Here is a 144,179-nt window from a genome sequence, read left to right on the forward strand (position 1 = left end):
AGTGTGAGCGTTTGAACTCTAATATCGGAGAAGCGTGGTACTGGGATTCCTATGTTTTTTGCCTCCCATCTCCGTTTGCGCTCTTGTGCTAGAATATCTATAGGGATGGTTCCGCTGCTTCAGATATTGTTCTGTATGACGAAGCCACTCTGAGAGCACAGGTGCGTTGCACAAATGAAAATCTTAAAGCAATCTTTCCAAAAAATAAAATCCTGCGCACTTGGTAAATTAACAAAGGTTACATATAACCAAGAATTTTGTGATACTAACTGAATAAAACCAAAAACAGCCCTGTGCTTTTCAAAACCCAATGGTGAACAATGCAATGTAAACTGAAGTCAGCTGTTTGATGCAAAAAACTAATGAAGGAAGTTCCCCAAAACTTATTGTAATAATCTCAGTTTTCCATTACTTTTACATAATTTTCTTATTTATATAATTATAACTTCAAAAAGTTTATTTATTTACATAAAATCAAGACATTATCGTGTCACGCACGAGTAGTTGCAAAGTTTTGTTTCCCACGTACTTTTCATGCGAAGCTTAGGAAAAAACTAGAATAAAATAAACTGTTTTTATGTAAAAGCGAATTCATCTCATCATTTCACATTTCACATTTTTCATTTTAAATTTTATATTTTATATGTTTAATATATTATAATTTTTTATTTTAGTTGTATTTTACTAATTCGAGGAGATTAGGAAGATTTTTTTCCTTTTTTTTAGTGCATTTATATATTTAGAAACTTGGTTTATAGGATTTTTTTTACTAAATTTTGCTGATTAGTTTACATGCACAGTTCAGCACAATTCAGATATGTTTGAAGCAGCTGTAAAATTTAAATTTGAATCGTTCAAAAATGTATTTAATTATCAAAGGAATTTGACGTATTAAGCAAAATGATGAATTTTTTGATTGCACAGAATTGGGTTGAAAGTCTCCTTAACTTGTTATACTTTTACGCTTCACAATATGTGGTGGGCTATAGCTTCATGAAGAATATATCACCAGTTCTGTGTGTTCATTTCCTGTAGATCTAATTCGACGTCATGTAATCATCTCTTTCGTAGACGTCCTCTTGTTTTTCCTCCAATCGGTGTTAAAATAAAAGATTTCCTAGCATTTCGCTAATCCGTTGAGCTTTGATGAAACGTATTACAGTATTTTAATTACCTAATTTATTTTTTCTATCATATTTTAAATGACGTGATGGTCGGAAAAACTGTTTTTAAAATAAAAAAAAAAAATATATTGTATATAAAAAAATTATAATAAAAAACAATCCTAAAACTTAAAAAAAAAGTAGATAATTGAATCATCTGATTTCTTGTATTATTAAGGTGGGGTACCTTAATACAGGGTTGGATTGAAACGTAATGAGCCTTCCCGCGCGGAACGTCTGCCAAGCGATCAACCGAGTCGGCTGGTGGAGGAAAATGATCGTTGGACCTTCTCCTTCCACTAGGAACCTGTCCCAGTTCGCTGGCAACAGCGGTGCAGTCAACATCGCTCCGCGCGTGAAAGCTGTTTAAAAAGTATGTTAGGATTTTGCAGTGGCGAAAATGCAGCGATCGTTCGAGCAACGTTACTGGATCAAATTTTGCGTAAAGCTAAACAAAATGAGTACTGAAACCATTGGGCTACTCAAGGAGGCTTACGGCGACCAATCTCTGTCCAGTGCCCAGGTAAAACGGTGGCACAAGTTATTCAAAGAAGGCCGGGAGGATGTCGAAGACGAACAGCGAAATCCAAGGTCAAAACCATGTTGATCATCTTTTTCGACTCTCGAGGCATCGTCCACAAGGAGTTTGTACCTCCAGGACGCACTGTAAACGCGGCATTTTACAAAAAAGTGCTCATTCGGCTGAAAAACCACGTCACCCAGGTTCGTCCCGACCTCGTCAACAATTGGACCCTTCATCACGACAATGCCCCAGCGCACACCGCCTTCCTCTGCACCTCTGCATTGGCCAAGATGGGGGTTCCGGCGCTTCCCCACCCTCCCTACTGCCCAGACCTGCCCCTTTCGGACTTCTTCTTGTTCCCGCACCTGAAAAGAAAGCTGAAGGGGAGGCGTTTCGACTCCATCGAGGCGATCCAAAAAACTGTAACAGCCGAATTGAACGCGATTCCGGCGGATGAGTTTAAAAAATGTTTCCTGCAGTGGAAGGACCGCTACCAGCGGTGTATTGACGCTCAAAGGTCCTATTTTGAAGAATATTAGTTGTATAAGCCAAAAGGTTTAATAAAACTGCTTAAAGAAATAAGGCTCATTACCTTTCAATCAAACCCTGTATACATTTTTGTTTTACTATTTATATTTATATGTTGTTGAAATTTTATCATATTAAAATTATTTACCACTTGCAGCTTCTTCTTCCTTCCGCGAAGCTGAATACCTACCCAAAACCAAATTCGATGTCGACACCAAGAAATCAAAGCACAAGAAGGATTCTAATCAAACTGATTTTAAACCAAAATATCTCTACTACGACATGAATAGTGGATCTGCTGCACAAAATGTTGAGCTTACTGCCTCCCCATATACTACAGTATCAACAACAACAACAGCAACAAGTACGACTGATGAACAAACTGAAAGGCGAAATCGAGAAAATAATGCATTTGGTGAAGTCTTGCAGCAGTTGGCTAGACAAATGCAAGCACGAAGAACTATTACTGAAACATGAATATTTAAAATATGACAAAATATATACATGCATAAATATAAATATAACACATAAAAATATTGGAATAACCCTGTAATCAAGTTTACTAGTTGGAAACGGCCGCACAACTAGTACCAGTCGCTGACCTAACTAGTCGAGCAACTAGTCTTTGTTTTGCATGCAAGCCACTGTAGTGTAATTCACTAACTTTAAACGATTCGACAATTGCCATTTTTGTCTACGATATTTGTCAAATAAAATATCAAAATGATCGCAAGGTCGAATAGCAAAAATTACTATCGTTAGCATATGAGCCAAGCTCTTAAACTCAACTATTTCAGTATTTTCTTCCATTTTATGTAAGTAACATAAAATAACTATTTAATAGGAATTAATGTTTAATTAATAATTTTTGTGCATATTTTGCTATAAGATTAAATTTTACAGCTCCTAAAAGAAGACGCACTACAGCCGAGCAACTCAATCAACGATTTCTTTTGCAGCTTGCCAGTCCACTTAGATCACAGAAAACCTCACCTTTGTGCAAAATATGAAACAATTAGGAATGATGGCATCTGCTGCTCGGCTAATGGACGACTGGCTCATGGATATTCCCCATTGCTCAGCTACGGGTCGTTGATAACATCCAATTGTGAAAAATGCGTCTGTAGCTAGAAGCTAGCAATTAATATACAAGCAGAATTTAGTATTCAAGAAGCTTGAAGATGAAAGGATTTTCTGTCTAAAATGCTGTTATTCTGGAGCATCTAAATTGACTCTCAAGCTGAGAAGTTATTGTGCTCAGCCCAGTCTCCTGTTAACCGTTAGTTTTTGGAACTCTCCTGCAGCCAAATGGAAAGGAGCAAACGTCGATCCACAGTTTGAGAGCCACTACCTTCTCTCCACGCAATAAATCAAAGCTAAATAATTAATAACTTTTTATTAATGTATTAGGTTGGGGAATAAGTTCGTAGCTTTTTCACAAAAGACTTCTATTACAACAAAAAATAACAATTATATCAATAAGTTAATTAATTATACATTCGCCGTTGCTGTTTACAACCTCTTCACACCTCTCGACCAAATTGTTAGTTGATGACGTTCCGCCAAAAATCGCCTGGTCTGGTGTCAAAGAAGTTGTTGGGTCAGTTTTTAAAAAACTCTTTGTTATCGAAGGTAACGTCTTTCATATGGTTTGACAGGAAGCGAAAAAGATAGTAATCGGTCAGTGCAAGGGCCCGAGAATATGGCGGATTTTGAAGGATCTCCCATTCTAGCTCTTGGAGTGCGGCTTTGACGGCTTGTGTTGTCGTGTGTCGTGACTCAGGCATTGCCATGATGAAGTGTGGTTTGATCATGTCGATCAACCTCGATCACGCGGTATAGTTGGGCAATGTAGAGCTCCTTGTTGACCGTGGCATTGTTTTCGAGCATTTCCCAGTACACCATGCCCTCCTTCTTTGAATGAAGATCCGACTTGACTCCCGGCTTTGGCGTATCTCTTGGAGCCACCCACTCCTTTCTTTGCTTCATATTTATGTATAGGTGCCATTTCTCATCTCTCGTGACGATTTGGTACAAAAAGCGTTGCTTATGAGGCCGTGTTGCTTGATGGTGGGAGAGATGCTGAGAAGTAATTTGAAGGGGTAAGGCTTTCTCAAGTGGGCGACAAAATTACCAAAGTGAATATTTTGCGATGAAATTCAGCCAGGACTGAGTTATATCATCTAGAAGCACACTCAGAAAATTTTGTTGTAAAATTCCAAATAGTTTTTTTTTTATTAACTATCGAAGTTTTTTGCAGCGCTTGAATAATTATCACATTTCTCGTAAAGTAAGTATCCGATTATAACGATTTTTCAACTGCAGACTGATAAAGGATGATATTTTCCAAAAACGTTATTTTTGTTCCGAAACTTGATGTTTTTTTTTGTAAATAATTTTTTTTAATAAACAATTAGAAATTTAACTAATTTCTGCGCCTTTGGGATGAACATTTTTTAAGGACATTAACGTAATAAACATCTGTGCATTTATGTGTGGAAAAAAATGCGTGCAATTCGAAAAGGATTAATTACAATTAATTTTTTTGTGCCAGAATGCGCGCTTCGACTTACGCGGACGCGCACCGCCACACAAACGGCGACTCGCGGGCGGCTTGCGAAAAACCGTGTTTCGGACACGTCTCAACGCGATATGCTTCCGTAAGATCAGTTTTGCCGACTTTTCCAATACTGATGTTTATTTGTTTTTAAAGATTGGCCATATAAATAACTTACGTATAACAGAATTTGCGCTTTGACTGTCTCGGAGATGCGTAACGATAATTACACCAAATGTATTCCAAGGAATGTATAAGCTGTCATGCAAGGTTTCATATATACTTCTTTATTACTAACGTTTATGTTTACGTATCAGATCTGTACATTGCAAGTTCAGTCAGCAAATGCCCTTAAAATTTCTCGCTGAAAAACGACAACAATTCACGGACGGACACAAAAAGTGAAACAGATATAGAAAGTTATACAGATATCGCATATTCATTTGTTATTTCGAGAAAAAATGAAAATCATTCACGCTTTTTACACTTTTCATGTAGTTTGTTTTTACATAGTGGGTACAATTTTAGATTGATCGTGGGCTGAAAATATTTTGCACTCGATGGAATTTTTATCTTTTGGAATAAAAGAATGAAACTGCCTCATATTTTTCAAAGTTTGAGCTTTGGAATAGCGCTTTTTCAACTTACTAGAGTGATTTTCATGTTCTTGTTTATTACAGTAATCAAAATTAATTTTCTTAGAATTGACTTTAGCCCAATCATACAACTGTTTCGGTCCCGTAATTTTCACCGGGATTTTATCTCGCAAGCTTGCATGGTACGCATCTCTCTTTATAGCACCACCAATACCATCGCAGGCACCTTTCCCATGTGCAGAGGCAAAAAAGTGCCACTCGGCATCGATGCCAAAATCCTTTTTGTGAAATAGTAAATTTATAAAATTGTACTTGTTTTTGTACTGTGAGGCCGCCCCGTCAGAAAAATAATAGATTTTCTTCACATTTCGTTTACCAAACTGTCAATTAGAATTGAACAAATTGACTGCAAAACTGTCATGTTCCAATGCTTCAGAAATTATCACAAAGTTCTTATGCTGTTTTACGCCGTTTTCTTTGTAATGCACAACGTAAGGATGTATTGTTGCCTGCGTTGTGTTCCAGTATTCTGATTGCACAGAATTTTGAACACGACACTAAATTTCGCATTTTGGTCACTTATTCGGACTAGATTTGTGTAAACACGACTATGGTTTTGTTTTCCGAAAGGGTTACAACAACGATTTGCATGTGGCATTATATTAGTCTATACTTAGCTTTGTACACATTAACGTACGCGATTGAGACGTGTCCGAAACACGGTTTTTCGCAAGCCGCCCGCGAGTCGCCGTTTGTGTGTTCGTGCGCGTCCGCGTATGTCGAAGTGCGCATTCTGGTACAAAAAAATTAATTGTAATTAATCCTTTTCGAATTGCACGCATTTTTTTCCATACATAAATGCACAGATGTTTATTACGTTAATATCCTTAAAAAATGTTCATCCCAAAGGCGCACAAATTTGTTAAATTTCTAATTGTTTATTAAAAAAAATTATTTACAACAAAAAAACATCAAGTTTCGGAACAAAAATAACGTTTTTGGAAAATATCATCCTTTATCAGTCTGCAGTTGAAAAATCGTTATAATCGGATACTTACTTTACGAGAAATGTGATAATTATTCAAGCGCTGCAAAAAACTTCGATAGTTAATAAAAAAAAAACTATTTGGAATTTTACAACAAAATTTTCTGAGTGTGCTTCTAGATGATATAACTCAGTCCTGGCTGAATTTCATCGCAAAATATTCACTTTGGTAATTTTGTCGCCCACTTGAGAAAGCCTTACCCGAAGGCGACTGTCTTTGTTTATGCCTTGAGATCGTGAGGCACCTAGGCTTCCAATTCTTCGGTAAATCCCATCGAATGAAGGTGATTGGGAATCATATTATGATCGCGGTTAAGTTTTTGCGTATTTATTGAACAAAAGAAAACTAATTTGAGATTAAAAAGGGTAATTAAAAAATAAAATTAATTCATGAATACACAATAAAAACCTTTTTATTGAGTAAAATTATATTGTATAAGAAATATAAAAATACATAATATGAATATTATAAAAACTTATTTAGCAGTCTGAGATTTCCTAATAATATTACTCTTACATTTGCTAGATATTGATAGATGGGAAAATAAATACATAAATATTTCAAAATTGATATCATACTAAAGATTAAATAAACGCATTTTTCATTACATTTTAACAAAAGTAAAAGATTTCATGTACTATAAATAATATTTTTTTTCATCTTTCCCAATAATATGAAATATGTTTTTGTTTGCGAAGCGCCAATATATTTAAAAACATAATTAATGTATACAGAGTAATCTCTTCTAACGGACACATTTACTAGCCGGACAACTCCCTTGAGCGGCTATTTTTTTCTATATCAAATCTTATATATCGGAGGAAGGTATCCTCTTTTGAGAGAGGTGTCCACTTGAACGGATAAAAGCTGACTGGCATACCTCAAAAAAGTTAAATTAACATTTTAGTCAAATAAAGTAGTATTCAAGCCATTCAGTCGCTTTATAATCGGTACAAATTTAGTCTTTTTGCAACTAGTTCGATTTCAGTCAGAAAATGTTGCTTATAAGCACGTATTTTTCTGCTTACTTAAAGATACTTGAGCTTTACACATATAGTAATTAATCCATTTGTGGAACAACATCAAGACGCACACCACAAATAGGAGGAGGAGCTCGGCCAAACACCTAACAGAAGTGTACGCGCCAATTATTTATTTATTTTTTTTAATTAATATATATAGCGAAAGCACTGACAGTGGGCGTGAAGCATACCAAATAAGTATGTATGTATGTACTCGTATGTACTACCAGCGCCTACTTCTTTGCCTCCCTATCTAGAGGAAAATTGTTTTTTTCATTTATTCACTAACACAGTATGCGCTGCTGCACTTTCCACGCTTGTACCTATCACGATGGGTAGGTCCAAACTCGTCGTTGAACGTGAGACCGCATTGATACGTATCTCCAGACGGAGTTCGTATTTAATGGATATTATGTGATTACCCTGGGTGGACGGTGGTAGAGGTGGCACAGAGAATTGATCGTCCAGTACAGCTATATCCCCCGACTCCACAATTATATGCTTTTTCACGCTATTCAAGATATACGATATGTAACGCGAACGATGGCGTGGTTCCTCTGCGATGTATTTGTAAATCTGTATGAGGTAAGTGGTCAGAGTAGTGCGAAATTTAAAACGTTTCGACTTGTTTGTCAGTCCAATGCTGAACTCGATGGTATTGCCGGGTATATAGGCATAACGTGCTGATTTCAAATACACGGCGACTGGACCGGCAGCACAAGGCCAACAGCAGAAAAACATTTCATCACTGCATTCGACTGGCAGCTGAAAGCAAATGAAAAGACAATTTTTTTAATATCTATTTTAATTTTTTTAAATGTGCTCTCACCATTGCATTTGGTACTTTTTCAATATCGAACGTTTGGATCACCATAATTTCGGTGGGGAACTTACTCTTGCCCTCATTCTCGAAACTCACAAGTACTATTAATTCACAAAAAATTTTACCAATATCGGTAGTACAAGTGGTTGGGCAGACATCCGGTACATGAAAGTAAAAATTGTATCTATATGTGTCGGCCAGTAGGGGACCACCTTGAAAGACGATCGTTTCCATTTCCATATATGTCTCCTCACCGGAATACAATTTGGGAAAACGTGTCATGGTGTCAACCCAACTTACTGTAGCCATGCCACGAAAAATTATGCGTATATCTGCAAAAGTGGCATATGTAGATTATTAACGAAATCATATCTATATTTCGACTTTTGAAAAAAACAACTTAAGTCGACTTAGCACTTTTTAAGTGTTAAACACTATATTTATGAATTCGAATGCATTAATTAAACCAGTAATCATTCGCAGCCTTAGCTTCGGAAACCATTTCAATTAAAACTGAATAGAAGTGTTAAATTTTGCTGGAAAAGTTTACGATTTCTTCATCCAAAAGCCGATAGCAAATAAGCCGTTTGATCAAAAGCCCACAGATACATAATTATGAAGAATGTTAAATAGATTTTTTCCTCATATGTTACCACACCTTCGAGTAATCTATCCTTGACAAATGTCACTTCTACATAACCGACCACTTTTTCGCCACACATATACACCGGCGGATCCCTCTCAAGATTAAATTTGCATGCCGGCATCTCAAAGCGATGATGTGAAAGTCAATCAAAATAAATAAAAATATATTTGAAATAGTTTTTGTTTTTGTATACTTTTTGATTATTTCATTTTCAAATTGGTTACAGTGTAGAAAAAGGAAAAAAATGATTTACAATTGACGTTGCCAAGAACAGAAAATTATTACAAAAATTATAGTAAGAATAATAAAAACAATTTATTAAAAAAACAAAATATTTTTCCGCACTTCAGAACTTTCCGGGGATTTGACCAAATTTTGTCTCCAATTTTTTATGTGCATCCTGATATTAACCTACAAATGAAGTGACCTACAATTGGGTGCCACCTCGGGAAGGATTTATTACCATTTCGTAGGCAGATGGTTTTCATAAAAAGTCTTTTCACAAGAAAAATGCATCCTAAGTAATGGGCACACTTGCTGAAGGTCGGTCATTGTTAGAAAAAACAGTTTCTATCATTTGATGCCTCGGTCTCGCAGTACGAAATATTCACAAATATGTCCATTGAACTACGACGGCCACTTTAGAACCCCTATATTTTCATCTATGAATAACCAGTAACTCTCTGATATAGGGTGGGAAACCATTTAGAAGGGCTTACAATAACACACATTATATTTTTTATCGACAAATTAAATTGTATTATTCGCTAAAGTCTGCAATATCTGGTCATCAACATGAGATGCTCTCTTGAAAAGTAACTTTTTATTTCTGAGCAAATTCGAAGGAAAAAGTACTAAAAAGCATAGAAGTGAAGTGCTAAAAAAGTTAGCAGGCAATATTTTTTTGTTGTGCCACAAAACGTGGTAAAAGAGGGCGTTAAGTTTGTTCATGCCCAATAGACAAAAGGAAAATATTGGGCAAAATCGTGCGGCACTTCTTGAAACCAGGCAAAAAAGTTTCCAAATAAAAAAACAATGGAATAAGTGTTCATATACGAATTTGATTATACGACTTTCATGATTTCATCAAGATATTGGCCTACCAAAATGGAATCGTCTCGGTATGACGGTTCTCTGAATATAAAATTATGACTAATAAAAATAGTGACTGTTTTTGAAGCGTAATGTCACCTTTAAGTCGCAGTATAATACGATCTGATTCATTGTACATACTAATGGATATATCGTGAAATATTGATTTCTAAAGATAACTAGCGGAAAACATTTAATACTTATTACCTCATCTCATATTAAGACGAACTACAGATTTAAAGATAAGAAAGAATTTTGTGCTGTATTTTATGGTAATTTATAACAAAATATCTTTGACACTTGCATTTAATTAATTTTAATTAACACACTTCTTCAAGCCATCCGAAACTAATAATTTTCAGCACAAATTAGATCAGAATATTTTATTATGTTATAGACTAGTTCATTAACTGGTACAAGTTTGATGCCTGATCTTACTACTTCGCTATTATTCTTGCAGAGGCGGTTGACAACTGACATTTCGTAGAACATATCCCTTAGTAACATTGAAAAAATTGGAAGCCGAACTATGTATGTACTTTAGCTGCAAATCAAACGGGGGGTGAGGCAGGTTAGAACTAGCGGGTCTAACTGCAGGGTAATTACGTGCATTGGCTGGAGTGTTAGCGAAAGTGTTGTACCTACTCGGATTTAAAAGCAGAATAGTTGTCTATGCGATTGGAATTGTGAAAATGCTGTGAAAATAATATACCGGTTTTTAAATATACATACATGAATATATAATAATTTATTTAGATAATCATTGCAGTTGATTCACCAATGCACTTCGCTAATTTTTAAGCGCTACGCAAGCAGAGTTCGTACATATAAATTGTATTTATATTATATAATATTATATATAGGGTTTTCCAGTAACAGCGCTTCAACTTTTGAACTTTTTTGAATAAAACACAAACGGTTTGACTTTTTTAACTAATTTTTTTTTTATTATCGAGTTTGAACATATACATTTAAGTATGAAATTCGATTTCTTTTGCATGACCACCGCGTGCACGTTTTACGAAGTTTAATCGTTGAACCCAATTTTCGACCACTCTTTTGCATAAATCGGCCGAAATTCCAGCAATTTCGCGTTCAATATTGGCTCTGAGCTCACAAATCGTCGCCGGCTTGTTACTGTAGACCAATGACTTCACATAACCCCAAAACGGGACGGCTAGTTAAATGGACCGTAAAATGGCCGTAATGCTCTTAAGGTAGCAGCAACAGAACGATTATTTTCATAAAAAATTTGCACGATTTTCAATCGTTGCTCAAATGTGTAGCGTTCCATGATGAAATGTATACTAATGAAGTTTACAAATGACAAGCGAAAAATAAAAAATATTGCGTTGTTCGCCCTCCCTATCGGAAAAAAGTTGAAGCGCACCTATTGAATAACCCATTATAAAGTTGTTATTTTTCTGTTTACTAATTAAAGAAAACTCAAAGACGTCCCCTATTCCATATTTTACAGAACTGTTTCTTAAAATAAATGAAAAGAAATAATTCCAAGTGAATGATTATAAAAAACAATGTTCTTTTGATTACATTCATATATGTATATACCAGGTTATTCAATAACACAGGCCGACAAAATTTAACCAACATTCAGACCCAGAAACCAGACTATATATTTCCGAAGGTTTATGATGCGCTGAATCCAAATCTGGCCTCAGAATTGCTCTATTAGTTTGAGTTTTCGAGATATCCTAACCTAAAAGTGCAAAAAACCCCATTTTTGCCCATATTTGAGGTTATGTAGCCTTGCAGATGTTTTCTTTCACCAAAATTAAAGGATGGCATCTTTAAATACTATCCTTCTTTTTTCAAATGGCGTTTTGTTTGCTCAAATATCATTTTTTTTCGCAGAGATATCGCATTTTGAAATTTTCATGTTTCGAAATTTTCCTACACCTGAAAATCGATTAAGATAACATAGACATGATATATTCGATTACTAATTTTCTTGAATTGAGTCTTATTTTTCTTAAAATTTTGTCTCACACCATAAGTGTGCTGACTCACCACATCCCTACACTATCTAACCTTTGGGTACCGAGTCACACACAGCCCTAACCCCTAGAAACCACCCCTATCATACCGCGAGCAGGCTAACCCACATAACCGCAAGCAGGCTTTCCCACAAACTCCAAATTTACATACTATTAATCCATATATTTCAGGCCCTCAAACCCAAGAAAATTAGTAAGCGACTATATCATGTCTATGTTATCTTAATCGATTTTCAGGTGTAGGAAAATTTCGAAACATGAAAATTTCAAAATGCGATATCTCTGCGAAAAAAAATGATATTTGAGCAAACAAAACGCCATTTGAAAAAAGAAGGATTGTATTTAAAGATGCCATCCTTTAATTTTGGTGAAAGAAAACATCTGCAAGGCTACATAACCTCAAATATGGGCAAAAATGGGGTTTTTTGCACTTTTAGGTTAGGATATCTCGAAAACTCAAACTAATAAATTAATTTTAGTTATCAATCCGAATTTTGCATGGACAGAGAAGCAGATATTAGTTTAAATTGTTTCGGATACTTTTCCTTGTAGACTAGTGTAATCAATATAATTTTATGATTTGAAATACATTTTATTAATCCCTAGCTGTACCTGGCACGCGTTGCTACGCCAACAACTGAAATAAATTTAAGAAAAATAACTTTAAAGAAAAATCAGTACGCAAATATTCAATTCAATCTAAACCACTTTATTAATTTTGTATATTTCGAAAAAGTTGTGACATTACAAAGTTTAGTTTCAATTCGATGTTTATTGAAGTGCTGTGTATCCCACACAATATCTCTTGTTTTTCCATCTGGTACGTAGACGAATAAATCAGAAGGTTTTCCGACACGTGAACAAGCCACATAGAGCTGTCCATGTGAGAAGCATGGATTGTCCAAATTTAATCCACACACTTGAAACGATTGTCCTTGTGCTTTGTTAATAGTCATTGCGAAAGAGAGTCGCACCGGGATCTGTAAACGTTTGAATTCGAATGGCATATCCGTCGGGATCATTGGGATACGTGGCAACAGTACGTCTTCATGTTTGAATTTTCCAGTCAAACTTGTTGCCTCGATAACATAGTTCATAATTTTCTTGACTGAGAGTCTGGTTCCGTTGAAAAGTCGTGGTGGATTTATGTTTCGAAGAAGAATGATGGGTACGCCAATTTTAAATGTAAGAACGTGCGACGGCATGCCAGACAAATCAAGCGAATTCAAGAATTCAGTTGGATAGTTTACAACCTCGTCTTGATTCTTCGATGGACTTATATGTTGTCGTTTCACTGGGTATTCCATGCTGAGAGTTGATGGTATTGACATCGATGTTTTTGGCTGCTAATATGGCACGCGTACTGAGCCACTGATGGTTTTTGTAGTTTTGTGCAATGTTTGGGAAACATTTTTGCACCAATTCGTCGATGCTTTCTGTGATCTTACAGAAGTTTGCTGGCAGAGTGATATATTGTGTAGATTCACCAATATCCAATATGTATATGTTTTGCAAAATTTCCAGCCGATGCATCCCGTTGTAGTTGTACACGCGCTGTTAGTTTTCAAAGTCAATTTCTGTAAATGACGCCATAGAACTGATGATTTAAGACATGCATTAAGTTCATCAGCGGGTGTCGAACGTGGTATGTTATAATGGGCAGTGTTTGTTGAAAATCACCAGACAATGAAATGAGTGTGCCACCGAAGATCCGTCTGTTTCCTCTCAAATCTCGCAGTGTACGGTCAAGCGTTTCCAATGCTTCCAAATTTTTTTTTTTAGTTCAAATATATATTAAACTATCCCCAAAACTTCATTTGGCTAATTGTTTTTTTTCTCATCCTACAACGCTTCGCGAAAACTACTGAATTTAGGACATCTAATTGGCCCGCCGGCCTTAATGAATAGCGTAACACTTGAGATGGTTTAACGTTTCTATTTTTATTTTTTGTATTTATTTAACTGTGAAATTTTCATGGCACTTGAAAACTTTTAAGTAACATTGTGTATATCTTTAAGTTCATAACTGTTTAAATATAAAAAAACCTTAAATTAAGCAAATCGTAATGTGCTACAGTAGATCGCTCTGCAAACAATGTAGCTTTGATATTCGAGTATATATATATAGGTGCATATAAATATCTATATAATACAAAGTACGTGAATTTAGTTTTTAAAGGGCCCTGCAGGAAAAAGTTCTTTGATGAGTTCTACACGCTGATAACCTGTGTGTTATAAATTGTACATAACAAAAGCTTGTTTCAGCTGACTAAAGTTAATATTCGTATTTTATTTAATTTCGTATTGATTTCATATTATCGAATATATCACAAGTATTGCAGTTTCTGTTCAAAAAGTATCCGGAATTTGTAAAAAAAAAATCAAAAATGTTTCAATTATTTCTTAACATTTATTTTAAGCGCATCATAGTAAGGAATCACGTTTTTGGGTCAAACGTGTTGAGATGGAGTAATGGTTGAACCGGCAACATTCTCTATACCTCGATAAGCTTTACAGATTCATCAAGAAGTCAGGGAAGTTTAGTATTCTCCCTCGCTCTCCTGTGTTTCATATCCACACTTATTGTCTTTTCTTTTACAATAAGCCGTAAGGCCAATGGGCATCCATGCTTGATTATTTGGGTTTTGATTAATTATTTCTTGGCCTACATCCCTCCAAGGATAGGATCGAATTATTGTACGCGAAAACTATTATACAATACGCAATCTTCGAAGCGCTATTCATATGCCAATTTCGGAACTGTTAAGAGTCCCTTCTGCAAGTTCTTATTTATTATTTTAACACATTGAGTGTCATGTCGTATGTTTTTGTACGGTACCCAATACTTCCAAAGATGTCAGACTACATCATTTTTTATGTTTTTAAAGCAGGCCTATATTTGCGCTTTGATAACTTTTACGATTCCAGTTTAGCCATACCGAGCCATGTCGCACAAAAACATGCGGCACAAAAAGAAAATTAAAAAATTCGAACTAAACAACAAAGCCATTCGGGGATTACTAACATTACATTCCCACGACAGACGGTTCTACGTTACCGGAATGATACGGATTTATATCCAGCAGAGAACTTATCGCGCCAGCATCATTCCTCGTCTATGTATGGGAGGTGTGTATGCTGCTACAACAACAACAACAATAGGATTACTAAGAACTTATTATTATCTAATTTCCCATTGCTTTTTCTAAAACGAAAAAGCCGCTTGGGCTCTGTTGAAGATTTTTATTAAATCTGCTAGGCACTCAACGTGTTAATAATTTGAGCCATCTCAAAACGCTTTCTGCGAGGTGATAACCTGAGCTTGGGAAACAGGAAAAGATAATGAAATGAATATAGTATTTAAAAATGTTTTTGCTCACGTAGTCGCATACAAGATGACGAGTTGCGAGCCTTCGAATGGTCGCGGTGAATAAATTATGACTTATTTCGCTATTAAAATAGAAAGTTCATCTCTCGAATATTTTAATACACTAGCATAGTACAACTTACTTAGTATGGTATGGATAGTACTGATATGGCGGTTGGAATTCGAGATGGACCACACCATGACTTGACAATCACACACATATTTCAAAGAACGAGTTCATTTTGGATTGACTAAGATTTGGTTTTTTTATTTTGACTCATCTGAGAAGCGTCGTTCATATATATTGCCAAGGGTAATGATACATTGAATAATATTTTAGGCCACAGAGAAGATTTTTATAAATATGAATTAAATTGTGTAAACAAGAAAAAAAACCCAGCAGTATACTCGGCGCAAGTTGCGCTTTTTTCAAAGGAGGTTAAATTCGAAAACGTCAGAAACATCACTAAAGGTGCTGCCACACCAGTGGTATGTAGGGCATGCTCCTACTAACCCTATAACATTCTTCGCCTCTAGGTTGATTTCACCTGGGACTGCTAAAAGCATTTCATCAAGGCGGAGCCGCGATAATGCCTTTTAGACAAACCAGGCTCCTCTTCTAATTGCGTATTAATCCCACGCTATCTAGCCTCCATTGCTTTGTGACCAATGAGGCTTTGGAAAGTTGCAATATCGTTACAGGATATCGACTTGTCGTCTGTTTGGGTTTGTCTTGAGGCTTTACTTAACGCGTGCGTGCTTGCCCTGCTTTCGTGAATACAGCCACCCTCACATGTTCTGTTCTGTTTAAAAAAGGGTTTCTTTAGATGACATATCTGTCGGGTGTTCTAGATCGGTCGCATTCGCTTTGATTCCACTTTACCATCCCATTGTAAGTTTTGGGGTTTTATTAATATCCTTGCTGCAAACTCTTTTACTCTTCCCATTTCCCTTTCGTGTTCCTCATTTGCGTTACAAGGTTATATGGTGTGGGAACGACTCCGTGGACATTTGCGAGCTTGAATCGTTCTTCATGAAATCAAGTTGCGCTTCATCTCGTCTCGTACTTAAACATACACCAACATCAATTGCCACCTCTCTGAAGCGCAGCGAATGATTTTTGAGCACAATTTTCTTAACTTTTTCAATGTCAATAATCGAAAATCGTCCGCCACAGCTCGACTTACTTTAAACGTTGCGACATTATGAGGATCTTGTAGGTTACCGTTGACAAATTTAGAGCTTCTGCAGATGAAATTTTGGTAGAAATACGAAATTTCATACAGAGACTTTGCTCAACTAAATTTGACGAAGCTGAATAGCGCTTTTTGTTGTAATTTCTTTTGTTTTAGAAAACAAATTGTTAAAATTTCTTTACCTCTCACTTTGTTGTAGTGTAGAGAGTTCAAGCACCAACAAACTAAAAATCATTGTTGTTTTTGCTCTTCTCACAGCTATGTAGATATTTTGTAGACGTTCCTTGGCTGCGTCAAATTTAGGTGAGCAAAGCGTCTGTCTGAAATTTCGTAGTTCTATAATCTAACTTCGTCCAATGCACCTATAATGCTTCGTTTGCAAAGCTATTATTCACACTATCCGACAGATAGTGCTAGAAAGTGACATATGAGCGGTCTATAGCTGCATCCATCTTGAAAAGAGGTTCAACCATTGCTGCCTTCGATGCACTACTTCTCTGATCGCTAGGTAATTCTATCGTACTACTCTCTTAAGGAAAAATTTGTATATGAAAGTAATAACAGTTTAGCAATTATTGTTGTTGTTGTTGTAGCATAAAAGTTCCCCATACATTTATGGGGAATGCTGTTGAAATGAATTCCTTAGCTGGATATAAATACGATTATTTTCAGTTACGTAGAACTGATTGTCGTACGTACAGATCTTTCATGGAGAGGCTGTCGTACTGATCAAGCCACTTAGAAGCGACATCCTTATGTCTGTGGTTTCAATTATGAAAGGGAATATTATTCGTTAACATTTCATATACTTTCAAGCGGAATGCTCTTAAAAACAATGGAAGCAGGCAACAGTTTGCTAAAACGGAAATAATACAGTGCTGCCAAATCAAGTTTCATACGTCGGATTCAAGAGAAACTTGTTGTTTTATTCACTACTCGCTAAATGGTTTGTGAGTCGATAGCAGCTAAAATCTCTAGCCCAGTTCCTGTAAACGAGAAATTCCGGGTACTTTTTGAGCAAAATTTATATAGTTCAAGCTTATTTGTGTGTGACACATACATATGGCCTAGTCTCCATTTTTTCTAAAAGCACTCGTACCCCTGATGAAACCATTTGCCTTTCAAAGACAGCATAAAATAGAGGGTACCGGCACATGTGGCAAAATGTGATATTAGCGAACGAAAGCACATATTGAGACTTTTCACTGCAGGTACATATTTGCGCACTGTTGATGAGCCAACTTAAGTCGATTTAGCACTTTTTTGCTGTACGGCACTAAATTGATCGATTTTATCGAAATATTTAATCAATTAAACATTCAGCTAGAGCAACAATCTTAATAAAAGTTGAATAGAATACTAAATTATCCTGTGATAGATAAGAAATTATTTCCCCTAAAGCAAAACCTGTTGAAGTCACATAAGTTGATTTGCCAAGAGTCCACAGATAGAGTAAATAATATTTGATTAAATTCAACTGTTCCAACCATAGCCAGTCGTAGCACGTGTTGTCGGCAAAGGCTGTTGAGTTTCTGCTGTTGCACTATTCATTGCATACCCAGCTTGTGACTGCAATAACGGAGTATCCGCTTGGGCTGCAACCGGCGCTGTAGGTCCAGCAAAATTATTGTACATCGGATATTTTGGAATGAATTCATCGGTACGATTGCGCTCATCTACGTCTTGGTCTATAAATTTGCCACTAATAGTAGTGGCATCTTCGAAGGAGGGAGGCTCTGTTGAGAGAAAAAGAATGATATTCAAGTAAAAGAAATAGAATAGAACCAGAAAATCTTTTAATACAATATCACTTACTAAATTTTTCATAATTTGGTGGTGCATCGCTGTCGAAGGGTGTATCCGGTGCACCCGGTGCCGTTGGCAGCATATCAATTCCATTTTGTGGATTGGTTGCACTTTGCGCCAAAGGCACTGTACCAATTGTAATGGGTATCACTAGCTCGGAATCAGTATGACAGCAACCGGTATTTATAGACATTTTAATCTCATAACGCACACCAATAATGTAGTCTGTATCCGAAGTGGGTGGTACGGGTGGTATAACCAGCTCACCCTCAATTATGCGCTTAGAAAGTCTCAAACAATTCATACCCTGTTCAGCAAGCGCCAGCGTATTGGTGTGATAACGTGTCTTGTGATGTGGTGTATGTGCCACAAATTTATATACTTGTTTCAATTTTATTTCTAGTCCATCCTCTAAATCATATCCAGTCGACTGATTGTCTATTTGCAGGTTGTATTTGATTTTCTGACCAGGTGCATAACCACCAAATGGGATAACCAGTGTAGATACCACCGGTCCCGATGAGCAGGGCCAACAGCAAAAGTATTTGATATCCTCGCTTTTTAAAGGTATCTAAAATAAATGGAATATTTTGACAAATGATAGCTGACAGATCTAGACTTGCTTTATATAACTCACCAATAACTCTGGTTGCATATTCAAGTTCACCTGATGTAACACCGTTAGCGGCTGTTTGAAAATATTATCAAAACGATATGGTCGATTTAGCACCAGCGCCAGTTCGTATGCAATTTTTCCATATTTCTCCACGCACGATGTGGGACATTGTAGTGGGAGTGGTATGCAAAATGTGTAAGTGTAGGTGCCTGGCTGTAGCGTACCATCGCCATGCACGGATGTTCTCGTATTTAAATAGGTTTCAGTAGCACGAAAATATTCGGTGTAGTGTTCTGTTTTGCCATCGTGTGAACGTGATCGACTTTCCTCCCAGCGCACTTTTGCCTCGCCTTCGAAGAGGATGTAGGCCTCTGAAGGTAAAAGAGGGAAAGAGAGAGAGAGAGATACGTTAAGTTTGAGTTTACTTATTGTACGGCTAATCAAAGTCCTCAAAAACAGCTGACGAATATTGATTTTATGCAATACGGACATAAAAGTATATCAGTGGTTTTTCAACAAAACAATTTAGGTTCATTTAGAAGTGGCACAAAAGGTACCCATAAATTTCTGACTTCTAATACAAGACTTAAATAACATATGCCTGCTAAAATTATATACTCGTACTTGTTTTCCAAATTTGCAAAATTTTATTCATTTTTTTATGAAAATAAAGTTCACACCATAACACAAACACTAAAAATCCTAAATAAATCCTGTGTAAATTAAAAACAAAAATGAACAAATTTGCATCTAAACTTCACACTTTTTATTTATAATTTTTATAAAAATTGCAAGCTCGCGAATTTATAGCCCATTGAACTCTAGTGTAATAAGGAGGAAGTTTCAAGTGGCTTAAAAATCGCTTTGATTTTTGGCAATTTTTTCTTTGCTGACGGAGTTGGGTGAAAAAATGTCGCGCATTCGTTATATGGAGAAGCTGCACAAAACCACCATCTTAAAAAAATTGTCACAAAACCAATGAAATTTTTGAGCCATTTAAAATTTGCACTCTATTAAACAAGATGGCGGCAAATTAATCACCTTATCGGAAGATAAACGTCGTACATCAATCATATTTGGAAAGTGCGAAGTAGACAGCTGCAGTATACAAACAGACAAGCAATAGAGCGCTTAAAAGTAAAATAAAGGTTTCTATCATTAAAAATAAGTTTCAAAGTAAAACGTTAAAAAAGTTATTCAAACCTCCTCTTGCAGAAGCTGTGGGGACCTTTCAGAGAAGGAGACTGTAGAGCATTTTCTCTGTAAATGTTCGGGTTTGGCAGCTAGATGACTAAGGTCACTGGGCGCTCCTTTCTTCAACAGCCTGGGACAGTGCGCCAACCTAAATCTAATCAATCTCCTCCATTATATCAACAACTCTGGCTGTCTGTTGATATCTGCCAGTTGGAGGTCTCATAATGGTATCAAAACGGCGCTTTAATGCTACTTGAGGAGTGCCAGACCGGCACTTTAACCATTTCATCTACCTATCTACCTATCTATTCAAAAACTAAATTGAATGGCCAGTTTTGCGCCACTTTGTAAAAAGGGCGACTGATAAGTTCGCGATCTAAGGTACTCAATGAATGAGAAATTTAAATTTTTTTATTTTTCAAAGTAGTGTTCACAATAATAGCAGTGCGATACATTGCAAAGCTTTGACTATTTATTTATTTTTCATTAAATTTCTTTTCTCAATAAAAACCATAAAGCTTAAAGTTTCACGCTTTGTACAGTATTTAATAAAAATTCAGTAGATTTATATCAGAATTTAAAATAAGAAATTTAGTCAGAATCTTCAGGAAAATTTTGATGTGGTATGCAAGTTTGAAGTGGCTCAAAATTCTCGTCGATTTTTTCTAAATTATTTTTGTTGACGATGATGTGAATTTTCTTCCATTTAACGAATGCCCGAATTTTTTTTATATTTAGAAGGGTAAATACAAGGTGAGACTTATACTAGACGATGTAGAGAAGATCATTTCGGTTTTTTTTGTTATAAAGAATAATATTGTAATGAGAAAAAATAGCAATTTCAGTAGAAAAAAATAATGCCTTTTGTTACATAATAATAAATACTTTTTTTATTGAGAGGTTGAATTAGTTTTAAAGGTTTTTTTCGAAGATTTGGGGCTTTATTGTGAAAAAACGGTACAAAATATTTTATTTGAAGTATTGGCCCTCGCTAGCTACAACTTTCGCCCATCTTTCGGGCAATTTCCGGATGCCGTTTCTCCAAAATTCTGGCCGCTGCTTGGCTATCCATGACTCAACCCATATTTTGGTAGCCTCGTACGAGGAGAACCGCTGGTCCGCCAAATCGAGACTCATATGCCGGAACAAATGATAATCGGAGGGAGCTATGTCTGGACTATACAGCGGGTGGGGTAACACTTCCCAGCCAAGCGTTCCAAGGTATTTTTTGACAGGTTGAGCAACATGCGGCCGAGTGTTGTCATGTTGCAAAATAACCTTGTCGTGCCTTTTTACCGTTTCCGACCGTTTTTCTTTCAATGCCCGGCTTAAACGCATCAATTGCAGTCGGTACCGATCCCCCGTGATTGTTTCGCCCGGTTGGAGCAGCTCAAAATATACGACGCCGACCTGATCCCACCAAATGCAGAGCATGATTTTCTTGCCGTGAATATTCTGCTTGGCCGTCGACGTTGATGCGTGGCCGGGCAAACCCCCTGATTTTTTTGCGTTTTGGGTTATCGTAGTGGATCCATTTTTCGTCGCCAGTCACCACCCGATGCAAAAAACCCTTCCGATTTTGTCGCTCGATCAGCAATTCGAACGTAAAAAATCGCCGTTCGACGTCGCGCAGCTTCAACTCGTACGGGACCCAATGTCCTTGCTTTTGGATCATTCCCATCGCTTTTAGACGCTTGCAAACGGTTGATTTATCAACGCCCAATGATTCAGCAAGCTCTTCTTGGGTTTGGCACGAGTCCTCGTTTACCAATTCCCCCAATTCCGCGTCCTCGAACTTTTTGGGCTGGCCAAGACGCTCCTTGTCTTCGGTGTGAAAATCACCACTTTTGAATCGTCGAAACCAGTACTCACATGTTGAAATCGACGGAGTATGGTCTGGGTAGGCCTCCTGCAGCAATTCACGGGCTTGGGCTGTATTTTTTTTTCCAATTGAAGCAGAAAAGCAAAGCTTCCCGCAAATTGCGTTTCGACGGCACGAAAGTTGACATACTCGGAGCACGAAAACACTGCGTTGTTTATACTTCAGCGAAATGACAGATACTGATAAACAAAGCCTAGGGATGAGGCTTTGTCATGAATATATATTCAGTATTGCCAACGCGATAAAGTGATAAATAGCGCCATCTGTGTGTCACCTTTAAAACTAATTCAACCTCCCAATATATTACACATTCTGTCACAAAAATGTCGGGAATGGTTCTTTTAAAAAGCGCGCGTTACACATACATATATCTAATTTGTTTGCAGGAATGTTGGTACAACTGTCCTCTATAGTGTCACAGGCATTTAATTATATTATATTAGTCAACCGCAGGTGTACTCTATGATTTTCACTATGGATAAAACTATCGAACAAAAAATGTATCTTAAATTTTGTGTGTTTGAACGGGTTTTCGTGTGCCAAATCGTTGAAAATGGGTCTACAAGTGGTATAAGGATTCTGCAGAGAGTCGAGAAGTCGTGGAAGATTTGCCCCTATCTGGTCGCCCATCAACGGATGAAAACGTCAAACGTCGACAAAGTCAAGGAAATGGTGCTGGAAAACCATCATTTAAGTTTGAGGGAGGTAGCTCGTGACCTTAGCGTGGCTCACGAACCAACTCTCAACATTTTACACCATCAATTGGGCATGAGACGCGTGGCTGCTCGACTCGTTCCAAGACAGTTGAATTTATTTCAAAAAATTCATGGGAAGAAGGTGGCTGGAGACATGCTTGAGGAAGTAAATTCGGGCCAGAGGTTTATCCAACGCATCATAACTGGTGATGAGATATGAGTGATGGGTATATGAGTTTGACATGCAAACCAGTCAACAGGCGGTTGAATGGCGCTATCCACATGAGCCGAAACCCAAAAAACCACGTCAAAGTCGGACGTGAGAATCATGTTTTCTTTGATTATCATGGTGTTGTGCACTCGGAATCTCGGAATTCATTCCAAATAGTTCTACGGAATACGGTATGTAAGGAATATTATATGGAAATTATGCGACGATTGAGAGAGAATGTGCGTAGGAGACGGCCCAATTTGTGGAAAGAAAACTCATGTATCTTGCGCCATCATAACGCACCGTCTCGAACACCAACAGAATTCACCGGATTTAGTCGCACACGAAGATGTGTTCCTTGCCACTCCGCGGACGCCGCTTTGAGTCGATAGAGGCAATTAAGGAGAATTCGCTGAAGGAGCTGAAGAAGATCCCTTCAAATGCGTTTAAAAGGTGCTTTGATGACTGGACTAATCGTTGGCATATATGTATTGCTTCAAATGAAGCCTATTTTAAAGGCGACAAAATAAGTGTTGATGATTAACCAATTATTTTGCGTTTCATTGGATAATTCCTGGTACTTTTTTGACAGAATGTATATTATAATGTTTTTTTTTTATTCCTTAATTATTCCACTTGTGAACATAGGGCTTCAACATAGGGCTTCTTTGTATACTATAATATATTCTATATATATAATAAAAAATAAAAATGATTTGAAATAAAAATAAAAATGTGGAACGAAATTATGAAAATGAAAGACGTTTAAAAAAAATAAGCTATGGTTTTGGGATTTTGTTATTCAAAGTGTAAGCTTTCATTTATTTTCAGTTTAATCAAATACGGAGACGGAAAGCGCGTTTTGTATCTCTGTGAAATTGATAACGTAGTGTATTCCCTCCAATTATAAGGTTGAAATTTCTAGGCAGACAATAAATATAAATTTTAGGGCTACTTTCTCAACTGCCTGTTAAATTTTAAATTTACATTTTCATTTGCTTGACTGTCGAAACAAATTAACACACAATTGAAGCATGCAGCAACATTTCTCGATGTGAGAACATTGACGAGCTTCTTTGCATTTGTTTTTATTAAATAAATATACATAATAAATATTTCACAAATATGTTGACAAAACGAAATCGAATTATGTTTGCTAAGTTTAAATTTTTTTTGTTTCTTCTCTAATTTAAACTCACAAAGCAAGCTGCTTGTAATTATTTTTAAATTCTTTCAAAATGTATACCGCAACCTTATGCTTTAACAATGAAAGTCACACTCCCTATGTATACATAGTATTTTGTTATTATATATTTAAACTGGCTGGTGCCCGCAGCTTAGCTGGTGTATTTTTAAGATGCAAAAGCAAGCAGTTTCTGCTGTTGGGTGAATTTTTTTTATTTTAAAGGGTTACATACGTCCAGAATTTTCAAAAAATCGATTTTTTTCTTTTCAAAATCTTATTGATTATAGTTTAAGGTGTATTTCTGTGGAAGTCGCCCTTCGTTTGAGGCAGCTGGCCGTTACGAAATGCACTTGAAAGTTCAAGCTCGTTTTTCTTCAAACTATTTTTTCCGGCACGGTCTGCATGATAACTCATAGAGCGTTTAAAATTTTCATCCGGTTTTTTTTTAATATTCGAAAGTGCTTTCTCTAGAGTTTGTCGAGTCGGATTTTTGATATTTTTATTACAAAATTTTATAAACATAATTAAAGTGAGACCTTTATGACGTAAAACGCAAAATGCCGTAAATTGCAAAATTTACAACTATTCCACAACTATAACTACAATTTTATTTTACAAGAATTTTTTTTACTTTTTACAGATCCATGAACATTTCAAATAGAAATGATGCAGACCGTGGAGCAACTTTTTTTTCATTGTACTTTTGGTCACGTGATTTTTTATATACTGATTTTTCTAAAGAAAAATTAAAATAAATTTTTTTATAAAGTTTAAGTACTAATAAACAATGTATACAATTTTTTATATTTATTTCTCTTGTCATCTCCTCGAAAACCAGTTTTTCTTTTAGTGCATTAGTGGCAACGCCATTCAAAAAATACTTTTTAAATAAAGTACAATAATAACTTCAATAAACTTTAGGCAACGCTATTAATAAATTGTTTTTATAATAGGTTTTCTTAAAAATGCATATTTTTATTTATTTATTTATCATTTGAGCCACTTTCTTTGAAAGTCATGCAAGCCCATTCTCACAAAAAATTAGCTAATGATGATGATGAATTAAATTTACTATGAACATTTTACTTATAAAATGTTCCAAATAAAATCTGAGTCTTCGTGATTTTTATCATTGCATAGTTTCCCGGAATTTCGGTTTTCCCCGTTTATTATCGAATATACGGCGGCCGCCGCAGCCGAATGGGTTGGTGCGTGACTACCACTCGGAATTCACAGACAGAACGTAGGTTCGAATTTCGGTGAAACACCAAAATTGAGAACAACATTTTTCTAATAGCGGTCGCCCCTCGGCAGGCAATGCCAAACCTCCGAGTGTATTTGTGCTATGGAAAAGCTTCTCATAAAAAATATCTGCTGTTCGGAGTCGGCTTGAAACTGTAGGTCCCTCCATTTGTGGAACAACATCAAGATACACGCCACAAATAGGAGAAGGAGCTCGGCCAAACACCCAAAAAGGGTGTACGCGCCAATTATAGATATGAGTTTGGGAGAGATTGGTCAACTCATTGAAGTTAATGTTGTCATTGCTAGCATTATAAAGAAAAATTAATGAGAAGTAATTTCTTCTATCAGACAATGACTTTAGGCCTAACAAATCGGTCTGCCGTTATAATGAGGAGAAGCATTTTGCCCTTCAATCTTATTCAAAGCGAACTTGGTAAAACAATGTTGTGATTTTTCGATTGTATTAGAATGAACTGCGTAGCATGGAGGCGACTTTTCTCTAAGGCTATATAAAGCGACTTCAATGACTGAGGGTCTTTGAAATTACTAGTTTTTCTCCTAATAAAAGCGATCATTGCGAATATTTTGGAGACAATAAAATCAATATGATTGGCGAATGATAAGTTGACGTCAAAAATAATACCTAGATTTTTCATTTCGTAAAGGCCAGTATACTAAACTGTTTTTTGTAATTAATATAAATAAAAATTAATATGAAACTAACTCCTTTCACTCCTAAGCATAAAATTTTATCACTCTTACGACTCTTTATCTTTGAAGAAAGTGAATCCAATTTCATTCCAACTGAGGATATGATGATGATATGTGTGCCAAGGTATGATATGAATACAAACTTGGGGCCGGACGAATGTTCAACGAAATCACATCTGGTTATAATCACTGAATTTGAAAGAACTTTTTTTTGTTTTTCTTTCTAACCAAAATTTATTTTTCAGGCATCTTCTGCATAAATAATGAACTTAAATATTTGGGTGTATGAAACAGAAAATAAATAAAAAAATCATTAAGCTTTACCAGTCAAAACCTGTATTCGATAGCTGCACTTAATTGCCACTCAAGGTCATACAAAATTTACGAAAGAATTAGGGAGAATGCGAAAATGAAAAAAGGAATGTGCTTAGGCTTTCATATACAGGCATGCAAGCATACTCATTTCACATCATGGTGCAAGTTGATGATAAATTTTTCTGCATAGAGTAAATACATATTTCTTATTTAGGTATTGATGTTCAGAGATGTTAGGGAGGTCAAAAAGTATTCAGAACTTCAAAATTAAATAACGATTAGCATTTTTCGCAATTAAGTGCTTATGTTTTGCAATTTAGTCAAATTATTTGCAGGAATTTATATATTTTAAACTCAACCCCTTAAGGGACAGAAGGACTGTGTCGTTAGTTGTCATATCGATGGTTGGACTCGTGTGAAGAAATTCAATCAGATCAATAAAATATATGCCGATTTTCGCTACTGGGTAAAAAATAGAATATGCAATTAAAATGTATGCTTGATGAAATTCCAAGATCCAATTTGAATCTTAAAAAAAAAATTAAGATAATCAAAATTGTAAGTTAGAAGTAATCTGTAAGTACTACAGCCCAGATAAACAAATTGTAAGTTATAAATAAGATGTTTTGGAAATAAATAAATTAGAAGAAAATGTTCGTTGCTATCTTCCTAAACATTCACCGTTCTCATGTAAAGTTAATTTGCATTCTGATAAGCTTCGGTAGAGTGGCAGGCCGAGAATGTTGAGAACAGCGCGTGAAGTAAGTCAAAGCGGCTAATGAGAAAGCACATTATCCCCATTTTTAACTTGAATATATAAATTTTTCAATGCATTTCAATGCGAAACTAACCCTTACACATTTCCTAACATACGTGGTGTGTTCAAAAAGTATTGCGAATTTTGTGATTCTTCAAAAACTATTTATTTATTCATTAATATCTATTTTGACCCCTTCAAAGTAATCCCTATGAGATATTATGCACGTATTATGTGCCAACGTTTTTCCCAGTCTTCGAAGCACTTCAAAAATTATTATTTTTTATCTTGTTCAGCTTCTCCTTCGATGCCGTCTTTATCTCATCAATCGTAGCGTAGTGTCGTTCTTTCATGGGCCTCTTCAATTTCGGGAACAAGAAAAAGTCATAGGGGGCAAGATCTGGGCAATACGGTGGCTGTGGCATCATTAGTGTGTTGTTTTTGGCCAAAAAGTCGCCCACAAGCAACGATGTGTGAGCAGGGGTGTTTTCGTGATGCAAGAGACAATTTTTGTTATTCCACAAAACCGGGTGTTTTTGGCGGATTGCTTCACGCATAACTTGCAAGTAATATTCCTTATTGACCGTTTTACCCTGTGGCAAGAACTCATTATGCACAACGCCACTCCAATCGAGGAAAACGATAAGCAAAACTTTTACATTCGACCGAACTTGGCGCGCTTTTTTCGGTCTTAGTTCGAGCGGCAGCTTCCATTGAGATGATTGAGCTTTGGTTTCCACGTCATAACCATAAATCCACGATTCGCCGCCAGTTATGACCCTCTGGAGCAAATTTGGGTCGTCGCGGACAGAGTCCCACATCTCATTAGCAATGTTCATGCGATGCTGCTTTTGGTCGAAATTTTATAAAGGGCCCGCCATCTATCGTTACGGATTTGAGCTAGGTATTATTTGAAGAATGGTAACACTTAGCTGTCATCTGATTTGACAGAAAATTAGTTTTATTCTTTCGCTGAACGAAAATTGTGTTGTGTATACGCTCAAAGAACGCTGGGAAATATTGCGACATTACTTTGAAAATCATGGTAGTGTTGCAGAATGTGTACGAAAATTACTTTCGGCAATGGGAAGAAGAAAACCACCGAATGAAGCGTATATGCGTTACTTTGCGAAAAAGGTAAGAGAAACTGGGTTGCTTATTGACAAACCAAAGCGTGACCGACCAAAAACCGTGCGTACACCCGAAAATATTGCTGCTGTGGCCGAGAGTATTTGTGAATCACAAGGAACATCAGTTCACCGTCGTTCTCAACAATTGGACATTTCGGAGACATCATTGAGACGAATTTTGCGTAAAGACCTTGCTATGACGCCGTACAAAGTCTAATTGGTTCGGCAGCTGAAGCCATATGAATGAAGTTGTGTTCCATAATTAACCGGAAGGATTGTACTTCAAAATAAAAAAACAGTTTGGAAATATATTGAGTAGTTTCTTCTTTATAGCATTTTTAATTCCGTAAAGTTATATGGCGGACCCTTTAGTTTTGGTACGAATTTTGCGGCGACCCGTCTCTTGCCAAATCATTGAAAAAATCGATATGTCTAGGTCCTCAGCAACTTCTCAAACGGTGATTCGACGATTGGCCAATACCATTTTCTTCACTTCATCAATTTTTTCATCTGTTGTTGAAGTGCTAGGGCGTTTGGCACGCTTTCCGACGTTTACATCTTCTCAGGCTTCTGCAAACATTTTTTACCACCGATAAACGTTGCTTTGGTCCAAAGTAGCTTCTCCGTATGACACAGTCAACATTCGAAATGCATTCACGCACTTAATTTCGGTTTTCCCACAAAATGTGATCCATCTTTTTGAATAGGTAAAAATCGAAAACGAGTCGAAACACGTGCAAGCAAAGCAGCTGTCAACAATCGTCGGCATGAGTGAGGAGACATGAGTACCAACATATCGCCAAAAAAAAATCGAAATTCGAATATACGTAACCAGCGAAAATTCAAAACTCGCGATACTTTTTGAACACACCTCGTATTTATTTGAATATTTCTGTCGATTAAATTGAATAGCTGTGGTGTTTTATAGACTTATAGTAGAATTATCTGACAAGTATTTTAGTGGTACTTCTTAAAATGTTATATCCCTCAGATATGAATAGTTTTTGCCTTTGCCAACAAAAGTGACATAAAGACAAATCTATTGAGGAGTTAGATGTTTAAGGTGCTCCGCAAAAATGTACCTCGTTGTTTTTTTATTTGGTATGTAAATGCTGAACATATCGCATATTTAAAATGTAAGGCTTACATAGATTCCTATGCCAATTTAGCAGAATAATACCGATTCAGATGGAAATTTGGGGTTTCTGCTGTTTAGCCTTACATCGAACTTCTTTGGTATCCAGCCTTATTCTGGTTGGTTCCAAACGGTTTTTTGTCCAATGCTTATTCACCTGGTAATCAGAAAAGTGCTTATTTGGTGATCGTTGGAAATGACTTCCATTATCTTACCGATCTTACTATTGGCAAATCATCACAAAATCAGGAAATAACTTGATCTTCAGATTTAGCGCAAGGCAGTTTTTTTTAAATATTCTTTTCATGGAATATCTCACTCAATAAATCAAGGTTTTTCGAAGCATATTTATGCACTGCTTAGAGCAAAAGATTGCTTTGAAAGCATAAAAAGAACCAATTCGCGGAGTGAGTTTTTTCAGATGGAAACAGAACCAAATAAAAAACAAATAAAAAATATAAGATACCCTTTCATTCGTAATTACAGGTTTTTTTATAATAATTTGGTAATTACTGCCAGCCACTGACACCACCCATTTTATATACATTTCTTCGCCGACAGCTGATTTTGTCGACTCGCGGCAGCAGTCTTGCCGAATTTCTTCAGACGAGCTTCGTTGTCGTTTTGGATAAGTGCAATTTCATATACAAGGTGGCGCAAAATTAATCATACAATTTTATTTTTGAATAATTTCTTTACTTTGATCTTTTTTATTTTGATCTTTAGACATCATTGGGTGTCAGTTTGTATACTGCAGCTGTCTAGTTCACAAGTGTTAAACGTGGCTGTCGACCAACGCCATTTGCAAAAATTATAAATCTTCCGATAGGATGATAAATTTTGCGAATTTCGCTCTGCAATTTGATTCTACTTACATAATATTTGTTTGGGGGAAAAAGAAATCCATTATTTTTGAGTACAATTATTGTGCTAACTGTTTTATGGTCGATCCTAAGCTGCTAGGCGATGCCATGACTACTAACATCCCGGTCAACTTCGATTATTTCTGTGATTTTATCGACATTTTCGACCATTTCTGTAACATCAAAAATGTCTGAACGAAATCGACGCAATTAGCTGTTACAGTATCGGCGCCATAAACATCCTTCACAATTTTAGCGACCTGGATGTAAAATGAACCGAACTTTTCTCTTTGTTAACTTCCCTTGATGACAGCCTGCAACTGAATGGAATTAACTCGAAACAACACACACATTTTTTTAGTATGAAATGTCACATTGACAACGGTCATAAACTTTAAATTATTGTGATCGATACTTGACGAGATATCGATCACTATAGCCACTTACCTAGAAAATAATGGATTTTCCCCCCAAATTAATATTTTGAATCGGTCATTAATGAGGATGGCAACTCGAATTTCGACTTATTTTATTATGACCACATTGCGACGTCCTTTAAACAAATCCTACAAAAGTACACCCCGACGTTGCTAAAAGCTCAGAAATGCCACAAGGTGTTGAAAAACTACAAAAAGTAAGAGAATTTGAACCGATTTTTATATGGTCAAAAACTGGCCAAAGTTTTGGCAATTTCTTTATATTTCTTTCTGTGCTCATTATTTCATTTGTGCTCATTTTAAAAGCGAAATATAAAACTGAATTCCAAACAGTTTTTTACCAAGTTCATATTCCACATTATTGCGCCACTTCTGCACTTTGCATGTATTTGCTTGTATCTACTCCCCTTTTCTGAACTTTTTAATTGCTAAAATATTTGTTAATCTCCCATTGTACGTACATACACACGTTGGTACGCGTATTCGAGTATGCAGAATTTCGCATGTATTTATTCTATCGAAGAAAACAAAGCCAACCAAAACAAGAAACACTGCAACAAGCTGACAGATAATTATAAAAAATCATTAATGCAAATATGCGCACACTCACATACAAGCAAGTACCCAGTGGGAAATTTTACGTTTTCGTCACCTCCATAAAAGTAATGTCTAAAATTTTCATGCAAAATTCTCTTTCCTTTTACAATATACTCGTATTAATAATAGACACCTACTAGCGCTTCCATGTTATCCAAACGTTCAAAAAATCTATATAAGACTATTATCAACTTTAAGTTTCTAATCCAACTCAGTTTTTCAGTTAAACCAGAAAGTGAAAGAAAACTGGCGTGAATAACCGAAAGTGATGAGTTGAGAATTTTACCTTTGCGATCAGAAAATCCATGTAAGCTTGAGGAATAATGATAGCAGAGTTCAGTTTATCAGAGCAGCAATAAGCAAAGCTGTTTGTCGCTACTTGCACATGTATATTTGTTTGTTGATCAACTATTTGCCTTAGCCGCTGGTTCGTTTCCAATTTTGGTCCGCGAGTGGTATTTTATTTCCCACCCACCCTACATATCTGCTGAATGGGCGAGAAGATATACAAATTGGATGGCATACAACTTCAGAATTCAAATTCAATTTGTTTTGATCCGTTGGAATGGCGTACTTCAGGCGTAGATTGGGCGAATATTTTCCCAAAAATGGCGTTAGAGAAAACATTAGACAGGGTAAGGTGATGTTTCGCCTATATAATGAAACAATTATTCAACTAAAATAAGGAGTGGTAAACAGAACTGTAGAAGAGTTCCACTCTTGAGCCGAATAGCTGTTTTTTCAGGTGATTCTTCGCTGCAACTATTTTTAATTTTTTATTCACTATTTACTGGGTACTCAAAAACTATAATAATAGAAATTAATATCTCATTTGACTCCGAAACGGATTCTTTAATAGAAGTCGGCATTTGAACGATAAAATGAAGTGAAAACAGCAGCATCAAGCAGATTTGACAACACCTAAAATACTCAGGCTAAAGAGCCCATTATATTAAAGGCTCTAGAAAGTGAAAGGGTAGATAGTTAAGCAAGAAAAAAGTGAAGAAACAGAAGAAAAAGTGATATTACAGAATAGAGAAATAGAGGTAGCTAGGCCTGTGAGAATGTTCCACATTCCTTGATAAATCTGAAAATATTCTCCAGTTTGAGAGAACGAATTTCATTTCTTCTCATGACATTGGAAGCCAAAATTCGTAGCTCTGCTCTAGCAAATGCGGGAAACTCACAGAGAAAATTCTTAGTGCTATCAGCCTCCTCTAAGTTAGACAGGCAAATCGGGTTCCCAATGATTCCAATAGTGGTCACATGTTGGCCCCATTGATTTTGTCCTGTAACAATTCCGACCATCAACCGAACGTCTTTTCTTCCAAGTTTTTAGAAAAAAGTTCAAGAGTTTTCTGTTCGGGCTTGTCACAAACCACAACCGCAGTTCTGCAGCGTTCTGGATCGAATCGTCTTTCTCTATGCAAGTTGCATATATAGTCGCTGATCCATTTGATGATTCCTGCTGCAGTCTACTGAGAACCTTCGTCACATCATTAAGATAAGGAAGCAACAAACTCTTGTTGAGTTGGACGAAATGAGCAAGGATTTGTGCGAAAAAAATGCAGCAGCACTTTTCCACAATTCATTTGAATCGATTACTGATAGCCTTCAAGGGGACCTCAGAAAATATTCAAAAACTAATTTAGGAATCAATCATTCATTGATATGTAATAAGAATTATTGCTCAAAATATATAAAATAGGAGTACACCCATTTGTTTGGAAAAAACTCATATTATTATTAACCCTCCTTTTTTAAAACCTTCGGTTATATCCATGAATCAATACTTAGATAATTAAGTTTTAGGGAACTACATGGAAACTGAAGTCGTTAGCTATAATAAAATTTGTTAAATTCACGTCCAAAGACAAAAAAGTCTGACCAGATCCGGACGCCCAATGGAGGGTTAAGTCCCCGGCCGGCGCAGCTCTGCTGTTAAGATAGAGTATTTTTTTTTAAAGCAGCAATAATTTTTTATTTTGTTTTTCGATCCCATGTAAGCGCTTTTTTATTTCCGACTCGAGAGCAAGCGACATTCAGTGCTTCTGGTAAAGTCGTCGTAGATACTTCTTATTTATGTCATTTCTAATTAATGCTAATTTTTGAAAGAATTTGCAAAATAGCTATTTTTTTCTTACTAATGAAAATAGAAATCACTTAGTGAATAATCTTAAATTCAAAATTTTACCAAGCAGCCATTTTTAGTTGTCAGGGATTGGTACCCATTTTATTGATGATTTTTATTAATTTATATACCAGTAAAATAAAAACAGAAAAAAATCAAGCCTTTTAAAGAACGTCTAAAGAAAGTGGACATGCAGCAAAAAATAACTATTTATACTTTTAATATTAATCTTCAAAATTGAATACCTCGAAAACGCGAGTTTTTGACGTCCTGTGATACAACCAAATTAATCCAAAATAAACTGAGTAATAATAGCCTTAAGTATATTGAACGACTTTTGCGGTAACGCTGTATAACTGAGCGTGCGAAGCGCCCGGATCAAAAATTAATTCATAAACTTTTAGTGAATGTGTCTTATTTCCGCGCATTGTTATGGAGCAGGCAAGGCAAACGCGAAACTGCAAGCGCTTGAGTTCAAATGGTTACATGAGAGAAAAAGAGAAAGAGAAAAAGATAGGAATTCTTAGAATCTAAACATCCCTTTCTTCCAATTTACCACCTAGAGTTGTTCCTTCGCTTTTATTTGGCAAATGTTTTTTTTTCAAAGCAAGCCTAATTCCATTACGTCGATTTTTCTTACAGGGAAGAATCATAAGCGCATCAGCTTTGAATATAAGCAAATGTAATGAAATTCCTATTAAGGGTGGCCTAGAATTTTCAAAAAATCGATTTTCTTTTATATTTCGAAAGTATAGGCTTTTAAGAATATTCTGTCAAATTTTTGGAAGGATATTCCCAGTACTTGTGATTCTACAGCCGTTTTAGCAGGTAAAGTCAGATTGGTCACGCAGCGGCATCAATGCAAAATATCTGCAAAATGGACAACACCGTCAAGGTTCAATTTTTCGGGAGGGTCAACTTCAGCACCATTTTTAAAATTAATAAAATTAAAAAAAAAATATATATATATATTTTTGTATGTAAAAGAAGTTAAATAAGAAGCTTACAAAATTTAAATAAAGGGTTTCCCAATAAGAGGTGATATTTTGATATTCAAAGAAAAATGCTATTTTTAATATAAATGATCGGATGTTTATTTTATTTTAAAAAGGAAAGCTACGCCGTTAATAGTGGAAAATAACATTAGGAAAATGACCACCACGACCGCGCTTAAAGGAGAATATCCTTTTCATGAAATTTTCCATAACCGAATTGCAAAGTGCCTGCCCTATGTCCTCGATAGTCTCATGAAGTCCATCTTTGAGGTTTTTATTGACCCTGGGCTGGTATAGACCTTTCACGTGGCCCCAAAGAAAAAAGTCACAAGATCTCGGTGGCCAATTGTGATCACCTCTTCGAGAGATAACACGGATCTGAAACTTTTCCTGTAAAAGATCAATGGTTTCGTTGCTTGTGTAGCCAGATCAATACCATCCAATTCCGGTCATAAAAGATCGTTAATCATCTCTCGATAGCGCAATCCATTCCAAAAAAAAAACACCTGTTATTGGAAAACCTTTTATTTTAATTTTTTTATTGTAGAAAAAAAGTCCTGAAAATACCCCTAATTTTCGAGCTCTAGACCACCGGGACCCCTTAAGTCCAAGGGATTCAAAAATTCTATAAGATAGCGAGCGAAACTTTGCATATGAGAAAGTTATGTATACGGGAAGAAATTTCTTGTTTTTTCTGCGCCAAGTAAATTTTTCTATTAGTCAGAGTTTTTATAAAAGAAATAAATGCATTATAGAAATTATCGCCGTGAAATTTTTGACTTACTTTTAATATCTGAAAAAATCTCGACTGCAGAGGTAGTGATTTAATTTAAGAACGTGTACATTTATTTCAATATTTAGGCTGCTATGGCACTTGCTGAGGTAAAACATTATTTCTTCGCTTCGCAACTCAAATCACGAATTAAATCGAAGCATAAATACGTTTTTTACAAATATCTAGATCCCAGCGCTATCTGGCGGATTCAGATAAACTTGAAAACTATACCTGGTATACTTGCAATATCGAATTGAATTTCATCCAAATCGCTGCAGTAGTTTCGGTAGCTATAGGGAACGTACATCCCTTTTTTTATTTATACCAGAATGTAGATATTTTTGCCTGAGATATTTTATAATTAATAATATTAAAAAATGTTCTGCTTTAGGAAGAATGTTTCCACTTATTTAATATAATAATTTTGTAAGTATTTCTACAGATCTAATATATAAAAGAAATATTTTCATTTGAGAAATAGTTTCTTGAATTTAAATTTATTTGCACCCTGTATTATAAAATGCATACATCGCAGAATATACATACATATGTGAGTATATATAAATATATACATATATAAGTGTGTATGCACGTATTTCCCAAATTGATAAGAGCATATTTTCGATTGAATTTGTTTAATTGCTGTTCATTGTTTGGAAATGAATTAAATTTTTTGTTTAAGCAGAAAAAGAAATGTATGTGGGTCAATCCAGGGGACAGGCTGACGTGGTTAAAAGTTTTTTGCAATAATACTTATAGGAATTGTTTTTAGAATTTTTTGGAAGCTACATACTTTTTCTTCCTTGAAATTAGAGTTCACGAAAATTCAATTTTCTTTGCATGCATAACCGAATTTTTCATTTTCTCCCACAAACTTTTTATTCGAAATATAATAAGTTTAATTTGCATATTAATAATTGGAAAAACATTGATACTAATAAAAGAGAAAGAAATAGATATAGCGGCTACCGCAGTCGGATGGGTTGGTGCATAACTACCACTTGGAAGTTCAAAGGCTCGTAACCCCGGCTACAAAACACCAAACGATGGAAAAATTCTAATTTCTAATAGTGGTCGCTCCTCGGTAGACAATCATAAACCACCGGGTGTATTTTTTTTCATGAAAAAAGCTACTCATAAAAAGCATCTGCCGTTCGGAGTCGGTTTGAGACTGCAGTTCCCTCCATTTGTGAAACAACATTAAGACGCACGACACAAATTGGAGGAGGAGCTCGGCTAAACACTAAGGGAAAAAAAATTTGGTTGAATATTGTATTGGTGGAAGACAACCTGTTAATAAAAAAAAATAAGCAATAGGAGAACGAATTATATAAAATTGAAACTATCTAAATTCAAAGTTATAATCATGCATTCATGGTCATTTGTCTTCGTATTGTACATTTTATAGGGAATAAATAAAACAATAGAGATAGATATACATAGACACACAATCATGGCGAAAAAAATAAATACACGATATTTTTATTAGTTCGACTACTAGTCTTTAGATTTTTTTTCATTTTCATTAATTTTTTAATATAGTTCATGCAACAATGTGTAAATATCATACAAGGTTTACAACAGTGCACTAAATTTTTAAAATCCGTAAAGTTTAATAAATTTTATTATAATAAAGTGCAAGTTCTTTTTTTTTGTTTTTTCATTTCGATTAATTTTTACAAAAATATAATTCATGGGCCAATCAATATCATTTATAAGAAACTTCAAAACTTTGCACAAAATTTATAAAAATTGGAAAATTTTTCATTAAAAATTTTTCCCAAAAAATGTTCTAAGGTTTTATACATTTTAAATAATAAAGCGCTAGGTTGAAGTCCGATTTTTTTTTTTATTTTTTTATTTTTATTAAGTTTTCCAAAAATATAGTTCAAATGAATGAAACATAAAAACTTTGCACAAAATTTATAAAAATTAAAAAAATCCTCAAAAGTTTTATAAATTATATTGTAGAGCAAGTTGTTGTTTTTTTTTTCATTTCCATTAATTTTTAGAAAAAATATAGTTAGGCGACAGTAAATATGTATAATATAAATAAAACTTCAAAACTTCGGACAAAATTTATAAAAATTCGAAAATATTTCATCAAAACTCTCAAAAGTTTTACAAATTGTATTGTAATAAAATGCAAGTTTTTTTGGTTTTATTTTTTTTTCGTTTCCTTCAAAATTTCCAAAAAAATTCAAAAAACGTTCATAAATTTTATTGTAATAAAATGCAAGTTTTTCTTGTTTTTGGTTTTTGTTTTTCATTTCCTTCAAAATTTCCAAAAAAATTCAAAAAGCTTTTATACATTTTGTTGTAATAAAATGCAAGTATTTTTTTTTGTTTTTTTTTCATTTTCTTTAATTTTTAACAAAATATATCCCATTCATAAAAAATCGAAAAATTGTCATCAAATTTAAAAAAAAAATTCCAAAGTTTTATGAAATGCAGTATAATTATAAAATTCGATTTGGAAGTGGCTCAGAACTCTCGTTAATTTTTGGAAATTTTTTTCCCTGACGACGCAAGTAAAATTTTGAAAAATCAGCTGTGCCACGCCCAGTTTTGGGTCGATACGTGTATCTCTATAAAAACTTAATAGAACTCGTTCTCGATAAAGACTTAATAGAACTGGTACACGTTTGCCCCACACCTCATTTAGAGATAAATTTGTAATTATTATTGTAGTCGCATAAAATCCACGCCCACTTTGTATATCTTAAGTCTAATGTGTTAGTCTATAATAGCCATTCCAAGTTCAATTTTACTAAAATCTTGGCTGGTACATACATTTTGGTTCAGGCCAAAATCGGCCTCCTTAATTGTGTGATTGAAATTTAACAGATACGACTAATGGATATTTTTCTACTAACCTTCCGTAGACACACTGGGGTGGGAGTCACCCCACAAAATGTTTGATGGGTTATATTTGAATTCATGCAGTAAGTCCTCCGCAGTTGGTGCGCAACGAATTTATGCAGATCGAAAAAAGGGATTGGGTAAAATTTACCCCAGTGTAAAGTTCGCGTACTTTTTTTGCATATACAGTCAACGTCAAAAGAAAGTGTGCACCATATATTGGTAAGTCTAGGACACTATCATTGTCATCAAAATCAATCAGCAGAATATTAAAACTGGAATTGATGGAATATAATTCTGAGCGTATTATATTAAATTATTTTCCTCTACAACTCATTACCACAATGACTTTTTGTATTCAAAAAACATTTTAATTTGCTTGGAAATTTTATTTTTCTACTCACCTCTAATGTTTTTTTCGCTGGTTGTATGCAGCAAAATGCGTCCATTGATAGTTTCGCCGCTATAGTAAACGGGTTGTGGTCGATCAAACTCAAATACGCAAGTGGAGGGCATTTTCGTTTAGTTTATTAATATTTTTTTTTATTATTTGTGAACAATTTGTTTTTAATTAGAAGCTACACGACAAATTCTCATTCAATAAATTTCGGAAAAAATCTCTTCGTCAAGCGTTATAAGTTAGCGAGACGTATCACTAAAAATAGAACCGAGCGCGAAAGTTATCAGTACGAGTACCATAAAGCTAGAATTCCATATCATACGTTAACGTATTCATATCGAAGAAAATGCGTGGCAACTTAGCGAAAAGTTAATGCCAAATATCAACAGCATTTTGTATTTACTTGAAACTTGCACTTTGTTATACTAAAATTGCATGGGACGTACAAGTAAGACTACATACCCAGAAAAATTTATGAAACGTCAATTAAAATTTTGTATAATAATTTTGCGTTATATATTTTTTTTTGTAGTAAGAATTATATCTTTACAAAAAACAAAAAAAAAAAACGTGGTGTGTTTAAAATTTTTCAACGGGCTGTATGTGAGAAGACATCGCAGAAATACGAATTAGTAGCAGTTGCGGCAAATCTTAGATTTTTAAGATATCAAATGCTTGTCCACCTCAACACTTCCCATGGAATTCCAGCTTAACACTTAATTTCACATATATATATGTATGTTCACCTTCGGCCAGTACAGAAGTGATTATAAATGTACTTTATAAATGAATACTAATAATGCACTCGTATATATGTATCACAGTATAATGATAGAACAGCCGGCGCCGATATCGCCTATTTCAGTTTTTCGTTATCGATGCTTTCTACACACTGCACTCCCACAGCGTTTATGACAAACTAGCACGATATTTTTGCTTACTTAGAAAGAATGATAGAAATGCGAATGAGTCGGCTAACTGCCTTCATCAGCATTTTGGAGAAAAAACAGAGAGCACAAATAATTGACTATGTGAGAAGAGCAGCAGCTCATTTATGTTATGTATGAGAGCGTAGAGCATGTGAATGGCGGCATTGGGTATGACGTCATCAACGCGTTTTTGTTTTGATTCAATTTTTATTTGTTTATATGGCCAGCCGGTTTTTGTCACACTTGGGCAGCTATCTTATACCGAGCGTTGCCACAAAGTTTTCGAATTATATATATCTACGCAACACACAAGTATACCATGCAAGGCGCCGACGTTTTGTGGGCAATAATTAGTTTGTGGGTGGTGAAATATAATATATATATGTATATATAATTGGCGCGTACACCCTTTTTGGGTGTTTGGCCGAGCTCCTCCTCTCTTTGTGGTGTGCGTCTTGATGTTGTTCCACAAATGGAGGGCCCTACAGTTTCAAGCCGACTCCGAACGGCAGATATGTTTATGAGGAGCTTTTGTAATGTTGGTTGAAATATAATATGTTGGCAAAAAAGATTATTTGGCAAATTTTTATTTTTTTATTAAAGTTCATTATTATTCTTATGCAAAATTGATGTTGCCAGAAAATCCCGTTGATTTTTTATAATTTTTTTTGACGGTATTGCGCGTTTTCTCTTTATAACAAGTCCACGAAATTTTTGTTTCATATACGAATAATGTTATCATTGAAAATGGTCCATAAAAAGTAAGAGGCGAAGAAAGTGTTATGAAAATGTTATAAAATGCAAAAATTATAATAATAATAATTATAGTTGTGATTAATTAAATTAAATTAAAAAAATTTTTTCAAAAAATGTCTAACTACAACGCCATCTGGCGTAATTTTTAATTTATTTTTCTTTTAAAATTTGAAAGGCGTTACAATTTTCTTGAATGTTTTAAAATTGATATTCGGGATTTTCGTCATAGCTTTAATTTTTTGTTAGTTGAACATAATTAGTTGTCAGCCAAATAGATTTATGTTTTTCAATTTCAATGTCTTTCAGCGAAACGTAACCTAAGAAATATGTAAAGAGATAAATCCAAAGAAATTACTTTTTTTTCTTTTTTTGAAGCCAGTAAACTTTATATGTTCAACGAGTGAATATAAGATAGTTGTGCCAGTTTTTTCCATTTACTTTCAACATTTTTTTCTATTTTTTATGGCTACAAATCTTTATATTCATATCTGACAATTATGAGTACGTTCACCAATACCACCAATACATCCCATGTTCCGCCTTTTAACTTGGAAATTCTGCACATTTCGAATTCCACGTTCTAAAATTCTACATGACTAAACAAAAAATAGCAATATTGGTATTCTTTGGGATAGCCAAGCTGCAATCCAGACACTGCATTCGGCTATAACAGCCACTAAAGTGGTGGAACAAAGTAGGAATAGCCTTACCACCCTGAGTGAAAACCATAAAGTAATCTTAATCTGGGTCCCGGCACACCGGAACATTGAAGGTAACGAAAAAGCAGAGGGGGATCTGCCATGAATAACGCTATTTCTGTATCGGTATTCACACCATTAGGTGCCGTCAAGAACACAATGTCCCTAAAATACCTCTGAATCGCGGATTGTAGATGGAGAGACCAAAGGAAATGCAAAATTAGCAGAATGCTATGGCTCACCTACAACCTCACGCAATCGACGATATTGATAAAGATGAAACGACGGGAAGCCTGTAGACTAACGGCAGTCATAACTGGCCATCGAAGAACAAACAGTCATACTGTCATAGATGTAAACAACCGGAGAAAAAGGACACAATCTTCCATTTCCTCTGTGAAGGACAGAATGTCAACCCTGGGCAAACCGCTGTTCGAGGGTCTCGAAAAACTGTCTGGCTTAGACGTCCACAACCGCATAAGATTCTTAAACCGCACAGGCTGGATGCAAATAACTCCTGTAAATAACTGTTAAATAAGCTGGTAACGAGAATGTGTCAACAAAATGGATTCTGGATAAATCACCACTCTAACCAACAAAACAAAAAATAAAACTTATATGTATATTTATCAGGTTTTAGTGCCTGATAGATTTACATATTTTACTTGCGAGAAGATTTTGTAACGTCTAACGTATGGCGCAGAAGCGGGGACGATGACATCATCCGATGAGGCGTCCTTTGGAGTGTTTGAGAAAACGTTTCTTCGGAAGATTTTGGGACCTTTGCACGTTGATAATAAAGTTGCAGCGACTACGTTGGCTAGGTCATGACGACCGAATGGAAACAAACGCGCCGACTCTGAAAGTATTCGATACGGCACCAGCTGGTGGTAACGGAGGAAGAGGAAGGCCTCTTCTACGTTGGAAAGATCAGGTGGGGAAGGACCTGACTGCAACTGGTTTCCAACTGGTGCCGTTTAGCACGAGAAAGGAACGACTGGCGCGCTTTGTTAAGCTCGGCCAAAAACGCGTCAATCCTAAGAAGAGGGAGATTAGTATGTCGAATCACTTTTGCATATTTTCGAGCACTCAATCATTTTCAAAGATAAAATACTCAACACCGACACCGAAAAAAATGTCAAACTTTAAGGAGAAATTTGAACCACATGAAACTTGTTTTTTCTTATACTAAATTTTAATGAACTATGTTATGAAAATTTATGAAAATTTGTCGAATTTTTGTAAATCATATTCATAGTTAGATTAAAATGGTGTATACTGCAGAACGCACATAATTTTTTTATTTAAACTAAATAATTAATAAATAAATTGTTAAATAGTCAATAATCAAAATGATCAAGTGCTATATTTTTTCGCGGGGTGTTGGTTGGTTGGTTGGTTAGAGTGGTGATTCATCCAGAATCCAACTAGCGCTTCCGCACCATTTTGTTGCCACATCCTCGTTACCAAATTGTTTAACAGTTATTTACAGCAGGACTATATCCAGTCTGGTTTAGGAACCTTATTAGGTTGTTGACTTCTAAGCCAGACAGCTGCTCGAGACTCTCGAACAACGGTTTGCCCAGGGTTAACATTCTGTCCTTCCATAGGGCAGGGCATTCACAGAGGAAATGGAAGATTGCTTCTTTTTCCCCCGGTTGTTTACAACTATGACAATATGTGTTATGAGGGATGCCCATTTTGGCGGCTTGTTCTCCGATAGATCAGAAGCCAGTTATGACTGCCGTAAGTCTACAGGTGTCCCGTCGTTTCATGTTTATTAATGTCGACGATTGCTTGAGGTTGTAGGTGGGCCATAACGTTCTGCTGATTTTGCATTTCGACTGGTCTCTCCATCTACAATCTGCAATTCGAAGGTATTTTAGGGAAATTGCATTCTTGACCGCACCTAGGGGAGTGAATACTGGTACTGCAAGAGCGCTATTCATGGCAGATCCCCCTCTTGCCAGTTCATCAGCTTTTTCGTTACCTTCTACCTCGGTTGAAGACCCCATCTTCTTCCAAGCATACGTTTGCAGGCATATAAAGCAATTTCTGCTTTCCTTACCCGTTCTTCGACGTTTAACTTCCAGCTAAGTTTGGAGTCCAGAATTACTCCTAAGTACTTTGCGCTGGTTGATAGTGACAGAGTTTGTCCGTTGATATTTGGTAGGGTGAAAGTTGGTACCTTGTATCTGGTGGTAAAAAGCATAAGTTCTGTTTTACGTGGGTTTAAACTTAGCCCACATCCTGTGGCCCAAGACTTAAGCTCGCCTAACGCCCTTTGGATGATCCCACTGATCGTATTTGGACACAGTCCTGACACCATTAACACCACATCATCAGCGTACGCCACCACTTTTACCCCACCTCCGTCAAGTTTTGTTAAGATTTTGCTGATCACACATAGCCAAAGAAGTGGAGGTAATACTCCCCCTTGTGGAGTGCCCCCGTGGACCTTCTTGGTTATGTTGATATTACCCATATTAGCTTTGATGATCCTGGTTTCTAGCATGGAGATGACCCAGTTACTAACGCAACTGTCCACCTCCAGGTCTATCAACGCCCGTTGGATGGCATCTGTGCTAACATTGTTAAAGGCGCCTTCGATATCCAGGAATGCCGCCATGGTATAATGTTTGCTCTCTAGAGAGCCCTCTATAATTCGGATTACCTCGTGAAGCGCTGTCTCCGTAGATTTGCCTTTAAGGTATGCGTGTTGTGCAGTTGATATACCAGAGCTCTCCAAAGAGCTTCTGAGGTGCATATCCAAAAGTCTTTCAAAAGTTTTTAACAGGAAAGACGAAAGACTGATTGGCCTGAAGTCCTTCGCTGATTCATGTCCTCTTCTACCTGCTTTTGGTATGAAGACGACCTTGACTAGTTTCCAGCTATCTGGAATATGGCCTAAGTTTAAACACGCTTTAAAAATTTCCTCTAGCCATGGTAGGGTACAGTCCAAGGTTTCCTGTAACATCTTTGGAATGATCCCATCTGGCCCCGGAGATTTAAAGGGTGAGAAAGATTTGATTGCCCATGCAACTTTTTCTTTGGTAATAATTTCATTTGCAAGATGCTGTGGATTATATTGGCTCCGCCTAATGTTTCCCCTCTCACTTTCGTAAGCGCTGCATCCCGGAAAATGCGTGTTTAGCAGAAGCTCTAGCGATTCTTCTGCTGTAGCAGTCCAAGTTCCATCAGGTTTCTTGACCCAAGAAGCCATTGAATGGTCTTTGGAAAGAACACGGCTGAGCCTAGCAGAATCCCTGGTGGATTCGATTGACGAACAAAATTCCCTCCAGCTCTCTTTTTTGGCGGCCCTGATTGCCTTCTTGTACTGTCTCCGACTTTCTCTGTACAATTCCCAATTTCCCGTCGAGTAGCTGAGGTTAAACATTGATCTGGACTTTTCCCTTAGTTTTAAGAGCTCACTGCTCCACCAAGGAGGGTGAGTTTTTTTGCTAAATTTTATGGGGCAGGACGTTTTGTAGGCCCTACTAAATGCCTTTTCCAGTGTTATGACCCTACTCTCAAGGTTTTCCGTGAGAGTGATTTGAGGGATAGGAATCTCTCCTATCCTCTTGTTTGCTGCATTTTTGAACCTCTTCCAGTTGGTTCTTAAAGGATTTCGATACGGTAGGGGTGGATCTACCTTAAGATCTAAATCGTAGAGGATCCAACTATGATCAGAAAAGGACCTTTTATTGGATACCCTCCAATTATCTACCCTTACTGAGCTATTTTCAGACAGTAGAGTAACATCAATCACTTCCTCCCATCCTCTGAAGTACTCCGTACTAGGAAAGGTGAAAGTGGGAGTGTTACCCCTGTTACATACCGATAAGTTAGTATTAATAATAAAATTATATAAAGACTCACCTCGGTCGTTTGTCTCAGAGCTTCCCCACAACGCATGCCTCGCGTTGGCGTCGCATCCGAGTAGCAGGGTTTTGTTCCTGGCTCCTTCAAGCACAAGCCCACAAGCCTCCTCGGGCGGTGCTGGCCGATCATGTGCCATATAGATGGATGCAAGTGTGATGCTGACACCGTCAGCAGCTTCCACCTCAACGGCCGTCACATCCTGTGAACTGTATGATGGGATTAAAAATATGTTTAAGTGTTTTTTGGCTACAATACATGATCTAGGATTACCTTGAGTACGCTTATAGTACAGATTGTAGTTTCTTCCCGGGAACCCCTTCACCTCGTTGCTCCGCACCCAGGGTTCCTGGATTAGGGCTATGTCAACGTTCTCCTCCCCTAGGAGAACGGTTAGGTTGTCCGTTGCAGTTTGTGAGTGCTGCAGGTTAATTTGGACAACCTTTAAAACCATTTTTTATTGGTTTGCTTCAGGTTCGGCATCATTTAACTGCATGCCAATCAGCAGTTCGCTGGTGCCGTCGACCTCATCCTGCTCCTCCTCAGGATTCGCAGAACGGAATATCTTCGGCAGGGCCTTCCGTATGCCAAACCGAAGTTTATTTTCCACTTTTTGCAGTGGTTCAAGGCTCTCTTCTGTGATTTGAAGGAGGAACGACACGCTGTGCTTTTGCGGAGCCTCCGCTTTGATGATCGACCAATCGGCCATCGGCACTGAGCGGTTGTGAGCCTGGAGATAAGGAATTAACTGATTGGCTTCAAACTCCATGTTTGGTATCCAGATGCGAGCCCTCGGCCTTCGTGGTATCTCGCTAGCTGGAATGAGCTTGAGCCTCAAGATACCCAGCTGTTCTGAATTTTGCCAATCGCGTTTGTAAGGAAATGCAATGAGTGTTGGTCATCACATTTGATTACCCGGCAACCGCGAACCACTTCCACCGAGTCGAAACCTGGGGATTGACCCTCCGGGTTCGCCATGACATGGTCGACGACTATGCGAGACAACCGTGCCTCAATCTCCGACCATTTGTCAAGCACAGGTTTGAAGCGGTTGGAAGTTTCGTCCACCAGTGCCATTTGAAGATGGTCCCGTGCCACCTCACTGAATTGTTTGGTAAGTTTGGGGACAACCGCACCCTGATCTGAGATCTTGTGCTTCTTTGTTGCCCTCTTGTTTTCGTCTTGCGAACGGTTACGTTTTTTGGCCTCTGCCTTTCGGGCGGTTTGGAATGCCAGATATTCGTCCACCACCTTTTGACACCTTGCCTTGTCAGCCTCATCTTTGGGATGAGCTTTACCTTCGGTCTCGTTCTTACGAATCCTGTCAAGGATAGCGAGAGACCTCTGGTAGAGCTTATACCTTGATGGGCCTTTATTAGTGCGCTTTTGCCCCATGGCTTTAGCGGATGTTGTTGGTTCATTTATGGTTGTTGGCGTACTGTGGCCCACAGCTTTGCCCTCAACTGTTTCTTGGCTGGAGGCCAAGAGCTCATCCTCTGAGGGTGACCCCGTCATCGACCTGTGTGGTTCGCGGGAGACCTACTTTCCTACCTTCCATATCTGGGAGGCGTTCCCCTATCCACCACCTGGGGACGCGCCCTATAGGGATAACAGGTTCCCCCAAGGGTCGCGGGGTGTATTGTGTATTAATTGCATGAGAATAGGTTTTATCAGAATTTTGACAGCTTATTTGTTGCTAACGTAATTCTAAGAATTTTTTATAAATATATATATATATAAAATGCATTACTCCAAAAACAATATAAATTCAAATTTCAAGCTTTATTAAAATTTAACCCTTTAGGTTAGGTTAGGTTAGCCTGGTTGGCAAATAAGCCAATTAATACCTAAAGTAGACATCATGTAGCATGTCAGCGCTTTTGGCGAATCTAAGTAGGGCTGGGAGCTCCGCTTTTGAGACGTCTTCCAGACCCTCAAGCAGTGGGGCTCCCAGGCATCTTAGTCGCGTTTTTAATAATGCCGGACAAACGCACAGAAGGTGTTCTGAAGTCTTCTCAACATCCTCTCTGCATTTTCTGCATTTGTCCCTATTAGCAATCCCTATCTTGTACGCATGTGCAGCCAATAGATTGTGACCTGTTAGCATACCTATAATAGTTCTGTATTCCTTTCGCGAGAGCGTAAGTACGAATTGAGTCAGTTTTTTGTCGTTAGTTCTACACATGACTTTTGATGTTTTGCATGTGGTCAGGTTAGTCCACCTAGTCCACTTGCCTTTTCATGTGGTCGTCCATTTCGTTGTATATGGTGTTTAGCGGTGTTGGTATGTCGTTCTCTTGTTCAAATGGTAGTCTCACAGCACTTCAATTTAACCTTTTACTGCATTTTGATTCCATTTTACTTTCAAATTAAGTAAATAGTTTTCTTAATTTTAATTTGTGCGTTCAAGATCTGTTTAAAAATTTAATTATTGTTCTCACTTATTTGCCCTAATGCTGCTCTGAATGTCCTTTTGCAGTTACTTCCCATCGACTTTTACGTTATTTCCAACACAGCTCAAAATGCAATCAGGTTAAAGGAGATTGACCTCTGCAGGCCATCTCTCAAGGGACATGGTAGCATTTTCGGGCAAATAACACCGTTTTTCTCTGAACTTCGAACATATCTCTCTATCCGCAAACTAGAGTTTGAGGGTCGTGCTAAGGCAATCTTTCCAGATAGGCAGGATTGGATCGAGGGGAAAATCTGCACCGAAGCTTGCACCTCTATCTTCACTGATGGTGCCAAGATTGAATCTGGAGTCGGAGCAGGGCTTTCTCTAAATCAGCCAATTTATCTCTCTCCTTTAAACTGCCAAATACTAGTGTTGTTCAAGCAGAAGTCTTTGCGATCCTGCAGGCATGCAAATGCTTAGGGAACGCGGGAGCGAGAGAGATATTAACATTTTCTCCGATAGTCAAGCCATTTAACCCCAATTTCAGAAGCTGTAGTGACCTTTCAGAGAAGGAGACTGTAGAGCACTTTCTCTGTAAATGTCCGAGTTTGGCAGATAGACGACTGAGCGTATCAAAACTGGCACTTCACCCATTTCACCTACCTATCTACTTATTTGTAGATATTTCGACCAGAACCAGAAGTCACTCTCAAGAATTCATGGCTGCGCCTGGTCGACCTGGGTATATATGATATTTGGATGCTATCATGCTAAAACGGCGAGCACATCAAAATGGCAGTAAAATATAGTATAGACTATCAAATACTAATTTGGTACCATCAGGACTTATATAGAGGCAAGAAAGTGGTATAACTCTCAACCAAACCAATCATTAAACTGATGAAATGTATTCGCTGCATGAAGAAGGTTCCGAATATTTTCTGGGCAAAAATTTGCAACTATAACACATAAATGTGGATTGATCGATTGGAGGTGGCGGGGTTAAAAAGAGCCAAACTCACAGTTTTCACTCAACATTAAAGAAGAGGGAACACGTTATTTTCTTGTATTAGTGGCAAAGAAATCTATATCAGAAATATTAATAACCTTTTCGCTAATTAATTAAGAGTGTATGTACAAATATACTTATTTATAAGCGCACCATTTTTTTCTAAAGTAACAAAAAACTTTAATTCAATTATTTTAAATTATTATATTTACAGCGATGTCGTTTTTATTAATAACAATTGTAGCATTAATTAGAAATACAACAGCAAATTAGTAAAATATTGCACTTTCGCTGATTTTGTTTTTGTAATATACACAATTATTTTCATATTTGTATTGGCGATTCAGTTGGCTGCAACTCTTTGACGAACTCCGTTGTAGGTGCTGCGGCTGCTCGATGTCGCCGCTTGCGACGCCTTCGTTTTGGTGGCAAATTAGGTGGTGGACTCAAGCCCATGCCATTGTAGGTGAAGTAAGGTTCGTCCACATTGAAGACAGGATAACGGGGTGTAAATGGCGCATCTACACTCACTGTGTTGGCATCATTGTCGGCGATATTCGTGCTCATAAACATCGCTTCCTCGTAGGTAGGTGGAGCTGTCAACGAGTTATAAAAAAATTAAAATTTATGATTGGAAGGAAGTAATATTGTTCTAGTCGAAAATAAAACTTATTGTTCCAATAAAGAGTGAACTTATTTGTAATCTCTTTGTAATCTCCTATAAAGCTTAACGATTCCGTGGTCATAGAACTGTCATTACTTGTCAGCAAATACAACTAAATTAATCGCGAATTTAGAATATCATTATTGGTAAAAGTTTATAATTCCTAGATCTTACAAACTTCTTAAAAAACAAAAATATATATTTTTTGATGAAACAAATTCCCAACTAAGTTGCAACGGAGATAACAAAGATGTATGAGTCCTTGTTTTGGTGAAACACTATTCCTTTCTTGGATTGTTTCCTTCTACTTCTTTGATGTTTACATCAAACGATAGGCAGTATTGCCTAGTAATCAAAATGGTGCCTTATTTACCAAATATTTATGTGGGATTGGCCTACGCAAATAACCGCCCCAGAACGGAAATTCTGTATTGACGAACAGACATCGCAATAATCAACGAAGGGGACGAGGATAGTAATGACGACAGCGGACGCGAGGTTGCTGACAGTTGATATTCAAACCCAATGCGATCTGCACTTACTCCCTTTAAGAACGAGAATAACTTTTTTAAATGAATAATAAATACTAAAAGGACTCGATAGACTCGAATACTGAATAGTTCTGCAATCATGCTTTTTCTGTGTTTTTATAGTGCCTTCTACAACAAAAACCATAAACTTCAAAGCTACAAACTTTGTACAAATTCCCCAAAAATTAACAAAACAAAGAAAAGAAATCATCACAACTTCCAACTTTCTACTCAGCATTTTTATAAAAATTCTGGGTATGCAGTTTTATAACCCATTCAATATCTTGAAAAGTTCTTACTACAATATTTATTTACTTAATCTTTTATTTGATTTTTTTTATGTGAATATAGTCGATTCTATAAGAAGAACCATATTAGTACGAGTTTTAAACAATTTTGTTAAAAGTTTTAATATTTTGTCCAAGTCAAAAAAAAAAATTGAAAATTAAAGTTTTAAACTTTCCAATCAAAAAAAATTGGCTACGCAATTTTTTAGACTATTAAATTTTAGTTGTACAAAGTGCAAGCTTCAAGAAACCAATGAGTGGCAGTCAAGGTCCAATCCATATTTGATTAGAACGAAATATGGATGGAAGCACGCCGAGTTAAGCGACGCACAACACCTACGAAAACATTGGCAGTGATAAAAGGAGAATGCGGCACCTTCTCGGAGATTTTACGTCAAGGGGGTCAAAAGTTGGCGGCCCAGATGCTGTAAATATTTCTAAAAAAGAATAGGATCTTACGCGGATATTCTCCTTGTAATTAATCTGAGCCAAAGCTTTCGCAGCACGGCAATAAAGTTACAAAACCACCGTAGGCAAAAATTTTTTGTCTAAATAAAATTTTCTTTACAATCTAAAACAATTTAATTCAAACTTATTATCTGGATCTATACAATATTGTGGCCGCCGTAGCCGAATGGGTTGGTGCGTGATTACCATTCGGAATTCACAGAGAGGTCGTTGGTTCAAATCTCGGTGAAAGCAAAATTAATAAAAACATTTTTCTAATAGCGGTCGCCCCTCGGCAGGCAATGGCAAACCTTCGAGTGTATTTCTGCCATGAAAAAGCTCCTCATAAAAATAGCTGCCGTTCGGAGTCGGCTTGAAACTGTAGGTCCCTCCATTTGTGGAACAACATCAAGACGCACACCATAAATAGGAGGAGGAGCTCGACAGAAGTGTACGCGCCAATTATTTATTTATTTTTTTTATACAATATTGTTTTCTTACTAGATAAATCTAACTCCAAACTAAGTATTTAAAGTTTATCTTAATGTGAGTGCATAAGCAACTCAAGTTTACAGCCAAAGAAATCCCAGAATCAGAATATTCAGTTCTTACATAGTTTTATTCTGTTATGTAGTTTTCGAAATATCGCTAATTAACGGCTTTTGATTAAAGAGAAAATGCAGATCATAAAGATTTCAAATATCTGTGGAATCCGTTAGCTGATTAAAGCAGGTAAAGGTAATTCAATTTAATAAAGGTAATTAGATTTGATATCTGTCACTCTGGCATCTTTTCTCACTAAAATTAAACGTTTTCAAGATATATACGAAGCTTAAAAAAACCAAATAAATTTTCTATTTAAATTCTAAAAAATATATATGAAATTTATTTCACACTGCATAACTAATCATACAGAAAATTCAAGGTATAAATGAAAAAACAAAAATAGTGAAATAAATATGAAAGTTATTTGAATGGGACACTTCTAAACTTGTTTACGAAATGCTATACTTAGACGTCAAGAACTATTAAAATGCCAAAGGCTAGAACTATATTTACATTAACGGCTCTAAAGAAAACGATGCAACTTCATTGCTGTGACATCTGATAAAAAAGCATACCCTATGATCAAAAAGTATCGGAAATGTTTAATTTAATCGAGCCGCTCCTGTGGGAACCGGACCATATTTTTTTCTTATGTTGGTAGGACTGTAAGACACACATCTACCACTATTTATCCGATTTGAAGCGTTTGAGAGATGGTGTACGTCGCAAACGGTCGGAGATCTGGGCAAACAATTCTTGGATTTTGCACGGTGATAAAGCGCCATCGCACCGAGCCCAAATTGTGCTGGATTATTTGACCAAACACCAAGTAAATACCATCGTGCATGCACCGTATTCACCTGATGTGGCCCCGTGCGACTTTTTTTGTTTCCCAAGTTGAAGTTAACACTTCGTGGAAGGAGATTTCAGGTCGATAGAGGAGAACAAAGAGAATGCGACGAAGGAGCTGAAAGCCAGGGGTGCATGGATGACTGGGTTAAACGTTGGTACATATGTGTTGCTTCAGACGGCTCATATTTTGAAGGAGATAAAATAAATTTGCCTGAAATTTAACTTTGTTTTGTTTTATTTAAACATTCCCGGTACTTAGGTAGGATATTTAGGACTGTCGTTCTATTCCCACACAACTGGATATTTACGAACGCGACGATTGCTAAAAACTATTCAATCCGCCTCCTCCACTAATAGAAATTATAATATATAATTTAAACGGACAGTAAGTCTGTCATCACAGCTCTGTCGAACGCTAATAGCATATAATCATTGATTGCGAATATTTGAAAAAAAATTATCCTAGCAAATGGCAGAAATAAAAATTATGTGAGTCCCTGGACATAGAGGAATTCTTGGCAACGAAAACGTCGATAAAACAGCAAAAAACCATAACGAAATATGCCTACTTTATATTTCGATTATTTAGTTAAAACCGATATTCTCGGGATAGTAGATAATATACCATTATATTACTCAACTGTAAGTGAGAACTGGATTACATACCAACTCATCTATAAATTCATAAATCCAGAACGACTTAAAACAATTATTCCGTCAGAAGCGATACTGCAGCAGAGAAAATCCTCCAACCGACTCAGACTAGAACACACAAATATCATTCACCAACGCCTTCTAAAAGGAATGCCTGCCCTAATTTGCACTTGTATGTACAGGGTGTAACTATGCACTGTCTATTATTAACATAATAGACTACTGCACCAAGTACAACAACGGCAGAAACAACAGCTTTAAAGGTAGGAAACCTTCAGATTTATTGGATATGGGAATAAATTTCCGCCCTCGTAAAAGAGGTGTCACTGCTGATTCTATTTTTGTGTTCGCTCTAGAAGTATACTGGTCTCAACGTCAAAAATGCCTAATCTCGTCGCGAAAAAAAAAGCATTTGCGGGAAGTCATGCTTCATTATTACCATCTAAAGAAAAGTGCAGCTGAAACGTGTCGTATATTGATCAATATTTACTGTAATCACGCTCCATTAAATGCAACTTGTAAAGAGTGGTTTCGACGCTTCCAAAGTTGCAATTTCGACGTAAGTGATAGAGAAAGGGATATCGGGAGGCGTTTGGTGACGTGTGAGAGGCTTCTTTAATAGTAGAAAAGAAAAGGTTTTCTTCATTGCATTGTCACTGGTGATGAAAAATTGATCTTGATCTGTTACGAGAAGCCTAAGCGTCGAAAAAGTTGGAGCCTGCCAGATGAACCAGGTCCATCGACAGCGAAAAAAAATATTCATGCTTCAAAGGTTATGTTGCGCATCTGGTGGGATTAGAAGGGTGTCATCTATTATGAACTCCTTAAACCATCTGAAACCATCACTGGCGATCGTCACCGACTGCAGCTAATGCGTTTGAATCGAGCTCTCAAAGAAAAGTGGCCGGAATGGGACGGTAGACATGACAAACTGATTTTGCTGCATGACAACGCCAGGCTACACGTTGGTAAACCAGTCCATAAATATTTAGAGGGACTGAATTGGGAAATCTTGCCTCATCCGCCGTATTCCCCAGACATTGCACCTTCGGATTACCATCTTTTCCGATCAATGCAGCCAATCCTTATTGGAAAGCGTTTCACTTCTTACGAGAGCATCGCAAGTTGGCTCAATGAATGGATCAAGTCAAAAGAACTCGAATTTTTCGTCAGAGGAATCCGTATGCTGCCTGAAATATAGATGAAAGTTGCAGCTTGCAATGGCACATACTTCACATAATTTCATGTATTATTTAATTGTTTAAATAATTCGTAACTTTGGCTAAGAGAGGGCGGAAACTTATTTCCATACCTAATATATATTTTATTTTTATTTTTTACTTTAAAAAGCTTAGATGATAATAAAAGTATTAGCAAGCTCAAGCAAACGGAGCGCTGGCAGCAGAGGCTTTCGGCTACCTTCAGATTTATTAAAAGAGATTTCTCTAGAAAATATGTCAAATATTTATGATTTTGTATGTCAAATTGTGCTAGCTTATGTTTCATAATTTTGTTTATAGATTTCCTACACAATTTAATTTTATTCTAATATTTTTTTTTTTGCAATTAAGGAAGAATTCTATTAGTATTATATTAGGTCGATATTCCTTGCTACTAGTGGTGTAATATATGTAATTATTCATAATTATATAATAATTACAATATGTTTCTATTAAATAAATAAATAAATTTGAGATATTTTCAAGTTTCGTACGCAGATATTTGTCGCCTCCACCAGGAAGTATTTGGTGCGAGCAGTTATTTAGTGCCGCTGGTTTGATTTACGACCTTGAAACAAGCCGGAAGCTGAGAACTCAACAACATTATTTTTTGTTAAATATAATGGTTCAAAAAGGGCTGCCTTAGTCGAAGGGTTGTTCTGTGACAACCTTACGGTAGTGCTTAGGCAAGAAAAATCAAATAGTGGTCGCCGCTCGACAACCAAGTCTTCGAGTGTATTTCTTTCATGAAAAAAGAATCCTCATAAAGAACCATCTGCCGTTCGGAGGCGGCATAAAACTGTAAGTCTTTTTATATGCGGAAAATCACCAAGGCACACACCCTACATAGAAGGAGGAGCTTGGCTAAATTACCAAGAAAGGGTGAAAGCGCCGATTAGACATATAACTACAAGGTGGCACAAAATTAGCTATACTATCTGAAGATTTATAGTTTTTGCAAATGACATTGTACGTCAATCAGATTTGACACTTGGCGTGTATTGGTCAAAATAAGGATTTTCGTCGCCCAATATTATGTTTGTTTTATTTATGTAGTAAAATAGTTATTCAAAACTAAATTGTATGGTTAATTTCGAGCCATCTTGCGTGCGCCATTTTTAAATTTATGTTCTAAATGAAATAAATATTATTAAAAATATCAAAGTTAAATTTTCTTTCAATTAGTTAAATGATTTCTTAAAAATACTGGGCAGTCGCTTTCGCAATCGCCGATGTCTAAAATTCCACACCCAGGGATGTTACCCTATTGCTGTCTAAGTGTGAAATTTTCATCAAAATTGAGATAAGAGTTTTAATACAAAGGACCTCCTGCCTCAATCGTACTGCGCTCACACTTTTATGTTTTATACTGAGGCCTAAAGCGTTCGTTTTTTTTTTTTGCATAACTATCCTTTCTCGGACAAATAATAAATATTTTGAAAATAAACTAAATCAGCGTGAACTATCAGACCCATACTTCTTCTCATAGGTCCTCGCACCTTAAACAATTAGATCTTTTCTTGTACTTTGTATTATTATACAGCGCGACAGTGAAAGTAATCCAGAAAAAGATTCTTATGCGCGTGATACTATAGATCAATGCTGCATACCTAATTTTTTATATTCTCATCAGCTAAATTTTTTTTTTTAAGTTTGAATATTTGCTTTATTTTGGAAAACATCTTGAATAAGTTATCTTTTTTCTGTTTAAAAACGAAACTCCACTTACGCAACTCCATTTCGCCTTCACTCATCTCCTCATCACTCACTCTTCCAGCTGCTCTATTTCCATTTTCCAAATCGGTGGCCGATAGAGCGGCTGCTGACGATGTGGTCGGCGCTTCCTCTTCTTCACTCTCCTCCAACCACTGATCCTCAATCATATCACTTGTCATTAAGGGCACATTTCCAATTGTTAACGGTATTACGGTCTTCGGGTTGCGCATTATTGAACTCATCGCTGCCTCGACACATAATTCATAGGAGACCCGTACAACTTTGCTGACATGCTCGCAAGTTGGCGCGGTTGCTGGCACGCGTATCGTTTCTGCGAAAACTTTGCGGGTATAGCGCGGTACATGGCCACAGATTTTCTTAGCAAGACAGATTTTCTCCGAGACTGAGTGCAGACCTGGCGTATCTGAATTGTATGTGGCGCGTAAATTCAATGTTATAATCAGCTTTTTACAATCCACTGACGACTGATTGTTCACATCGGCACTGACCAATACAAATTGGCCGGGCACATAGCCCGTCTGTTGGAGGTCAACTTTCAGATGTACCGCCTTAGATAAGAAGAAGCAAACGTTTTCGATTGTATCGTTGGTGGCGGGAGACTGTCAAATACAAATGAATTCCAGAAATAAGACCGTATATGAATGAAGTAGAAGAGAAGATAAAACTTACTCACCTTAAGTAATTTGCTCTCCTGGTTCAGATCTAAAAGCTTGAGCACTGTAAAGCCTACATTGTGTACTCGATCGGCAGCGCCATTTCGTATGAAGGTTACTTTGGCCAGGTAGCGTATGTGTCCGTAGCTGCCTTCAAAAGATGATGGGCAATTTACTGGTATGGGACAGGAGAAGGTATAGGTGTAAGTGCCGGCATCCATGGTGAAGTTGCTACCATTATTTGAGCCAACCAGATAGGTTGTTGATGCAACATAATCTTCGCGGCCAAAATATATATTCTTCACCTTTGGACTTATTTTCTGTACAGCTGTCTTTTGTCCAAATTTTTCGCGCCATTGACAAGCAGCGAATCCGCAAATTTGTAATTTAATGCCTGAAAGATGGTGAGAAAAATAGTATTTTTATTACAAAAAGAATATAAGTTCTGTTTCAAGTTTCTACAAATTAAAAAATCTTAAAAAATTGTAATAAAGAATTTAAAATTTTAATAAAAACTTTAACAAACATCCTACGTATGCAGTTTTACAACCCATTTAATTCTCATTTATAAAACGCAAGTTCACAGTGTCTCAAAAATTACTTTGATTTTTGAAAATTTTTTTGCTGATGGGGTTGGATGTTTTCTGTATTTTAAAAAAATTTCGAGCATTCAGCATTTCATCATGAGCGGGTTGACCAAACTTTTGTTCAAAGAAGGTGAAATACTACAGGCGTTGATAATAAAAGTGAGCTTCCAACCAGCTACTAAAAAGGTTTGAATGCAATCTAAAAATGATGTAACCTTAAAGGGGTTGTAAAAATAGAGTTAACTTTAGTCAAGTTGTGCGAGCAGAATGCATTCATCCCTGGTGCAATAAAATGGTTTGTAGGCATATACTATATGTACTTATATGTACATAGTTACATCGATAATTCTTCCTCTTATAGGCATTGAAATTAGTCGTAGTTTAGATTCTCTAGCGATTGTTACGTTGGTGAGATTTTGCCTGAGAAGACTCATAGTAAAATTTCCGGCAGAATAATTTTCTGGAACATTTTAATCCACTTACGACTTTCTCTATTTGATTTTTGAGAGGTATCTTTAACAAGATTCAAAAATACTCTTTTAGTCTGGAGCTAATAAGTAAAAAAATCCTACGAAAATATTTAACGTGAAATTTTACTGCACTCTTAACCTTTCGCCTCGGTCGAAAATATATTTTAAGCTTTTTTTCCGCAACTTAAATCAAGACATGAATATTTTAGGAGGCCAAAAAAAAAAATTGTTAGCGAATTTTTGCAAATTTAAATGCAATAATCCCGGGTGCTATAGCAATGCAGAAACAATTTCGAAAATTTATGTAAAATGTAAGCATAATAAAATTTGGTAAAAATACAAAAAAAAAAAAACTAAAATTTAACAGCAGCACCGCCCATTGTCTGTGTACATCACTATATAGACAGACATGCAATTACTAATCCAGTTATCCTTTGTCCTAACCGGAAGTAAGTGCTGCGAAAAAAAAGTGTTGAGCCTCTTTTTGATCATTTTCATAGCTATTGATAAAACCTGGATCTAGCTGCTTGAACCCAAACTAAAAGAAGAACGCTTCCAGAGGTCCGAAGCTAGTTGTTCTGCTTCGATAAATGTGAATTCAAAGCGCTAGGCAAAAAAGTCATGACATCAGTTGCCAAAAGGATTTCTATGATTAATTATCTTGATAACGATAAAATACATAAGTCTGAGTATTAGTTTGGTGAAAAGGAAATCCATTATTTTCTCGGTAGATGGCTGTAGTAGACGGTATGTCGTAAAGTATCGAGCAAACACTTTAAAGTTTATGATCGTTGTAAAGTTGACATTTCACACTAAGGAAATTCCTTTGCTGTTTTTTGTTCGTTCCATTCAGTAGTGAGTTACAGTGTTAAAGAGAAAGTCGATAAAGTCAAAAATGGTTATAATATCGAAGAAATAATATAAGTCGACCGGCATGTTAGTAGTCATAGCATCGCCCACGAGCTAAAGACTGACCATACAAGAATTTTGGCTGCTGTCGAGAAGCGTTACGCAGAAACTACAAAGCTTCCCAAATAAATGCCTTCGCATAATATGTAAAGTTTCCAAGATCCAATCCAAAAGATGATACATAAGTGGTCGTAAATGGTGATGGATCGGGCACTCTCTTAGCAGAACAGTATTGAAATGGAACCCACAAGGAAACAGACGACCCGTCCATGAAATATTTGGAGGCGTTCTAACCTTCGTTAACTAGAAACAGTTAACCAAACGTGTGGTGTCGTATAGAGAACAGCGGTTAACGGAATCAGATTTAAATGTTTTGCTGAAGCCCTGTGTCCCCAAGTGGAATAATAAAGGAACAAAAAAAAATAAGTTGAAAACAGTTGACTTACAGATAGAAAGAAATTGTAATTTTTCGACAATGCAACGCGCGTGTTCACAAAAGAGCTTCACCGATATTGAAATTGAAAGAAGAATTAAATTGCATTTTATGTTCACCAAATTTGGCTCTCGACATTTTCAAAGACTTCAAACAATTCCTTCGTGGAAATTATATATCTCATCGACTGAAGGAGCTATGACAACTGTGGCACAGAATCTTGCAGAGATACCGGCGTATCAATACCGTGAGGATAAATTTTTGGAGGTTCATTGAACTAATTTAGAAAGTGTATAAAAAAACATAATTTCATTTAAAAATTCACATTATTTCACTTTTGCTTTTACTAACTTTTCAGGCAACCTGTATCATAATCAATAAGGCAAGGCTTATAAATCATAGAAAAAAATTTAGCATGCCGAGAAGAATAAGAAAAAAATAATTTGTATCATAAATTAAATCAAAAATTATAAGATTTTTTATTAATAAAATAAAAACATTTAACACTTCTTATAGCTATATATGTATGTAAGTATGTATGTGTAAAAGTATAAAAAGTATTCAAAAAAAGAAAATAAATTAATTTAGGTTATTATTGCAGTAAATAGCAAATTAGTATGCGATGTTATCGAAAAAAGCGATTAAATATTTATATATCTGTTATGAAGTAATGGGTGCGTAATTCAAAGACGGAAACTCTGAAACTGGATAGTAATTTGCGTGTGTCTTTGGAATGTATTCTCTGAAGCGATTTATAATTTTCTTTCATTATTTCAAAGGCTTCATTTTTCGGCCAATTATTTGCTTACACCGCGGTAGGCAATGGCGAAACTCCGAGTGTATTTCTGCCATGAAATAGCTCCTCCCAAAAAATATCTGCCGTTCGGAGTCGGCTTGAAACTTTAGGTCCCTCCATTTTATGGAACAACATCAAGATGCACACCTGAACCCCACTTGTTTTATCATCCACCTGGGTATATTGAACAGCATTATCAGCTGACGAATGCTGAATAGGTTCCTTGTGCCGTTGAGGAAGACTTGCAAATTTGGTTGTGGTCTCTACAATTTACATTTTAGCTCGATGCTTATGATAACTCACCAGTAAAGGGGACCAAGGCAGATGCGCGAGCAAGAACGGGTTAAAAATGTATGTAATATAATACTTTAATAAAATGTCTACATTAACGGACATGCTCTATTTGTACAAAGAAAAACGGGAAACGTACGAACACTATTATCGGAATTGTTGCCAAATGCTAAGCTTTTTGTATTCTCGTTGAAGTACAAAAAAAAAATGTATGCCACTAAAACCGGTATCGTAAATAGTGATAAAAATCCACTGAAATTATAGTGATAAAAATCCACTGAAATTATTTCTGTACCCGTAAGTATCATACAACATTCCCTTGTGCAAAGATAAGATATATTAATCGTAATGCTTTCGTATAAATATTGAACACACGTATGTATGTAAAAACGTATACATATGCATTTATGTACAGTGCGCAGAATAAATATGGCGTAATGAGTTATTGATAAGTTTTGGCAAATTATTTGTTTTTTATTGAATTTAATAGTTTTGTTATGAAAATAGACTTCTTTTGACAATGCACCCTTGGAGTGATCTATTCTCGAGTTTCAAAAAGTGGAATCCACCATTTTTAACCAGCAACGCAATAATAAACATACATAGCGACAAATTATATCCTTATGTTATCAGGTATTTTAATCATAAACATAGATCAGCCATGCTTAAATATAAATCCTGACTGCAGTGACAGTCTTTTTTCAACTCTGTTGCAGAACATGCAGTTGTGAAGCCGTGATTAACAGCATATGTTAGGGTGCCCAGAAAAAGTCATAGGCCTCATCTGCAATATCAGGTCAGTCCATAAGATCGTGCGTATTTTATCCATACTTTCACTTTTGTACGATTTTTGCATACACAAAATTATTCGCGGAATATAACCGACCTACTTATATTTTCTTTGATATATTGTACATTCAACAAGTGATTTTGATCGGAGATAAAAGCACGTGTTGTTAAACACTAAAGTGGAATTTTCGCACGCGTATAAGAGATTAAATTTATCGCATGTAACAGTTCACAGGCACCTGGTTCAGTTCGGAAAGGTTTCAAAGCTGGAAAAATAGGTTCCGCATAGACTTTCCGTCGCCAACCGTCGGCAGAGAGTGAATGTGTGTTCTCAGCTGCTGCAACGGCTTGAAAATGGAAGTTTTTTGAACCGTATCGTTACTGGTGATGAAAAATGTGTCCTTTACAATAATCCTGTTCGCAAACGCCAATGGTGAGATAAATATGAAACACCAGAACCGACCCCTAGAGATGGCTTTCACCCCAAGAGCATTCTCTTGTCTATTTGGTGGGATATGGCCGGTATTGTTTATTATGAACTTCAGGAATCAAACCAGACGATAACTGCTGATTATTATTCCCATCAGCGATCAAACCTGAATGAGGCACTTAACAAAAATCGACCGTCTTTAGAGAATAGACGCAAAGTTTTGTTTCACCACCACAACGCAAGACCTCGTACGACAAGGCAAACATTAGGCAAGCTAAACGAGCTCGGATGGGAGCTAATGCTGCATCCACCATACTCTCCGGATATTGTACTTTGTGATTATCACCTTTTCCGTGGACTTCAATCCCATATGAGTAACAAGAACTTCTCCTCAAAAGAAGCTATAAAAAGGGATATCGAAGCGTATTTTGGCTCCAAGGACAAACAATTTTTTGAGCAGGGAATTAAAAATTTGCCTAAACGTTGCGAAGACATTGTAAATAATGAAGAAAAATATATTATTGATTAATAAATACCTTAAACAATTTTTTTATTAATTTTAAAACCACATTTAAAAACGCACGAAATTATGGACTGAGCTGATAGTAAGATATTTATGTATAAATAAAACTACTATGCAGGAAAATCCTCTACTAAGTTCTGCGTAATATTTCTTGCATAATAATAATTTTCTCACTCCATCTAATATCAATAGTTTGTGCGAATCATACCTACTTCATTGATAACTTTCTATGTATTGAATTATCACAATTCAATAGTTTTGGACTTAATATTTGTTAGTTCTAGTATAAATTATACGCCCTCGCTTGCAGCCAGTTATATTTCGTCTTCGAATTGCCATCATAGTCCGCTGATGTTGGAAATTGATTTTTTTTTAATATTTTGAACTTCAAAGTAATAGTCCAACATTTGCTTTTAAGTACTCTCGTTGTAATTTTATTGAATTAAATAATTTGTTTGCACTGGATTGGTATCGGCAATTTGAAAATGTGGATGTGGCTGACTGTTACAATATATTTGGACCGAAGTTATATTCGCTATCGCCGCTATTATGGTTACTTGTAGCAAATGAAATGCTTAAGAAACTTGACGGAGGGGCACCAAAACTAGTGGCATATGCCGATGACGATTGAGTAGTTACGTTAAAGTACCTGGACACCATCAGTAATGTGATGAACAACACTCTCAAAACGATACACCAATGGGAATCTCGCGCAGGGCAAGGGATAAACGCGGGAAAAACGGACATGGTACTTTTTACCAGGAAGTACAAAGTTCCGGCGTGGAACCTCCCGAAGCTAGGCAACAACGAACTACTTCTCAAAGATTATGCGAGGTACCTCGGAGTAATACTGGACAGCAAATTGCTGTGGAAGCACAACGTTGAGGGGAGGGTGAAAAAGGCCAGTAATGCGTTGTACGCATGTAAAAGAATGCTGGGCGTTACTTGTGGTCTATCACCCTCTCTGATGCATTGGTACTACACAGCAGTAGTTAGACCGATATTGCTGTATGGAGCTTTAGTATGGTGGACTGCGACAAGAAAATAGACATACTTAATGCCACTGGAAAGGATTCAACTACTCGCTGCTCTGTGCATAACAGGAGCGATGAAAACCACTCCAACGGCGGCGCTGGAAATGATACTCAGCATGCCACCTATTGACCTCATGGCGGAGAACCTGGCAGCTAAATCCGCGAGGAGGCTAATGGCCGCAGAACCTTCGGTCACAGCTCAATAGGAAAGTGGAGCTCAGGTGGCACGGACTACATGACTCCGTACTTTAATTGGGAGAGAAGGTTTTGCATTACAATTGAAGAGGAGGGATGGCACAAAAGCATGAAGCCTGGCCATAGAACTTTTCACATCTATACAGATAACTGTAAAACTCTAGACGGAGTGGGAGCGGGTTTTTACTACTCAAAACTAGGAATAAGGCAGCTTATCAAGCTTCCAGACCACAGCAGTATTTTCCAAGCGGAAGTTTTTGCTGTGGGGAAAGCCGCGGAGCTAGCCTACACTAGAACAAGAAAGAACTCAACAGTTAATATATACGTGGATAGTCAAGCAGCAATAAGAGCAATAAGCTCATATTGTATTAAGTCCAAAAATGTTCGACGGAGCAGGGAGGCCATAGGAAGGCTAGCCGGAAACAGTAGGCTGCATATCTACTGGGTACCTGGTCACAAAGGCATTATGGGGAACGAAATAGTAGATGAAACAGCAAAAAGTGCTGTGAGACTACCTTTTGAACAAGAGAACAACGCACCAAAACCGCTAAATATAACTTACAACGAAATGGACGACCACAAGAGAAAGCAAGTGGAAGCTAGGTGGACTAACCTGACCACATGCAAAACAGCAAAAGTCATGTGTAGAACTAACGACAAAAAACTGACTCAATTCGTACTTACACTCTCGCGAAAGGAATGCAGAACTATTATTTTTTTTTTTTAAGGAGGTTGAAATCAAAATGTCTGAAACATCTCAAAGGTACCGTCACACCAATGGTATGTGGGGCACGCTCCCACTAATACTATAACAATCCTCCACCTCAGCTAGTTCTAGTTCTAGTGCAGAACTATTATAGGCATGCTAACAGGTCATAATCTATTGACTGCACATGCGTACAAGATAGGGATTGCTAACACGGACAAATGCAGAGAGGATGTTGAGGAAACTTTAGAACACCTTCTGTGGGTTTGTACGGCATTATCAAAAACGCGACTAAGATGCCTGGGAGCCCCACTGTTTGAGGGTCGGGAGGACGTCTCAAAAGCGGAGCTCCCAGCTCTACTTAGATTCGCCAAAAGCGTTGACATCCTACGTGATGTCTACTTTAGGTATTCATAGAGGTCGGTCTCCATCTGGTATCGCTAGGGACCAAAAGGTCTATGCGTGACTTATTGCCCACTAGGCTAACCTAACCTATATTCGTAATGTAGAGAGCAATTTTAAATGTAATCCAAAATCCTTTTGAAGTTACATAAAATTTATGAAAAACTGTTCAAAAATACCTGCGTCCATTCATCTTCAAGAGGTCTCAGCTAATTCCATTTTTAATGCTGTTAATCTCTTTGCTAATTTTTTTTTCCTTCGAATTTCATTTCAGGCAATACGGAATTTAAATTTGCTGAAGATATCCTGTCTAATTGAGATACTTCCATCAACTTTGGGCAATTAAATTTGACTGACGAGGATAACATTTTTGGCATAAATCAGATTAAGCCGTCCACTAGTATCGATGTTGGTGGTGTATTGGTTATTCTAATTAAAAGTTTCCTAGCTTTGATTACGCCTTTAAAGCATATTTTGAACATGTCACTTTCCGCCGGAGTTTTCATTGAAGACTAGAAATTAACATACATTACGCCTATTCTTATAAGCCGCAATAAAATATAATTGAAAATTATAGGCTGATTTCCAAACCACCTGCAGTTTCGAAATTATTTGCGAATATAGTCCAAGACAAAATATACTTTGCTGTTAAACATTTGTTATGTCCCAATCTACATGGGTTTACCCCAGGCAGATTTACATTAACGAATTTAGCTGTCTTTACGGAGGACTGTTTGGATTGCTAAGCTTGAGTGTTTCGGTCTTCACACTCACTTTCTTAAGTGGTTAATTTTCTAACTCAATAATAGGCACTGTGTCGTTCGGCTTGATAATGTATCGTCTTATTCTTTTATTGCTTCGTCTGGTTTTCCCCAAGTTAGTGTCCTAGGTCGGCTACTATTTATCCTCTTCGTTAACGATATTTCTTTCTGTTTTCCTTTGTGTAATTTTCTTCTATATGCGAATGTTCTAAAAATCTATTATGAGATTAAATATCCGGAAGATTCATCCATTCTCCAGTGTGAGTTGAATAACTTATATAATTGGTGTGCGCGTAATCGTTTGTTTCCCAAATATTAATAAATGTCATTATACTTCGTATGCGAAAGTTTTTATTGTTTTTCCAACAGCTTACTACATCTATCCCTATAATTTCAAAATGTTGTACTCGTCCTTAGTTCCGTCCAGGTTGGAATGCGCGGTATTCGTTTGGAGACCGTTTCATGCAGTCCATATTAATAGATTAGATTCTGTTCGGAGAGCTTTTGTGCGTTTTGCTTTGCGCTAGAGGAAATCCATCGATCCTATTCCGTCTTATCGGTATCGTTGCTTGTTAATAAATCTAATGTCCTTAGAGTCTTGGCGTGTGCTGTGGTCGATGTGTTTTGTTTCCGATATTTATGCGGACTCCACAGATTGTTCGTATTTGCTCAATGAAATTAATTGTAATGTTCCCTCACGCATTTTCCTGTAATGAACTGTTTTTTGTGGGTATTGCTAAAACTATTTATGGAATGAATTCTCCCTTTAGAAGGGCGCTAGCTTAATTTAATGCTTATTCTTGCTCCTTACTCTTTGATTTCTCCTAATCAAAGTTTACTTTTAAGAAGATACTTATAAGACTACGAGTATTGTCATAAGGTCTTAATTTGTATCAACTTATGGGAAAGTCTGTAATCCTCTTGTTTGTTGATAAAATAAATAAATAAATAATTAGACCATTTCGCTATTTCTGAACTAATAGTAGTCAATAATAAAAGTACTCTAGCATGATTTATTTTGAGCATCCTCTAGCCCGAGCTCAGATCTTTATTTAAACGGGCCAATATTATCAATTTTTGTTCTCGAAGCTTTAATTAATTTTTTATTTTTATTTTATGCATTTTTTTCATTATTACAGGTCTTTCAAAATATGCGCCCAGATGTTGTTTTAAAATAAAAAATGTAAAAGTGTAGATTATTTTAAGTTTCGTTACTTTTTTTTTAAATACGCCTCTTAATAATTCTATGTAAAAAATTACATCGACAGCCGATTCATGAATACCTAATTAATGAGAACTTCTATATATTTATAGTATGTGGAAGGTTATTCAAGAACACTGTGCGCAGGTGCCGCAATATTCTCAAGAGAACTTCCTGTTTTTGGTCTGCCTTTTTCTGTCCTTTTTCTATCCTGGACAGAACCAGTTTCTTAAAATTTTTTCAAGAACCATTGAATTGTCGACTCATTCGGACAATTATTTTCATCAACAAAACCACGAATTTTGCGTTGTTGTTCTTAAAGATCCACGGTTTTCTTAATAAGTTTTCAATAATTTGAACGCGTTATTCTATCGTGTAAAGTTGTACATCTGCCTGCTTGAAGAATGTCGAAGATGACATAAAAAAAGATAGCGTCTATGAATTATTCTCTACTGTCATCTAGGCGTCACTTTTGAAAGCCTCTTTACGTGGATGCAACTAAATAAAAATGAAACAAGAGAATCAATATGTACATTTATGGGAATGCGTGTTTGAAACCGAGTTGTAAAAAAGCCATCTGACACCTTTATATGAGTGACAAAGTTGCTTCGTCATACTATCTATGTTATGCTGACGCAAAAGTAATGGTGAGCGATTACACTCTTACTTCACATCCAGCAATTATTCTATTTGTTTATGTTGATTCATCCAACATAACATTCATACTAACAAATATGCAGCCATATATCAAAAAATTCAGCAATGCTTAAAAATTATTGTTGTATTGGCGTAAATGACAGTTGGGTGAATAAGTTATTAGATCAAAGTGAGCGATCTCTAGTGTGGGTGTATGGTAAACAACAGCGTATAAATGATTTATTTTTGCAAACTTTAAAGGAAAGCTTAAATGGTAGAAGCCCATAGTATGCTGACATAATTTTTATTATCCACCGTCGGAAGAGAAAAGGAAATGACGATCAATGTGACTAATGTACAAGTAAATATTTTATTATTTTAAAGAACTATGTATAGAGATTAAAATAAATCATACATTTTTGTACATTCATATTTGCATTCTGCTTCTTCTTAATTGGTGCGATAACCGCTTACGCGATTTTGGACGAGTTTTTATCGTGCTAACCGGCGCCAGTTGGGCACACCACGTGAACCCAAGTCCCTCTCCACCTGATCTTTCCAACGCAGAGGAGGCCTGACCGTCCTGCAAAGGTCCAAAAATATTCTGCAGAACCTTTCTCTCAAACACTCCAAGCGTCGCTTCATCGGATATTGTCATTATCTATTATTCTGCGCCATACATTAGGACGGGCATGATGAGAGCCTTATAGAGTGGTAGTTTTGTTCGTCGAGAGAGGACTTTACTATTCAGTTGCCTACTTAGACCAAAGTAGCAATTGTTGGCAAGAGAGATTCTACGTCGGATTTCTAAAATAATGTGCCTGAGCGATTAAATTCTTGCGGCTCGCACGATCCTTTCCAACATCAGGTTAAAGAAGTCACAGGATAGCGAGTCGTCCTGTCTGAAACCTAGTCTGGTATCAAACGGCTTAGAGAAGTCCTTCCCAATTCTGACGGCGCTGCTGGTATTGAGCAACGTCATCTTGCATAGCCATATTAGTTTTGCGGAGATACCGCATTCAGACATCGCGGCATACAGGTAACTCCTCTTCGTACTGTCGAATGTCCACTTGTGTGGACATCTACATATGGGAACATTCTCATATTTGTATTAAGAATACCAATATTGGCGAAGATTGTTGATTCAAAGGCTTTCGGGTAAATTTTTTAATATAATTTTGGTATGCCGGAATTCATCTTACAAAGACTTACAAGTTGCTGTTAAAGCTAAAGAGGACTTTAATAAACATTAAATATATTGTAAAATATATAAATAATAATAAATAATACCATGGATACGATTCTCACTGTGAATTTGAAAATTCTATATTAATAACAGAAATGCGTTTCTTGATACTTTCCATGCAATTTCAAACCTTTAAATTCAATTCTGCCAAGAGTTTATATGTAAGGGAAAGTAATGTCAATAACACAAATGTGTAAACAAAAAACAAAACATAATGTATAAATTTATAATACTTATACGAGAGCTGCTGCATATATGTATTTGCACTCAACAATAAAGAAAAAAATATTTTTTCCATCGAAATTGATTCTGTTTCTGTGTTTTTAATATTATCCAACAAGTTGTTTACCAAACCCTTCGTCTAAGTACATGCTCGAAGTAGTTTCTCTCAAATTGCGATACGTCAAAAAATATTGATCACATAATTTTTCTCTTTTCTTTTGCAAAACTAACATTGAGGCCAAATTAGGACTGAATGACAGATGGCATGCATATCAGTTCGATATTTTCGCTAGTCAATGAGTGGATGTGTGAGAGTTCGCATTGTCATGGTGAAAAATGATTTGTCTTTTTACAAATTTCAATGAATACTTCTGGGGAAAAAATTCTTGTTTGTCACACAGAACTGATCATTCGATATTGTTACAATGGAACAATTGCCACATCGTTAGTAAATTAAAGAAACCGACTATCACTTACTTTGAGGAGCTGTATCTGTTTGTCTTGCCAGACCGATGCAGTTGGTAGTTATTTTGTTTGAGGCTCATAGGCATAAATCAGTGATTCATTATCCATGTAGATATTTAACGCAGCATTTCATGCAGGGCAATAGTATTTTTGCAACATTTAGTTGAACCAATTGAACCTATTTCAGTGATAGTCCCCAAATGTTGGTGCAAGATGGTATTGATGCTTCTCTTGATAAGTTGCCTGCATGACATGAATTCTCGGTATCTTGTTTTTTTTTTTTTTTTTTTTTTTGTCGGGACAACTATCAAGTGCAGCACTCAGACATTAATTGAGTCCATTGTACTACACTTGGATTCCCTTTTAATTTTCTTTAGATCTACCCGATCTCCGAAGAAATCTGAGTAGATCTTGTGGTGCCAAGGAGCCAAGCTGGTCGCTTCTTAACACATCAGTGCCAAAGACCTCAAACGTGGTTCGAGCGAAGGCGGGGCAGACACACAGGAAGTGGTCCGCCGTCTCATCCTCCTCTTCACAAGCTGGGCAGAGTACACTGTCTGAGATGCCCAACCTTTCCATGTGCTTTGCCCACAGAAAGTGGCCCGTCATATCGGTATCTTACACAACTCCTGATTTTGGATAGTAGCATGTAGAGAAAAACATTCAATCAAGTGCGAAGAAAATCAAGTTATTATTTACTAAAATTTTGTTTCATTTTGATGACAGATTTTTGTCTACTTCCCGCACTGCTTTTTACTAATTGCGACGGCTTTTTTGTCAACTGCGATTTACTAAGTAATTTTTGTAACTGTTTTCAAATTAGGAAAATTAGTGAGCTGGTCGAAATCTTCTGCCAAATATACATATTTATGTGCTCGACATTTTTTTATATGGAAGAAAGCACCCCAGAGCGTCAGCAAAAGAAAAAAGCAACGCGATTTTTAATCCAATTCACATTAGCATTTTTTTATGCAAAAAGTTATGGAGTTTATGGAGTTTTGATGGAAATCGGTTGAAATTTTTTATTTCTAATTTTTGTACAAAGTTCAAAAGTTAAGATCAAATGGCTCTTATTGTAGTATAAACGAAGTTTTTATAAAAACCTGAAAAAATTCATAAATAAATCAAACAAAAATGGAAAAAACAATATAATGAAAATAGTGAAAACTTCGTAAAATATCACGCTCTTATTGTGAACATAGGTGTAGGTGTTCATAAGTCAAACAATTCAAACTTTCTACCATGCAAAATATTATATTACTCATGGTATCAACACATATACTTACAAGTAGTTATACAATCATATGTAACCCCAAGTATGTGGAAGAACATACAAGGTGGCGCAAATTTAATAATACAATTTGGTTTTTGACTAACTTTTTTACTCAATAAAAAACATTATTTTACGTGATGGAAATTTTTATGTTGACCTTTACGCGCGCCAATGCTTGTCTGTATGTACACTATAGCGGTCCAGTTCACAAGTGCCAAATATGATTGGTGTGCGACGCCATTTGCAAGAGCTATAAATCTTCCCAAATTTTACAAATTATTGTAGCCAAGATAGAAACTGTTTTTTTATCTGATAATTCTGTACAATAGCACAAAACAGAAATATAAATAAATAAAATTAACTAAATAAATAAAAATAAATAGTGGCCAAGTGTAGAAGGTGTCAGGAATTATTAACCTGACAGCCATCGAGTTCGGTCACTTTAGAAGTATTCCTCGAAATTGTATAGAGGAAACTTTAAGCTGTTACAACAGCAAGAAGAACAACAACAATAATAATAACATCTGTCGTATGCCGTATTTTAAGGTTTATTTATGAAGTTATTTTAGACAAAATGAAAGCTTATTCCTCCTTAGAAGGAAAAGCCAGAAGGAGGGCCATTTAAAAAGTCCGTGCACAAATAAAAACTACTTAACTGTTCGGGGCTAACGTTTTTTTTTTTCTTTTTCAACATAGTCTTTTTTAGGCTTATACACTTCGTTCAACACTGTTCTAGTTTGTTGGTCCTTCCGATTAATAGGATTTGTCCGAGACTGAAAAATAGCTATTCATTTCTGCAATCAAGGTGAATCGTTTGAAAAATATATTTTTCCTCGCCAGCCATTTCTTCAAATTGGGGGAAAAATTGGATAGTCCGAGAGATTCAAATATGGAGAATAGGAGGAATGTAAAACGAGTTCGAACCATATTTCCATTAGTTTTGCGATCAACACTACGGGGGCGTGAGCTGATGCGTTGTGATGATGGAAAAAGAAAATCACTCCACTTTCTCGATTCACAGGCATGACAAACACAGAGAAATAGACCGATCTGGCTAAAACTTGGTGTGTGAGATGCTACTAACTAAACATAACCTCGATATGACTCGATACGACTTTCGTATGTCCCAGACAATTTTTTTTTTCCTTGTTCCCTCCTCTCGGGAGCATAGGGCCTCGACAAGACTCAGTATTGCGTTGATTGCGTTAATCTGTTTTGATTTCTGACAGGGTAGGTGATTAGCCTACTGCTACCAGTTCTAAGTAGTGGGAATGCCCACTTGCGTTACTTAGGAACAACGCCTTCTTCTGTGTCTCACGTTGTTCTGCCAGAAGGATCGCACAGGTGGTTGATCACTTCGCTAAATATGGTGTGTCTACGCTATTACCACGGTCGCCCGCTTCCTCTTGCGGGCGTCACTGATGCAATGTGTAATTGTGTCCTTTCTTTGTTTTTTTCTTATTTTAGCAGGCACAATGCAAATAATGCGCAGACTATTGTGAGGGAGTAAGGATGGAAAGAATATGTTTTTGGGGTTGAGGAATGGAATTGGAGGAATTTTGGTTTTTTTGTTTTTTAGAAAGTGCCAAGACCGTGCTTTACGTGGGATTCGAGCCCACAACCTCTGGGATGGCAGGCTAGTGCATTTACGCTAGAATACCGAGGCCGCTAAACTAGACTAAACAAACAAATAAGAAACACATACCCAGACTAAATAAAAAACACAAAATCCTTACATCTGGGCTATGAAAAATGTCCAACTATTTTATAAGGCATACTGCGAAGCGGAAGCGGTGGTCCATCCAGGACTGTCATGCTAAGAAATAAAAAGACTGCGTTGACAATTTTCTTGGAACCTATTAGCCCACGACCTCTTTCACGTGCGCGTCTTTTTTGATCTTTTCAGGGTGCAATAACTTTTTTTACTATTTTCTTTATTGTATTAAGTATTGGACTATCCCTTTTACTTCGAGACTAACAATAAGTTTTCAAATCTTAATCTAGTATTCCTCATCCAGCATTTACTTAATAGGTTATTTTATTTATTTAACTTTTCCTGCGATTTTGCGGCTGTGCCAGTGAAGTACAATACAATAAGTCTTACTACATCTTTTGCATTTGTTTGTAGTAAAAAAAAAAAAAAATTCAGACGCAATATAAACTTAAAAAACGTTGCGTGAGGGATTTACTCCTGCCCCTTTTACCACATAGCGTGGGTGAAACCTTGGTTATTATAGGAAAAGTTCGATTTACAGCGTAATTGTCCCACCACCGCCGTTTACCAAAATTGTTCACTATAAATCTTCAGTTTTCTAATTATACACTCGCTTCGTGTCCATATTTGGTTTTGGTATAGCAGCAGTTTTTGCGCATTTGAAGAGCGCATATACTTGTGTTCCCACATGACCAATTAAATGAAGACAAATTTTAGTAATTTAATTAGCATTTTTTTCCTCTTTATATGCAACACTAACGCAGGCACATTCGTCTTTGAATTATCTAATTTTTTGCGTTGCATTTTTTTTATTTTGTTATTTTATTCTATTTTTTACCTTTTAGTTTTTTAGATTTCTCCAGCGTAATTATTACTTTCCCACTCACAATTTGGCCGGTGAAGTAAGTGCCGAATTCATTTCTATCAAACACAACAGTACAGTTTTTAAATTTTTTACCTTCCGCCATTTTTAGAAATTTTATGTAATATATTAAAAAAACATTAAATGACGGAATTTGTTTTTTATTACTTATTTTTTTATTACTCTTTAGTATTTTATTGTTTTTAATTAATATTTATGTGTAGTATTTAATAACTTTTATTTATTTAAATTAATTAGTAGCCGCATTAGTTGTAAATGAGTTGCCACTTCTGCCGAAAATTATATTGAAATGAATTTCTTGCGTTGGAGTTTTCGAGTCCACGCTTTCGCGTCGAAATCGGTTGCTGATGGTACGACCGTACGCGAGCTGCAACATCAGTGAACTGAAGCAACAATGAGCAGTAATAGGTGAGCGCAAAGTTCCGCCGCAATGGACAAACAAACCAGGTGAGCAGGTGTTTATGCCGCGTCGATCGCTTCATAGATGAGTGTGTGCGTGGGCTGCATAGTCAAATTGTGTTTGTGACTCATATATACGAGTATGTGCGTGTCTATGTATTTTGATTCGCTTGTAGCAAAGTTTATTTGTTAGTAGTTTTGGTTGGTTGACTGAGTTACTAGCCAAGATAGCAAAGTAAGTGCATCGGATTACGTTTTAATTCACATGGCTTACTGTAGTTGTTCGGCAGATGTCTCGCAACTTGCAGTTGCAACAAGTACAGCATACACAATAAAAATTATGAACTACATACTTATGCGCGCACTTTTCTATATCTAAATTATATATATTAGATATGTATATGTACATATGTATATGTAGTAGTACACACACTATCAAGGCACAGCAAACTAACTACTCTGCTCGTAAATTGTTAAAATAACTTATCTTATCGCGACGATTTGTTTGGTTTTATGTGTTTTCGCTTTAGCGCTGACAGCTTCTCCGTACCTTTTTAAATACTTTTTTTATACAATTTTTTGTATACACATTTAAATGTATTATTAGTCCTTTTTTGATTTAAATTGAGCTTTAAATTAGGTACGCTGATCCCGATAGCGATGTATTTTTAAGACGCGAAAATTTCGGGACTAGATGCCAAGAGTCATTAGATAATTTATTAATTTTGTTTTCAAGTGAAAGTTGGTTTTTTTAGAGAAAAAGCTTAAATGGGAATGAAACAGACAAATATTTTTATTATCCATGAAATTGGCTTGTTTTGACAAATTATATTATGACATTAATATTTAAATATCATTTTCGAGTAATTGGCGCGTATCTGTTAACAATATTCGGTTCATTGTTTGTTACGTTTCATACAACAATGCATTTTTGTCGCTCTTAAAAATATCCAATTTCGTGCCTTCAAACTACGATTTGCGGACGTTTTCATTGAGAACCGAAAAACCACTTGTGATATGCTGCTCTCCCGTTTCAAAAGGAAGTATTTTTTGCATCAAGCCAAAAACAACGGCCAAACCAAATCGCTTCGGCCGCAAGGCAATGCTGTGTGTTTTCTGCGATCAGCGTGGTATGATTTGGTACGACCTATTAAAACCAGGTGAAACGGTTGACGGAGCACGCTACTAACGACAGTTGGCCGATTTGAACAGCGCTATACACCGAAAACGCCCAGAATATGCCGATCGTCGTCACAAAGTAATTTTTCTTGATTCCAATGCACCGCAACATCGAACAAGAGCGACTCGGGAATTGGTGGAGACGTACGATTGGATACCTCTGGTGCATGCGGCTTACTTACAAGACTTGGCGCCTTCCGATTATCATTTGTTTGCATCGATGGGCCACGCACTTTCCGAGCAGCCCTTCAATTCTCACGAAGAAGCCAAAAAATGGCTCGATGATTGGCTTGCGACCAAAGACGGCCAATTTTTTTGGCGCGGCATCCACAACTTGCCTGAGAGATGGGAAAAATGTGTCGCTAGCGATGGCTATTATTTTGAAGATTAAACTTGTAACCATTTTTTGTTAATAAACGTTTGAAATTGAAAAAAAGTCTGATTTCATAGGTACAGTTATTTTCGATTCTAAGTGCTCAATTGCTCTGGTTGATCGACTTAGACATGCGACATTACACAGCGTAAAATTTCTGAAATTGCATAAACGAGGTAGCCAATTAATAGGTTTATTGTGGAAATTAGTCACTCGTCAAATATTTCCTTCAATATATTTATTCTCTGTCTTGCTGATCAAAACGGCGCTTTAGTGCTACTTGAGGTGTGCCAGACTGGCACTTCAACCATTTCACCTTTCACCTTGCTGAAATCACATGCCTACCCTATTTAAGTATTCTTATTCTTATTGAGGTACGAAGAAGATAGTAATCATATGGCTGTGGCACTTACCATTGGTAGTTATACTATGACCATGACTATAGAGTACATGGCTGCGCCTTCCGAATTCGCTATATCAAATGAAGGGAAGTGGAAGGACTTGTTTGTGAAGATGAAGAGTAGGCGAAAGCAGTGGAAATAGCCACACTCAAACAATTATTTGGAAGTTTTGTATTAATTTGTGCTTTCACAATTGAACAAATGGCACCTCGTTTGCATTAGTTTGTTTAGTTTAAATCTCACAAATCACAATATTACCAAGACATTCACTGAATTATCACAAAACTGTAATTTATCTTCCTTTTTTTGTTTGGTTCATTTGTTTTGTATTGGAAAGGGACCTGACCTCAAACTTGTCAAAATGACGAAAAATATAGTTACCACATTTTTACCGAAAAATTGTGTTCAGCGACGAAGCTCATTTTTGGAACAATGGGTACGTAAATAAGAAGAATTGTTGATTTTGGAGTGAAGATCAGCCAGAAGAATTGCAAGAGCTACCAATGTATCCAGAAAAGGTCACAGTTTGGTGCGGTTTATGGGCTGGAGGTATTATTGGACCGTACTTCTTCAAAGATGCTGCGAATCGTAACGTAACTGTGAATGGTGAGCGGTACCGTGAAATGATATCCAAATTTTTTTTGCCCAAAATGCCGCACAGCACGCGTAACAATGGACTTGTTGAGAGGCGAGTTCGGTGAACATTTTATTTCACGTTCGAGACTTGTCAATTGGTCACCCAGATCGTGCGATATAACGCCTTGAGATTATTATTTGTGGGGCTATGTTAAAGCTCATGTCTATTCAGACAAGCCTGCTTCAATTAACGCATTGGAAGACAACAGTAAACCATTTATATGTGAGATACCGGCCGAAACATTGGAAAGAGTATGCCAAAATTTGACTAAGCGGATGGACCATTTGAAGCGCAGTCGCGGTAAACATTTGCATGAAATAATCTTCAAACATTAAATTATATGGACTGTACTATCAATTTAAATAAAAATATCATGCATTTTTCTGAATTTTACGTGTGTTTTTTTGAAAAACTTTCCTATAACTGTTAAGAAATCACCCTTTATATATATACATATAATTATACACCAGATAAGCAGTACCTACTATCTATATGTATATTAAATAAATTTGATTTAATATACCGAAGTACCGAAAATATTGCGGCCATAAATGTAGTCGATTACACAGTATTCACCGGAATTAGGAATCGCTCTGCTCACATTATGAGAAATTTGCGTAAAGTCTTACGCTAGTACAAAATATGACTGGCTCAAAAAGTGAAGTTTTTTGGTCGTTTGGAATTTTGTAAGCGTCGAAATTACTCCACACGTCGCACCACGAAAATTTGAAGAAAGTCCTGAGCTTCATTGAAAACTCATTTTCATCGACGAAAAAAATGTTTGCTTTAATGGTTTGAGCAGCAACCAGAATATGCATCATTCGGCACCAAAAACACAGATATGTGATTCAAGAGATTCTATTGCGCCCACTGAAGTGAACATGTAGAGTCGATTTCGTACAGAATATGTGCCTGGACGTAAACTGCATTAAATAACTATAGCAATATATTTAATTTTAATACTTTCTTCATAAAAATATGAAAATATAGTTCACAAAAACCATATCGGGCTTAACAAAGCGCGTCAGTCGTTTTTTTGTAGGTAGCGGAGCCGCTTGATCTTTACTAGTTGCATTATGCCGCTGTATAGCTCATAAAACTTGCTGCTCTTTCGCCTGCGATACTCACCGTCGCTAACATGCAAGGGCCAACAAATTCTCTGCAGAATCTTTCTCTCGAATAATCCAAGGAACATCTTATCGAAAGTTGGAATCGTTCCAACTTCTGTGCCATGAATAGGATGGGGAAGATTGGAGATTTATGAATTATTAGTTTTGTTCTTCGGTAGACGACTTTATTACTCAGTTGCCTACTCAGTCCAAAGTAAGACTTTTGGGCAAGAAAAAGTGGATGCGAAAAGTATTGGTCGGACGAAAATCGTTATAACATCAAATGTATAAAAACCAATATTAAATCAATTTTTATTTAATTTTTTTTATGTGATTTATGAATATCTCGACTGTATAATTTTCACGCATGCATTTTATCACTCTAATCTGTCTAATAAAAATACAATCTTTTTAAATAATAAGTAAACATTCAAGTATGTTTAAGTCACTTTGAAGCATGATAATTTCTGGAATTCTGGGAATCGGCGTATTTATTTGAAGGAATGTCACTTTTAAAAATTATAGTACGTAAATTTCCACAAATCTATGAACGTGCTATGGATATACAGGTAATAGAATATGCATTGATAAAAATATTCCCTTTCACATTCAAAGTCTTTATCTACATATGTATATGTGTATATGTATATACTTATATATTGCTTTCTCTTTCCGTAAAGTCATCGTTTTATAGAACTTTAACAATTCTTGAAATTTAAGCACTGAAAATTTTGCTGTCCTGCCAATTACCTTTCGATAAGATAAAAGTTAGGTTTAATCGAATTTGTTAATATTACAATATTATTGGGTACACAAATAGAAAGCTGCAATTTTTCCTATAGTAGTATACAGATTTTGTACCGAAATTTACTCAACATTTTATGGCGTTTCACGAGTCGACCCAATTTTTAGCCGCTTCGTAAGATCAGGTCTTATTCAACCAAATTATTCGTCTTTGATCGGCACAGATAAAAAGCGGAAAGAATATGGACAGGGGCAAGTGGCGAGTGGGATAATACAAGGTGGCGCAAAATGAATCACTTTGTCGGAAGATTTATAATTGTTGTAAATGGCGTCGTACGTCAATCCTATTTAACACTTGTGAATTTGACAACTGCAGTATACAAACAAACAAATAATGAAACGCATAGAGATCAAAACGAAGATTTTCTTCGCTCAAAATCATTTATTTTATTCAGTAAAAAATTTTCAAAAACAAAAAAAAATTAATTTTAGGCCTCTTTGTTAGTATTTCAGTGCTCGCGGCCTTCCGAATTCACTGTGTCATAAGACAAGAATAGAATTAGCACACAAACGATGGGGAATTACTTGTTTGTGAAGTGGAAGAGTAGGCAAAATCACTAAATTTTCACAAACATGTACCATAATTTCTCCTCCTTTTGTTCGTTTGTTTTACATTGAAAAGGGTCCTAACGTCAGGCTTGCCAAACTCGCGAAAATCAAAGTAACTGCTTTAGGAAGGCGTCACCTATAGTAGTCAATTCTCCTTGTTTTGTAACGACATGAGCAGCATGTGTCCGGGCGCTTTCGTCTCTCTCCTCGTATTTGAGGTATTTCATCTTAATACTCGGCTCAAATGCAATATAGTGGTGTTCCAGTATAACGAATCATCGTTCGGAGAAGGGAAAATTTTTTAAGATTTATTCTTTCATTTATAACAAATTGTATGCATGTAAAGAAAAAACATAATAACAGAATCAAAGCTAGAACTCCACACTAAAATTTTCAGGCTTTGCGGTTTTATTTTGTGCAAGAAATGTCCGATGTGCTCGTTTGTTTTTGAGGACGAGAAATTTTTAGACCGGATGCTCTTTGATGCAAATTTCTCAGTAAAAATATTTTGGTCAGCTTTATTTTTGAACAATTCACAACTTCTATGGTTTCATTTTCCTCACCCTCCCATAAACCAATAGCAATTTCATTTTCTGCACCCATATTCTCTTCAATGAACACATTGAAAATTAGATCGAAAAATGTACCAAGAACTAGCAGACCTGAACCGGCAGTTGATTTTTCGTTGTTAAACAATCAAAGCTAATTGAAACACAAAAATTCAACAATGCACTAAAATTCTTATACCTTACTGTGATTGAGCTCGACAGCGAGCTTATGTGTTAGCTTTAGCAGATTTCAACAGCTCATGGCATACCACATCGAGTTGGTTTTACTAACTGCTCAAAGCTGCATGCATATGATTGCGGAGTCAATTCCAATAAGTCTAACAGTTCTTGTTGCACCTGATCCTGATCTTCAATGTGCATTCCAACAAATTTCTAACTTTAAATCATTCCCGACATATTATTAGACTAACCGTAAGCTTCGACACTTACTAGATGCGTCTTAGTTTTTTTATTGAAGGCAAAAAGCGCTATTTTTCATAACTTCCGCTCACCGAAAAATTATAAAAAAATCAAAAAGTTGTAATTTTGTTATCGTTTTTTAAGTGGAGTCAATGATAAGGAGTTATCCCCGCAAGCTTGATAAGGGACACTTATTTTTCTGATCGAACGATTTCCCCTTGGTTGGTTGGTTGGTTTAAGGGTGACCCCGCATCGGAGTGCCACATAGACCGCAAGTTGGGTCCGTTGTGTTGCCCTAGAGCTCATTATGTTACATGATTTCCCCACCTAACCGAGATTTTTATTGTGGATTTTGGTCAAAGATATTAATTCGTTTCGAGAATTTGATGAGAGATTCGATTTTCAGGCTCGAGAGTACTGAAAGATTGTCAATTGTTGGAGAGCCAAGAAGAGCGAGGCGACTTCTGGTTAGACCGGGACAACTGCACAGCAAATGTCTACTCGATACTTCTTCATCTTCGTCCTCGCAGTATCTGCACAGGTCGTTCTGAGGAACCCCGAGCCGACGTGCGTGAGTGCCCAACAGGCAGTGGCCGGTGATAAGAGATATTATATGCCTTAGTTCGTGTTTCGAAAGACTTATAAGGGTTTTCGTCTGTTTCAGATTGTAGGATGGCCAGATTTGTCTGGTCGTAACGCAAGTAGTTTCCACTCTCCACCTCCGATCAGCAATGATGTGAAATTCTCGATCAATGAGCAATTTACATGTTGAGAGCGGAATGTGGATTGTGGGTAAGTTACTAACATTTGATTGCGCAGCTCCGGCTCTTGCGAGCTCATCAGCTTTGCAGTTACCTTCGAATCCACTGTGACCCGGTATCCAGATAACTTGGACAGAATTCTGAACACTTATCTCGTTAAGAGATAAGAGACAGGATCGAACCACATCTGAGTGGGTATAAGAGGAGCTGAGTGCTCGAACGGCCGCTTGACTGTCGGTGAAAAAGCGGATATCCTCTAGTGATATTCTATTTTCTAAGAGAGTTTTCGCAGCATACCAGATAGCGCATACTTCCGCTTGGAATACGCTACAGTAGTCGGGTAATCTAAATGATAGATTGATGTGAGGGGAATTGGAAAAGATTCCAAATCCCACTTTGCCGTCTTGTTTTGAACCATCTGTATATATAGTCAGAGGGCCATTGATTTCGGTTAGATTTGTCTTCCATTCTTCCCTAGTTGGGAGTGAACAGGAGAATAGCAAGGGTGGTGATGGAAGACTTACATGATAGTCTGTGTCAGAAGAGATAACAGTGTTCCTGTTCAGTATGGCCGAATGGCCAAGATACTTATTCCATTTCGATATAGCATTCATGCGTGTCGCTGCTTTCGCTGCAATCGCTTTGCCAGCCAGATCGATAGGGAACAAGTGAAGCAACGTATTTAGAGCCTTAGTAGGTGTTGTACTTAAGCATCCTGTTATCAGGAGGCAGGCTGTTCTTTGAACTCGATCAATTGTGGCTACTCTACACCGTTTTTCGAGTGCTGTCCACCATACAACCACACCGTAGAAGAGTATCGGTTTGATGATCGAGGTATATATCCAATAAATGATCCGAGGTGAAAAACCCCAGGTTTTGCCTATAGCTTTCTTGCAAGTATAAAGAGCTATGAAAGCTTTTTTGCATCTGTTTTCGATGTTCAATTTCCAACTCAACTTCCTATCTAGAATAACTCCTAGATATTTAGCTGAATCAGATAGGAGTAATGATTCCCCTTTTAAGGTTATTGTTTGCAGTGGAGGAGATTGTTGTTTCCTATTGAAGAGAACAAGATCTGTCTTTGCTGGATTCGCATTTAGTCCGCACTCGGTGCACCATTTTGACAGAATATTGATTGAGCGTTGCATGAGCTCAGTAAGAGTATTCAGGTGTTTGCCTGACACGCAGAGAGCAATATCATCTGCATAGGCTACAACCTTGCAGCCTGCTTTTTCGAGATTTCGGAGCAAACTGTTTACAGCGAGATTCCAGAGAAGGGGTGAAAGTACTCCGCCTTGAGGAGTGCCTTTGACGGCGTACATTCTCATGCGGCTTAACCCAAGCTCTGAAGTGATTATTCTACTTTGGAGCATTTGTTCGATCATCTTACGGATGGAGTAATTAATACCCAATTTGGCAATTTCAGACAAAATAGCGTTGGGTTCAATATTATTAAAAGCACCTTCTATGTCCATAAATGCGACAAGAGAGTACTCCTTATTGTGAAGGGAAGTTTCCACTGTTTGCACCAGTGAATGAAGTGCCGTTTCAGTCGATTTCCCTTTAGTGTAGGCATGTTGTGCCTCTGAGATCAACTTAGTATCAAGTTGGGTTTTGATTTGCTCATCTAAGACTTTTTCAAAAGCCTTTAAGCAAAAAGAGGTTAGGCTAATGGGCCTGAAGTCGTTTGGTTTACAGTGTGAAGGCTTCCCCGTTTTCGGAATGAATACTACCTTCGATTTCTTCCAAATTGTCGGAAGATAAGACAGATTTAAACACTTGTTAAAGATCCTGGTTAACCAAGGCAGTAGAATTTCTAGTCCTTCTTGAAGTTCTGCTGGAATGATGTTGTCAGGACCTGGTGATTTAAATTTTTTAAAGCTTAGTATTGCTGTAGAGATGCTATTAGAGCTGATTAGATCTGATCTATTCCCATAATTACTCTGAAAAGTGCTGGGAAGTGCAGGTAAGTTGGCAACACAGCCTGGAAAGTGAGATTCTAGAAGTATTCTAAGAGTGTGGTCAGTTGAAGTAGTCCAAGTTCCATCTTGAGTCATGATAAAACTGGGAGAGACTGGGTTTGAAGCAAGAATCTTGCGTAGTCTGCTTACTTCTGAGGTGTTTTCTAATTCTTGAGTGTATGATCGCCAGGATGTGCGTTTTGCACTTCTGACAGCTTTCTTAAAGTCTTTGAGACATTGTCGATATTCTTCCCATTCGTCTGTTATTTTAGATTGGTTAAAGAGTTTCCGAGTTCGATTGCGAAGTTCTGAGATTTCTGGAGTCCACCAAAAAGGTTTATGCTTACCTCCTGTTTTTGTCAGGGGACAAGATTGTCGTGCTGCGCTTTGACACGTCTTCGTTATCATGTTGACAGCGTTTTCGATATCGTTTTTATTTGCCATTTCAAACTGCCTGATATCAGGAAGTCCATTGGCAAGATGTTCTTTATATTTGATCCAATTCATACGCTTTTTGTTAAGGTACTTCATGGGTTTTGCCGTTTCGGCTTTTAAAGTGAATGTTATATATTGGTGGTCGGAAAAAGAGTGCTGTTTATCAACGCTCCAGTCCTGCACCAGTTGTGTACATGATTCGCTAGCAAGAGTAATATCGAGTACCTCTCTTCTAGACGAGTTAAGAAACGTAGGGACATCACCTCTATTACATATATCAAGCTTATTCGCTAGAATATAATCAAAAAGTTGCTCACCTCGTGTGTTGTTGTTTGTACTGCCCCAAACAGTATTATGTGCATTAGCGTCTGCTCCAATAATGACGCGTTTCTGGATCAGATGCGCCGTATTGACGAGCCTTCTCACTGCTTCAGGAGGAGGCGCCTCCGCTGCGTCGTAAGGCATGTAAGCCGACACAATCCAAATCGGGCCGTGGACAGCTTCAACCTCTATGGCAGTGGTGTCAGCATTGCTAAAGGGAAGAAGAAAAGCATTAATATGTTTTCGAATGAGAATACAAGAGCGCGATCTAACGTTAGCCTCACCTTGAAACAAGGTGTAGTGCCTATCTTTCAGGCCGCATATCTTGTTGTTTGATATCCAAGGTTCTTGGATGAGAATGATGTCTTCTCTGAGGTCAGAGAGACGAAGAATGAGGGCTGCCGAGGCAGCCTTAGAGTGGTGCAGATTAATCTGCAGCACTTTTAGACGGACATTCGATGACTGTGGCGTTCGCGTCATCACCGCTATCTAAAAGACTATCCTCGTCCCCGAGTTGAATGTTAAATAAGTTTCCCACAAGTTCGCTGTTTGATTCCGAGTCGGACTCAATCGTCGAATCTTGTGAGAGAGGCTTATCGACATCCATCTCGGGGGCCGCCGTACTCTCTTCGCTGGGTGCGAGGAGATTTTTCGGCTGATAGGTCCAAATGGTAGTGGTAGTGAACCCGAATGCCACAATCCCCTTGCGGTCGTCCAGTGCTTGAACGCTTTCCTGGTCCAGGAGCAGCGTGACATGTCTGGAGTTTCCTGAAGGCTCTTCCACCTTAACTACCCTCCAGTTTTCGGTGGGTAGGTTCGGGTTTCCGATCTTCAGTAGCTCCAGGATGGTTTCCGGATCGGATGGCTCTACAGGTATTCTTGCTCTGCCGCGGGGTTTGTTGGGAATTTCACTCTTTTTGATGAGTTGGAGATTCGCTCCGGGCCATACCTCGCCGAGTCGGTCGAGGGCCTTGCCGATTTCCCCTTAATTTGCCGTTCGCACTATCCATAACGAAAAATATTAACGCAAACATCTTTGATTAGAGGTTCTGGCCGAGCTACTCCCCAATTTATGTTGGGATTCTTGGTGTTGCCTTGTAAGTCAAGGCCTCACAGTTTTATGCCATTTTCAAACAACAGATGGGTTTTTACGAGAAACTTTTTCATAGCAGAAATACATCCCCATATTTGCCACTAATTTCCTCTATTAAAAAAAAACAACTTTTTCTAACTGTCAATTCCCACTTGTCGAATCGTAGTCACCTTCAAATATATAATAATATATGTGGCAATGACAGCTACCCAAAATAACCAATCAAGGCGGATTTATTACAGGTGACAGCAAACACATATAAGTAAAATCCTACATGTATTTGTTGTTGCGTTTGGTGCAACCATCACGTCAAAATCAGCAAGCAAATGTAAACATACGAATGTAAACATACCAATACATACAAACAAAGCATATCATTTTGACATAAGCCATACCTACGGTGAAAAATTCAGCTGGGTGAATGATGTCACCTTAATAACCAATATAATATTTACTATAGCGCGTACAACTTTAACAAGTTCGAACCTGACGTTTTTTATCACAAATGCTTTGATGGTAGAAACAAATACATGCATAAAAGAGTTGGTCGTTGCCAATCGAGAGGTGGCGCTAAATATACTCGTATATTAGAGAGAACTTTAAGTATTTTTTTAGTATCAATTTCTGAAATAAAGTTAGAATCCATGTGACTCAGGCTAACAGCTGATACGGCTTGCAGGGTCGGTTGTGGCAGCGGTAATATATGAGAAATAAGAAATAAAAAATATGCATACATATGCACATATGATATATACTCATATATTTCAATGCTCAAGCGTTCCTAACTTGTAGTGCAGTATTATTGGTATTTCTGTGATATTGAGTGTGTCAAATTTATCAATGAACTGATAAGAGCCCACCAATACATGACCATAAATACAATACATTTTTCAAGTTTGCTGTCAGGTGAGCAAGCAAATGTTTACGAACCGAACGATATTGACAACGGCGAAATATTTATTTTGTAAAAAACGTTAAATTGATGGTAAATTTGCAATTAGCAGAGAAGCAGTTAGTACATCGCAAAGCAACGGGGTAGCGCGTTCATATTTTTAAAGCGCTTAATGCAACTGAGTTCGTTTTGGATAGACACATACAAATACAAATACATATGTACGTACTATAATTCCCTACGAAATGGTTGTAACCTGTATAATTGAATTTGACAATAATCCATTTGGCACCTACTATGCCGGCCAAGTTATAACGGGGAGAGTTACACTGAATGCTGATAAGCCGAAGCAGGTAAAAGGTGAGTAAAACGAAGAAAGCCGCATTTAAATAAAATTTTAATAGATTTAGTTAAATACAGTAAAAGGAAATAAGGTAAAATAAAATTAATAAAAACTAAAATAAAATGATATAAGGTGTTAAAATAAATAAAACAAATAAAAATTAAATATAAAATAAAAAAGTCAACAAAATTAAAATAAAGTGAATTACCTTATATTAAATCAAATTGAATGGAAGAAATTAAAATAAAATAAAGTCAAGTAAAATTAAGAAAATCTAAGAAAAATAATAGGGACGTCAAAAAAAAAAAAATAAAACGAATTAAAAATAAACATAATAATATAAAATATAATTGAGTTAAATTGAATAGAAGTAAAATAAATGGAATGGGACTAAATTTAACTATATAAACTAAAGTAAAATAAAAACGTACTTAACATATGTAATAATAAAATACAATGAAATTATATTACATTAAATTCAATAAGACTATGAAATGAATGAAATTTAATTTAACTCTGAATTAAATAAAATTACTAATTAATGAAAACTAAATAAAGTGAAATGGAATTTAAAAATAAAATAAAATATAATTAAACAAAATTTAATAATAAAATAATTTAGTTATTTTAAGTGAAATGAGATTAAATTAGAACTAAATAAAAAAATAAAATTAAAATAATTTAACTAAACTCTGAATGAAATAAAAAAGTAACGAAATAAATTAAAATTAAATAAACACAAAAATAAAACAAAATAAAGTAAGTTAAAAAACAATTAAATGGAATGAAACTAAATTAAAGAAAGCCAAACGCAATAAAAAAACAAAAAACTAAATGAGAAAAATAGTACAATAAAAGTCACATAAGAAAATAAAAAAGGTTTAAAAGTAAATTAAAAATGATATGGTATTAATAGGTATGATTACACTGTGGAACAAATTCAGGTTTTTTCGAAAATTTTTGTGGTACTTATGAAACAATATACTGAAAATCGGCATTTGACTGCAAACTTCGAAGGCCGATTAAAAAAAAATTCGAACTAACATAAAAAAACGGCGCGATACGGGTCTCCTAATTTCGCCTCTATTTTCACCCGCCACTCTCAGAATGGACCTAATTTTTGCTAACCTGAATTTGTTCCACAGTGTTATTTTAATGGAATGGGAGGAATTTAAACTAAATAATTTAAACAAAATAAAATGAATTACAAATAATAAATTGAATATAAAAAATTGAAATGGAGTGAGAATACACAAGTGGTCACACGATATCACATGCCGCTCGAGATCAAAACGCAACTGGGCCACATATCCCTAGTGACTCAAAAAGGGGTGAAATACATGGGAATTCAACTAGATTGCAGGCTTACGATCTGTGCCCAGATACCAAGCGATACCCGAGAGGAGATACCCGTCAACCTCATTTCCCGAAAATGAGTGGATGCATGGGAAAGAGCACGCCACCACTAATGCCGCGGAACGGATATGCCAACGCGATGGGACACTGAATCGTGTGGTTGACACACGGCGAAGCTCATTCCTACAATAAGTAAATGGGTTCAAAGGAACTTCGGGGAAGTGGGCGAATTCATGACTAAGTTCTTCTCGGTCCACGGATACTTCCGGAGGTATATACCTATGAAATGAGACTTTCAACTATTAGTCCATAGATGTCGTTAGGAGTATTTTTAAACCTTCCCAAATGTCTTGTTTTTTTCGTGTGTCATCTGTCAACAATATTCAGTTCATTGTTTGTTACGTTTCAAACAACAATGCATTTTTGTCGCTCTTAAAAATGTCGAATTTCGTGCCTTCAAACTACGATTTGTGGACATCGAAAAACCACTTGTGCAATGCTGCTCTCCTAGATCAAAAGTAAGTCTTTTTTGCATCGAATCGTTACGGGTGATGAAAAATGGGTGTATTTCTCCAATCCCAAGCGTAAACGATCGTATGGTCTGTCCGGCCACATGTACAAAACAACGGCCAAACCAAATCGCTTCGGCCGCAAGGCAATGCTGTGATGCTTGAACGAGATATAGACCTCGACACATTATGACATTGCGTAGTCTCACAGACAGAAACATAAGAAGACGAGCGTATACCATAAGCTGGCTACAAATATGGTGGACCCAGACATGTGTGAATAGAATTGGTCCATTTCATGGACATCGTTCTGAGCCCTCCCGAAGTAGTTCTGAAAGTAGTTCCGGGAAGGAGAGGAGGAGGGACTGTTTTAGTGGCCACACCACATGAGGCAGTAGACGACGGTCACTGTAAGTGTGGAGGCATTTTGAACCCAGATAAATTAAAATATAAAAAATTAAATTATATAATAAAATATAAAAAAATTAAAAAACAAATATATTAGGTGCGCAACTAAGTTCCCGCTGTTTGTCAATAGATGGCGCCGGCAGTGTGTGCTGGTCGATTCTAACATAACCTAAACGTCATAAACCTAGACATATGGTAAACAAACTGATCGACACATTAGTGATCTCGCTTTGGTATCATATACTTTTGGTTTTGTGAAAATTTCTGATTTTGTGCCGAATAATCGTCATTTGCGGGAAGTGTTGATTTTCCTCTTTCATTCGCAAAAAACGGCGGCTGAAGCGCATCGAGAGCTACAAAAAGTTTATGGATATGCTGCTTTAAGTGAAACAGCGTGCCGAGATTGGTTGCGTCGCTTCAAAGACGGTGATGTTAATGTTGACGACCATCCGCGTGAAGGAAGGCCAAAAACCTTCGCAGACGCTGAATTGGAGGCATTGCTCAATGATGATCCGTGTCAAACGCAATAAGACCTTGATTCAATATTAGGAGTTACCCGCCAATCCATTTTCAAACGATTGCATGCTATGGGAATGATTCAGAAACAGGGGACTTGGGTTCCTAATGAGTTAAAACTTAAGGATGTTGAAAGTCGTTTTTTCGCCCGTGAACAACTGCTCCAGCGGCAAAATAGCGCATCGGGTCGGATGATGAAAAATGGATTCTTTATAGTAGTCCAAAGAAAAGAAAGTCATGGAAACTGCTCGGTCATGCTTCTCCGTCGTCGCCTCTGCCAAATATTCACGCCGCGAAGGATATACAGGGTGGCTGATGAAAGCCGCTACCAAAAAAAAATTGAATTACCTTTTTTTCTTTTAAGTTATCTGTTCCATTTTTGTTTTAATTTGCAGATTGATCTTTAAAATTTATTAAAATGGATAACAGGGACACGCAAACAAGAATTTGGATAGTCCGCCGCTATCACGCACTGGAGTCCGTAGTTTTGGTACAGAGAGAGTACAGGCGGATGTTTGGCGGCGATCCCCCGAGCAGATGGACCAGATGCTCTCCCGAGCAGGAACAGTCGCAAGAAGGCCTTATCATCGAAGCCCACCAGTTCGGACGGAGGAAACGATCGCTGCCGTAGCTGCAGCTATACAAAGCAATCCAAGGGTTTCAACAAGAAGCTTATCTGCTCAACTTGGTGTCAGCCGACAGTCTTTGCAAACAATAATGCACAAAGATTTAGACTTATTTCCCTACAAAATTCAAATGGTTAACAAACTGAATGCAGCAGACTTGCCGATTCGCTTGGAATTTTGCCAGAAGATCCTGCAAATGGTGGAAGAAGACCAAAACATGTTAAACTGCCTTTTCATGTCTGATGAGGCCCATTTCGATTTAAACGGCAATGTGAACAAACAAAATTGTCGAATATGGAGTACTTCTAACCCACAGATACTCCACGAGACGGAATTGCATCCTCTTCGCGTGACAGTGTGGTGTGCGGTTTCTTCACGCTGTATTGTCGGGCCTTATTTTTTTGAAGAAAATGGTCACACCGTTACGGTTACTGGTGACCGTTATTTGAAAATGCTGAAAGAATTTTTCTATCCAGAACTACGCCGAAAGAGAATTCCTTTCAACTCTGTGTGGTTTCAACAAGATGGGGCAACGTCTCACATAGCCCAGACTGTTATGACAGAGTTGCGATGAAAATTTCCCAATAAACTGATTTCAAGAAACTCCGAATTTCGTTGGCCCCCCAGGTCGCCTGACCTTACTGCACCTGACTTTTTCTTGTGGGATTTATGTAAACAAGAAGTTTATAAAACAAAGCCAACAAATTTGGATGAACTAAAACAATCCATTCGGGCAACAATTGCGCCTATTCCTGTCGCAACTCTCAAAGCAGCAATGAACAACTTTTTACTAAGATGCCGCACTTGTGTCAACGAGCATGGGGGGCATTTAAATTCAATTATTTTTAAAACTAGTTAAGCTACATTTAATAAAATTTAATGACCTTCAACTTGAAAAAAAAAATAAATGAATTCCATACACTAAAAAAAAGTTATTTGAGTTTCTTAATGTAGCAAAATTCATCAGCCACCCTGTACTATGTATTTGGTGGGACCAAATTGGTGTTATTTATTATGAACTATTAAAACCAAGCGAAACCATCTCTGGGGTTCGGTATCGACTTCAATGGATGCGATTGAGCCGAACACTGCGCGAGAAGCGGCGGCATACGTGGAGAGGCATGAAAAAGTGATTCAACAGCATGACAACGCACGACCTCACGTTGCGAAACCCGTTAAAACCTACCTGGAAACACTGAAACACCCGCTATATTCTCGAGATATTGCGCCGTCCAATTATCACCTGTTCCGATCGATGGCACATGGTCTAGCTGACCACCAGTTCCATTCATATGAAGAACTCAAAAAATGGCTCGATCCGTGGATAGCCTCAAAAGATGAACAGTTTTACCCCGACTGCATACGAGATCTACCAGAAAGATGGGAAAGTAGTGGCCAGCGATAGATAATACTTTCAATGATTCACTTGTAAGCATTTTTTCAGAATAAAGTTGTATTTTCATCAAAAAAAAAAAAACAGCGAGAACTTAGTTGCACACCTAATAAAATAAAAAATTAAAAAACGAAATAAACCTTAATTAAACTAAATTTAATTTAATTAAATGAAATGAAATTAAACAGAATTAAGTAAAATGAAATAAAATATAATATAAAAAATTTTTAATTATAAAAAAAAACGAAATTAATAAAAATTAGAAAGAAAAATTAGAATGGAATTGAATTAAATATGTCAATTGGCAAAGGAGTAAACTAAACTAATTGAATTAAAACAAAAGAAGATAGAAAAATAAAATAAAATTTCCATGGCTTAACTTTATTCTATTTTCCTTAAAATAATAATAATATAACAAAAAAATATATGATGCTTTCCATTTCAATTCAACCGGGCTATTCGGGACATGTTCTTCGATTTCGATATATCTCAAATATGTCGCTCTCTGGTCAAAATAATGAGACACGTATTTTTTTTCAAGATTTATCGGCAATTTTGTTTTTCGGCTCAAAATCGATTCACTATTGGCATGAAGCAGCAATATGATAACAAAAGTTTTTTCTAAGCGGTTGCGTCACTCAAAGCAATGACAAACTTCCGAATGTATTTCGGCCTTGAAAAAGCTCCTCATGAAAAGCCATCTGCCATTCGGAATCGGCTTAAAACTGTAGATCCCTCCATTTATGGAAAAATATCAGGACGCAACCTACAAATAGGAGGAGCAGTTCGGCCAAATATCATGTAAAAGATATGTATGTATATATAAAATAAAATAAAAGTAATTAATTAATAATATTAAATTAAACTTAATGAAACTTTGAAATAAATAAAATAATATTAGATAAATTCAAATAATTAAAGAAACGTGATAAAATTAAATTAAATAATATAAAAAAAAAGAGATGAAGTAAAATAAATTAAAAAATGAAATGAATTAGTTAAAACAAAATTAACCCAAATTATTTTGTTCAAATTGAAAAAGTGAAGCTAAAAATCTGTTAATAGCAAACTAATCATAACAACTAAATATTTGTCGCTCTGCACTTAAGTTTCGGTGAGTCATAGCTGCGGTACAAATAAGTAGGTAATATACATGTGTGATTCCAACTTATTTCCTTATCTTCAGACGCAAAGTATTTACAAATCTACTACTAAGTGCTTTCGTTTTGGCGATTTTATTCTGCAGATAAAATAATAATAAAAATGTGTAAAGACTCTTTCAGAAATCTCTGAGACTTATAACGGTAAGATATACATTTTGTTAAGGAAATAAGTCGAAGTTCTTACAAATATCATAAATAAAACTCAAGGTTATGCCGGACACAAGTTCATAAGGGATTCCTTGGGGTTTGACCTGGGTAGTAAACGAATTGGTTTCATACTAATTTCTCAACGCTTCCCAAAATTTTTATCGGGTACTTTTTTAGCTGCATGAGAACTATCGATATCGGGAACTATGGTTTGACAACTGAAAACGAGAAACTGTGTTTATATTTCTGTGGACTAAGGTTTCGAAAGTAATCATGAAAGGCCAGAACAACGCCACAAACACGCTTTGAAATTATGGAAATTTACTTTGTAAAAATAAATGTGTTCGCAACAGGTCATAGAGCACTGGTTCCAACAACGTTTGGGTCCAAAAAGATGACCCAACTTGCCAGACGCCTAACAATCGAGTTATTGCAATATTAAAGCCGCCATGGCACCATATGGTCAGATTTATTGAAAAAAGCAGTCAAAAATTAGACTGACCGAATGAACCATGTAGCTCGTAGACGTGGCGGACATATGCCGAATATCATATTGAAAAAATTAATGCCATGAAATTATAATAAACAAAAAATAATTTCAATAATATTTCTGTTTTGTTAAATCATTTTAAGTTCAGAAGTTCGGAAGAAAGTAATACAATTGCATAAAAACCAAATTAACGGTTTAGAATTTAGCCAGGTTTGCCTTATTTATGCATACGATTGACAACTTCTGTTTTCACTCCTAAACGGATTGTTGTTATGTAATAGTTTGTATGCCCATTTGCCGAGATACTTTATAAAAACACCGTAGTGGAAAATATTTTTTTGTTGAGATATTTAATGTTTTTGTTTAGTAATTGCACTGAAAATCAATGACTTTGATTTTTTGTGATATTTAATTTTTTTGTTTAGGAATTGCACTGAAAATCAGGGGATTTGCAGACACACGTTGGGAGGAGACAACGAGTAGAACAACAACCGATAACAATGGACGTTCATCAACAAAAACGGATACTGTCTATTATAGGGGTCATGAAGAGTATATCAAATCCAAAACTTTCCTGCTTGGATCAGATGAGAGTGAGTGAACATTTTTTTAGAATTATAAATTTTAATTGAATTAAAGTTTTGATATAAAAAATTTGAAATTTAGTCTACATGAAAAAATAAAAATGTTTCCCTTTCCAGATCAATCATCACTAATTGAACCCGGCACACACACCTACACTTTCGCCTGTCACCTACCCAATACTTGCCCTTCATCTTTCGAAGGCATTTACGGACACATAAGATACTTGGTAAAGGTGGAACTTATACGACCATGGAAATACAATCAAACATTTACAAAGGGTTTTACGGTATTGAAAGTGATGGACTTAAATTATGATAGTCCTCTGTTGCGGGTGAGTGATCAGATCACATGAGTTTATCCTAAGAACTCACATTTCATGAGAGGTACAAAACACACCTACTGACGCATACATCATACAAGACTGTATCTAAAAAATGTTGCTTGATATGAATGGAAAACCTCATTAGAGTCCCATACACAACTGAGTAATTTTAGAGAAGTTCCTTTACCAGTCCTTTCACCCGTGGGGACTTACAGCTGCGGCAGAGGATGCTCTGATTCAGCCCCATCCGGACTGCGTGTGTACTGAGCCCATTTACCTGAAAAAATTTGTGCTTAATTGAGGTGTATACTTTCTGCTTATTCCAATGAATAATTAAAGATCGATTGGCGCAGTACAAAGAATGCAAAATCCTGCAAATACCACATGAATAAGGGTCCGTTTAATTCGATTATTAAAAATTTAGTCAGTGTTGAAACATCTGACCAAAAAGAAACTCAGATACATAATAACCTCTACCAGCTCTGAAATATCAAGGGAAGAGTCGTTCTCCGTTAGCTGAGCAATCATTACGCTAGCAACTCTAACACCCATTGACAAGGTAACAGTATACTGACTAGTTGACCTTTGAGGTAATCCCTGTTCTTCTTCACATTGCGAGATATCACTTATAACCACATATAACCTTTATTTCTAATTGGCTGTCCGAAGGGACATCAACACCAATCTCAGATAGTTTCGAAGCGACACAAATTTTGCAACTCTCCCAGATGGCAGAGTCTTCCTCTGAAAAATACTCGCTAAGTCTGGAATCGTATCGACATCGCATTATAAAACGTCACTAAATAGATTCTTGCATCTAGGCTTCATTTATCTTTCCATGAAGATAGGGAATCCGAAGCATTCCATACAAACAAATAACATATTTTTTCATCTCTCACGGGGAAACAAAGTCTTAAAGAGGTTTCCAGAACGAAACTTTGGGTAGACGTAATTTAATTTATTACAAATTTCTTGGTCGTCAAAGGGGTGCAGCATACACCAATGTCCAAATGCCAACTATTTCCAAAGTTGCAGTCTTCGGGGATCCTCAGCGGAACAAAATTTATAACAAAAGTTACCTCTATTTGATGTTAAGTAGATTAGTTATTGAGACTAGGTAAGCATTTCAACCGGAAAGTCCATTGTGCCCTCTTCGACTTATAATACTTCATCCAAATCCAATTCTGTTCTCAAATCTAAGAGAGTATTTGGTTGTAGTGGAAGTATATGTATCTATTTCCACTCGGCCCAATTTAGCCGAGATGTTTTCTCTCTTTCTCGAGATGGCATCATGAAACAGGTCCTGTGATGTCTCCAAAATCGATAAGAATGATTTCACTATATCCTGAACTTATGCAAAAAACTTCGTTTAGTTAATGTCTCATGAGCCTGATTGTTAGCTTTCTCATTTTATTTTTTGGGAGGTAGTTAAAGGCGTTCAAGCCTTTTGAAATTGTCCCCAACCAAAAAGGGCTTTGCCTGACTTAGACTCCGAGTGCGAAGACAGTATAGGCTTTTCTCTTTGCTGCTGAATTCCTCCGTGATTGTATGTTGTCCCACCGCCAGAAGGGGCTCAGAGGGTATCCGTGTAGTAACTGCAATCTCTGTAGCTTTCTCATCATCTTCCACCGTACCGCTAAAAGTTGTCGTCAAAGTCATAGCGTAAATGAATAAGATTTCTTTTCATATGTAAACTAGTGCTACTTTTATATCCACGTGACTCAAAAATGTATTCTACCACTCTTATTCTCACATCGCTAAGGTTCCTTCTCAATCCGAAGCTCAGAAAGTCTTCTGCTGTGGGCCTTGTAAAACTCAACCACTCGATATTCACGTTTCACTACCACAAGGCGGCTATGTGCCCGGCCAAACGATACCAGTTGGTGTGCTCATATCAAACGAAACTAATATAAGGATCGAAGAGGCGAAAGTGGAACTGGTAATGCTCATCTGCTATTACAGTCAAACACCGCACACAGCCACCAAGAACGAACGAATCGTTCTGACAAAAATAAAAGGTGAAGGTGTGCCAGTCCATTGTAAGAAGCAATTCGACTATGCGCTCATTGTACCGGCAACACCGCCAACCTGCTTCAACCTGTGTCGCTTACTACAGATTGCCTATCAAGTGCAGATGGAGATAAAAGTAAAAGGCTGGCATGCAAATCAGGTCATTTGCGTACCAGTAACAGTGAGTAATGTGCCGCTGATGAGCGTCATACAGAAGCAGCCAACGGCGATTGATAGTTTTCCCACTGGCAGTGCTGGCTACATGCAACGCGCATTGATGAATGGCGGGACAGCCGATGAAGGTGAGGAGGTGGCTGTGGCGAGTGCTGATGATGCTGAAAAGAATACAGTGGGAGCTAGTGGGTTAAAGACGAACGAACTTCAAGCTGTAGTGCAGACTAGCAGCGGTGTAATGGCGAACAGCTCGATAATGCCGCTTACGCCACCCAGTCCGTGGATGACGGATGATATCATACGTAAGTGTTTGGTTAATTGGGTAGCTATCTCAATTTAAATCCGTGTTTTCTTGTTTTTTTTTTTTAATTAATTTTTCTAACAGCGCCACCCTCTTATGAGATGGCTGCGCATATGAAGTCAGCAAAAATCAATGCGGATGAAGCGCACGATTATGGGGAAGCAGAATTTGCGCCACGCTATCCCGTCTTCAAACTATGTAGCGCCAGCGAGCTAGGTGCCGACGAAGTTGATATTGTCGGAACGACTAACGGTAGCGCGAGTGCCGCTAATGTTACGGCAGACAAAAGCACTTGGCTTTGAACTTGACTAGTTAAAAAAGATGTATAAAATTTGGTAAAAAATAAATAAAAACCAATGTAAAATATATTACTTCGCTCTTGTCATTTCGTACGACCTTCGTGCGCTTATCATGTCGCTACGTCAGCCCACTCCACGCATGCATTGTGAGCGTAACGGCTGGGGAGGGTCCATTGTGTAATGATAAGGGAAAAACAGTCACAGTCACAGCCAAAATTAGCAGGCATAAAATGTACGTCAATTTTGTTTCTAAAATTCGCATTTCATTACCACATCGTTCCAGCAAATAGTTTCTTCGATATGCATTTGTCGCTTATCTAAAACCGTTTAATATTCGTGTTTCTTTTTGTTTTGTTTTTTGTTTTCTGATAAAAGTTATTCTACAGCTAGAAGATCATATAAGCTTTTGTTTTTCCATGTATGAGTGTTTAAATTTGAATGTCCCCGCACGCAGGCCAACTAAATAAGTGCTCTCAAGTTTTTCTCCATTCAGTTCGGATCGGTCGGTTGTGAAAGCGAAATGGTTGTAACTTGTGATATACAATTCCATCAGAATGAGTTCGGCACTTATTTTTCCGGTCAACTGGTGGATGGATCGGTGGTGTTAAAGGCAGATAAGCCAAAAGACGTGAAAGGTAAAAAGAAATATGAATTAAAAGGAAGGCAATAAAAATACGAGCACGAACTTGGTCGCAGCAGAATGAATTTTTTTAAGTACAAATATTCTTTATCACTCATTTGGGTTTTAATCTTAGCTATTCAATTTAGTTATTCATTTTAGCAAATTTGTGTTGCCTTTAAGGCATAAAAAGCACGCATACTTTAAATGTTGATATGCACTGCGTTAAATAACTTTAGTGCAGAGACTTATTAACAAGTTTTGACAATTTATTTATTTGTAGTTTAATTAAAATAATTTTTTTTACTGAAAATATAGCTCATTCTACTATATTACAAAAATTGATTAAATCCAGTTTTCAGACCTTATACGAATTAAAAAAAAAAAAATTAATAAACTTTCAAAGAAATTTCACATTTTATAATCAGAGTTTTTAGGAAATTTTCGAGTATGCAGTTTAGCTCATTGAATTTTGGTATGAAGAAGTGCAATTTTAGCTCAAAATCGGGTTGATTTTTGATGTTTTTTCTGGCGGTCTTGTGCATTTTCTCCATATAACGAATGCTTGACTTTTTTTTCATACGCGTTGTGTTAGCGCGCTCCCCTCAAGTGACCTTCTGAAAGCAGGTTAAGCCTGTTTATTTCTATCACATCTCGCCGGGGGACTACCGTCAAGTATTACATCGCGGAGAGGGAAGGCGGTTAGCCGCCGCTGCTGTGTCTCATTTCATCACCTCATGCCATGTCACTTCCTGTCATGTCACCATTTGAAGCAGACATGTCCACTTATGAACCGAATCAGGTAACAATCTCAATGTGACATCTTTAGCCGAAGCTTTAGGTTGGGAATGCATTTATGCGTCCAACGCCCCTCTGTAGCGTTATCGCACCACCCATCGTTGCAGTTTTCTCGTAACGCCGCACGAGTAGAGTAGAGTTTACAGGGTCTGTGCTGCAGAGCCGCATCGTCGGACACCGTTAAGTAGGTGACTCTCCTCTAAAGTATGATACGTGATGTCTTTTGTTCGCCCAAATAGCTGCAGCATACAAAATTTGGCTTTTAACAACATTAGCCAGGAGCTGACGGCGATTTTGTTTTGGTCCTCGTACATTTAACATCAGCCTCGACAGCGCTGTCGTAATGGTGGATGCTTTTTTGTTGGCGCACTCGAAGTGTGCATTGAAAAATAGCCTTTTATCTATCATTATTCACAGGCATTTGATTGCGGAAACGGTCGATATATTGAAGTCTCCAATTCCGAAGTGAGCTCTTCTGGCCTTTTCGGCTAGATATAAGGACAGATTTGGTCTTTTCCTGCGCTAATTCTAAGTTGTTTTGCGCTAGCCAGGATATCTAAATGTTTAGCCGTAAGAAAAATTGTCAAAAATCAATATGATTTTTGTCTACTTAAAACTGGCACCTCATTATTGGCAAAATTCAGTAGACTGTAAAACTGTTATCTTAAATTATTTCCTCAAATTCTGTGTGACATTTTCATGAAAATTTGTTAATTTTTTTCCAAAATTTGCTCACTGTTTGAAACTTGGATTTATATGTCATTAGTAGTAGAATTATATTTTCATAAAAAAAATTGTGCAAATTTAATGAGGAGCAGATCAATAGTCAAAACTTGCCAAGAGGTGCCAGTGCTATAGTTAATATATCTAGCGCACTGTACACTTATAAGTAAGGTGATTGACGTGATAAACCTAGTTTAAAATTTCCATTTTTATAATTTTTAACTCAACTCACTTCAGTCTAATGGTATGGTTACCATCGCAATAGTATCTGAGGTCATATATTACACATAGAAAATTTCTTACCGCCTTGAAGCATCGTATTCAGGCCCAAATAAGTATATTCGGTATCGTGAACAACAATTGGAGCGGTGCCTGTCCAGCTATGGGAAATTTTGTGAATACAAACTTGCATGAATCATCTCGTCCAAGATATGAAGATGCTGTTCTATACGGTGTGCAAGACAAGCCATTTATTGCAGAAAGCATTCGTTGACCGCTTAATTTTACTTAGTGCAACTGACAATTTCATTCAGGTTCTGCGGCGTCCAATGGTATCATACCTTTGTGGACGCTTTTCTATTGGTACATATGTATATGTGAAATAGTTAGCTTACGCTGATAAACCAGCAATATTGGACCATCTGGAAGCCAATATACGTCGCGTTATCGCTGATATCGCTGGTCAATTTAGAGGTATCGCACTTTAAATTGAAATAAAACAACGAAAATTCTAATTGATTAGGCAATCTTTATTACTTTTGTATAGACATTCATGACATTTTTTTGTAAGATAATACCTTTCAAATGTTGGGCACATCTGCGCCGCAATTCGATCATCCGTAAACATCAATTCTGAATGACTTGCTGGAGGGCTTAGGTCGGCATCTCGTGAATAACTTTAGTAAATTTGGCCTCAATGCCTCAATCGACATTTTACATAACTCCACAAATAAAATTCCAAAGGAGTGACATCACACGATCTTGGTTTCCAATCCACTAATCCAAGACGAGAGATAAATTGTTCAGCGAAACGACGACGCAGTAAATCGATTGTTTCACGGACCGTATGGCAAATAGCGCAGGCTTGTAATGCGCTGACGATTCCTGCAGCTCATAGGCCTCTCCAAACTGTTGTTTTCAATGGATATAATGACCGCTCTTGACTGGCAGGCTTAAATTTTCATTTATTATTCTAAACATTAAAAAGAAAGTACAATTAGTAGGTTTTCGCACAAAAGCCGGGCAGAAAGGCTACAACAAAGATGAGCGATTCCATGTCAAGCAATCGAAGTTTTTGTTTTCAATAAAACTTAATAAATTTGAGATTTATTCTACAATTTTTTTACAAGAAATCACATTTTCGTATTCGCCTGATATGGCTTCCTGTGACCTCTACCTATTCGGAAAATTGCATTTGACTATGAAATAAAATGTTTCGCATACATAAATTCCATCCAAAAGGCTTGTACCGACATCCTGAAGGACATTCCGGTCAATTATCTGATACACTCTTTTGAAAAGCTTTTAGATCGCGCAAAACAGTGTATCGAGGCCAGAGGGGACTATTTTGAATAAATAAGCTCGAAGTTATCAAAACAAAGCTCCTGTCGCTTTTATTTTAGCTCAGTCTTTTTTACTTTGAACTTCACCTTGTATTGGCAATTTTTAATCAGAATATTTAGAAACTTTTAAGGTATGCAGTTTTGAGGGCCAATAAATTCTAGAAATTGTTTTTTTTGTCTACAATCGATGTTGAACAGTTTCTTCCATATAAAGCATATGTTCGGAAATTTTTGGTATGGAAGAAAATGCACCTCAGTGAAAAATAATTAGAAAAAATCAGCACGAATTTTGAGCCACTTCAAACTTTCACTTTATTATACTAATATTGAATGGGTTTTAAAACTGCATACATAGATTTTTTCTAGAAATTCAGTATACAATTTTTTTTTTGTTTTTTGAAATTTGTGAAATTTTGTGAATTTTTTAAAAAGTTTAAAGATTTATGCAATGTGGCAAATTTTGGTATATATTTGTTTAAACTGAAATATCTGCAGGTCTATTTTAATTTTTATTTATTTTTATTAACTCTGTAGGAAACAAATATGCTAAAGGGTCTTTCAAAAATAGCGCCTAAATGTCAGTAATGAATAATTCCTAGACGGTACCTTTTTCATATGTCATCTCGATGAAAATTGCTCGTAGTATCTTTATGTTATAATATCGAAACGTTATTCTTTTTATGCTTTAAGATACGTTAAAAAAATTAAAGAAATAAAATATATGTAATTTGTGTCCAATTGTAAACGAAAATGGTCGCTCTTTAAGAACAACTTTTCGCAAAATTCGTGATTATTATCATTATTTGTATATATTTTATTATTACTTTTCCACTACTTTAGAAAAAAAAAAAACGTTTTTTTTTTAATTTTTGGGAAAAATTTTTCCACATTTTTGAAAAGTACTTTTTAATATATTTTTTTTCATTAATAGCTGAGAGTATGCTCTATAATCCCTGAAATAAATAGTCAAAACTTTGCCATAAGTCGCATCACTATTATTATGAAAGCAGGTGTCTTCGGACGGAAGTTATCCTTAATATTTCCTCCTTAGTATCAAATATGTAATATAGACACACTTCAGGCTTCTTTCCCAAAACCATGTAAAACAAATTACTAGCTTAACGAATCATGTCGGTTTTTACGCCAAGATTTTAAATGTCCTTCCAGGCACATGGATATTCCCAACTTACTTTTCGTGATTGAAAGAACGACACTATCCGTTCTCACCAAATGATTAATGATGGCAGACCTTTTATTTAGCTTTTTATTCTGTAACTGAAAAGTTTTAGATCTCTACGCTTAACAAACTCTTATCTTTCTTGACCCAGCGGTAAAAACAGAATTGATTCGTACGTCATGCGCACTGCGCCCCTCGTGTCGGCTGGCGGAAGAAGAGCAGTCTTCTTGGGCTTACTATGAATATTATTATTAAACTTGGAGAAAATTGAAAGCAGAACTTTATGAATTGAGTTGTTTGTAAACAATCAAATCACAACAACACAAATCAATGTAAACAAACCTCTTATATGACGTCAGCTCAATAATTTATTCTGTGCGATTCACTGATAAAAACAAGTAGCGGTAGCGTTTTATACGTAACCTTTTGTATTCTCTCAATCAAGGGCATCTATTTGAAACTATATCCCTGGACTACAGCGTTAATGTACTTTTAAGGTTAAGAGGAGAATTTTCAAGTAGAAAAAATGTAATTTGGGTATAATCTCCACTGCATGAATACATTTCTATTTTATCTCTTCGGAAATTTTGGGCACGAAGCGTGTGGCAGCGAAATTAGTTCCAAAATTGCTGAATTTTGACAAAAACAACGTCGCACGAGCATCGCTCAGGAATTGTTGACTAACGTCAGCGATGATCCAGATTTGCTTAAAAGGGTCATAACAGGTGACGTGTTTATAGTACAAATATGGTTATGACATCGAAACCCGAGAGATTATTTGGCCAACAACAGCACCTCAGCCACCGTATTCACCAGATTTGGCCCCCTGCGACTTTTTCCTGTACCCAAGATTGAAAAGACCCATGAAAGGACGGTGTTTTGTGACGATTGTGGAGATACAAACTGAATGGCGGAGAGAGCTCAAGGACATTCCAAATGCATATCAGAGGATTGGAAAGCACGCTGGCCCAAGTGTATTCGTATTATATCTGAGGGGAACTACTTTGAAGGAGATAAAAAAGAAATTGCTAAACAAATACATATTTTTTGAGAAAAATGAAAATTTACCTTATTTTTTGAACACATATAAAAGAAACTCTGAGAAATGGAAACATTTAGATATGCCATTAATAAAGGTTACAATGAACAAGTGGTCTAAAAGGGCGCCCTTGAATGGTATCCGGAAGAGGCAATAAAATGATAAGACGACCTTATCGACAACGACTGCGCCTTCACAATTTAAAAGGTACAGTTTTATCAATTTAAGGAAAATTGAGTGTATACCAAAACTAATTAGTTTGTAGAATAAGATTGAGTGCAGACTTTATCGAGAATCTGCAAAAAATCCGCTTAAACCGCATCAACTTGAAGACTATTATTGGAGGCCAACGTACAAAAAACCGAAAAATCAGCAAGATTAGTAACAGTTGACCAGCCATAAAACCATACAGTATTACGTTTTACAGCCAAGTATATTTTTTTTGATTACAATATACATACTCAAAGAGCTTTAAAAGCGTTGAAAGTTTGGAAGTAAGCTTTTAAATAGTTGGCGAACTCGTTTTTATCCCCAGTTTGGAATATAGGTGAGATAGAAGTAACTTTCCAAGCATCTATGAATTGTTGATTTAATTTTATTTACAATTAGCAGAAGTGGATAGGCAAAAGAACATTTTTTGACAAAATAACATGAGAATCCATCAATATCCACTTTCCATAAACCTTTGATGTGCTGAATACCATTGGTCACTACTTTAGACTACATTTTGGATCATAGAAAGTTTGAGTATGGTTTTGGGCTTATTTGAAATTTCAAAGTATTAAATTACATTAATACTAGGTGAAGTCCAAAATAAACAAGACTGGCGTCATAAAAATGTTTTTGATGGCGCCCTCTTTTTAATGAACAGACGGCCCGCCCAAAATCAGTAATCAGCTCCATCGAAATTGTCCGTAATTTTATCAAAAACAAACTGAAGTCATCGTTGAAATTCATGGAATCGGAGTTGAATATCTCCAAAACAACGATTTATCGCATTTTAACTGATTATTTGGGCTTACGAAAGGTTTGTCGTTTCATTCCGTGCAAGTTAACTGAGGACCAAAAATTGCTCAGAATTCAACATTCGAAAGACCTTGTATTGTCAATTTTTTAATCAGAATATTTAGAAAAATTTAAGGTATGCAGTTTTGTGGTCTAATAAATTCTAGAAATTTGGTTTTTTGGAATTTTCTTCCAAATAAAGCATTTTCGAAAGTCTTTTATATGGAAGAAAATGCACCTCAGTGAAAAATAATTGTCAAAAATCAGCACAAATTTTGAGTTCTTTCATACTTTCATTTTGTTACACTAATATTGAATGTGCTTTAAAACTGCATACATAGACTTTTTCTAGAAATTCGGAATAAAAAGTTAGAAATTGTGTAGAAATTTTTGTGAAATTTCTTAAACTTTTGTGAATTTTGTACAAAGTTTGGAGTTCTGAGTTATATGATTTTTATTATAGAATGCAATACACTTTTATAAAAACAAAAAAAAAAAAATACAAATAAAATCGCACTCTTATTATTTTGAACACATTTAAACCACATTTGACACCAACTCTCTCAAAAAAAAATTTTTTTTTTGGGATTAATATTCATGCTTTTTCAATATCTTATTTGAAAGTTTCTATTTTTTCAAGTGAACTTAACTTCTTAAATTAATATAAATAATGAACTCCTCATGCTATTCAATTTACATAAACAATCGCTACAAAATGTCACAGGTTTAAATAGTTTTACCAGACACTGACTGCTAAGTCGTTTTTTGATAAAATTCCATGCATTGCTTTAAATTGTGTTTGGCTTTTGATAATTCTAACGCAAAATTTAAGAATTCCGATACTCAAATATTTCCTTTCTTTCGATTGTTATCAAACTCTGTTATCATGGAATTAATTTCCGTCACTACTAAAATTAGCATTTGCAGAAATTTGCTTGCCAGAGAATGCTTTGTATTTTGTGAACAAAAAGTAAGTTGAAATTCGTCATACATTTGTTCTGAATCTATTTAATTAGCATCAAAATATTAATTTTGCTGAAGAAATCAATTTTGGAAGCCGATTTCTGCAAGGGCTTTCAAAGCACCCAGCGAATTAGTAGTTATTTTTTAAATCGCGCAGGAGCGGTGCTACAGGTGCCATCTCTTTAGCTGGGGGTACAGCCAGAAACCTCACAGGACTGAGTCAGGAGTTTACGGCAGTTGTTGCATAAATTTGTTACAATTTTAGCGAAATGCTCTCAAAGAACCTCTACACTTTGAGCTGGTATATGGAGAGCTTTTGGTAACTAATGAGTTTCACTTATTTCATACACAGAATGTCTCTCAAATTAATGCTAATCTAATCTAAGTATTAACAGTATTAGGAACGTCTCTAATTGACGATTTTTGAGTATTAAGTCTTTACATAGTCTCTGCTCACGAAGTAAGAATGAAAGTGGTGTAAGATGTCTAACTCGCACTCTGTGCTATCCACCTTGAGCTACTTAATAAACCTGGAATGTCCTCTTGGAACAGTTACTTTTTATTTCAGAGCGAATTCTAAAGAAAGTGTACTCGAAACCATAGAAATGAAAACGTTTGATAAAAACTTAATATACTAGGCAGTACTATTTTTGTTGTTTTGTGCCACAAAATATGGCAAAAGGGGGCGGTAAGTTTGTTCATTTTCAATAGACAAAATAACAAGAAAATATTAGATAAAATCATGCAGCACTTCATTGAAACCAGGCGAAAAAGTTTGTGTGTATCCTTTTCCTTCAACGAATTTCGCGTCGGGCCAGATTGGAAGATAGTAAAGTTGTCTTTTGTATTGCTGGAATGAGCTCGAGGCGGCCCATCGTTTGGTTGATGCTTTTACACAGAGTAAATCCTTTTTTATTTAAAAAGTTTTATTTAAACGAATTTTGATGTAAATCATATACTGATTGTGGCGTATTTCTCCTGGAAAAAAAATTGGCCTATCTTAAGGAACAATTTGTGAAATTGGACAAACTTAAATCCAATTTCAGTCAAATACTTTCAAATGGGAAAATTAAAAAGTTGTAAGACCCAACCAAAACAATTAATTGGGCCAAACGATATGTCATAGGCAATATCCAACCCTCAAGCACGGATTACATACATATGTCTTCTAAGAATGGAAAAATTATCGTTTTTATGGGAAACTTTTAGTTTTTAAGACACAGGTTGTGAAACCTACAGAAAGAAATTTACAAATCCACGGGAATGGTTAACTTTTTTTTGATGTAAAACTTCTTAGGCGTCGATGGACAAGCGAGAATGGAGACTAAAATTTCAAGGCATGCAACATTTTGGGCATTTTCGTTCTGCGAAAGAGAAAAACGATATAACGTAGAGGAAAAGAAGAGAGAGAGCTATACGTTATATATACTTGTGGTTGACAATTTCTAGTGAGAAATAACACTACCTACTTTTTGACGCATGTTTGTTGGTGCAAACTTGTAGGGTTTATATTTTTGGTGCCTACATTTTGGCGTTATATTTCCTTTGTGCCTACTGTTTGGGGCTTTTTTTGGTCCCAATTTTTTTGGCGTTTATTTTTTTGGTGCTTACTTTCTGGCTAGTGCTTGTGCGTTCCGGCTATCCATTCCGGCTTCGGATTTATTGGTATTGCCTTGCGGTAATTTGTGCCGTTGCTGCGGTCCTGGAATCGCTGCGTTTGTGCGGGTGGTAAACGCTCGGAGTAGTGCGCGTTGTTGCCACGGTTTGTGTCCGGCGTTTACCTACACCCGTCGACCCTTTTCCGTTTTTTGTAAATTTTGTCTATTTCTATTCGCTGCAAATGTTGTGAATTTATTTAGATGTATATTCTTTCTTTCTCTCTCTCTCATTCTAACTCGGGTCTCTCCCTCTTTCTTTGTCTGACTTGAAAGTTTCACTTCTGTTATGTGTACTATGCTACACGCACTTTTTTTTCTTTTGTCGGTACAGACTAGCAAGTACAGCACTCAGACACAATGAAGTCCATTGTACTGCACTCGGGTTCCCTTTAAATTTCGTTTTAATCTCTTCAACCTCCGAGGAAATCTGAGTACATCTTGTGGTGCCAAGGAGCCAAGGTAGTCGCTTCTTAACACATCAGTGCCAAAGACTTCAAGCCTGATTTGAGCGAAGGCTAGGCAGATGCACAGAAAGTGATCCGCCGAGGTAGAGTTAAGAATATAAATAATTAAGTGCCATTCATAAAATAACATAAAATTATTCTAGGGTTCATATCGACCTATTTCAATTTTTTACTATCTTTTAAGAAAGGGGATAAACTTATGCCTTTTTTTACCTTACTTCCAAATTGCTTCAGTGGATTAACTAGCATCCAAAACCAGTTGTCACACTTTACACTTTTTATTATTGAATTAAGGTCTCAGCTAATAAAAAAGAATGTTCGAAAAAGTAAATGTTTACGAAACAAAAATCGAAGGCAAAAAAAATTAAATGTTTATTTAAATTTTTTTTTAATTTTAATTTAAATTCAAAAAAATATATATATAATAAAATGTTTATTTAATTTTTTTTTCTCATAAAATAAAAATAATTTTTTTTTTTATTTATAAAAATTGTAAAAGGATCGAAAATACTTCCCTTAAATAACTCTCTATCAAAATTTTCAGCATAGCAAAAATCTCAAACTTATTAATTTTTTTAAATTTATTCAATTAAATTCTTATTATACTCAAACCTACAAATAAAGGTATTTTTAGAAAAATTTACGACAATGCCCAAAAAACTTGGGCCACTTGACGTGGAATCGCTCAATGCAACACTCTCCATATTCACCAATTCTAGTCACTTCTGATTCAATAGTCTGCTTTAATATTATAACCATATAAAGTTGTTGGTTGTAGATATGTGATTTGAGAGTTTCGTTAGATAAGAGTTGCTCATTGTAGATGATAGCTTTCCAATCACATTTCCGTAGGTAGATTAGTATGTATATGAGCTATTTACCAATTACTGCTGAATGTGGGTATGGATGAGGTGTGGGCTTACCATCATGAACTGATCTGAACCGATACTATCATTCAAACTGCAAAGTAGACTGATCCTGGTTACTCAGCTTCAAAGCAGCCAAAATGTTTTAAATTGTGACTAGCTTAGCTTTCTGGGATTTAAAAGACATTCATTTTTTTATAGACTTTTCTTTCCTTGTTCACTTCGCTCGAGAGCATTTCTCCATTCGTTAATCTAAACAGCGCGTTGTTCCTAATGGTTTTTAGTGAATACCAAGAGAAAATTCTTGTAATATATTACTTTTGATCAGCTGAATGAAGAAATCCTTGAGTAAGAAATTATATTTGACTAAGGCAAAGTGTCACTCAGCTCAGCCGTACAAAACTAAAAATTAAAATGCCGTTTTCACTTGGATAATTAAATGAGTCAGAAATCGAATAAATTTGTTTAATGAAACTATATGAAAGCTAATATTTTTTAGAAGTAAAACAAAATGTTTTCTTTAACAATTTCATGCTTTCTTTGAAAAATTCTTCTTTGGAATGTAGTCATGAAGTGGCTCGATCACGCCCAATTTTTCTACCAAAACTTTTTAATGATATCTGAAATGTGTGTACAAAATCGGAGGCCTCTACCTACACTGCTTGATTTTTTGGGCGCACAAAATGATAATTTGCGACCCAGTGTAATGCCTGAATTGAAGAATTTACACTTCGAATTGCTTAAACAGCCAGCGCTTACCAACTTTTACCAATTTTCACCTGATCTAACTTTCTTTGACTCCTGGCTGTTTCCAAATTTCAAAAGATTGCTATGTGACAAATATTTTTTACAACTGAGATATTTAGGTAGTTTGAAGGCCTTCCGGAAAACCACTCCAGAGACGGGGTTAATGCATGGAGACCTTGCTGAAAAAAAATGTGTTGGGCTTAAGAGAGTTTAATTTTTATAATGGGCATGTATTGAAGGGCTTAGTATACAGATGTGTAAAAGCACAAGATGGCGTAAAATTAATCACTGTATCGAAAGATTTATAATTTCTGCAAATGACGTCGTACGTAAATTGTGTTTGATTACTTGTAAACTAGACAGCTGTAGTATACATATAAATAATGGTGTCAGAAATTTTTTTAAATTTTAAATAATTTTTTTATTTAGTTAAAAAGCCATTTAAATACCAAATCGGATGATTAATTTCGGTTTTGCATCTGATTTTGATTTTGATTTGATGACATTTGATTAATTTTTGTAGTAGCTTCGGGGGAATCTGAGTATGATTTCAGGAAGGTGTTACCAATCTTATTTCCGATAAATTTCAGCCGTATACCTCATTCCAGTTTTCAGTTTCCATTCTCACTTAAATAATAAATTTAAGTTAATTAATATTTTTGCTTTATAAAAAATTGTTTCAGCTGTGATTTTGAACATATCCGGATTCGCTATTACAAAATGGCGTGAAAAAAGATTTAATAAAAAGCGAACTTATTTCGGACGTGAAGACTATATGGAATCGAAAACTTTTTTGATGGGATCAGAAACAAGTGAGTGTTTTATAATTTTCACATACATGCATACAGTGCGTTAAATAACCTTAGCACAGAAAATTGTTTCTAATTTTTGACATTTTATACGTTTCTCATATAATTTTAATGATTTTTAAAAAATATATTTTTTGAAAATGTAGCTCAAATATAAATAAAAAAAATGTCTTTAATAAATTAAAATTTCAAATTTGTGCAAATTAGAAAAAATCTCAACAAATTTACCAACGTTTTAAACGGAATTTTTAGAAAACTCTCGGGGATGCAGTTTCATAACCCAATGCATTTTGGGTTAAAATTTCGGGTACGCAGTTTTAAAACGCATTAAATTGTATTAAAATTAAGTGCAAGTTTTAAGTGACTCAAAATTAGTGTTGATTTCAGATAATTTATTTTCTGTGAGGCGTTGAGCATTTTCTGCCATATGGAGAAATGCCGAGCATTTCTTATGTAGAGAAAATTCACAAGACCGCTAAATTTGTGCCTCTTAAAACTTGTACTTTGTTCTAGTAAAATTTAATGTGTTACACAACTGCTTAATATGCTGGTAAAAAAATTTAAGTTTTGATAAGAAATTTAAAAAAATTTTATTGTCAAATTTCCACAAAGTTTGGAACTAGAACTTATATGGTTTTCGAAGAAGAATATAAAAAATGATTAAAATTATAAAATTGAAAAAAATTGTTTTTCAAATTTGTACAATATTTGAAACTAGGATTTACCTTCTGCTCAAATATGAACGAGACTTTATCAATAAAACGGTCCGCGGATGACATATGGCAAAAATAAATTTTTTGTTGGATGGTAGGACTGTTATAAGCTTACATGGCAAATTTCAGCGTGATATGTCACATAGTTTGTTTTCTGTGCTACTGTAAACAAGTCAAGCTCGAGTGTGTTCTTCGAATTAAACGATGGAAATTCAAGTTGAACAAAGAATTTGTTTGAAATTTTGTTATTCCAACAAAATTTCGGCTTCAGACGCCTTAAAAATGTTGCAGACAACCTATAGGGACTCTGCTCTATCGCGTGCACGTGTGGTCCAGTGGTACAAAAGTGGCTCCCCGGAGGAGCCGAAACCCAAAAAACCACGCCAAAGTCGCTCAAAAATTAAGGTTATGCTGACTGTTTTTTTCGATTACGAATGTGTGGTGCACTCGGAGTTCCTTCCGCAAGGCCGATCGGTTAACGCTGAATATTATTTAGACGTTTTAAAGCGTTTGCGCGAGAACATTCGTCTTAAAAGGATGGAATTGTTGGACAACAAGCCATGGTTCTTGCATCACGATAATGCACGAGCTCACACAGCACGTCTTGTTCGCGATTATTTGAACAAAAATAATGTTAATATCATTCCGCAAGCAGCGTATTCGCCTGATATGGCTCCATGTGACTTTTTCCTGTTTCCCAAGCTCAAGTTGCCGCTCCGTGGAAAACATTTTGAGACAATTGAAGACATAAAAGAGAATTCGAAGAAGAAACTGAAATCCATACCGAAATCGGCCTTCCAGAAATGCTATGATGATTGGAAAAAACGTTGGCATATGTGTATCGCCTCCAATGGTGATTACTTTGAAGGAGATAAAATAAAAATTGAACAATAATTAACCGTTTGTGTTTTATTAAATCAGTCTCGTTCATATTTGAGCAGAAGGTATGTGGTGTTCGAAGAAGAATTGAAAAAATTATTAAATTAAAAAAAAAAAATTATTAAAACAAAAATTAAAAAACTAAAAAATTTTCAAAACTTGACTATCAATGCCTGTGCTGCAGTTATTTGGAAAAAATAAAAATCGCGCTTGCGCCTTTCTCATTTGCGTTTTACTAAAATTAATGTAATTTTCCTAGGTCAAAAGTACACCATACAATCAGGCATTCATACATACAATTTCGCCTGCAAGCTACCAGAAAACTGTCCGACTTCATTTGAAGGCCTGCATGGCTGTATAAGATACATAGTTAAGGTGACGCTGGTTATACCTTGGAAATTCAATCAGACCTACTCACGAGGATTTACCGTCATGAAAATGCTCGACCTTAACTACGAATCGCCACAATTAAAGGTAAGGAGTGTGTAAAAATATGCTCTTCAAAATTATTCAATCACTAACTCCAAAAAAAAAAGATTCCATCTACCTCAGAGAACTACCGATCGTACTGTTGTGGTCCCTGTAAAACTGAACCACTCAAAGTGCAAGTACAATTGCCACAAACCGGCTATGTGCCCGGACAGCGCATCCCTGTCAATGCATTGGTTATTAACAACACCAAGATACCAGTAGCTGAGGTGCACTACGCGCTTGTCATGGTTGTACGCTATTCTGGTCAAGCGGTACAACAGAACTCATGCCTGGAACGCATTACTATGACAACAGCAAAGGGAGGGTCTGTACTACGCAACTGCACACGTTCGTTGACGCAAGAGTTGCTTGTGCCGGCCACACCACCAACGTGCTTGCGTTCTTGCGGCATTATACGCATAACCTATCAGGTGGAGGTTGAGGCGCGCATGAAGGGCTGGTATTCTAGTCAAACGATTACGATACCCATACTAATTGGTAATGTGCCGCTGTGGCAAACGCCACCGGTCATACAGCAGCAGCCACGCAGCAGTCGTATGCCGATTGTCAGTGAAGAAGTTATTTTGGAAGGAGATGAAAATGCAGTGGATTGCTTTAAGGTTGAAGAAGAGGTTGGGAAAGGCGTTCAAAATGAGCGCGAAATTTCAGCGGTGGACGTGCAGTCGCCAGTGGATCTTTATCCGGAATTGCGTGAGTACATAAAATTCATTCAAAATTTTATACAACACATTTATATGCAGCTAATATACACACAGTAAAAATAATTAAAAAAGCTGTATCAGCCGAAAGCTGAGTTCCATCATGCATAAATTCGAAACGTGGAAATAGAATTAGTACTCGTACTGTACCTGTTCTTCTAGTGGAATCTGTAAATGGATTCCAAATGTTGAATGTTACGTGAAAAAGGTGAAAAGTTACAAATGCGAATAGGGAGCTGCGCATAGCTGGTTGCTAACAAGGATAATATATTTACCAGGTTTGGCCATTAGTTGTGTTTAAAAACGAAATTGTGCAACCAACTTAGGCTATCACGTCACAGGGCCCTCATTGTTGTTCAGACGGCTGTGAAGCAACATGGAAATGGTAATGGTTGCACCTTTATGCCCTGCGACCAGATAGATCTATTGTGGGCCCCTAAATGCTTAATTTTAATTCTTGAGTATTGCGAGGAATCAAACCAGCTCCTTAGGAGGGAGTATTTATAAATCTTCATTCTCTAGTAAATACAAGCCCTAGAATCTGTGTCTCCTGTGACCTAATGCTTTACAATTGGTGATTAAGTGTTCCATGGGCTCCTCTTCATCATAGCAGAACCTGGATAAATTAGTGCTAGAGAGTCCTATTGTATTGAAATGTTTATTGCTGGCAAAGTGGCCTGTAAGTGCACGACAGAGTAATCGGAGGCCCTTTTTGTCTAAAGTATCCGCTCCATTCATTTTAAATTCGTATTGCCCTGTTCGTATTACAGTTCAGCAACTTTTAAGAGTGATTAAGGCCGTTGGCGCCATTCCAGTATTGCTTGGTTTTTATTCGGGTCCATTTTTTGGTTTCCTTTTTGAGGTTATTTTTATTAATCTCGAAAAATAGAACTGTCCCAATAAATAGCCCTTCCGCCGCTTTTTTTACAGAAAAAGCCTGCCCTCTTGTTTCCTTCGAAGCGAAGCAACATAAGCGGAGATTGCGTTATTTTTTTCGCATATCACCAACACAATCATAGTTGTTTTGTAAATACGTCCCCTTTTATGTCAGCCTATCAGCTGATTCTGTAAAACTCGCTTAGAGCCGGTTAACGGTCTGATAATGGCCGCACTTGTAAAAATATTTTGGGTTGCTAATAGTTCAATTTCAGAAAATCAGAAAATATTTGCGTTCGATAACAAAATTAGCCATCACCAGCCTCTCCCAAAGAGAAGAAAAAGAAAAAAAAAGTTCTCAATAACTTGCAAAAACCAGTAAAAGAAGATATATCAGCTGAGTTTGTGTTGTCAAAAAAAAAAAAAAATCCATAAATATACTCCACATAATCACAATTTTTGTTGATACATTTTCCATTATATTGTTTCCGACTATAAACTGCCAACTTCAAACTGACGCAAAAGGGCAAAAGTGCCCAAAATACCAGATTCCATAAAAATAAATTTCTTTGTTAATAAAAAGTTCAGTAATATTCATTCAGATTATTTGTTTTCGTTATGGATAATTTTTACTGGCTAACATTTATCCAGCTCAAAATTAGAGTCTCTCTTGCATCGAACCAATGTTGATATAAAGGAAATTCCAATAACTGGTGATACATAAAAGGCTATCGAGATATTGATATTTTATGGGAAAAGTTTCCGGACCATATTATCTCTCGAAGAGGTGATCACAATTGGCCACCGAGATCTTGTGATTTAACACCTTGTGACTTTTTTCTTTGGGGCCACGTGAAAGAGAAGGTCTACGCCAATAGCCCAGGGTCGATTCAAGACCTCAAAGATGGAATTCGTGAGGCTATTGAGGACATAGGGCAGCCACCATGCAATTCGGTTATGGGAAATTGCATGAAAAGGATATTGTCCTGTAAGCGTGGTCGTGGTGGTCATTTGCCTGATGTTATGTTCCACTATTAACGGCGTACCTTCCTCTTTATAATGAAATAAACATCCGATCATTTATATTAAGAAATAGCATTTTTCTTCGAATATCAAAATAACACCTCCTAATAAACAACGCTTTATTACAAGGTTCGACCATCCGAAGCAAAGACGTAAGTGTAACTTCGGCTGCCACGTCATAAGGGGTTCGGTCAAGAATGATAGAATACAAGATGGTGCCCATCAAAGAGGTGAAACGTCATACTGGTGCAATTGCTTGAGGAAAATGTGAAAAGGGGAATAAGAAAGCAAGAAGAATAAGAAATTACACAAACGAAACACACATAAATTCCATAAATATGACGTGAAGCACACAGCGATTCTGACACTTTCGATTCGAATTCGCTGAAACTAGCGGTACCAAGATCGGTGCCACCCGGAAAGAATAAAGAGATGGCGTCCATCGTAGTACCGTTGCTTTGCTCTCAGCGAATTTGACAATGAGTGACGTCATATTACCACAATTGGTGACCAGTATGGCCAGATTTAAACTGGTAATCTTAGCATTCTTTTTTAACTTAGCCTCGGAGTTTTAGTTCCTTCTTTGTGACATTTTTCTAGCTTGTTCTAATTAAAATGTACTGTTTACAATTTTGTAAAATATTCATTTTTTAAAAATTAGTTTAATAATTCACTCAGTTTCTCATTATAAATAGTAAAAATACTAGTGAAAAGTTACAAACGGGGATATAGAATTAAGTAGTTATTCACAAGTTCGTTTAGTGGAATCTGTAAAAGCTCCAAAAGTGAGCTCCAATAAGTTCCGTTAATGGAATCTGTAAAAGACCCAAAAGTGGGCTCCAATGAGTAGCAAATGTTCCAAAAGTGGGCTCCAGTTAGTTTCGGTAGTGGGATCTGTAAAAGTTCCAAAAGTGGGCTCTAAAAATTTCCGTTAGTGGGACCTGCACAAGTTTCAAAAGTGGGCTTAAAAAAATTCCATGAGTGGGATCTGTAAAAGACCCAAAAGTGGGCTCCAATTAGTTTCGTTATTGGAATCTGTAAGAGTTCCAAAAGTGGAATGTAAAAAATATGTTAGTGGAAATTGCAAATGTTCCAAACGCGGATTCTAAAAAGTTCCGTTATTGGAATCTGTTACCGTTCCTCATGTGGAAGCTGCACGAAATCTACTTATAATCCAAAGATAAATTCCAGTATTCACATATTCCACATACTCCCCTTCTAAATTCTAAAAGCTTAAATTATTAATTCCTGATTGTTACTGTTTAAATACAGTTTAAACCTGTTTAAATAACGGCTCCTTGTATTGGAAAATGTTCTCTATTATAACCTTTATAAGTTAGTATTGAAAATTAAGGGAATCCGCAAGTAATCATGGCCACCATTAAAATAATTGGGACTTTGAATTTTGCATTAACCTTGATGCTTTGGCAACTAAGGCGCAAAATTTTATCAAGTTTTGTTGTCGCGATAGTGCGGCTAATAAAATGTATGAAATATATGAAAGACACTTTTTTCATGTATTGTAGTTTGGCATAGCACCACTTATTTAGGGGTGAAATTGGTCAGGTGAGCCTGGCAACTGCAATACAATGGATGTTTTCAAAACTTAATATGTATATGAAGTATCGCTTTATTGCTACTATTATTATGGAATGAAAATATGTTTTTTCCTATAAATTTGTATTTAAAACCCCCACAAGTCAGTTAATTTCCATTTTCCTTAAAAGCTCCGCGAAAGTAGAAGCTTATTTCCATTTGTTATATATAGATGAGTTCCAAATGTGGAAATAGAAAGAGTTCCATACGCACTCCACTAGTGGACTCTGTAAAAATTTCAAATGTGGGATCTAAATATTCTAATATTGGAATCTGTTTTACAAATGGAAGCTGCACAATTTCTACTTAAAATCCAAATTGGATTTTAGAATATTCTAAAATAGTTCCAGTTTAGTAATTCCACACATCTACCATTTCTGAGTTTCGAAAGTCCAAATTATGGTATAGATTCTAGAATAAGTTAAATAGGTTAAGTTAATACCCCAATATTGGCTGTTTTTTTTTACTCGTATATGCACCTGCGCAAATTGCAAAAAATGCCACAAATCGACAATTTTCTATAATCCGCAAAAACATTTTACATCACTGTTCCAAAAATATCCAAACAGTATTTATTGAAGCAATTTACGAGCTGTAAGATGCAAGCGGTAAAAAAATGTTTATATATATATATGTATTTATAATTGGCGCGTACACCCGTTTTGGGTGTTGGGCCGAGATTCTCCTCCTATTTCTGGCGTGCGTCTCGATTTTGTTCCACAAATGGAGGTACCTACAGTTTCAAGCCGACTCCGAACGGCAGATATTTTTATGAGGAGCTTTTTCATGGCAGAAGTACACTCGGAGGTTTGCCATTGCCTGCCGAGGGGCGACCGCGATCAGAAAAATGTTTTTCTTAATTTTGGTGTTTCACCGAGATTCGAACCGACGTTCTCTCTGTGAATTCCGAATGATAGTCACGCACCAACCCATTCGGCTACGGCGGCCGCCTCGAGTCCGATTTTAGTCCTAATATTAAACAAAAGCCAAAGGTCGTTCACGGTTGACTTGTTTATGATATCCGAGTCAATGTTGGAGACGTTGCCAGTGAAATAGGTTGCGAGCCTACCTGCCCCAGCTTGGTGATGGAATTCTATCAGTACCGCCAAGCAGGTGTTTTGCTTGTGTGGGACCGCAAGTGGTATTTTGTTCCCCACCTACCTTGCATATCAGCCGAGCATTCCCCGATCCGCCTTCTGGGGACGTGTCCAATGGGAGACGAGCAACTCCGCATGGACGCAAGTAAAATGAATGGAGTGTATTTTAAAATGGAATGATGTGACTATTTATTGCATTTAAATTTAAACCGCTGACAAACCTAAGTAAATGCATATTGTGAGATCTGGTTCATCTAGTGAAAAATGGCGAAAACTTTTTACGCAACTATCGGGAGATTTTTCAGCTATTATCTTTTTAAACAGTTGGTTTAAACAGCTGACCCACGTATCGTGTTTTGTGTCACTGTCAAACATCTTCAGTTTGATCTATAATTTAACCATGAATCGTCTTACGAGTACAAACGAACAACGCTTGCAAATCATTGAATTTTATTATAAAAATGCGTTTTCTGTTAAGAAAGTTTATCTCGCGCTTCTTCCATTTTATGGTCAGTTTAATCGACCCACTGAAGCGGCTATTCGACCTATTGTGACTAAATTTAGAACCAAATTTACATTATTGGACATCAAACCACCAACACGCTTACGTAGACTGCGAACTGAAGAAAATATCGCAGCTGTATCGGCCAGTGTTAATGATAACCACCAATTATCGATTAGTCGCCGTTCGCAGCAATTGGGCCTCTGTTACTCAACAACGTGGAAAGTTTTGCGAAAGGATTTAGGTGTGAAGCGTTTCAAAATTCAGCTGGTGCAAGAACTGAAGTCGAACGACCTACCGCAACGCAAAATTTTTGGTGAATGGGCTCTTGGAAAGTTGGCCGAAGATCCACTTTTTTATCGAAAAATTGTGTTCAGCGACGAAGCTCATTTTTGGATCAATGGGTACGTAAATAAGCAGAATTGTCGATTTTGGAGTAAAGATCAGCCAGAAGAATTGCAAGAGCGGCTTATGGGCTGGAGGTATCATTGGACCGTACATCTTCAAAGATGCTGCGAATCGTAAGGTAACTGTGAATGGTGAGCGCTACCGTGAAATGATATCCAACTTTTTTTTGCCCAAAATGCAAGAGCTTGACTTGCATGACATGTGGTTTCAGCAAGACGGTGCCACAGGCCGCGCAGCACGCGTAACAATGGATTTGTTGAGAGGCGAGCTCGGTAAACATTTTATTTCACGTTCGGGACCTGTCAATTGGCCACCCAGATCGTTCGATATAACGCCTTTAGATTATTTTTGGTGGGGCTATATTAAAGCCCATGTCTATTCAGACAAGCCTGCTTGAATTAACGCATTGGACGACAACATTAAAGCATTTATATGTGAGATACCGGCCGAAACATTGAAAATAATCTTCAAACATTAAATTATATGGACTGTACTATCGATTTAAATAAAAATTTCATGAATTTTTCTGAATTTTACGTGTGTTTTTTTTTTTTAACTTTCCTATAGCCCTTAAAAAATCACCCTTTATTTCTATGCATAAGCTATATAATTAATTATGCAAACATTAAACTATTTTTTGGAGTAAAATAAAAAAGCTAATCTACCTTTTTTTCCTTTAATTTATTTCCCATAGCCCCACCATCCTACGAAGAATCTTCACATACTTTACGTGGCGATATAAACGAGGATGACTTGCATGCTTTCGGACCCTGCGAATTTGCACCACTCTATCCCGTTTATACATTACCGTTGACTCTGGCGCCAACAGCTCCCGTAACACCTGAGCCAACTCGCGATGGATATATAAACCAAAATTTTCAAAATGATAAAATGTAAATGAAATCCTGCGAGTTCATATATGTACATATCTAGAGATAGTGAATTTTATTCGCCGTCTGTTCTGTGTTAACAGTTCATGTAACAGTATCTTCTCGATAATCGCTACTCGCGATCACTGTGAAAACTGAATATCGGGACAGTTGAAAGTATTTTTGTGGCAATATCGCCGAAAATCTCAAACTTAAGATCACTCCCGTTTATGTTTTTTTGAAGCGCTGGACCGGCGATTTAACATAAAACTACAATGTAAGATCTTATTTTTTACATTTCTTCCCTATATCCGTGACGATTTCTTCAATAATTAAATAAATAAACATAGCAAATATATGTAAATACAATATAATATATAAATTTGTGATTACTATTTAAGCGTTTTCATTACTACGTGCGAAAACCAAGAAAAAAAAAATGAGCTCTGATCTTTATTAGTTGCGATTATCGAGAAGGTACTGTGCTTATGTATATAGTACATTTATTTGAAGATATGTTTAATCTAAATGTACATAGTTACCAAAGAAATAAATAAATTAGTGTTTTTCTAATGAAAAATAAATTAAAAGTTGTGAAAAAAATATTTTATTATTTTCAAAAGACTACATTTTTGTTTTATTATTGTGGTGATTTACCATACCAAGTTATAAAAATTTAAGGAGGCAGCAGCACCAGCAGCATGATCCATCGAAGAAAATATATGTACGAGGTGTGTTAAAAAAATTAGGTGAATTTTCATTTTTCTCAAAAAATATTTCTTTATTCATAAATTTCTATTTTATCTCTTTCAAAGCAGTCCCCCTCAAATATTTATTATACGAGTACATTTGTGCCAGCGTTTTTTCTAATCCTCGAAGCAGTTCTAAAATGCACTTTTTGGTATGTCCTTGAGCTCTCTCAGCGATTCGATTTGTATCTCCTCAATCGTCACTAAACGCCGTCCCATGAACTCTTCAACCTTGGGAACAGGAAAAAGTCGCAGGGGGCCAAATTGCTTATTTATCGTATGACCTTGTGGTAAGAACTCCTGATGCACTACGCCATGGTAATCGAAGAAAACAGTGAGCAAAACCTTTACATTTGATCGCACTTGGCGTGCTGTTTTGGTCTTCGCTCTCCTGGACTCTTCCATTGGGGCGATAGAGCTTTGGTTTCGTTGTCATAACCATATACCCATGATTCGTCACCTGTTATAACCCTTTTAAGAAAATCTGGATCATCGTTGACGTCATTCAACAATTGCTGATTGCTGAGCAATGCTCGTGCGACGTTGTTTTTGTTCAAAATTCAGCAATTTTGGAACGAACTTCGCTGCCACACGCTTCATGCCCAAAATTTCCGAAAAGATTGCATAACATAAGCCAACCGTTATATCGGCATCCTCAGCAGCTTCTCTAATTGTGATTCGACGATTCTTCGAAAGAAGTTTCTTCACTTCCTCAACATTTTCATCGGTTGTTGATGTGCTAGGGCGTCCAGAGCGAGCGTCGGCATTCACATCTACTCGACTTTCTGGAAAAAGCTTGTACCACTTGTAAACATATTTTTCACTCAGAGTTCTCTTACCGTATGCCACTGTCCGCTTTTAAGTGTTTTGAGCACTTAATTCCATTTTTTACACAAAATTTGATGCAACTTCTTTGATCCATGTTTTCGATAGCAGAAAATCGTCAATGCAAAACACTTGTTTTATTTATGCCTCTTACAAATACACAAACTTGCTATATTGCTGACACCTCGAACATATCTTTGAGACAACATAAAAAAGAAAATATTTATCGAAAGTCTAATGATAGGTACCCGCAAAATTCACTTTATTTTTTGAACACACCTCGCAAAGGAACTTCTTTGCTGTTTGATCTTGCAAAAAGGGTAAAAATGAAAAAGGCACTAAAGACTTCTTGCTGTGAGTTGTAAGAGGGGATACTATTTTCTACACAATGAAAGCGGTGCGAATATTTCAAAGATTTCATCATTTATTTATTTACTAAGAAAATTAAATCGTATTATATTTTATACTACAAATAAAAGCTAAATAACCTAAAGTTTCTAATTTTGTACAAATTTCGAAACAGAACTCAAAAAATGTTTATGAAAACTTTAAACTTTTTAATTAGAATCTTTAGAAAACTCCGAGTAAGCAGTTCGGGAGCCCATTGCATGCAGGTATAATAAACTGCCCGTTTGTATTTCAAAAATCTCTTTGATATCTGAAATTTTTTTTTCTGCTGGCGGTCTTGTGCATTTTGTCCATATAAAAACCGTTTTGAGCATTCGTTATATGGAAGAATTATATAATATAATACCGTAAAAAAGAAAATTATTAAAAGATAGACCAATTCTGAATAATATTAAATAAATCAAAATTCAATGGGCGATAAAGCCCTTTAACAGGAATTTTTCTAATAATTCTGAATAAAATTTGAAATCTTTATGGAAGTTTGTTCAATGTTTTCTTAAATTTTGTAAAATGATTGAAACTTTAAGGCACATGGTTGTTGTTGACGCACAACCTATGTATATTTTTATACAAAAGAAAAAAAAAATAATAAAATAAATGAATAAACAGTCAAAACTGTGCAATATGTCACGCTGCTATTATTGTAAACACTGGTGTACATATACAGGGTTGCCCAAAACAAAATAATTAATATTTAGTCGGCAAGCCTTAATTTTTTCGCACAACATTCAGTCTTCTTGGCATGGATTCGACCAGCTTTTCTTTAATATCATCTTCGAGGTCTTTCATGTTTCTAATAACATGCTTTTTCAGTTGAGCCCCCAGACGTTCAATTACATTGATATCTGAAGATTGTGGAGGTGTTTCAACTACTTTAGGGCAGTTGTACATAAGCCATAGACGGACATCACGTGCCTTATGCTTGGGATCGATCATTGACTTGATAGTATTGGAAATTGTCCTTAATTCCCAACTTTTCAGCACTTTGAACCAATTTTGCTCTTTCGCCACACTACCTGTATACGTATACTTTCGGGGGGCAGAAAAAAATGTCGAAAAAAAAAATTTTTGTTTATCATAAAATGTTTATATAATTTTCGAATTGGCGTACACGATAACTCGAGAAGTTATTGCCCGATCTCTCTGAAATTTTGCACACATCTTTTTTATGATATTACTATGTGAATTTAAGTTTTCGAAAATTTTTCAAAAAAATATTTTTTTCGAAGCAAAAACAGTAGGAAAATTCGCCCCAAATTTCATTCGCCCCAAAGCATTTTATTCTAAAATTTTTTTTTCATTTCTTTCAAATTCATATCCTCATTATGTTGGTTTCCTTGCCGCGAGGATTATGCTTAAGTGGTGGTCTGACACACATATCATGGGGACCAACCCAACACGAACTAATAGGGAAGCTCCATGTGGGGATTGGCTAGCTATTCAAATATGCATGCAGAGGCACTCCGAAAGGTGGGGTACTATCGCCGCAATTATGGTTACTTGTAGCAAATGAAATACTCAGGAAAGTTGACGGAGGGGCACTAAAACTAGTGGCATATGCCGATGACAATTGAGTAGTTACGGGAAAGTACCTGGACACCATCAGTAATGTGATGAACAACACCCTCAAAACGGTACACCAATGGACATCTTGCGCAGGGCTAGGGATAAACACGGAAAAAACGGACATGATACTTTTTACAAGCAAGTACAACATACCGGCGTGGAACCTCGCGAAGCTAGGCAACAACGAACTACTTCGCAAAGATCATGGGAGGTACCTCGGAGTAATACTGGACAACAAATTGCTGTGGAAGCACAACGTTGAGGAGAGGGCGAAAAAGGCCAGTAATGCGTTGTACGCATGTAAAAGAATGCTGGGCGTTACTTGGGGTCTATCACCCTCTCTGATGCATTGGTGCTACACGGCAGTAGTTAGATCGATATTGCTGTATGGGGCCTTAGTATGGTGGAATGCGAAAAGAAAACTGACATACTTAATGCCACTGGAAAGGATTCAACGACTCGCTGCTCTGTGCATAACAGGAGCGATGAAAACCACTTCAACGGCGGCGTTCGAAATGATACTCAGCATGCCACCTATTGACCTTATGGCGGAAAACCTGGCAGAGAAATCCGCGAGGAGGCTAATGGCTGCGGGGGTATTCACCTGCAGAACCTTCGGTCACAGCTCAATAGGAAAGTGGAGCTCAGGTTGCACGGTCTACATAACTCCGTACTTTAATTGGGAGAGAAGGTTTCGCACTATAATTGAAGAGGAGGGATGGCACAAAGGCATGAAGCCTGGCCATAGAACTTTTCACATCTATACGGACGGCTCTAAAACTATAGATGGAGTGGGAGCGGGTATTTACTGCTCAAAACTAGGGACAAGGCAACCTATCAAGCTGCCAGACCACAGCAGTATTTTCCAAGCGGAAGTTTTTGCTGTGGGGAAAGCCGTGGAGCTAGCCTACACTAGAATAAGAAAGAACTCAACAAATAATGTATACGTGGACTGTCAAGCAGCAATAAAAGCAATAAGCTCATATTGGCCATAGAAAGGCAAGCCGCAAACAGTAGGCTGCATATCTACTGGGTACCTGGTCACAAAGGCATTATGGGGAACGAAATAGTAGATGAGATAGCAAAAAGTGCTGTTAGACTACCTTCTGAACAAGAGACATACCAAAACCACTAAACACAATATACAATGAAATGGAGGACCACATGGAAGCTAGGTGGACTAATCTGACCACATGCAAAACAGCAAAAGTCATGTATAGAACTAACGACATAAAACTGACTCAATTCGTACTTACGCTCTCGCGAAAGGACTGCACAACTGTCATAGGTATGCTAACAGGTCATAATCTATTGGCTGCACATGCGTACAAGATAGGGATTGCTAACACGGACAAATGCCGGAAATGCAGAGAGGCTGTTGAGGAAACTTTATAGCACCTTCTGTGCGTTTGTCCGGCATTATTAAAAACGCGGCTAAGATGCCTGGGAGCCTGTTTGAGGGTCTGGAGGACGTCTCAAAAGAGGAGCTCCCTTAGGAGCTCTTCTTAGATTCGCCAAAAGCGCTGACATCCTACATGATGTCTACTTTCGGTATTCATAGTGGTCGGTTTCCATCTGGTATCGCTAGGGACTAAAAGGTCTATGCGTGGCTTATTGCCAACCAGGCTAACCTAATCTAATCCTTAAATTCATATAGGAATGATGACATTAATAAACAAAAAAATGTTTTGTTTTTGTATTCAGGTCACTGACGCCGATGCTACAATGCCCGCCGATTGAGAAGTCTCGCTGCGACTTTCCTGGAAGAGTTCAGTGTACATCCGCCATTTTAAATGATTACAATAAAATAAAAAATTTGTATATTATTTTAATGTATAAATAAACTGTACTCTAATTTTGACAAAAAATATATTCACTTCTTCATTTTAAATAATTTAAATGAAAACCAGGAAAAATATGGCCGTTTACAGGTATCTGTACCCTTAATATTAAGGTGTTGGGCGACTTCTGTTGCGCGTTTAGAAGCGCTCAAATTTGGATTTGTCTCAATTTGTTGCACTATCGACCGTTCATATGCATCCGAAAATAGTTTTGATCGCCCCGATTACTTCTTATTTTCCACGGATTTTGTTTCTTTGAAACGTGTTATCCGTCGTATACAGTCGAGCAGGGTCTACTCACTATTTCTGCGATTTCCCGAACGAGTTTACCCTTTTCATGATGACTAATAATTAAATTTTTGACTACAATTAAGCTTTGACCACGCGTCTACCCATGTTTACAATTTGGACTTTTGTTCAACAAAACACACCAGAAATTTTGTTTTAATTTCTTATGCTTGGTTCTTTCTTTGCATTGTTCCACCAAGAGCGTGCAAATTTATTGTGGGATTCCCTGTTTTCCAGTGCCAAATAATCGCAATAATGCCAGATGTCCGATGATTCATTTTTTATAACAAGAAGGCAATGGATTTTTAAATTATTTTTACTATTCTTTAAATCTTATTTGAATACCCAATAGAAAAATAGAAAAATAAAAATAAATAACTTGCATTTCTTATAAAAATTTTGAATTTGAAGCTGCATGCTATGTATGTTCGAGTGTTTTTTGGAGCCACTGTACAAAAAAATCCCTAATATCTTCAAATTTATTCCCGTTGCACACTTAATCATTTTTCAGTAGCGTCATACAGCACGTTGAAATGCACCTTGAAACGCAGTCGTGGGAGCAACGCACCGCGTCTTTATCAACGTTGCTCATACCATAAGTCGAACATCAATTCCCGCTGCCGACATTTTTTTCCATTTTTTTTATTGTAACTAGGTCTTTTTTTTAAAGAAATCGAAAAAACTTTGTATAACAAAGTTCACTCAGCAATTCAAAAATATGAAAATAGTAAAAAGTTTAAGAGATAAAATTCTGTGGTAAAATTCTAAGTTGAAGAAGTTGTGGTGTTTTTATTCGTACTGTGGTGCAAAACATATTGTGGTGTCTATATTTGCGGTGTTCGAAAATTCGTTATTAGATAATCTATGAAAACTCTATTCTACTAAAAGTGGTGAATTTGTATTACCATTTTCGCCTGCTGTGGTAAATTTCTTACAACTGTGGTGAGTCGCTTAAAAGCGAGCTTTGAATTTAGAACTCCGAAAAAGCTCTCTTAGCATTTTCGCCTTAAAAGTTTTCTGTTCTTGTTATAGGAAAAAATAACTTTTCAACTCAAGGTGTCTCATTCACCCTCGTAAAATATTTTCCATATTTTTATGGACGATTTATTAAAGGGAAATTTCCATTCTGCGATATTCTTAAAAATGTGGTAGGTATAAAATAGTCTAATTATGGTGATATTACCTGTTATTGTTATTGGAATACTTTTATAAAATTACAATAATTAATTAATTAATGGTGATATTACCTGTTATTGTTATTGGAATACTTTTATAAAATTACAATAATTAATTAATTAATGGTGATATTACCTGTTATTGTTATTGGAATACTTTTATAAAATTATTAATTAGTGAAAATTCAAAATGGAGTATTTTTAAAGCATTTATAACAAGAGCAGTGGGACATTTGGCAAAACAAAAGAAAATTCAATAAATACAAGTTAATTGAATAAAGTAAAAATAAAGAGTTCTATTCCAGATATACAAACTATACCAAAAAAATATTCGGATCAAAAGTTATTCATTTCTTTAATTTTAAATTCAAATTCACCTTCAACTTTTAAATTGTGATAATTGATACGCCGTTCAGGATATACATACATATTCTACGGCTTTTTCATGTTTACGCTTAAAATATAGACTATTAATTTAATGCCGCACAGTTGGACCGCCTCCTAAAAGCCAATGGTCAAAGGCCGATTTTTAAGGATTTATAAGGAAAAAATGAGTACTGCTAATTTTTTTTTTAATTTTTCCAATAATTCGAAATCTGGACTTAGGGTTTTAAAACCAAATTTAGGTTTAGTATGTTACTGAAAACGAAATTTATAGAAATGTGTAACGGTAATAATTTATCATATTTTGTTGAAAATTTTCTATTTTATAATCTTAACTATTAGGTAAATAGTAGATTACTAGGACTTATAAGTTGGGCTAATAGAATACTAAGCGGTCGCCGTAACCGAATGGGTTGGTGCGTGACTATTAGTTGGAAGTGCACAGATTCGAATCTGCAATCTGCGAAACACCAAAGGACAGAAATAGTGGTCATCCCACAACTGGCAATGGCAAATTTCCGAGTGTACTTCTGTCATGAAAAGGTTCCTCACACAAAAAACATCTGCCATTCGGAGGTGGAATAAAAACCAAACATCAAATTATATTTAAGTATATATATTACATACTAGGGGTTATAGATAATTTATTTATTTCTTTTTTAATTTTAATATTTTTTTTACGAAAATATAGTTCATTCTAATATACAAATTATTGAAATAATTAGTGATACAAGTATTGAGCATTTGTTATAAGAAGAAAATTCGCAAGATCGTCAGCAAAAACTTGTTCTCAAAAATCAATACAATTTTTGAGCTACCCTAAGCATGCACAAACTTTATCTACAGAAGTCTTAAGTTTTTTTTTATTTTTTTTTTATTTACTTACATATTAATAGTTTGATTCATACGGTTTTTGTAGGAAAATTTTTTATATTTTCATAAAAAGATAATTAAAAAGCCCCTTTCCGTGATTTATGAAACTTACGCCATTGGTAATCCACACATTGAACCTGGCTCGATGCAGATGTATCTGGTATACAGATGGGTCAAAGTTTGCGTATGGTAAAACTGGTGCGCGTGGCTTTGGGTGGAACCTTAAATATCGATTATCGGTTATCCCACAGTCAAACGGACGTCTGTACTTTGTTAGGCAAACAGGCAGTCTAAGTCATAAACCATATTCTTATATAATAAAATCCGCTTCGTTGAGTAATACTTTCTTGTCCCTAAAAACCTAAGAGCGCTTACCTTACTGAGCTGTGTACCAGAATCTGAATATCATTCGGTAATGAATAGATGAATTGTCTAGTGAAATTAAGCGCTATATCAAAACTCTATGAGCGAGAACCATTTTGCGGGATTATCGAGCTCCTCCTTTTATTTGCGATGGGTGTCTTGAGGTTTTCCCCCATTGGAGTGACCTACAGTTTTACGCCGCTTTTAACCCATTTTGGTCGATTTTTCGGCCCCCAACTTCGGACTCCAATATCTCAGAAACTAAAAGTAAATTTATTGATCAGTTTTCACAAGTTTTAAAATTGGAATTTAGTTAATTTCTAGGGCATAATTTTTTAAGAAAAAACGGTTCAGGGCAGATTTTTGTAAAAGAATGAAATTATCACTATTTTTACGTGTTTTTTGTGCAGATGAAAAAATAATGAAAAACAAAAAAATAAATAATTGTTACTAATTTATTGTGAAGAGAAAAGATGAAATTAAGAGAATCAAAAAAGTAACATATCGATATTGCAATATTTTTTACTGTTTCACGGACGTAAACTTTAGTGGTCGAGAAATCGACCGCTGGCCAGGAACTGTCATGTAGGATAGAACAAAATCTAGCAATATTTTTTTCTTATTAAAAGAGATGGAAGTAAGTATCTTTTGGTGTTATAGGAAAGGTACTACCCCTGCAGGGAAAATCACTACTAGTGAACCAAAATTCTAGTTCAGCACTAGTACCTTACCTCCAAAATTAAGCAGTTTTTCCATCTCGCTGACAACACGAATTTAAACGCAGCAGACCGTTTTGCGAAGGTTCGTCCTATTACTGACGCTTTCAACAAAAAGTTTATGCAGTTTGGAGTATTTAGCCATAATCTTTCTATAGACGAATAGATGAGTCCTTACTTTGGACGCCACTCCTGCAAAATGTTTATCAAGGGAAAGCCAATCCGGTTTGGGTTTAAAACATGGTGCTTATGCTCTGAAAGTGGGTACTTACAGGGTGGCTGATGAAAGCCGCTACCAAAAAAAATTGAATAACTTTTTTTCTTTTTAAGTTATCTGTTCCATTTTTGTTTTAATTTGCAGATTGATCTTTAAAATTTATTAAAATGGATAACTGGGACACGCAAACAAGAATTTGGATAGTCCGCCGCTATCACGCACTGGAGTCCGTAGTTTTGGTACAGAGAGAGTACAGGCGGATGTTTGGCGGCGATCCCCCGAGCAGATGGACCATAATGAGACTGGTGAATAATTTTGCTGAGCAAGGAACAGTCGCAAGAAGGCCTTATCATCGAAACCCACCAGTTCGGACGGAGGAAACGATCGCTGCTGTAGCTGCAGCTATACAAAGCAATCCAAGGGTTTCAACAAGAAGCTTATCTGCTCAACTTGGTGTCAGCCGACAGTCTTTGCAAACAATAATGCACAAAGATTTAGACTTATTTCCCTACAAAATTCAAATGGTTAACAAACTGAATGCAGCAGACTTGCCGATTCGCTTGGAATTTTGCCAGAAGATCCTGCAAATGGTGGAAGAAGACCAAAACATGTTAAACTGCCTTTTCATGTCTGATGAGGCCCATTTCGATTTAAACGGCAATGTGAACAAACAAAATTGTCGAATATGGAGTACTTCTAACCCACAGATACTCCACGAGACGGAATTGCATCCTCTTCGCGTGACAGTGTGGTGTGCGGTTTCTTCACGCTGTATTGTCGGGCCTTATTTTTTTGAAGAAAATGGTCACACCGTTACGGTTACTGGAGGCCGTTTCAAAATGCTGAAAGAAATTTTCTATCCAGAACTACGCCGAAAGAGAATTCCTTTCAACTCTGTGTGGTTTCAACAAGATGGGGCAACGTCTCACATAGCCCAGACTGTTATGACAGAGTTGCGACGAAAATTTCCCAATAAACTGATTTCAAGAAACTCCGAATTTCGTTGGCCCCCCAGGTCGCCTCACCTTACTGCACCTGACTTTTTCTTGTGGGGTTTATGTAAACAAGAAGTTTATAAAACAAAGTCAACAAATTTGGATGAACTAAAATAATCCATTCGGGCAACAATTGCGGCTATTCCTGTCGAAACTCTCAAAGCAGCAAAGAACAACTTTTTACTAAGATGCCGCACTTGTGTCAACGAGCATGGGGGGCATTTAAATTCAATTATTTTTAAAACTAGTTAAGCTACATTTAATAAAATTTAATGACCTTCAACTTGAAAAAAAAATAAATGAATTCCATACACTAAAAAAAAAGTTATTTGAGTTTCTTAATGTAGCAAAATTCATCAGCCACCCTGTATTTTCTAGTTCATTGTACGAGGGAGCAGCAACCTCTCACGATAAAACTATTGGTCTAGGCGCACAAACAGTCTTAGACTTGCTTGCCAACGTATTTGACCCAGAGTGCCACATCATTTTCTTTGATAATTTTTTCTCTTCATACCATCTAATGTGCCTTCTGAACGAACGTCGATTTTTTGCAACTGGTACTATACGCGAAAATAGAATGGGCGATTCTCTTTTGAGAAATTTAAAAAAAAGAAATACGAGAAACATTTGACCAACTTCTTGATCATCAGCAAGAAATATTGACTGTTCGGTGGAATGATAATGCTGTAGTCAATGTTATAACTAATAACTCCACAGTCAATCCAATTATTAGCACTAAAAGATATTGTCGGAAGAAAAAACAAACTATCACTATCCCGCAGCCAAAAGTTATTCAAGAGTATAGTCATGGCATGGGTGGTGTAGATCTTACAACAGAATTATTGAATTACGACAAGGACGAGGACGAGTATGAAAACGAACATGGAGATGAAGGTCCATCGAACCTTCCTCGGATCAATGAAAGGGTACACGCCGTCATGAGAAGCATTGAAAACAAATTTCGGCGCTGTAAATTTTGCAAGAAACATACTATTTTTACTTGCAAAAAATGCAATATTCATTTACATACTAAATGTTTTGATGATTATCAGAAAAGTTTGTAAGCTGACTTTTCTATCAATAAAACAACAAAAAAATATTTGTATTTGAAATAAAATGAAATGAATTAACTTCGTGTGCTAAATTTTTTTCATAAATGTTGTATTTGTTTTTTAATATAATATATTTGACGGTTTTTGGCCAGCGGTCGATTTTTCGACCAGTCCATATCTAAAACACCGATGGTCAGAATTTTTTGTTTTTTTAATTTTTCTTGATTATGGTCCTATAAGCACTGACTAAAAAGGAAATGGAAAAATTATGTCGAATTCTTGTAGCGGCCGAAGATGGGTTAAACGTCAGAAGGTTTTTTATAAAGAGCTTTTTCCAAGCCATTCAGTCCACATTAAGGAAGTTATGAATGATTGGGAAGACATAGAATTCAGACGGCACTGAATGAAGAGCCCAGAACAGTGGTAGGCAAAATAACTTATCTTCCCTATTAAAAAATCTTCCTACCGTCGCCTTTGTTATCATTTTGGGAAAGTAGGACTAATAGAAATAAGCGGCTGACCTTTTCGTGACTTGGACTTTTGAATTCCTTAAATACAGTTTTCTCAAGTTTTCTTAATATTATACTCCATTTGAAAGGCCCAAGCTCCTTCTTTCCTGAACTAATCGGGTCGGTCGGTTGATTATCAATTAAGCTATACGTGTATAAGTATACAAAGATGCGAAACCCTTGTGTGGGTGTTTTGCAAATTTCAGATTTTGATGCTTGTTTTACTCGATAAGAGGTACGAAAATCTTAAGATCACTTTCCTGGTACTTTTGAGTATTGCGCCATATTATAGGCCCGCGGGCTGGCGCAATGGATCACATTAGAGGTCAGAGTGCACTATGGCGCCATAATAAGAATAGTAATAAGCCACAGAAGCAGCATGAGCAGTTATTAGTCTTCAGAAAAAACCTCGAAATAAGTAGGTCAAGCTAAGTCCATAGCCCGCGACACAATGATATAATAGAATAATATATTAATATTTTTAACAGTTTTGACAATTGCCATTTTTTCTTTTTGTTTTGAATATTCATAATTTTTAGTCAAAAGTATTAGGCACCCCACTAAAATACAAGTAATTTCAAAAATGGCTACCAAAGTGACAGCTGTTTTTTGCAAATGTGTCACTAGTGTGGACACAGGAGACACATATTCTTGGGCTCGAACCCACTAGAGGATGAATACTTATAAATGCTCCTTCCTGAGGAGCTGGTTCGACTTTTTGTAAAATTAAGCACTTAGGGGCGCACAATACTTGTATATCAATCTGGGCGCATTGCATAAAGGCCTTAGACTAACCCTTTACATTGCATGGAAAAGCCATGTCACACTTGGTGAGTAAACCCTAAAGATTTAATTTTTAAAAGTATACTTAAAATATGTTGGCATTTAAAATTTGAGTCCAAAATTATCAAGTGGATTTAAATAATTTATCCTTAATGTACGAAATGCCCAAAAAATATAACTTTATTACGACAAAAGAGTGAGAATCCAAGTTTTGAATGAGGAGGGGAAGTCTCAGTTTGAGATTGTCAATTTAGTGGGATGTTCGCGGTGTACAGTGTGCAGTCGAATGTGCTATTAAGCGAGTTGAGGAGACAAAATCGCACCATAATAAATCAAAAAGTAAAAGAAAGCATTTTACTACATAGTGTGCGGGCCGAAAACTTATACGCGAGTCTCCCAAATCTTCTGCCCTGTCGGAAGAAATTTGGAAAATCCATTAGTGCTCGAGTAGCTAGAAAAAGCTTCTGAAAGCAAGTTTAAAAGAATGCAAGGTCCGAAAGAAGCCCGGGAAAAGCGTTTAGAATGGGCTCTCTGATACTAACATTTGACCTAGGAGAAATGTCCGTCCGAATGTTCTGTGGTCTAATGAATTGAACTTCGAGAGAGGCTTAGATTACATCATCTTAAAATATCAACAATCATAATTTCTTATCCTTGTCCAATTTCAAGGAAATAACACAGATCTTATAAAACAAAGATTTTTTTCTTCTTTCCTACAGATATTTGGAGCACCTGGTGTGACATTCGTGAGGCGATGGATTGTCGAAGAATACCATCCGGATTGCGTGGTACCCACTGTTAAGCATAGGGGAGGCAGAATTATGACTTTGGGCTATATGGCTGCTGATGGTGTCGACGAAATGTTCATTTGCAAGGGTCGCATGGGCAGTCAAAAGTACATAAATGTATTAGAAACTGAACTTTTTCCTTCGTTAATGCGCATTTTCGGCCACATTAATTTTGATAGAGTTTAATTGACAATGCGTCTTGTCACAAATCAGCGACTTCAATGCGTTGGTTTAGAGACAATAACATTGTTTTGTTAGATGGGACAACACAGTCTCCAGATCTGAAGTCCACAAAGTAATGTAGTCTATTTTAAAACGCTAGATAAAGAAATATATCATAACATCGCAAATAGTCATGGAAAATGCTTTAATTCAGAAATGGAGGGCCATAAGTAAAGCCCAATATGTAACGCTTGTACGCAGCAGGTCCCAAAGGATTGCTGTTGTTATCAAAGCAGCGGGTGGACCTATTAAATATTAATGTTTTTATAACTAATTTCTTTATTTGTACTGATTTATCAATAAAATATCATTACTTCACTTTTTACAACGAAAAATTTAGTAATTAATGGTGTGCCTAATACTTTTGGTCAAGGCTGTAGTTCATTGGCTAACAAAAGCCATATAAATCCAACTCTAAATTTTTTTACAAAAAATATAAAAATTCCGCAAACTTTTCACCTCAATTCTACGGTTTTAAATGCAATTTCTAGAAAATTGTTTCGCATTTAGTTTTAAAGCTTTTTGAATTTAAAATTGAAAAAACAAAACGCGTTTGGTTTTTTATAACTTTTTTTTGATTATGTTGCGCATTTTCCGTATGATAATTGCAATTGTTAATTAAAAGTGTGGTGTCATTTTTGTATGGGGAAAATACGCAGCATTGTTAGAGAAAAAATGATAAAAAATCAAAAGAGTTTTTTAGTACGTTGAAACTTGCATTTTTTGTGTACCAAAATTTTTTCTAATAATTCGAATTGGTTGTTCTGAAAGTTTGTGAAATTTTTTTAATTAATTTAAAACAAATTTTTTTTTATGAAATTAAAAATTTTTTTCTTTTATAATTGGCGTATTACTCCACCCTGTGCATTGTATGTTGTTTGACTAGTTCAATACTTCATCAACATAAAAAATTTGTAAAATTTTAAAATGTTTTTTTTTTAATTTTATAAAAAAAAATGTTAAAATTTAAAATGGCTTTTTTTTGTTGGAGAATGACTTAAACTTTTTCAAACGGATCAGAAATAAATAGCTATGACGATGATGTATTGAATTTTGAATTTGTCAAACAACATACAACACACAGCGTGGGGTAGTATGGCAATTATAAGAACTACTTCAGCGGGACATAAATACACTAGAGAAATAAAAGAAATTTTTGTAAAAAAACGCTAAGCATGTTGACGATGGCAGCAATCCAGGTCTCCACCTGATAAAAGTTCTTTGAATAAAATATCAAAAGAACTGTCTAAAAAGATAAAGAATTTTAAAAACAGCTCTCTTAGTGTCTACTTAAATGAACGCAGCACCCATTATTTACTTTGGAACTGCACGAAAAGATTTTCGTAACCAGCTACAACGCAATATCCACCAATAAGAAAATCAGTAGAGTAGAATGGGGTAAGATAGGTATGGGGGCACAATAGGTAGGTGGGGTTTTCGTCGCACTGTTTTTGCAGAGGTCATCCGTCTTATGTGAATTGAATACGTGGTGGGGAACAACGTTCGCGACTGTCATTTCGGCCGTCACCATTGATTAGTTATCCTAGTTCTGGCGTCGTTTAGTTTTTTGTGAGCTTTTCTCCGACATAGCATTTTTTTTATTCTACGGTGCAGTGCATTTAATGTATGTAAATATTTGTCAGGTGAGTTTTATTTTACGTAGAAAATAATGCTGAACACGAATAATGTGGTAGTTTTTTGATATTTTGTTTTTAAAAAAAATATCGACATTAACATAAAACATGTGCTTGGGGGCACTATAGGTCAGCCGCCTGGGGGCATTATAGGTCACTACTTTTAATTGAATAAAATAAATTTTAATTGTTTTTGCAGCAAAATGCGGCGTAATTATGTGCGAAAAACGCCGAAACGAAGTGAAGAGGACGTAAAAACGCAATCGCGGCAGTCCGATATGGCGCTAGTGTTCGATCAGCCTCTAAACAATTTAAAATTCCGTTCGAAACATTATGCGATTCGATCCAGTACTGAAAAAACTTTGCTCATCATGGATAACCACGAATCTCACATGACAATTACAGGATGAGACTTTTGTAAGAATAATAATATTGAAGTATTAACTCTACCTCCGCACACCAGCCATGGTTTGCAGCCTCTCGATAGAGGAGTATTTGGGCCGCTCAAAACTTATTTTGACCATTCCTGCAAGGCGTGGATGTTAAATCATTCCAGCATTCCTATTACCATCGACCGAATAGCTGAACTGGTAGCTGAACCCTTGTTGAAAGGTGCTTCCAGCATGAATATCATCGCTGGATTCGGATCAACTGGCATTTGGCCATTTAATTGCGACATTTTTTCGGAAGATGATTTCACGCCAGCATTCGTAACTGATCGTCCGTACGAGGACGAACCAGATCAAGAGGCTGGTCCATCAAATGCCGGTGAAGAGCCAGATCGATCGAATCTCGACCTATTAGTTCCAATTGAGGACATTCGGCCGTTTCCTAAAGCTCCACTGCGCAAACCATCAAATCGAGGCCGGAAGCGACGTAAAGCTGCACTTCTCACAGATGCAGTGATGCTAGAGTCATTACGCGCTGAGCAAGCAGCTGCAACTCAGAAGAAATCGGACGCGGAAGCAAAAAAACAATTTGCCGCCGAAAGAAAAAAAGAAAGAGAGGCTGCAAAGAGGCAGAAGCTCATACAAAAACGCCAAAAATTGACCAAAGAAGAGAAGAAAAATGAATTAAAGAAAAATTCCTAACTTTTATAACATGTGCAGTGTTCATACTCTATAAATAAAAGTTAAAACATTAATTTCCTAGCCATGTACATTGTTCTTTTCCCCTCACATATAGTGACCTATCGTGCCCCCCGATTTTGTAAATATCGAAAAAAGTACCTTTGTCTTATTGAATGCAGCTTCCAAAATATTTAGCCAAACATAAGTCAGTATAACCAAAATGTTAGCAGATAAATAACCTTCCAAAATCTTGCTTATTTTTCAAAATCAATGCAAAAACACCGTAGCAAGAGCTCTCCAAAAAAAAAAAATGACCTATCTTACCCCATTCTACTCTACCATTGGACAAAAATAAATAAATAAAATAAATAAATACCTTGAAAATATTTTCAGGCCATACGACTTATCAAGAGCGGCTGAAATGAAACTATGTTATCAAGGGGATTACGACGAAGTTCCTCCAGTAACGCAATCTGAATTATGGGAGGAAATAAAAAACATGTATATATCATTTCATCTGACTTTGACCTTATTACTGGGGGATTCCTAAAAATCAGCTCCCACCAACTACTCACTCTAAATTAACAGAAATTATGAATGCTACATTCAAATTGAAGCACGTACCTATATACTAGGAAACTGCCGAGGTGATCATGCTAGGAGAGACAGCACATGATGTTTCGTCATATCTGCCCATATGCTTCCTGTCCATCTTATCAAAACAACTAGAAAAATTACTTGTCAAACACCTTAAGGGTTCTATGCCTTGTGAGCCCGAAAAAATGGACGATTGTCATAATTTTTTTTAAATATGTTTTAGAACTTTTATTCAAATGAGGCATATATCATACTGAAGGGCAACTCTCGAAGAATACATTTTGGTAATTTTATTTTAAAAAATGTTATTATTTATTGTTGATCTCGCCCCGAAACGCTGTTTTTTAGAAGAAGCTCAACTGAAATCAAAAAGATTAAATGGTTATTGTAGAAAAATGTTTTTTAGTGATTCCGAACGGTTTATTTACCTAACAAAATTTTTTTCCGATATGAAAACCGCTTTATACCAAAAAAAAAAACGATTTTTGAGGGGTTGAAAAATTAAAAAAAAAAAGAATTCCAGCGAACTATGCAAATATTAATAAAAAGTGAACCGTTCTGATTCACGAGGTTGTAACTTTGAATAATTCAAAAAAAAATGTATCCAAATCGGTCAAATAGTTTTTGATAAATAATGATCATTGCGACGGTAATTTTCAAAAAACACGACTTCGAGATAATCGCATCTAAAGTTTTGCGTGCACTTCTCGTTCCACGAAAGGTCGCGCGCTTCCACGGTCTGTTTTTTTTTCTGTTTTTTTGTTCTAGTGCTCCGATCTTTATGATTTTTTGAATTTATATTTTTAAGATGATGCAACACAAGGTATGTATATAACTCCTTAACAAAGTTATTGAGCAAAGAAACCTGATACCAATGCATCAAATTGGCTTTTGCACAAAACATTCAGCATTCGATGAAGTCCACAGGCTAACCCAAATTATCCAAGGCTTTCGATAAGGTATGTCACTGTGGCCTTTTCAACAGAATAAAAGAGCTATTATCAACTCAATATTATAATATTTTAATAAATTATCCTATTTATCAGATCGCTGCATTCGAATTAAACACGACGACACATATTCTGACGTGAAAGAAATTAAAGCTGGTGTCCCAGACGGTAGCGTTTTGGAGCAAATTCTTTACCTAATTTTTACATGCGATTTGCCTACTCCGAACTGTGGCCCAACAATGTTTGCAGACGACACCGTTTTCTTGTTCGTTGGAAATACACAGATTGAGTCAATTGCAAGTCTTCAAAAACATTTAAGCAGAATCTATAAGTGGACTGTTACTTGGTGCATAAAATTAAATGAAACAAAATCAATTCATAGTAGTTTCACGTACAATAGAATTCGACATCTTTCACTACCAACATAGAATCTCTCTTGCCAACAAGTGCTACCTTGGAAATGAAAATAAGTAGGTAGATGATTAGTAAAATCCTCTCTCGACAAACAAAACTAACACTCCACAAGGCTCTCATCATGCCAGTCCTAAAGTATGGCGCAGAAGCTTGGACGATGACAACATCTGATGAAGCGACGCTTGGAGTGTTTGAGAGAAAGATTCTGCGTAAGATTTTTGGACCTTTGCACGTTGGCAACGACGAATATCGCAGACGATGGAACGATGAGCTGTATGTGCTTTACGACGACATAAACATAGCGCAGCGAATAAAGATCCAGCGGCTACGCTGGCTGGGTCATGTCGTCCGAATGGATACAAACGCTCCGGCTCTGAAAGTATTCGATGCGGTACCAGCTGGTGGTAGCAGAGGAAGAGGAAGGCCTCCTTTGCGTTGGAAAGTTCAGGTGGAGAAGGACTTGACTTCCGTTGATGTGTCCAACTGGCGCCGTTTAGCACAACAAAAAAAGGACTGGCGCGCTTTGTTAAACTCGACCAAAATCGCGTAATCGGTTATCGCGCCAATTAAGAAGAAGATTCGCTACCAATGCGCCCTAGTTTGTACGCATCAGCGACCTCGGCATAGAACCACTGGGGAAGCCCTGATTCGAAAAAATGCTGCATGTCGCGTGAATAGGCTATTTATGTATTATATAAAAACCGAAGAAAATTGTTTGTTAGTTTATTTATTGTTAAGTAGTTACAAATTAAATGAAATAAAAAAAATTCGCAAAAAAATGTGTTGGGTTTGGGAATAAGTTTCCGTCTTTTCGATTTGTTTTGACTTGATCCATTCATTAAGCCAGTCTGCGATGCTCTCGTAAGAAGTGAATCGATCTCCAATAAGTGCTGACTGCATTGATCGGAGGAGATGGTAATCCGAAGGTGCAATGACTGGGAAATACGGCGGGTGAAGCCAGATTCCCCAATTCAGTCCCTCTAAATATTTTTGGACCGATTTAGTAACGTGTGGCTTGGTGCTGTCATGCAGAAAAATCAGTTTGTCGGGTCTACCGTCCATTCTGGCTTCTTTTCTTTGAGAGTTCGATTCAAACGCATTAGCTGCAGTCGGTAACGATACCCAGTGAATGTTTCAGATGGTTTAAGGAGATCATAAGAGATATACAACATAACCTTTGAAGCATAAATATTTTTTTTCCTTGTCCATGGACCTGGTTCACCTGGAACGCTCCAACATATTCGACGCTTAGGGCAATCATAATACATCCATTTTTTATCGTCAGTGGCTATGAGATGCGGAAAACCTTTTCTTTTTTGTCGTTCAAGAAACATCTCACACGTCACCAAACATCTTTCGATATACCTCTCCTTCAATTGATGTAGCACCCAGTTACCTTCTTTCTGGACCACTCGCATTGCGGGCAAACCTTTACCAACGGTTGATCTCTTAACATCCAACTCATTAGGAATTTCACTGATTATCTTCGAATTTTTCCGGTGCCCCTTCGCAATCTGTATCAATCGCATCGAAATTGCCACTTTGGAAGAGTCGAAACCACTCTTTAGAAGTTGTATTTGATGGAGTGTGATTACCGTAAATATTAATCAATATACGACACGTTTCTGCTGCACTTTTCTTTGAAAGGTAAAAATGAAGCATGACTTCCCGCAAATGCCGTTTTTTCGGGACGAACGTAGACATTTTTGACGTCAGATAAAACAGGATCGATACCTCATATATACATACTATACACTTACAAATCACCAGTATGTTACTAGAGCGGACACAAAAATAGTATCAGCAGTAACATCTCTTTTGGGAAGGCGGAAACTTATTTCCGTACCAATATATATGTATATTGTATAAGTGGCTTTTTCGGGTGTTTGGCCGAGCTCCTCCTTCTATTTGTGGTGTGCGTCTTGATGTTGTTCCACAAATGGAGGGACCTTAAGCAATTCGACTCCGAAGGGCAGATATTTTTTTATGAGGAGCTTTTTCATGGCAGAAATACATTCGGAAGTTTGCCATTGCCTGCCGAGGGGCCCCCGCTATTAGGAAAAACTTTTTTTTCATTTTGGTCTTTCACCGAGATTCGAACCTACGCTTTCTATGAATTCCGAATGATAGTCACGCATCAATCCATTCGGCTACGGCGGCCATACCAATATAACAATAAGTAAAAAACGAGCAATAGCCAAAACTGGTCGAAAAGTAGATTTGCTATCATTTGTCGCAGGCTGTACCTGTCAACAAGAGTTTATCTTTATTAGTGCATTTGGTATGTGCGTTCAGATGTGGCATTTGACAAGCAAAATGTTTTAAGGTTTTCTTTTAAATTTTCAGCAATGTTATTTCTTTATGAAATCTCTTGCGCTGCATATACAAAAACCGATCTAGGTACACAAAATTATTCGCGCTAATACTGTTGAATGTTTTCCTCATACATTTTCGCTGTGTAATTTCTTTTCTCACATTCACTAAAAAAGCTGAAAATCAGATACTATGAAGTGTACATTTTTTCGCCCCCCCCCAGGGTGCCACTTAATTAAATTTTTTAATATCATACTACCAATTTACTATGTATTCATCTCTGATTATTTTTTCAATTTTTTAATACTTTAGCTACAATTTGAATGTCTTGTTTTCATAGCAAGCATTCATGTTTAATTACGACATTATCGTTTGAGCGCAAAGCAGTTGAGGATATTGCAAGAAAGTTTCCCCATTCAGCGCCAGCCAGGTGTAATAAACACCACTTTACACTCACTTAAAAGTCACTTTTAATTGCTGTATGTATAGGAGAAACTCATTCATTCGGAGAGCATTCGATTGAGAACAAAATTTTAGTATCAAATAACATGACATTTAGCAAATGGTAAGTTGGTTGGTAGGTAGCCGATGCAATGCAATGCAACGGAGCACTTGCTAATATGAGTGCACACACACACAGACGTACACACATTTCTGCACGTGCGTATATCTATCTACCTGTGTTCAGTAATGAAAGGAGAAGTGTTAGTGTTAAAATTGAGTTTATTTGCTACAGATTTAAGCTAATGCGTATGTTGGTAAGTTTACCCGGTAAACTTTACCTTATTTGTGTTACAACAATAAAACATTTATGTTGTGTAAGCAAGCTGAGAGAATTCTACTAATGCTTGTTGGCTCAAATGGCAGCTGTTAGCAAACGGAAGGTACGCATGTATGCTACCAAACCAAAGATGCCACAGATTTGGTAAAGAATATCTTCTTACAATATCTCTAATGTAAGGGTCATGGCTTAAGGCTTAAATGTGGTGAAGGGGTTGTACGCACAAGAAGGCTGGAATAATAATTTTTCTTTAGGATTTTTACTGCAAAATTCCTCAATTCTACATGCGTAAATGATTAAAAACAGGTATTTAAATAACGGATCTACATAAAAAAGGTGATAAGTTGCTCTATAAAAATTACCATCCCATAACTTTTTTGAACAGCAGCTACAAAATATTCTCATATATTTTAAACGGTAATCTTAAACCGCATACTAATCACATAATTGGTAGCTACCAGGCCGGATTCCAAGAAGGAAGATCAGCGATTGACCAAATTTTTGTACTAAGCAGATATTGAAAAGTCTCGTGAAGATGACATTACGATCACCCACCCATCTTTGCATATATTTCAAAGCAGCTTACGGCAGCATAGTTCTCAGCGATGACCGAGTTCGGCATTCCCGATAAGCTAATACGCTTGATGCGGTCGACTATGCAAAATGTAAGGAACATCAACCCGATCAAACGTTCAAAACGATCTCTCGCGAGATTTCGCCGTCCTAAACGAACTCCAGTAAAAGGGTATCATGTCTTCTCTTTAATATTACCTTCGAAAAGGTTATCACGCAATCCAGGCGTAAACACAAAGGGAACTACTTTATTTAAATCGGTTCAGTTGTTGGCTTACGCAGATGACACAGAAATTATTGCATCTCGCTGCCTAATTTGAAAATAAGCCCTCGAAAGCATAGAAAAAGCAGCAAAAAATATGGAAAGGGAAATAAATGAAGGCAAATCTAAAGCGTTTACCTTCTTCGGACTATGCCATACAAAATGTGGGTCAAACACTGAAAACTGGTGATAATAGTTTTGAAGTAGTGAAGAAATTTATGTATCTAGGAGTAAACATTAATTTTAATAACAAAATTTCTGCAGAAACTGCTCACAAAATCGTTAATTTGAGAAATCACCTAAAGAGACGCCTTCTGGACACGAGAACGTCGATTTCACTGTACCGCAAAATTATCATTCCTACTTTGCTATACGGTAGTGAAACCTGGTCACTAAGAGATGCGGACGAAATACTATTTGGAACGTGCCACAGACATAGAAGAAGGAGCTCGCCGATCAGATGGATTGACGGTGTAGATGAAGACGCAGACACGAAATCGAGACAATTGGAGGAAATGATACAACAGGCGATAATCCGACTAGGGTTGACCAGCCAACAATTATGTTACTTTAGTATTTTATACGTGGTAAGACAATGACTAAGTATTATAAAAAAATACGAAAATGTACGCAGTGGAGCTGCAATTTAATGTTTTAGAGAACTTTAAACTTTCAAAGGGGAAACCTTAAACACAGAAATCCATTGCGTATACGTTACTTCATAGGAGAAAAGTTCAATTATTCTTTAACATTTTTATAAACCAGCAAAAAACGAAGTCGAGGTACGCCTTAGTGTATATATCCGGTGTTTCAATGATTTGTTTCATTATAATCTGGTAGATAATTTCACCGCTCGCCTGAAAGCCTCTACTGCTAGCGCTGCATTTGATTTAGTTTATTTAATAATTTATTCTAAGTTTTGTAAAATAAAAAAAATTTAAAATAAAAAACTTCATGCCATTAATTTTTTTTGTATATAATATCCGCCATATTTCTTCAACACCTACAAGTTATATGCTCCATTCGCCCAGTCCAATTTTTTACTAATTTTCCAATAAATCTGGCCATGTGGCGTCAATGGTGGCATGAATATAGCACTAAATCGATTGTTGATAAGTTGCGCCGTCTTTTTGGAACCATCGTACATGTCTAGCTGATTAATTTTGGGAAAAAGAATTCAGTCAGCTCGATTGCGCTCGCGTCATTCACCGTAGCGGCAGCTTTTCCTAAATAAAAACCAATGATGCTTCCAGCGTGTTAACTGAAGTGATCTATGAACTGCTCGAACAGATTTCTTTTTCCAAAATTTTGAAGTTTCGTTCTGCCCTTAAACGATTCATGATGACTTGCCAAACCTTATCGAAAAGAAATGTCAACAGAGTTTATATGCACTCAGTTTTTGCTTAGCCAAAAAAAAAACGTATACAGGCTAAAATGCAACTAATCACCTTCTTATGTTAATATACCATATTCGTTTTGCCAGCAGTGAAATTAAAACAAAATGAAACAAAACAAAAATTCCTTGATTTGCAGAAAATTTGTCAAGTAGGCTATTTAGATTGCGGGTTTGGCTCTTAATTACTTTTTTTTCAAATTTTTAAATATTTTGCAGGCTACCTTCTATGAATACAAGGATCATCAAAGTATCATTAGCCTTCCTTAAAACTCAGAGTGGAAACATCGGTTTTGATTTGTACACCACTAATTGTTTGTTATGCAAATTTTAAAATTTCAGTTCAGTTCTAAAATTCAGTTCTAAAATGTTATGGAAACCCATCGCAGATGTCGAATCATTATTATGCTATGGCTCACACAGCGGCTCAAAGAAAAATGAATTTTTTGAAGAAAATTGTACTTATAGACTCTACGAGTACTAATAGATCAATGCAGAGAGCTAAATGAAGCACGTAAGTTATATAATTAAGCAGTCAAGATAATCAAGATTACTTTCTGATGGAGTGAAGCATTTGAGAAGGGAATGGTTGACTTTTTAGCACTCCTATGAATGTAAATACCAAATAAGGACGAGTTCAAGTATATAAACTAAAGGCTCAATATAACTTATTGCATTTAAATCCTTGATTATTTACTTACACTTCTCTAGAATGACAGCCCAATGCTGTTCTTTACTACAAACTCTGCTTATAACGCATTCACTAACATTAACTAATTCTAATAAACAGATTTCATTTTATAACCTTCAAATAAATGCACCAATTACCATAGGTGATTGAACAACTAACTCCACATGTTTAAAATGAGGACTGTACCATTCCAAAAAAAATTAAAATTGTTTTTCTTCTTAGAAACTATGCTGTTTGGCATTTCTTGATAAATCCTGCCGATCGATGCATTGCCTGTAGTGGTGTACTTGATTTCATCTAGATGAGCAAGCTAAATACCGATTTACGAATATGCTCGTACGTATACGTAAGCAAGCAAAGCATTTCCAGCACACACCGTAATTATTGGTAACTGTCCGTTGCATTCAACTCTGCTCACTCTCTCCTCTCAGCTGACACTATTGCCAGTTTCATTGTAAACGGAGTGGAAACACTTACTTTTACTTACCTATGCCACTGCAGTTCTACTGACATATGTACAATAAGGTGGCTCGCCTTCTAAAATAGCAACGGATCTGCCGTAAAGTAATAATACAAATTGGTATATTTTAGGACTTCTATCAAAATGTTTTTATTTGTGTTGGAAATAATATCACAAAGCGAGTAGTCGATGAAAAATATTATTAAATATAGCGAAATATTCCTTAGTAGGTGAGCGAAAATGGTTTAAAAACATCTGGCAATGTGATAAATATAATGGTAACCGTAAGGTAAATTCAATACACTGCACCTAAGGAATAATGTGCTTCTCCACCCTTTCGACTTCCCAAATTAAACAACCACGTTCTCCCGCTCTCATCGGAAGTTAGGTATCTTGGAGTGATACTTGACTCCAAGCTCCATTGGAAGCTACACATTGAAAATCGTGTAAAGAAGGCCAATATAGCCTTCAACTCCTGCAAATCTATGTTCGGTAAAAAATGGGGACTCAAGCCACAGGTTGTGCTGTGGATGTACAACACAGTGGGTTTGCCAATTTTAATGTATAGATGCCTGGTTTGATGGGAAGTTCTTCGGAAAGTCTACAATATCACTAAACTGGGGAGAGTGCATGCAGTCCGCATTGGTATCACCGGAGCATGTAAAACTTGTCCCAGTGTTGCCCTGAATGTCGTTTTGCACTTACTTCCCATCGACTTTTACGTTATTTCCATCGCAGTTCAAAGTGCAATCAGGTTAAAAGAGGGTGGCATCTGGAGGCAATCTCTCAAGGAACATGGTAGCACTTTCGGGCAGTTGACAACGTTTTTCTCTGAACTTCGAACAGATCTCTCTATCCGCAAACTAGAGTTTGAGGGTCATGCTAGGGCAATCTTTCCAAATAGGCAGGATTGGATCGAAAGGAAATCTGCACCGAAGCTTGCATCTTTGTCTTCGCTGACGGTTCCAAGAAGGAATCGGGAGTCGGAGCAGGGATTTTCTTTAAATCAGCCAATTTTTCTATCTTCTTTAAACTGACGAATACTGCTAGTATTGTTCAAGCAGAAGTCTTTGGGATCCTGCTGGCATGCAAAATGCTTAGAGAAGGTGGGCGCGAGGGAGATATATTAGTAACATTTTCTTCGATAGTCAAGCCGCGGGCAAGGCTCTGACAACGCCATGGGGCAGAACGAAATTAGTAAACTCCTGTGAAGAGGAGATCAAATATCTTGGGTGTGCAGGAAACATTTCTCTGATCTGGGTTCCAGGAACATAGAGGGAAATGCAATTGCTGATGAGCTTGCCAGGAAGGGGACTGACAGTTGTTAAAGGGGAACTGCACAAATTATTTCTCAAAAAAGCGCAGAAAAGATGGAGCTCCATTTCTTCATGTGCTATTTCGAAAACATTTTGGCTCCAGTACTCAGAAAGTCCTTTGGACTCTTCGCCATTCAATTTCCAAACTCATAGCTGTGTTCACCGGTCACCGGACGACCGCTTTTATATTACCTTTTATTATTTTGTATTGTTATATTCACCAATATTCATATGCCCATTATAATTTGGTGACAAAGTCATTTCTTTCTTTTTGACACGCCACCCTAATGTACAAATGTAGCTTTATATGTTAATACGTACCTATTTATTGCTGAGTACAATAGCAACCAATGGCACTATACCTGCCATGGCAAAGAGGTTGGAATGGAGTTTTAAAAGCAGTTTGCGGTTTGCTATCTTCGAGCCCGAAAAGTTAGCAACAACTGAGGCAACAGAGAGTGCAGCAATGGCAGCAGCAGTTGCATCAAGAGCAATGCGCTTGATTTCCGCTGTTTGCAAAGTGTTTGCTTTTCGGTTTTCCTAATCCGTAGCTGGCAAAATTGTCATTTAATGAGTTTACTTAGCTGTGCGGATTACGTGAGCATGAACATAGACATGGCTTAAACGGAAAATCAGAAGAGCCAACATGAATGTCGCCGACGTACTTAAATCAGGCACAAAGTCATCATTGGAAACTCGCAGTGGATGTTGGACAAAAGGTCATTATGTAGCCTACTTAGTTTGTGGAAGGTGAATTTTGTCGTTTTAACTGTACGCTGCGTACTGCGTACTACGATTCACTTCCAGAACATTTCCTTTCACCACTGAAGTGAAAATTGCAAACTTTAAATGCGAATTTTGGTCATTCGGCGAACCGATACTAACTTCTAGTGTAGCCCAGATAAACTGGTGTGTATGTATATACGTCCGTCCATACGCACATTTGTAGGTATGTATGTTTAATAGAATGTGATTGTCTATTAAAATTTGGCATAATAGAAACGGTAATTAGAATTTGTTCAAGGGCGAAACTGCCATGGTTGTAGGTAATCAGTTGGAAAATCTATAGCCAATTTAATTAAACATTAAAATTCGATTTCAATATGTGTAGGTATTCTTGTATACAGGCACATAGCAGTATAAATGCAACAATTGAGATATAAGTAAAACGTGGAATTTATCAAATTTTTCAATCGAACTGTATGAATATTACATTCAAAGGCTTCGTTTCATTAGTTAGAAAAATAAATGCGCTTGAAACTAAACAATTTTGTCGGATGCGTCGTTTTAAATAATTGAAATTAAAATTGCAGCATAAAGCTTCAGTTTATTGATATAAAAAGCGTTATTTATGCCATTTAATTAAAGCCTTGTGACGCCTGCGCCCCTTTGAACAGGTTAGAAGGGGCATTTGGTAGAGGGGTTGGTGAAAGCGAACATAAACAAACAGCTCCTGGCAATATTGAAAATTCAATACATTTCGCAAATTACTTTATTATTGGCACTTAAAATTTTATAAAGGGTGGTTAAGTTTCAAGGGCCGGTGTTGATTTTTAATAAAATACAATTTTTTGGCTCAATTACGTATGGAACAAAATATTGGCCAAATGGCCGCCGCGACCTTGGCGGTACACCTCCATCCGATGGTCAAAATTTTTGATGCCGCTGAGGCATAATTGAGGTTCTATGCCATTAATGTGCCGAATTATCTCATCCTTTAGCTCTTCAATTACTGCTGGCTTATCGACGTACACCCTTTATTTCAAATAACCCCAAAGAAAGAAGTCCAACGGTGTCAAATCACATGATCTTGCCGGCCAATTGACATCGCCGCGACGTGAGATTATTCGGCCATCAAATTTTTCGCGCAAAAGAGCCATTGTTTCGTTAGCTGTGGGACAAGTGGCACCATCCTGTTGAAACCACATATCGTCCACATCCACATCTTCCAATTCGGGCCATAAAAAGTTCATTATCATCTCACGATAGCGAACTATTCACAGTAACTGCCTGACCGGTCGCATTTTGGAAAAAATACGGCCCAATGATGCCGCCGGCCCATAAACCACACCAAAAAGTCCCTTTTTTTGGGTGCATTGGTTTTTCGGCAATCACTCTTGGATTA

General features: G+C 36.5%; 7 protein-coding genes across 9 annotated transcripts in view; 3 read left to right on the forward strand and 4 right to left on the reverse strand.

Moving 5' to 3' along the window:
- LOC128857634 (arrestin domain-containing protein 17) overlaps window positions 1-3,023 on the forward strand; it is a 7,076-nt gene extending 4,053 nt beyond the window's left edge. The window contains exon 4 of the mRNA XM_054093385.1: window positions 2,372-3,023. Within this exon, the coding sequence (XP_053949360.1) occupies window positions 2,372-2,691 (320 nt within the window). The 3' untranslated portion in view covers window positions 2,692-3,023. The remainder of the gene's footprint in view (window positions 1-2,371) is intronic.
- A 4,562-nt stretch (window positions 3,024-7,585) lies between these two features.
- Window positions 7,586-9,050, reverse strand: LOC128857642 (arrestin domain-containing protein 3-like). Its single transcript, XM_054093392.1, has 3 exons — window positions 8,917-9,050; window positions 8,265-8,590; window positions 7,586-8,200 (listed from the first exon to the last, which is right to left on the reverse strand). Exons 1-3 carry the CDS (start codon window positions 9,023-9,025, stop codon window positions 7,709-7,711), a joined length of 927 nt encoding a protein of 308 aa, XP_053949367.1. The 5' UTR covers window positions 9,026-9,050; the 3' UTR covers window positions 7,586-7,708.
- A 4,883-nt stretch (window positions 9,051-13,933) lies between these two features.
- On the reverse strand, window positions 13,934-39,413 carry LOC128871061 (arrestin domain-containing protein 3). 3 transcript variants are annotated; one of them, XM_054113302.1, is made up of 5 exons: window positions 39,264-39,413; window positions 38,522-38,695; window positions 19,018-19,367; window positions 18,390-18,951; window positions 13,934-18,310 (listed from the first exon to the last, which is right to left on the reverse strand). In XM_054113302.1, the coding sequence occupies exons 2-5, from the start codon at window positions 38,631-38,633 to the stop codon at window positions 18,048-18,050; spliced, it is 1,287 nt and encodes a 428-aa protein (XP_053969277.1). In that variant the 5' UTR covers window positions 38,634-38,695; window positions 39,264-39,413; the 3' UTR covers window positions 13,934-18,047. The 3 variants fall into 3 exon arrangements, with proteins under 3 accessions (XP_053969277.1, XP_053969275.1, XP_053969276.1); XM_054113300.1 differs by having other exon boundaries at window positions 38,522-38,772; XM_054113301.1 differs by lacking the exon at window positions 39,264-39,413 and having other exon boundaries at window positions 38,522-38,864.
- A 6,200-nt stretch (window positions 39,414-45,613) lies between these two features.
- On the reverse strand, window positions 45,614-46,294 carry LOC128862148 (uncharacterized). Its single transcript, XM_054100648.1, has one exon. The coding sequence runs from the start codon at window positions 46,292-46,294 to the stop codon at window positions 45,614-45,616; it is 681 nt and encodes a 226-aa protein (XP_053956623.1).
- A 2,078-nt stretch (window positions 46,295-48,372) lies between these two features.
- LOC128871097 (arrestin domain-containing protein 17) lies at window positions 48,373-72,130 on the reverse strand. Its single transcript, XM_054113303.1, has 4 exons — window positions 71,695-72,130; window positions 55,794-56,167; window positions 55,113-55,719; window positions 48,373-48,779 (listed from the first exon to the last, which is right to left on the reverse strand). Exons 1-4 carry the CDS (start codon window positions 71,822-71,824, stop codon window positions 48,508-48,510), a joined length of 1,383 nt encoding a protein of 460 aa, XP_053969278.1. The 5' UTR covers window positions 71,825-72,130; the 3' UTR covers window positions 48,373-48,507.
- An 11,613-nt stretch (window positions 72,131-83,743) lies between these two features.
- Window positions 83,744-94,316, forward strand: LOC128857650 (arrestin domain-containing protein 17-like). Its single transcript, XM_054093401.1, has 5 exons — window positions 83,744-83,981; window positions 90,998-91,165; window positions 91,274-91,488; window positions 93,242-93,965; window positions 94,049-94,316. Exons 1-5 carry the CDS (start codon window positions 83,867-83,869, stop codon window positions 94,264-94,266), a joined length of 1,440 nt encoding a protein of 479 aa, XP_053949376.1. The 5' UTR covers window positions 83,744-83,866; the 3' UTR covers window positions 94,267-94,316.
- A 421-nt stretch (window positions 94,317-94,737) lies between these two features.
- Window positions 94,738-116,436, forward strand: LOC128857659 (arrestin domain-containing protein 17-like). The gene is made up of 5 exons (XM_054093407.1): window positions 94,738-94,898; window positions 106,568-106,696; window positions 108,545-108,759; window positions 108,822-109,467; window positions 115,672-116,436. Exons 1-5 carry the CDS (start codon window positions 94,784-94,786, stop codon window positions 115,872-115,874), a joined length of 1,308 nt encoding a protein of 435 aa, XP_053949382.1. The 5' UTR covers window positions 94,738-94,783; the 3' UTR covers window positions 115,875-116,436.
- Window positions 116,437-144,179: the final 27,743 nt, after the last annotated feature.

This window comes from Anastrepha ludens, chromosome 2 (genome assembly GCF_028408465.1).
Source record: "Anastrepha ludens isolate Willacy chromosome 2, idAnaLude1.1, whole genome shotgun sequence".
NCBI classification, from domain to species: Eukaryota; Metazoa; Arthropoda; class Insecta; order Diptera; family Tephritidae; genus Anastrepha; species Anastrepha ludens.

What these genes read in the sequence shown, in the direction of transcription:
- LOC128857642 (XM_054093392.1), bottom strand. Translation starts at nt 9,025, where the DNA reads ATGCCGGCATGCAAATTTAATCTTGAGAGGGATCCGCCGGTGTATATG. An exon ending in CAAGGATAGATTACTCGAAG is followed by an intron (nt 8,591 to 8,916) that starts GTGTGGTAACAT and finishes CCACTTTTGCAG; the next exon opens with ATATACGCATAATTTTTCGT. An exon ending in AAAAAGTACCAAATGCAATG is followed by an intron (nt 8,201 to 8,264) that starts GTGAGAGCACAT and finishes ATTTGCTTTCAG; the next exon opens with CTGCCAGTCGAATGCAGTGA.
- LOC128871061 (XM_054113302.1), bottom strand. Translation starts at nt 38,633, where the DNA reads ATGCCCTCCACTTGCGTATTTGAGTTTGATCGACCACAACCCGTTTAC. An exon ending in ATATGCAACCAGAGTTATTG is followed by an intron (nt 18,952 to 19,017) that starts GTGAGTTATATA and finishes CATTTATTTTAG; the next exon opens with ATACCTTTAAAAAGCGAGGA. An exon ending in ACCAAATTATGAAAAATTTA is followed by an intron (nt 18,311 to 18,389) that starts GTAAGTGATATT and finishes TTCTCTCAACAG; the next exon opens with AGCCTCCCTCCTTCGAAGAT.
- LOC128862148 (XM_054100648.1), bottom strand. Translation starts at nt 46,294, where the DNA reads ATGACGGGGTCACCCTCAGAGGATGAGCTCTTGGCCTCCAGCCAAGAA.
- LOC128871097 (XM_054113303.1), bottom strand. Translation starts at nt 71,824, where the DNA reads ATGGCGGAAGGTAAAAAATTTAAAAACTGTACTGTTGTGTTTGATAGA. An exon ending in AGGAGAGCAAATTACTTAAG is followed by an intron (nt 55,720 to 55,793) that starts GTGAGTAAGTTT and finishes TGTATTTGACAG; the next exon opens with TCTCCCGCCACCAACGATAC. An exon ending in TGAAGGCGAAATGGAGTTGC is followed by an intron (nt 48,780 to 55,112) that starts GTAAGTGGAGTT and finishes ACTCGTTGACAG; the next exon opens with CTCCACCTACCTACGAGGAA.
- LOC128857650 (XM_054093401.1), top strand. Translation starts at nt 83,867, where the DNA reads ATGGTTGTAACCTGTATAATTGAATTTGACAATAATCCATTTGGCACC. An exon ending in TAAGCCGAAGCAGGTAAAAG is followed by an intron (nt 83,982 to 90,997) that starts GTGAGTAAAACG and finishes TTTTTTGTTTAG; the next exon opens with GAATTGCACTGAAAATCAGG. An exon ending in CCTGCTTGGATCAGATGAGA is followed by an intron (nt 91,166 to 91,273) that starts GTGAGTGAACAT and finishes TTCCCTTTCCAG; the next exon opens with ATCAATCATCACTAATTGAA.
- LOC128857659 (XM_054093407.1), top strand. Translation starts at nt 94,784, where the DNA reads ATGGTTGTAACTTGTGATATACAATTCCATCAGAATGAGTTCGGCACT. An exon ending in TAAGCCAAAAGACGTGAAAG is followed by an intron (nt 94,899 to 106,567) that starts GTAAAAAGAAAT and finishes AAATTGTTTCAG; the next exon opens with CTGTGATTTTGAACATATCC. An exon ending in TTTGATGGGATCAGAAACAA is followed by an intron (nt 106,697 to 108,544) that starts GTGAGTGTTTTA and finishes TAATTTTCCTAG; the next exon opens with GTCAAAAGTACACCATACAA.